We start from the raw sequence: 133614 nt of genomic DNA on the forward strand, positions 1-133614 counted from the left end.
TGGAAGGAGATTTAGAACAAACATCTGCTCCATCCCCCCAAAAAAGACTTCACATAGTGCATAAAAAGACATAGTGATAGCCAGTATCTTGGATGGCTTTAAAATGGGATTGGCTACATGCATAGAGGATAGTTCTGTCAGAGGCTATTGGTCTTGAAGACTCAATGTTACCAGCATGGCTCTGAGTATCAGACACAGGGGAACAATGGTGGGAAAAAGGTACCTCCATTTTCTGCTAGAATATCCAGTAGAATATTTGGTATTTGGTTGGCTGCTACAAGAAACAAATTCTGCACTAAGTTCAGCTTTGGCCTGATTCAGCATAGCTATATATATGGTAGTCCTTCAGGTTCAAAGAAGACACACTGTTGTGCAGTTCATCTGTGGACATGGAGGTGGCTCTGCAGTCCCAGTCTAGAAGTGCAGAGTCTAGCACAATGGGGGCACTGGAAGTCCATTGTTGTAGTAACTGTGGGTGTTACTCTGTGACGCCACTCACAGTTTTCTATCAGTTTTTGGTGAGGCCTGTATTTAAAGCTGGTGGAGGCTTCATAGTACAGGGCTTGCCAGCAGGCTCTGTCAGCAACCGCAGCTTCTAGTTTCCTTGGCTGAATGTCACAGTGGCATATATAAAAATGTAAAAAATATATATTTTTTATAAAATATAAAAATATTAAAAAGTATATAAAAATAAAAAATAAAAAAGCTATACTTTTATTCTTATATATCTTGCTAGGTCTGGGGGATGCAGATTAATATTTTCTGTTTATACTGCTTTTATTCTCCAGACCTGCATCTGGTTCCTTGTAAGCTAGGTTTACCATCCCTGGAAAAAGTCTAATGAAAAGATAAGAAAAGAAATAGGATAAGTAGTATTTCTTCAGTTGAAGACATTGCTTTAGACATGGGATTATAGAAAAAGTTGAATTAAAAAAGGAAACCACTGAAAATAAAACAAAATGAATGAATTGATTAATGGCTTGATTGCAAGTGAAAGTAAGAGTGACAATTAATCAGAATCAGCCATCTGGCCACTCACTACTAGTGCTAGGAAGCGTCAGGTGCTTTAGCAATGTGAAGAACTCAATATATTCTTCTGCTGACAAACAGCTCTGCCAAAAGATAACTGGGTGGCTGGATCTGCTTGTTTCTCTGGAACAAGAGAAGATGTAGGAGTGGAGGAAAAGTGATTCTCTTTCTGAACAGGCCAGAAGAGAGCCTGGGATAGGATGTGGTTGGTGTCAGCAACTCTCTAACACTAGACAACCAGAGACTTAGAAACAGAGTAAGCTCTTTGGTGCATGACATCCTGCAGAAGCAATCTGCTAGGGCTGTGCTGCAAATGATGCCATTTCATGTGTGTTACAGTTGTTGGAGATCAACAGCAGCAGCAACAGTCTTTGTGTTGATTTTCAGTCCAAAGAGTATTTCATTGTTGAGGGGGTGGGCCTGATTTTGTCCATTCTTCTATTCAGTTTGGGATCATTTGTAGAAAATGCTGTTAATATAGCATATTCCAGGGTAAACTTTCTTTAGTACAAAACTACATATAGCCACAGAAAATCACTAATGAATATTTTGATTCTTATTTCTAAGTATTCTGCATATATATGAACTTTGGTCAGATGCTGGAGAAGAGGGATAATATATTTTTTTGGACAGGAGAGAAAAATAAAACATTTCCTAATGCTATTGCACCCATCAAATTGTTAGCACAATCTCCAAGGTTGTTTTATAAGAAGTAAGGAAGCAAGCAATACATAAAAGTAAGTACATAAATTGAGAAGTGTTATTTTATTTTTCATGGTATATGAAAAGTCCTTCACAGGCAATGTTAAAGAGGTAATCTAGCAGTTTACCTCTATTGTATGATCCTAAAAGCAACAATTCTAAGATTGATTGTGCATGACCCTCTTTCTTTAGAATTACATTTTGAATGTTGCTTGGTAGCAGACCGGCAGACACTACAGATCTTTTAGCGGTTATGTATGAAGACATTCTAATCAGTAGCTTAAGCCTCTATATTCTGCACAAATGGTAGATTTTGATCTCAAGAGTAGCTTCACTGAATGCAGAATAAGAACAACTTGAGATTATCACTGAATGCCATGTGCCTGTGATTATCCCTGTCCAAAAAAGGTGTTGCTGGTGTACTAACATAATATCATAACCTGTACACAACATACAGGTAGTAGATGCTTCTATCCATGTAGCTAATCTGAATTTCTAATTATGGATCCAGGAGTACCTGCAAACCATGGCTATGTTCCTTCACAGAGAGCACAGACCTATTGAGAACAGACAGTCCCCCTAATCCCTAGTCCTAGCAGCTATGCGTTCAAGATATTTCTTAGATAAAACTTCTACCATAATTAACATTAGAACAGGTATCAATTAACAAAATAGGTATATATTTCATGTGTTTTCCGTTTCTGGTATCAGATGCTCAAAATGGGGACCAAGAGGTCTTATGTGGGAAAGCGTTCCGGAGCCTATTTCCATGTGCGCATCCAATGGACATTCCAAGCTGGCATTGAGAACAGGGGCTGAGAAGTACACCCTATTGTTTGAAAAAATCTTTGTGACAACCAGAATTTTAAAGACCCTAAGCCAAACTTCTTCAAGCTTCTATTAAGCTTGAAAATAAAGGCTTAATGTTTCTTAAAGGATGAAGTTCTCTATGTCTCTCTTTGTGTGGGTGAGTGAATGAGCAACTCCTGTATAGAATGAGTTCTCTGGACTAAAACTAGTAGCATGCCTTTATTTATGTGCTCACTCTATTAATATATTGCTTCCCATATCAAGAAAAATATATCTGAAAGATATACACATATAAACGTCGATAACTGAAGCTCTGATGAGTAGGGGGACATGAAAAGAGATGGCAGAGCAGATTGGCACAATTTTTTGGGGTTTCAGAGTCCCCACAAAAGCTGCAGCAGCATCAGAACTGTTTTACAAATGCATACATAGACATAACCCCATGCGTCAAACATTCTTACTCCTGGTCACTACTGCCATGTATCTAAGAACAGCCTTTCAATGGGAATAGAAGCAGCTAGCTTTGTGCCTGATTGCAATTTGTAAAATAGAAAGTAGCATTAATACTTTGAGCTAAAGATTACATAATGTTTGCAAGATGCTGAGGAGCCAGCTGTTTTATAAATGCTGATATCTTGCAACAGCAAAATGGAATTCGTGTATGGTACAGAAACTGAGACCTTTTGTGACCTTCACTGGTTCTTTCCATCATATAAAACCATAGCTAATCTTCAGGGAGTCATGTAGACTCCCTTTAGATATACACAAAGAGGGTTCTGTTAACTGCAGATGTGAGAATGAATTTGCAGTTACATTGCCCTGTGGGAAGAGAGGATTTGGAGGACAGCTGCTGTTTCACATAATTCATAGTTCTCTGTGTTTTCAATCTTGTGTTCTTCCATCCCATGTTTATCTAATTAAATCACTGTCATGGAGTGTTTCCCTTCTATCTGCATAGCAAAGCTAGCCACTAGATTTCTTTGGATAAAAGATTTCTAAGAGACCTTAGTCAGGTCCACCGTTGTCAGTGGGTTTCTTAAAAGTAAGTAAGAAGGAGGCCGCCAACCTCAGAGCCAGATTATGCTTATTAAAAGACATTGTATTCTTTTGGGGCTTGTAAATGAGGCAGTATCATTATGCACATACCTGTAGCAAGATGTAGCTAGCTTTTCTCAAGATGTGGGTTCTAGCAGCTTGGAGCCTAAAAGCTAAGTCATTACCTAATGTGCATATTCCTTCATTCTAGAATATCTGAAAGGAGGCCTAAGACTGCTTTCTCAAATGCCTGCTTCTAATACAAAATGTCAATCTTAAAGGAAATCAACCCTGATTGCTCATTGGAAGGATCGATAATGAAGCTCAAGCTCAGAAACTTTGGTCACCTAATGCGAAGAGAGGACTCCTTGGAAAAGACCCTGATGCTGGGAAAGATTGAAGGCAAAAGGAGAAGAGGACGGCAGAGGATGAGATGTTTAGATAGCATCACTGAAGCAATGAGCATGAAACTGAGCAAACTCAGGGAGGCAGTGAAGGACAGGAAGGCCTGGCGCGATATGGTTCATGGGGTCATGAAGAGTCGGACACGACTTAACGACTGAACAACAACTACAAATACAAAATGTCCTTGAGGACCTGCATCTAACAGCATGGGCAGCTTAGCAGTATCACCAATTCATTCTTGTGTTGAAATCTGCTTTGCACTTTCTCAAACATTTTCTTCCCCTGCACAATGGCTTCTATTTTTCTACCTTATTCTCAGGGTCCTTGCAAACATCTTTCAAATGCCTTGTAGTGATTTTAGGAGCTTTGTTCATTCTTAGAGAAGGCTAGCAATGCTGTTGCTGCTGTTGATATTGCTTTCTGTCTGCATTTTTTCATTATCTTGAAGCCTCCCTGGCTACTTGCATAATGAAAAAGTGCTCAATGGGAAGAGTATCTCCGTGAAGTTTTCCCTTTGGATTAAATGAAGTTCGGGATGCCAAGAAAGCTGCAGATCACAGAAAAGAGGATTGGACTCTCTCTCACCCTGCCCAGAACTACCTCATACTAAAAAAAGTACAAGAACACTACTTGCCATGCATATGAATTTCACCAATATTTGTTTCTCCTTTGGAAGAAATTTCAAAATTAAATTTCTTTCATCAAACCGTATGAGAATTGGAAGGGAAAATGTAGGATAATTTGTCCTCATTGTGTTATTTTTTCCCATACATTTCCCTATTAAAAGAATGTATGTTACATGACATTCAACTATTTATTGCCCCACTCCAATTCATTGACTCTCTTTTGCATAGTTATCTTATGACTGCTTGTAAAATTGAAAAGTTGGGGTGGGGGGAAGAAATGCTTCTGGTGCACAGGTCTGTGAGGAAGCACTTTTCTTTGTTAGTCTGTCCTATTCCTGATTCCATCCAAGAACAGCAGATCCCAGGAAGAACTTGGAATCAAAATATCAGAGAGCTCAATAACAGATTCTTTGCAGGATCTAAAGGTGTCTACCATGGTGGAATAAAACTGTTTTTGATCACTCCTAATCTAGAAAAATTCTGACTCCAGTAGTTTTTAGATCAGCTAAATATTGTTTCATTTTATAAAGAAGTAAGTTTAATTTTGAAACTGAGCAAACTCAGGGAGGCAGTGAAGGACAGGAAGGCCTGGTGCAATACGGTTCATGGGGTCACGAAGAGTCGGACACGACTTAACGACTAAACAACAACAAGTTTAATTTGTTTAAGACATAAATAAACTGTAGGTGGATTCAGACGTTTATTTTACTCTACTTTTGTTGCCCAGAAATTGTTTAAGAAATGCCCTACTAAAAAAGTTGAGTTCCTGGGAAATTTTGGAATAAAGATAATGCATTTGGACATGTTTAAATCACTCACCATTGTGCTATAGCTGTCTTGGAATCTTTTCAAATACCCCCCTGGGGTTTATAAGCCACACCTCTTTGTTAGAAAGTCATAGAAGTAGAGCTGCTTTTTTATTACTTCCAAGCTGATATAGAAAGGGTTTGACTCCTGAGGTTTGGAGTCATTAAAAAAAGAGAATAAAGGATTGGTTAAGAAGGAGAAAAGTGGGAAAAGACTGGTTTAAGAATAGAATTAAGAATAAAATATTGCATGATGTTAAGGATGATTTTAGGAAGAAATCCCAAAACTGGGGGGCCGGGGGTGGCGGCTTCATAACAGGGATGACAACTCAGGACACTAATGGAGCACGAGAAAGCAGGCTTGGCTGTGACCACTGATTACTACCAGAGATGGAGATGGTGGGAGACTTCAAAACAGCTCTTGCAGAGAAAGGAGGGCAGACCACTGCCTGGCTTGACCTCTTTTGGGGTTATAGTCTGACAAGGAACATCATGATGGCAGGGAAGTAAGCCTCTCTAGCTCTTGCTATTTAACTCTTTTGTCTCATCTGATCAATTGATTCATAGAATCATGGAATTGGAAGGTGTCTCAGACATCATCCTGTCTAACTTCTGCTCAGTGAAAAATCTGCCAAAGCATTTTAGACAGATGACTAACCAGCTCTTGTTTTAAGACCTCCAATGAAAGTAGCATGAGACAACATATTCCACTAGCCAACAGTTCTTACCATCAGGGAATTGCCCCTAATCCCTATCCTGAATTTACTTTCCTATAGTTTCAACCCACTGCCTCTACTCCTATCCTTTCCCCTGATTTCTTAAAGGTTACTGCAATCAGTGCTGCTAGTTTCTTCAGAACCCTAGATTCATTTGGCCCTGGAGGTTTGAATTCATTTAAATTAGCTAAGTGTTCTTTCATCCTCTCCTTGTCTATCCTGGGCTGCAATTCCTCCTTCCACCATGAGGGCCAGCTAGGTCCTTATTTTCCATCTGGGTTAGTCTGGAATGACTTGTTTGTGACAAACCATGCTAGTTTTTGTTAATTACTGCATTTCTCTCCAAGTGCTCACAAACATGGATTTTAATAATTTGCTCAAGGCCTTGCTCAGTACAGATGTCAAGTTGACAAGTCTAATTTCTCAGGTCCTCCTTCCCTTTTTTCAATGAGAGAGCTAACATTTTTTTCTTCCCTGCTCCTTTGGGACTTTGTTCTGAGAATCTCTGGAACTTTGGGAAGTTCTGAGAGTTTACAGTTAACAGTTCTGTGATCACCTCTGCTAGTTCCTTTAGTACCTTAGGATATAATTCATCTTGCCCTGGAGATTTGAATTCATTTAAATTATCTAAGCATTCTTTTACTCTCTCCTTGTCCATCCTGAGCTGCACAGAGGATAGCTATAATATTCAGCTATCCTGAGATGGATTGTAATTCACAAAAACAGATGTGATAACAAAATAAAATGGGTTAATCTGTAAAATGCCATAAGATTCTTCATTTGTTTTTCCTACCCAAACAGGCCTCCTGGATTATGAGACAGTTTCCTTATGGAACTGCTCTGGGGGGATTATAGTGTGGGGACAAGACTTTAAGAATCCTGAACGCTTATTCTCTTTTCCACCAGCATGGCTTCTTTTCCTAGACATGCAACAGAGATATAGGAATATTTCACATTTCCCCTTAGCGGGATTTAATCTCCTATTTTTCAGCCTCCATTCCTGTCTTAATTTGTGAATCTCCCAAAATTGTTCCTCTGTCTTCTAGGTGTGTGGTTTTGTAACTTCCTTGTTGCTGGTGCTTTGGGGACAGTGTTGGTATCTTTGTTTTTGGGCACTATGGAGATGCAAGGTCTGTGCTAGGGATCTATCCCCATCTTCATGAATCCAGTAGCTTCCTCCATGTGAACCAGGGAAGTGGCTGCCTTGCCATCATAGTGTCTAACTGATGGGGACAGGTATGTTTTTAGGAAAGCTGCCTAAGTCATTTTTCAAGTTCTCAAGTAATATTTTTCCCACAATATCAAGATAATTATACTGCCATTAGGACGATAAATTTCCTTTCTCAGTAAAAGTTGACCATGGGACATGAAGTTATTCCTCTGATCTGCCTTCCTGGGTTCTGTGCATGCAGATATGCAGTATGTTTATTTTAGTTACAATAAACTAAAATAAAATGTGGGACAATAATTAGTAATATTATAATTGTGCTTGAAAAACTGTAATATAATCTAACTTCTAAATGAAACCAAATTTCCAGTAGATAAATGTAACCTCTACTGAGAAGAATTTATATGTTCCTTAAAAGCTACAGATCAACCTTTGCCAACTTGGCATCCTCCTGCATATATTAGACTACAACCCCTGTCATTATTAGCCAACTTCTCTGTTACTAACTCTACAGCACAACGTGACTGCTGATTAGAGAAGACTGGCCAATATCTTTGCCACCTTCATCCACATGTCTGAGCCATGTATTATTGGAATTCAGGGTAGCCTAGGATACCTAATTTCTATAGATACAATATTTTTGACATCAAAATGTCAGCTAGTTGCAAAACATTTCTTTGAAAAAAACCTCTTCAAGAAATATAAACTTGGATGCATGAAATAGGGGTTGTAAATGATTATAGAAACCAGGAGGCAGAGGAGGAATTTAGTGGCCATGAGAGGAGAGGAGGAAACATTACCTTAATCGGCTTGCTATATGCCTGGATAGGAACTTAATTTTACAGCTTTCAAGAACATGTTTTTACCCTGACTAGCATGAAAGATGCCTTGCTTCATGAATTTGGCAGCTGTGTGGTGCATGACGGTGGCATCTGCAGGGGGATGGGGGTGGGGGTCTCAAGATGTAGCTGTGATTATGTGATTGAAGCCCTGTTCCCTTTTTACATGCGTCACATATGTAAAGAGGGAGGCTTCTATTGTGCAGTTGTTTGCCATCTTGCCTTTTGGATGCCCTCTCTGCAGACACCCCTGCTGTGAAACCAAATATGTAGGTCAGGAAAAAAGAATAAAGATCAACACCTAGGCCAAAAATTTTTCCCAGAGTTTATGTTAGCTTCCAGGAGTTACCTGATTACTATACAGTGTGAAGAGTGTGTCATACCTCTAGGATCTGATTCATCTTTATCAAAGAAAATATTTTCTTTAATTTCCAAACACATATGCATGCAGCCCTATGCAAATAAGAGGGAAAGAAAAATTGGCTTAATATTGCTTCCTTCTTCTGTGATTGAATTCTTTCATTTAAAACGAGATTCCATTTTCAATGTAATATAAATATTCAGACCAGAATACTAATTGGAAAGGAGAACAAAGAATCTTTAATAAAAAGGAATAATTAACAGCATAGGAGGAGACACCTCTTCTTTGCAACAGTAAAGTGCATTTCGGCTACTATGAGAAAGGTAGCCTTTTCTATTAGAAAAGTATGATTTAAAAAAAAAAAAAAAAGAAGAAAAAAAGAGACATCTAAAAACCAAGTATTATCTGAGGAAATATATTAGAAAGATCTGGTTTAATGCTTATGAGTTCAATAGAAGCTCATGGTTGATTATTCACAATTATACCTTGGATAAGGCATGATGAAATATTATTATTTTCATTTTAGGTTTCAGATCTCTGAAATAATTTCAAAGCTTTACAGTTATTCTCCCCACAAGCATCCTTCTCCCTTTCATTGCTATATTGGCACCTTTTTCATCTTTATTCTTAGACATTTTCAATCCCATGTTTGATCCTTAAGAATTTCCAGGTCCTGAGGGTAGGTAATTATGCACTACTACCACTTTGGATTGCATTGTTTGTACATCTGTATGCAGAAAATAAGTGGACAGTTCTCAGTATTTGCATCATTCAGTTGCAAGCATGGTGGTGGCAGAATCTTCTGAAAAGGCCTGAGGAATCTGTGTTTTCCAGTGGAAGGCACTCTGGCCCCTCTCTTCCTCCCCATTCCTGAGTTTCAGGTCCTGTAATACTAGTCTGACTGCTTTACAGGTACCCTTTGTAACCCAGGTTAAACAGTAGGCATGTCTTGTCCATTTCTTCTTTCTCTTCAGCAAGTACCACACACTTGCAAAGTGCCAGGCTGGCCATTTTTGTCTTTTGTCTTTCTCTTTTATATGGAGTGGGGCTGAGGGGAATTTTGTGGCTGCACTGCCTAGAGCAGCTTGGGGTCAGGGTCCTGGTTTTCAGCATTTTAGATCAGCAAAAGTAAAAGCAATCACAGATTGCCTTCAAACTGCTTCTAAGGCTTTAGGCAGTGAAAATGGTGGGGGAATCTAAGTGCCCTAGTAGCTAACTAGGGCAGGAGTACTAAGATTTAGACTTCTCCTTTCTGGATTCTGAATTCTGTTCTGAATCTCTGCATTACACACACAACATCTGATTAGAGACAGATGGACAGTAAGTCATCCTATCAATTTACACTCAGCCCCACAACAGGGTTTTTAACTTGCATTTCTCATTATTATTATAAACCACTTTGAGATTCTTAACATAAGTGATATATAAATATTTTAAATAAGTGAAAGGAATAAACAAAATAAGTTGTTTTGATTATCTGAATGTTTTTCCCCAACCTATTCCTAGCTAAAACCTTCACTTTTTTCTGCAACCCCAAATGCTCAATGCACATGCATCAGGTTAATACAGTCTTCAGAGTTTATCTCTGCACAACATCCAGAGGAAAAAAGAGGGGGTGATATGAATCTCTCAGATGTTTTGACTTCATCACATGGCAGAAATGAAATATGACCAGCTGTCATTATAGATCAGTTCTTATACTTGCAAGTTGAAAGCCTAACTTTGCCTCCACTGTGGTTTTAGTATTTCAGCAATGCTTTCAAAACACAATATGTTTACAAGTTTTGACCAGGCCATTTGCCACTGGCTTGCATTCCCTTATTACTTTAGTCTTGCTCTGCATGACCCCTCTCCACAGGGAGAAGAAAAGCAAAAAAGGAGATGCCCCTTTTGCTGGCAATCCAGGTATGGAACATTCTCTCCAGGGAGACTTTCAGGGCATCTGGGGTGAGGGTAGCCCTCTCCCAGCCTCACTGCAGGTGGGCAAGACACATCACTGCTGTCCCAAACCGGGGGTCTGCCTGAGTGATGTACTTCTACTCATCTGGAGAGGAAGAGATTCCCCAGAATTTCTCCTTGGCCAGGTAAAAGAGCTTTTGTCTGCTTGAAACTGAAGGAGATCTTAAGCAGAAGGGGAGTGAGGATGAAAGAGTGCCAAGATGGAAAGAAGGAAAGTTTGAAGCTGCCAATCTTCAGACCTCAGAATTTCCAGAAAACCAAAGTAAGGTTCGAATCAGAAAGAAACTTCCCATCTAAAGGGAACTGTGACTTGGATAGACATAGATAAATATCTAGTTAGCACTGCACTAAGGTTATTCTTTATTTTCTCTGTGCTAGTCAAGATCATTATGGTTTCTGATGTCTATCTTATTTATGCAAGTTCAGTATCATATGCTTGAAGCTTTTTGGATCTCTGTGTAGCGGTTTCCTATATTACAGATTACTCTGTGATCTGCCCCAAACTAATATTTTCCTTTGTAGCATTTTGATGGGAGATTCTTTGAAGATGCTCACTGTGATTTTAGTAGCACTACATGTTTATTGTTACTGTTTTGCATGTAAGGACTTAGAGCCACAGAAGGAATTTTTACATTCTTTTCCCCCTTAATAACATGATTTTATTTATATCTTAAGAGTTTGATCTAATGCCCAAAGAATTGAGGGCTGATTTTCTTAGTCATATGCTTCGCATCGCTAGTCTAGGAGGTGGGGCTATAGAATTGATTTCATTTTCATCTGCTTTATTTTTCTGCTCTGTGCCAGTAAGGTCCAGGCTGCATGGTTTCTATCCCACATTCTGTGACCAAAATAGAGGCCATCAGGCAGAGGCATTCCCCTAGAACATAGGTGGCGGCAGTGGTAACTACCAAGGAGCTACACCAAAAAAGGAAGGCGAACTTTGGGTATGTAAGACCCAGAGGACATCTGGGAGAGGAGGGTTGAGACCTCCCACTGTCATTCCATTAGCTCAGCAGTTCTGACACAGCATTGCTTTATGAGAAAGAAAGAAAGAAAGAAAGAAAGAAAGAAAGAAAGAAAGAAAGAAAGAAAGAAAGAAAGAAAGATTTTTGTTCCTCCTTTTAAACTTGTGTTTTTAGTAACCTTGAGATATCACTGTTCTAGTGCAGCATCTCAGTCTGAGATCTTACCTGTTCTATTTGTCTTTATAAAAAGACACTTTAATATAGTTTTGTTTCCAATTATTTGTCCCTATAGTTTGAGTGTGTTTTTTGCTCTAGAAACTGTACAGAGAATATTTGCTAATGCTCAGCTGTATACATTTAATCTATATTTATACTGATCAATCATTATCATCATCATCATCACCATCCTCATCCTCATCATTATTTACACAAAGCATCTGTGTCTGGAAGACAGGCACTCTGAATCTTATCATCAGAAATTTAAAGTCCATTATGGTTTATGGCTTCTGGTTTTTGCATTATTCTCTAGGGCTGTGCAACACTTAGGATTCAAAGCGAAGTTGTTTGGAGTGTGGATGGGAACACTCGTAGCACTTGTTGGCAACTCCTTAAATCAGATGTGTCTTTCCTGGGGTTGTATTGCAGATGTAGAAAAAGATGCAGCTGCTTTAAGGGGTGGCTGATAGGTGCTCCACCAGCATTCCTGCATGCTGCAAGCAGTTTTCCCCCCTTTGAATCTCAAAGCACTGTGCAGTCGTAGCATTCTTGTAAATCTCAAAAACCCGTATTTATTTCTCCCCCTTTTTATTATGTTGTTATAAATCTTGATACATTGTATTGTTTCAACACAGTGATGTTATTCAATATTAGTTGAAGATTATTGATATTCTATTATTTAGAAAACTTAGAATGTAGGAAATAGAGAAAAAAGTATTCTATCAATATTAATTACAATTTAAGATGTTGATATTACAAGCATAAAATTATTTGACTTTTTCATCCAAAGTTGAGTATAGCGTTGAATATAGTATTTGTTGTATGATAAAGGTTTCGATCGTAAACAGATTATTTAGTATTAAAATCTCCATTGTATTGTGTGTGTATGTGTGTGTGCATGTTGATAAAAGGAAAAAAAATAGATAAATGAAGCAAATTTAGCAAGAATTAAAATACAAAAAACTTCTATTGTGTATATATACTGTTAGTTTTGCCATTGCTGTGTATTTTTCAAGTTTAAGTTCCCAATCAAATATTGTTGGAATTGTACTTTCTTCCAGCGTTGAGCAAAATGTATTCTCGCTGCTGTGAGCATATATCTCATTAAATTATGGTGTTTCTTGTTGATTTTTTCTGAGATTATACCTAGTGAGAAAAGTTATGGTTTCATTTCAAAGTTAAATTCCAAAATTTTCTGAATTCTACTATGTATGTCTTTCCAGTACTTTTGGGTTTTTTTACATGTCCACCCCATGTGATAAAATGTACCGCTGTATTTCTTGTTTCGTCTGGCATTTAAAATTGATATAGGGCCTATTACAATATCACATTTAACTAGGTGTATTATGGAAACACCAAAATGGGACCCAATCAACTAACCTTCAGCGGGTTAAATTCTACCTAGTCAGTTGTGTGTGGGAACTTTTAAACCCAGTTAGTTGAATACTAGGCAACTTAATTACTGTTCAAGGACAGCTGTTTTTCTTCCTCTGGGATTATGTATTGGGGAAACTATTTTTAAATGTGATGTTGTGCAATGTTTGAAACAGGCAAAAATTGGGTTTTTAGATTTTCTAGAGCTGATCTGACACCACTGTATCTGAAACAAGCTTTTGAAAGTCAAATAAGCATTTATAGGTATCATGTTAACCAAATGAAGGTATAGATTAATTTACAATCCTTCCCATGAAGCTTTTCCAATAATGCTTGATTAGCAGCAACTAGTAAAATAATAGATAGGATTTTCCCCACCTGTATAGCTGGTATCTCTGCTGTTACTACATCCTTGTCTATAAAATGTGCTTCCAGATGTCTTGTTTCAATATTTCATTGCTTTCATTTGACAAGAGAGAAAATATATCCATTATTAAAATAATACTATCATCAAAATGATCATATCTTCAGTCAGAGATATTGTATTTCTTTATCCCCTTTTATTCTATCTTTTCCCTAAACTTTCACAGAATGAAGCCTTATAAAACCACGATAAAACTATCAAATCAAAACAAACCAAATGTCTGAAATGTCCAGAAACTGAAGAGGCCAGATCATCATAAACCAATGTGTAGATACTGTGACTGACTGGATGTACTGAATAATAAACTGAAATTCAGTTCAGGCAAGATAAAGATCGCAGTGGTCACTGGTTTGCCTGTCTAGATTTGTGGAGATGCCCCTTAATGAACAAGATTGCAATCCTCCTCAATGGACAAAATTCATTGTCTGGATATGGTCCTTGATCTGTAATCCTACTTGGAAAGAGGTAGGACGGGCTGTCAGTTCTGAGCAATGAAACATCTTAAAATTGAGGGTAACATTTGGTGCATACTGCCCCAAGACTCCTTCACAGTGAATTGGGAGAATGGCACTGGGGAAGAATTAAACCTTTTCTCACCTACTTTCTCATTTACCAGACTGAGATAACGACAGGGGCATGCATCCCTGTTTTTATCAGACAGAACCTGGAGGGTAGATGGGATCTTACCATGCAGCTGTCATCTAGTCAAGGCAGTCCTGCTTCTGGTATTATTGCTAACATATTTGAAAGGGCACCTATTTTTATTTTAAGGCTTCGTTATACAGTTATAAACTGCACTTATTAGGAAAGAATTTAAGTATGTCACTATATTTGCATGATCACTTAGATCCAAATTACATGTAAAACATTTGGACCATTTCCTCATTAGTTCCTTTGAGCAAAAATGTAGCTGTGCTATTCCCTTGTCACAATGTCTTCACCATTTATATCTGAGTACAACTGAATATCAGTTGACATTTCAGGAATTCTTTAAGCAATTCATCTTTAAGTTGAGAGATACTGTTGAAGTTGCTTGAAACTGCACTATTTTTCTATGATTTGTAGGTTTGTTGTGGCTTGTCTGATCTATTGATTATCTAATTGGGAGAGTTCTGTGCTTTGTCTTCTTCAATTAAATAACTGAAATTGTGATGGGACCTTGTGTTCTGTGATGGGCATATTTTGCAAAATCATATTTACAAGGGCTTTGGGAAAGTATAGTACAGAGCTTGAACATTGACAGGTTTTCTTTCCAAAGGGTGAATAAAGCTGTAATGAAGGATTTTTCTGGTTGTTTGATATTCTACTCTGTACATAAACATGGCACAGCAAAATTTGTGAATGCGGATATAAAATTTGGCAACACATTTTCATAAGTATGACTGCTTAGTGATTTTTAAGGAAAAGGAGCCCAGGTTCTAACCCAGCAAAAAAAGAAATTGCCTCATACCAAATCAGATCATTAGTCCAACTAGCAGAATACTTGTCCATCAAGTAATTCTTCAGAATTTCAGGGTGGAGTTTCAGCACTATCTAGGCTAGCCTGGAAAACAGGAGTGGTTTGCTTGTGGCCAAAAGCCCTCTCTCTTCTCTGAGGAGCATTCTGCACGTGGAGAGGAGGGGGAAGTGTTTTTGCGGGGGAGATGGAGAGAAATGGACCTACTTGGCTCAGATTTGAACTCATTTTATTTTCACATTGATTAGTAGCCACTTTTTCATCAGCTAATCTTTTGCATGATTGCTCATATGCTCTTAAAACCGTAAACTTTGTGTCGATAATAATAATAATAATAATTAATACCTGATGGTATAAAATAATAAATCTGAATTTTCTGATAGTTCTGCTGATTGAGCAGCCTGGGCATCACGTTTAATAAGATAAATAGACCTGACCTTTATTAATTGGTATATTATTGGTCTACCCCTTCTTTTTCAATGGGCAAATCAGCAATCTAGACTGTAACTTTTCACCTTCAGCTAAAATTCTCAGCCAGGTGTTGACAATCTATTGCTTTAAAGTCTAAACAGTGATTGATACAATGGACTAGGTGAAAGAAAATAAATTAACATTGCTCCTGATCAGCCAAAGGACAGATCAAGGAATAATAAACTATGTTGTTTTCTGTCTACATTCAATACACATCAATGCAGCCTGTAGTTAACTTATTCCCAGTCTTTTCTCCATAAATCTCTGTATTTTATTGGGTTTATCCACAAAGGGCAGTTCTGCAATGCAGCCTAAGCTGCTTGTCAACCATGCTGCTCTCATCTGTTTCTTAAGTTCAGAAATTCCAGTCTGGATTGGAGTGGATTGGCAATGGGGCTAGGCTGATGCTCAGTCTGGACATGGCTACCGCAAGACCTTATTGGTCATTTCTCTGCTTCTTGCCCTTCCCATCCCTGTAGTCTGACCAGTGCAGCATAGAGTGGAATTATTGGTTCCAGTGTTCTTGACACTATACCTCTGTTCATGCAGCCCAGGATTGCATTGGTATTTTTGGCAGCTATGGTATAATTTGTGTGACTCCTTTGACACTAACATAGACCCTGTTTCTCCCCCTCCCTTTTTTTTTTTCTGATGGTGCTATTGTAATTCTGGTGCTACAATAATCAAGGCAATAGGCAATAGGCAGTTCTTTCAGTCTATACCAAGAAAGCATAGAAACTATGTAGCAATGTTCTAAAATTGCAATTTAAGATTTAAAAAAAATAAAGGGAAGCTGCAGTACTGGAGGGGAAGTAGAAGGGGGGAAGTAAGGGGGGTCAAGTGGAAAAGGTCCCCACTGGGAGATGTAAGGGTTGAATGGAGCATGACCTCCCAGGGCTGAGGATAGTGCATGGACTTAATGGGCTATCACTGGATCAGTTGCAAGATTATATATATATATATATATATATATATATATATATATATACACACATATACATATATATATACATATATACATATATACATATATAAATATATATTAAAAAAAACAGCAATTGCCAACCAGCAGAGAACATAGCAGCCTGGCAGCCAGGATGAAATGGCTGCCCAGGACTATGACCAGACACTGGAGGGGGTGTGCCAGGCTACTAGAATGGAAGGAAGAACTGGAGACCGTCAATTCTGAAGGGCTTAAGACAACTTGGCACTTGCCTGTACTGGTAATGGGCCAAGCAGAATTTGCCCTAAAGAAAAAGCTACTCACTCTGGGTTTTTCTCTACTGCAGCCTTAAGCTGTTAACTCCTGTGTGTTATTGGAATGAAGGCAGTTTAAGAAATCCCTTTCTAAATCTCAACCTCTCCCTCCAGTTTGTCCATGATGATTTGCTGATATTCTGTGTAAGCAATGTTTACCATGGCCTTACTAGTGAATCCCCATTCTTTACTCCTCCTGGGCCAGTTAAAAAAATGATACATTTTTAAATTGCACTCACACTGTGAGTATGCACTCACACTGGAACTTACATTCACACTGGGGGCCAACTGGTCGTGCTCCAAGTATTTACACACTTCAGCTGGTTGAGAATGCTATATCCATGCTATATTGTTTAGAAAGAGGCCTATCCATCTTTCTAATTTCTGTGTATGTTATTTATGATTTTCAGAAGTTCATTAAATTTTTGGTAATCACATTGGCTTCATCTGCTGTATTCCATTTTTTTTTTTGTTCATTATATGTTTGTTTATTGAACAGGCTGCTCCAGTCAACCATTCCTGAATGGTGTACCACTCTCCAAATCCATAATTTGGGATTAAAACAGATGGATACATAGTACATTTCTGAAACTAAAACCATGCATTGTCAATAATTATATAAAAGTCAGGAATCAATATTCAAAGCACAATAAAACTAATTGGGTTTTTTTCACTGTGCTCTAGGTATCTTTTAGGAACTCCTATCCAACTCCCTAGCAAATCATGTATTCTGTCCACATAGCTGGAATGCTATTACCATTGCATGGATAATCATTATAGTACTCATTAAAACCACACATTTTAATTGTAAACCTCAACTTGTAAAGAAAACAAAATTAACAAACTTATCACAGAAAGCAAGCATTTCAAAATGAATAGTGTATATGTATGATTAATATGCAATAAACATTATAAGCTACTCAAAAGACAAACGGTTGTCTGCCAGCATAGTTTTAGAAGCCAAAATACATTTGAGTCTAATTTCCGTAAATACTACCAGTCATAAATTAACCTCAAATCATGGGGACAGAAGCTTTTCAGCCACCTGATCAGAGTCTTCTAGGCCGTAACCTTTAATTCACCTCCTCAGCTACTCTTTTTAGAAGATGGAAAGGGAGTAAAACTGAAAGGGTCAAGAGCTGGGATTTATGTATTTAATTAGCTTCCACCTTTTCTTCTTTAGTTTGGGGAATTAGGAATCAAGGAGATTTGTTTACAAAACTAATCAAGTTTGCCCCCCCCAAGAGTGCAGTTCTCATTATGATGTCATTTTGTCTTAATTGAGGCTTTTTTGATGTTTAACCGAATACTGTATTTACATAAAAACATGTACTGAACATGTACTGAACTTCCAACCCTGTGCATCAGCCTACTTACTACCTTGGGGAAAGGTGGAAACAGCGCTCCTAGCGGCCTTTTCGGGAAGACTGAAGATGGAGGTTAGTTTCAACTCGCTTACAATTTAATCAAGTTTTTAAAAACCACCGTATTCAATTTTTCTCTTTCACGCGCGTAGCGGTTTTGGAAAATGGCCGTCACTTCCTTGTCAAGTTGGGTTCATTTATCCTATTGCGATCATCCAGGCAAGCGTGATTTTTACTCAGAGGAGGACATCTGGATCCTGCTGCGCATTCCAAAATGAGCGATACAATCCTTTACGAGCTCAGCTCCAGAGCACGAAGGGGAGACGAAGAGACTCCTTCCGTAATTCGGACTACCATATCTGGGTTGCGTTATCCGGACGACCGCTAAAGTGCAGCAAAGAGCACTATTTCCTAGCATCTAATGGCTGGATTTTTACAGCCCAGATATTGTAGGTCTGTCACAAATGTCTATGCTTTGGGGTCAGGGAGATTTTTTACGCTGCTGCTCCTGCCATCGCCGTCGCACATTTATCACCGGGAAACGCGGCGCGGCTGCTGCGCTCTGGCGGCCAGACTGGCGGAGAGACCCGGGCCTCCCGGGAGCAGCGTGGAAAGCAGCTCGCGCACAAGCAGGTGCACGGTCCGCGTTCTCATTGGCAGCAGCTGCTGCAGCCGGCGCCGGAGCCGGAGCCTCGCGGGCGTTTGGCTCTTTTCCCCTCCCACCCCTGCAGCCAGGTAGGATGAGCGCGAGCAGTGGCGCGCGCCGCGAGTGTTTCTCAGTCCTCCTCCGCTAGCGGCCGAGGACAGTGCGGCGGAGGCGGCAGGAGCAGCAGCCAAGAGTCGCGGCGTGCCCCGCTGGGAAAACGAAGGAGGCTCCATGCAGGCGGGCAGCCCTCAGGTAAGGACTCTGTACAGCTGACAGGGGTGGGGAGGTCAGGCGAAAAAGAATCCAGGGGCTTGTCGCGAAGGGAGGGTTGTGGGAGAAGGTGCGACGTGAGGGGAAACAACTTTATAGTGTCCCTCCCCCACCCCATTTTTTGCGACCGAAAGCGAATATTTCTTCAGGAGGAGGTACTCAGACATGCTCTTTTGCAAATGACCAAGCTTATCTTCTGAGCAACTGGAGGTGCGGGGGCGGGGTTGGGGTTCAGTGGAGAAAAACTGTGTCGTGTTGTCGTCTAGCAGAGCGCTAGCCAGGGACGTGGACAGGACGGCGTGCCCATTAGCGCAGGGCTTTTCTGCGCTGGGAAAGGATTGCGTTTGCCGAGGTGGATCCGTCACACATCCGGAGACCCGAAAAGCGGGGGAAGAATTGTTTAGAACAATTTTTTGTACCGCAGCGCTCCCATCCTGCCAACAGGGAGCGCAGAAGGGATGAAGGGTAACTGCGCTGGGTGGCGGCTTCAGCTTCCTTTGCGTGCAAGAAGCCAGGAAAGTGTTGCCCCTGTCTAGGTCGGACGAGCGGGAGTGTGCGGAGGAAAATGCCCCCCCCCCCGCTAAAGCAGATTGCCTGCTCTGTTTGCAGACCATTTCAATCCGGATGCCCTTTGCGGATGAAAGATGTATCATGGAATGAACCCGAACAGCGGGGATCCGTTCCTAGAGCAGCCGCCGCCGCCGCCGCCGCCGCCGCTCTTTCAGCGTTCCCAGTCTAAACTCTCCCTGGTGGTCTTGTGGTTCCAGTTGGCGCTGTGCTTTGGCCCTGCACAGATCACAGGCGGTGAGTGAGTGGCTGGTTCGTGTGACAAGCGGTAGCAAAGAACGCCCAGCTGTGGGGAGGGAGGAGGGGTGAGAGAGCTCAGGCTGCTTCTGACAGGCAGGTCCTCCTTCACGCCGGAGGAGGCAGCCTCTGGCTATTGATCTCATATGCACAAAATGCTGAAATGGGAAAACATCCTCCCACAGCCTTGCCTGCCTTGCTGCTTCTCAAGTCAGTGGATTGTGAAAAGAGAAAGGCTGAAGGTAAAACAGTGTTTTCCTCCTATTCCAAACCATTAGAGGAACAACCTCTTAAATGACTACTTCTTGCCAAGGTAAGTTAAAAGGGGTCCTCCTAAAATTTTTTTTTAAAGTCCTGCAGGAGAAGATACTTCATGTAGAAAGGTGCAAAAGTATTCTTACCCCTCAAATATATTAAAAATATGGCTAGGAAAATGCATCTTCATTTTCTTCTGTTATGCTTCTACGCTGGAAAGTAAGAAACAATGCAATTATTCTGTTTCTACTTTACAAAAGAAAAAAAAAAAAGATCTACCTGTCGTACCAGGAATAATTCTTTTCTCCTTGCTCTCCTAAGTGCATATTAAAAAGCTTCCTATACACGCTGCAGAAAAGTTATCTTCCAATCCACATTAATAAATCCTCCAGTGATTGGGGGGCTTTCACCCACAGGGTTAAGACTATGTTTGGGATACATTAATGCATAAAGGGTCCCTAAAAATTGGCTTGCTTTTAAAAAAAGACTTTAATATTGTGGTATGCTATCCATCTCCAAAGGAACAGGCTACATAAAGGCACCCATTTATGTAGAGAGAAGTTAGGAATTAGTGGTTGTTACCAGCAGTCTCTTGTATTTGGGCAGACAGAGGTAAGTAGCAACTGTACCTCTTGGGCTTCCTTTGCATGTTAGGTGACCTGGAAGTGGAGTGATCCCACTTTATAACATGAAAAAGAGACTCTACACCACTGCCCTCATTTTGTTTAATCGCACTATCCTGGGTTCCGAGTATTTCTAAAGAGAAAATACTCACCTGGGAATGTTTTAGTCTTTTAAAATGGTCTTGGCTAGTGTCCCAGCTGTAAGGATAACCTTGCCTCAGCTATCCATACTCTAGAGATAGCCTATATACTACTGCAATGCAGTCTACATGGGGCCACAATGAAGACAATTAGGAAATTTCAGCTGTTACAGAGTACATCTGTCCAAGTGTTTGCAATACAGTCACTTTCAAGGACCACTTTTACTTGTGCCGACCTTCCTGCTTATTAAGCTCAATAACTGAGGCTGTTCTTACTTGTCCATCTTTGAGGGCTGCCTAGCTGACCAGAAGAGGGTACTCTCCTCAATGATCCCATGGTTTCAGAACGGGTTTCCGTGGACACTTCGCATGCCCAGTCACTGCAGGCCCTAACTATTCTACCTGTTCTTTCTGGTCTTTCCCTAAGAGGATCTTATTAAGCTGTTCTGGTATTAACTGTAGTAAATTACTACAGTTTAATATTTTAAAATATTAAAATGATTTTTAATATTTGGGCTAAATTGATCAATGTCGGCTTATAATTCCTATTTTATTTTTTCCATTCTAGTGTTTTTCCCGGATGTGCAGGGTCCACTTTTTTTTCCCAGATCAACCTAATGTTGATCCATTGGTTGGGACAGGAATTGACCGATTGGCTTGTCACCTGAGCCTGACGTTCGGGGGCTGAGAGGGAGTGACTGGCCCAAAGTCACCCAGCTGGCATTCATGCCTAAGGCAGGACTAGAACTCACAGTCTCCTGGTTTCTAGCCTGGAGCCTCAACCACTAGACCAAACTGGCTCTCCTACATACTTTTAATTTTATGGTTTAATTGTTGACAGCTACTTTTGGAGGACTTCTGTCTACAATATTTTTTGAGGATAAATACTAGAAACTTTAAAATATGTTTGAGTTAAGATACTTGGATAACTATCTACTCTTTGTTGTATTTTAGCTTTTAGATATTATTTGCAGGCTCCTTTTGTTTTGGAGCGCCTGGAAATACTTTAAACTGTTTCTCTGAATGTTAGCTGTTTCCTGTGTTCTTTTTGTGAGCTACTCAGAGGGGGAAAAGTATGTGAACACAGCTCTTCCTGTATTCATTTTTAAAACTAAAGTAAAATGAATTCCTTAATTTGAAATAGATTGTGAGGGGGAAAAAACCCTGTAGTTTTACTGCAATAAAATGCTTTGAACAATCCTAACATAAATCATTTCCTAATTGGATCATGTTGAACTTCTCTTACTTAGTGAGAAAAACCCTGTTACTTGAAGGAGTTGTGTAGATTTCTCATGTGATGTGGGTTAACACAGATGTCTTTTTTTCAAATTAGAATCAAGTAGTCTGCCTTTTGTTTAACAGCAACCTGAAGATTTGGTAGTCAAAATGATGAGCCCATTGTTCATTTATAAATTTTATTTCAGTTAGAGCTTTTGTATGTTTCTTGATAAAATCACAAGGAAATGAATCCTGAGCTTAAAGTCGAATTAAATGGGTTTAAGCTCTGTAAAGTCTGCTGAGTTATGATCCAAACTATCCTCAGAAGCTGTTTGGTTATTTCAGCAGCGGATCCAATGAAATAAACATGAAAAAACTGTAAGCATGTCAACCTATAGATAAATGAAGTTAGGATGTATTAGCAAATCCCAGTACTGTGAGCTTAGTTACCATATAGTTTGGTTTTCTTTGGACCAACCAGTTGTACGTAAATGCAGAGGGTGCCATAGAAAGATGGAGCATGTATTTAGAGCATCTCTTGCATTGAAAGCATAGGTATAGCTGCCAGACTACAGTTTTAATTAGTTGAGGTATTAGTGTTAAATGTCGTTTCCTGGAATTGAATTCTCTTGAAATGCTCTAGTAGCATTTAAATTATGTATGTAATTATTTTGAAAACTGGAAAAGTTCAAAGATGAGTGCTTCAAGAAATATTTATTACTATCTTTTTAAAGGTAATGTTTGAGTGCAGTGTGATATTATAAATTAGTTTAAATGATATTGGGGGACTAGCATTTTACTATGTTAATGTACTGTAGTACAAACTTTTCGATAGTTTTAGCTGTTGTAAATCACTGACTTTGTATTAAATGTCATAGGTAAATCATCTTTGACCTTCAGGCTGAATTAAAACATGTCCTACTGTTAAAAACTGTCACTTAATGATTACATTTCTAATAGAGGTATGAAAAACATTCTGAGATTTGTTTTAAGCTTGAAAAAATCCTTACCAGACTGTTTCAGTATTGTCTATTCCAGAAGTGTTCCTAGCTCAAAATTGATATTTTGAGTTTGAAAGAGAGCTGTTTTTCTGTGCTGTGGAAGCTGTGCTTCCAAAAGGCACATTGGAATATGCATGATAAGCCATAAAGAATTCTCTCAAACTTAAAAAAGATAGTTGGGAGCATAAAATAGGGTCTTTTGAGCTTGAAATGCTTCAAATTTGACGTTTTTTTCATAGCACTAATTTCTAAGACTAAAGAGAGGTACTGTGTAGAATTATATTGTTTGTTTACATTGTTAAACAAACTTGCTTTAACTAAAAGGGAACATGTTTGCAGCAAAGCAATAGTTTCTAGTATCCTTTATTTTTGTAAGCATAGTCAAAATGCTAGTTATATGCATTATCTATTATTTGCTGCCTCTTCAGATTCTTTTTTATCATCAGATATTAAAAAAATCAAATAAAGGAAACTACAAAACAGAAGATTGATAAAGTTCAGAATTTTGTCAGTTGCATAACCATAAAAATATTTTTCTGAGAAGGCTACTGGATCTTTGACTGCTGCTCAGCATGTCAAAATGTGGATGTGATTCTTAATGTGGAGTAAGATCATTTAAAACAGTAGCAACTTGGAGTGGACTGGTGATCAACTATGTTTGGAAGTAATGGTGCTGAGGATTGGGTTAACTGTTTTGCATTGCATAGTTTTTCCAATGATAATTGGCTCTGTCTTTGCTTTTTATACTATAAGTAAAATATAGAAATGTGCTACTTTCCCCCATCATTATGTAAATAGCAGCTGGACTTCCACTGTAAAAACAACAAAAAGGTAAAAAGTTAACTTACCTTCACTGGTTTTGTAGTCATGGTTGGGATCAGAGGTCCTTGTTTTTATGTTTGTTACATTTATGATAATCTGAACATGCATCATCATAATTTTTATCTAGTACTTTATCTAGTTCTTGGGGCTTAATGACTTTGGAAAGTCAATGCTTAAGTTTGTTGTAGTGCAGCAGTTATCAAACATTCTGGGCTCAGAACTCCCTTGCATTCTTAAAAATGATTGAGAACCCCAAAGAGCTTTGGTTTATCTGGGTTACATCTATCGATATTTACTGTATTAGAAATCAAAACTGAGAAATTTTAAAATATTTATTTGACTTTGTGGACCCCCTGAAACGGACTTGGGGACCCCCAGGCTCCTCAGACCACACTTTGAGGACTGCTGTCCTAGTGAAATAAATAGATACTGAAAGTACATAACTTGGAATAGATCTAGGAGAAACAGAATGGATAATAATAATAATAATAATAATAATAATAATAATAATAATATGATGATGATGATGATGATGATGATGATGATATAAAGTATAGGTAATGCAACTTGAACATTAAGAACAAAGAATTTATCAAAACTGTTTCAGTTCAGTGTTTTATATTTTTATTTGCTTTGCCATAGTCTATTATGAAAAAAGAAAATAAGAAAAAAGTCCATACAAAGCACACTTTAAAACCATTTGCAACAGTCATTTAACAGCAGGAACTAATTATAAAATGTTTTCTTCCTCCAAAGAGCAAATAAAAATGCCCAATAGAGCAAGAATAATCTGCATAAGGTATTATAGGTACAGAAAATAAAGTTAGGCTTATTGTTTTGAAAATAAGTAAAGCACTGTGTTAAAAAATGACGTATGCCTTTACTCTGAAATGTTCAAAAGAATTAAAAGTAGGCACATTATTCCATGTAGTAACAGAGTGCCTTACTGCTTTAGTTTGTAGTTCTGCAATGATTTATTTGAGTATTTGTATAAATATAAAGTAAAAACACTTTTATACCTGATTGGAAGGCTATATTGATGCATGGTTCTGTTCTTGAGATCAATAAAACATATATAAACCCTTTTTCCTTTTCTTGTCCCTTACTTTATAATGAAGAATTCCTCTTCCATGCTTTAATTTAGATTTTAAAAGACCAGTTTCTGAAGAGTGGCTAAAAAAAACCATCACCAGAAGTGAATTTGAATAAAAAGCACATATAAACTCATACCAAATTGTTTTCTGTATAGATGCATCTATACTAACACATATGTATGTCTGTATTCACAATAGTGGAACTTCTGTTGAATGTTGTTTGGGTTAAATTAAACAATTCAGCTCCATATAGAATCCATTAGTTGTGTCTTGAGTCTTACTTCCTTCTTCCCAACCTTTCATTTTTTCCCATTGCCATTTCTTCTTATGCTTGTGCATTTGCCTTCTCTCTCATTTGCTTGTTCAGGTTCTAATCCCACTCCTGCTTCTTTTGGCTCTTGGTTATCCATTTGCCTCTGTCAATACTTCTTTCTCCCATTCCTTCCCATGGTCATCCATGTTGCTTCCTCCTCTCCTGCATTTGAATCAGAAGGTACAGTTAATTGTTTGCAGGATCATACATGCACTTTCATTCCTTTGTTATTTTTCCTCTGTTTTTTAGGTGCCTGCACAAATATGTAATCCATTGGGATGGAGTGGGGGTATGACTTTAAAAGTGTGCATGTGTTCAGGATTCATCCAGTCATGCAGACATTTCCTTACTGGTTTTCTATGTCCCAATTGCTTGTAAAGCTGTCAGTACATTGAGATAGAGTTCAGTGTTTGAAGGAGTAAGATCTTATAATTGGGAATGAAATCTTATTAGTCTGTCTTTCATCTCCCTGGAAAAAAGTGGAAACTGGCTGAGATATTAGGCATATATTTCTTATCCCAGTTTTTAAAACAGATCTTTTGTCACTATTCATCTTGTGGATAGTACAGTCCTATGCATACTGTACCTGGGATTTCTTTGAATATAATGGTGCCTGTGTAAGTGTGTGTGTGAATACACACACACACACACACACAAAGTCACACATGCTTATTCTAACATTTTTCAGGAATTGTGCTGTCATCCAGGCTGGAAGAATATTATATAATACAAAAAAGTCCTAAATGAGGACCAATATTGTATAGTGATTAAGGTGCTGGATTAGGAGTGGGGAGACCCAGGTTCTAGTTCTCCCTTAGGCACAGAAGCCAGCTGGGTGACCTTGGGTTAGTCATCCCATCTCAGCCCTAACCAGAGTCAGGCTTTGTGATAAGCTGGCTGAAAAACAAAATTCCTCATTGCTTAATGGATTGCTAAACTTTACTGTAAGAACTAGGCAAGTACAGTGTAAGAGCAAGCAGACCTGCAACTAAAGATAAACACTAGAAGAACAACCATGAAAATTACTGAATGTTTTATCAATGGAATTTTGTCACTATTTATAATGATAATGTCTGAATTCTTTCTCTGCTATATGCAGGGAAAAGTAATTTCTCATAAATATTCCAGATATTTGATAGGATGTAAAATGATTATGGAAAATATAGGATGGAAACAAGTTTCTCTAATGTACTATTTTGCATCAGAGCAATTTCAATCATCAGATTAAGCCATAGTTTGCTCTGACTTAATGCTGCATTGTTACTATGTTAAAGAAGCTGTAATTGCCTGGGTCTTTCGTAAATGCTAACCCCATAAACTATGATTTATCAACAAAACCAAACATGTATGTCCACAGGTAGTGATTTTCCATGATAAATAAAACATTTTTGCAATTGTGTGTACATACAGCATGCTCAGAATGTTCTGGAATGATTTCAGAGCTATCAATACTTCAAAATGTTGAAAAACATATTTTCAACATGTAAGTAAGTTCTGTATAGGCACTAGTTTTCCTTTTTTACACACACCTCTCTGTAAGGCTATGCATGTGGAAAATATTCACTTCTTCATCACTTCCTTTGTACCAGTTCTTAGTTTTAGTGCTCATACAGCAGTAAATGTGCTACACAATATTCCTGGCTGTTGTGAACAATGTGCTTCACATTCACTTATCCAGTAACCTACTTTTTTTAGAGACATAGCAGTGTGACAGTCTTTGAAAGAGTAGCTTAATGTTGGGATTTCTACAGGGAAACAGTATTTGAGAAGTGTTAGAGACTGTTATTACTATGGATTATCGGATGTATTTTAGAATTGTCACAGTGTGGTGATGTTCCTGGCTGCAAGTTTGATAAAGAAGTGCAATAGACTGTAAAGGGATCCCTGTTGTACATTTTGTACAAACTGTACTGTACATAAATTGTGTCTCAAAGTCACAACTAATGATTTTCTCTGGCATTTATTTTTCAAATAAAATCTCATTATGAAATGAGACACTTATTTTTTTACTCTGGCCACATCTATGCAGCTGGTTTGTATGCTCCCCTCCTGTTCTGGAGTCAGCAGGAAATTATTTCACCCTAAACCTTGTTGCCCCAAAGGGTACCCTTCCTTTGCCCTCTGAATGGGTCCATGCTATACTGCTGTCCATATAGCTTTAATTTTAAGGGATGTGGTTGATGGTTCTCTCAGCTGAAATTCCAACCATGCCCCACATCATTCAGCATGTGAAAAATCTCCAGTTGCCATACGCAATGCTCTGGTCATTCCATGCACTGTACCTTTTTTCTTTTCCATTGTGCTGCCTACTGATTTAACTGTTTGTTGCTGTTATTCCTTGAAACTATGGGTCAACCAGCTGAATGTTTGGCTTATCTCTTGGCTGACATCTAGTGGTCCTCCAGATTTGTGCAGGCAAGATGCAGCCAGTAGATAAGGGCTGCTGGAGAGCTAGAGTTTGAGAAAAGGGTTTAGCTGTGGGGATTGGTGGAGGAGCTGTAAATTATCCTAACAACATAACATGAGGAGAGGAAGCAAGGAGCCAGGGCTTCCTGGGAAGGGAATTCCCTGCCAGGCAGGCTACAGAAGTACAAGAACTGAATTTTTAAAATTATTTTCAATTACAATTCAGTTACAGGCATAGACTGGTCAGTTTCTAGGCTTTCCACTTTCTAGGTTGACCAGTCCATTTTTTGAAAAATGGCTGCAGAAGCAAGAGATCCTGTTTCCCTTGCAGCCAAAAGAGACTGAGGGGTGGGGACCAGACTGAAGAAAGTGGTCCCACAGGAAACTGGCAGAACTACTTGGAGCCACCAGAGTGCATCATTTCCAGCTACTTCCTTTATGTGTATCAATACACCCTATGTTACCTGCGCTGCACAGGTGGAAAATTAGGGAAAACATCATATCCAGACTGTAGCGTCGTAAGCTATCCTTGGGTTAGCTCAGCTTCAGAAAGACACTGAGATACAGAGCTTCTGGAGGAAGAAATAGCAGACTGCAGACAGCTCCATGAAAATCAGAGCCAACAACTGCAGCAAAGAACAAAGAACTGGTGAGTAGACTGGCTCTTTGAACCTCTCTGGACAAAGAGAGGATGAGAGATTGCCCACAAGTACTCCAGACAGTTATTCCTTGTGAGGAGACTGCAAGACAGCAGTCTCTGGTGAGTTTTGAACACTGGGAGATGAGGGAATAGCCATCTTGCTCAAACCATAGTCACTGCCTTCAAAAGGACACTAAGTTTGCATACTTCCTTTTCTAATCATATTTGGAAATTGCTTATTAACTACTTTTCAGCTATTAGAAACCTTTGGATCAACAAGTCTGAAAATACTGGGTGAGTCTGCCTTCAACCCTTAATAAATGAAAAATGTAACTACAAGCTTAAGAACTTTAAAAAAGTAGCAAAAAGCTAATTAAGGCTTTGATTTTAGAAAGTTATAAATGGATAAAGAGTCCAGATAAGTTTGAAATAATAATTTTGGAATTAATTATAAAGAATCCTTCCCATGGAAAAGTTGATTCATTTTGAATTTTTTCTATGACATAAAAGAGATAAACAGTTTTAAAAAGTTGAACACTAGAGGGAACGAATGATTTTAATTAAAGGAGAAGAATACATAAACCTGATTAACAGCTACAGAATGATGCAAAATATTATAACACTGGAAATAGTGAAGGATATTTTTGAAAAATGGAATCAGAAGTTAATATCAACAATGTCAATAGCGATGTTTGCTTCTATGGATAGACTGTCCAAAAGATGTTTTGAAAGAAACGGCAGAAGAGGAACAAGTTTTATCTGACAAGACACAGACTGAGTTGGCACTGCAACTCAGGGTACAAGACAGGCTACAAGAATGATATGGAAAAAGATGTTTCATTGGGCATACAAAAGAAATAAATTAATTCTTTAAAAAACAAAAAGGAATTACAGATGATACACCAAGAGAGCAACCTGGATAATTCTTTTATATTGGATTTACAAAAAAGGTTTGTTAAAGCTTGGATGAATCTTGGGAGAAAGGGTAAAAAAGAAATGAAATCAAGTTCTATGTCATTACTTGAATGGACTAAAGATTAAGATTGTTAGAAGTAAAAGGAAGGAATATAAAGTTGATTTATTTGATCAAGGTTAAAATAGATATGTTATTATTTCTAGCAACCCATAATGGACTTTTGCTGATACCAGGACTGAAATGACAATGCTTTATAGATTTGTTTATAGATAAGAGAGAGGACATGGGATGAAGAGATCATTGGTTGTAAATTAAAAGGAGGTGAAAACGTATCAAAATTGTTTATATTTGTAATGAAGGTTGGAAGTCACTTCTTTATATATTTCTTTTCTTTTTCTTTACTATTTTCTTTCCTTCTTTTCTCTACATTTTTTCTTTTCCTTTGCACTTCTTTCTACTCTTCTTTCTTTTAGTTTGTATTAGTTTTTATTACTGCAATTATAATCTTTATAAAATTATTTTTTAAAAAACACTGAGATACAGATTTAAACTTGTGATGAAGGTTGGAAGTCACTTCTTTACAATTTCTTTTCTTTTTCTTTACTATATTCTCCTTTCTTTCTTTCTTTCTTTCTTTCTTTCTTTCTTTCTTTCTTTCTTTCTTTTCTCTACATTTTTTCTTTTTCTTTGTGTAGAGAAATCTGTGGCGCTTTTTAATTATTATGCTAATGTTAGCATATTTTTATGTCTTTCGCTGTCACAGTGATCATACTTTCTAGCTGATACAAGAATGTTTAACTTTGAATGAATGTCATTCATACTTTAGTTCTGTGAATCTTGCCAAGAGGAAATTATTTACCATGCTAAGAGCCATTTACCCAATCTGTCTATAAATTATTCACAGATACACCAATGTTTATGATAAAGAGTACATTTCATTAAAGAAGTGTAATGGCAGTGCATGACTAAGTTACATATAAATTTAGATTTTGCTACAAAAACATATAGCTGTTAAGATACTGGATTTTCATATTTAGATTTAAGATTCCTTAATTTTGCTCAAATTAAGGAATCCTAATTCTAAATATAAAAATTAAGAATCTTAACAGCTGTATGGTTTTGTAAATATAAAAATTAAGAGTGTTATGAAACTTGCTAATAATCATGCATTCCATGCATTGGCTCCGAGTATGTCTTTGAGCTTACTTCAAGCACCTTTAAAGCCACACATGATTTAAAACCCAACTAATTGTTGGATTACCTGTTTCTGTATCTAGGTCTTTTTTTTAATGTCATGCTATCTGATATGTTACTGAAAAAGTCCCCTTTTCAGTGATGACATTGTGTTATATGAATGCCCTCCCTAATTCTTATGTTTGGCTGAATTGAGTTGTCTTTTTTTAAAAAGAAGGAATACAAGTGTGACTGTTCAGACTAGACTATGAGAAGTAATTAAAACTTAAGAGATGAATTATTAGCACAGCCTTAGTCTAAACTATTTTCATAAGATTTCACAACTTTCATGTCCTACTTGTTTTCTGAAGCATCATCTGAGAGTCAGTCTGCAGCTCTTTGCTTTTTACTGTCCTGCTCAAATAAATGGCTCATGCTTTACAAGGAAATTCCCTCAGTACATTCCTACAAGTTCTGGGAAAGGAGAAAAAATTTTAAGATCCTCACCAAATTTTAAAAAATCCTTCTTGTTCTTAGATATGTCATGTTTGTACTGTAGACATTATAATGGGCTGAGTGGGAAAAATGTTAAATTTATATTAAAATTAATCACAAATGAGTTCATGTTCATGATTATGGCACATGAATGTTCAGAAAGTGGATGGATGTGTGCTTATTTAAAAGATACATAGTAGGTCTGTTCTGAGTTTGCACCTCTGAATCATATGAGGAGTGAATGAAAAGTATTGCCTCCAATGTTGTAAGTCACCAACAGATGGTGGTACTGATGTGCTAGAAGCTATGATGTGGTTTTTAGCATCTGTTTAGTTGACATGAGAAAAGGTTGATTTGCTGTTGTTCATGAAATGGAAGCCTGCAGTGAGTACTTGTCTGTGTGCTTTAATGAATATTCTATGAGTGAATTTTGAGTGCCAAAGGAAGTCCCTCCAATTCAAATTTACCACTGAATGTAGATTGTTTACGGTGATAACTGTACTGACATGAGAATTGTATGTTGCTGGGCCAAAAAATGTAAAGAACTTATTTGTGTGATCAAGAACAAAGTGGACAATCTGTGACAGCAATCAATGAGTTTCAAATGGAAAAGGTTGGGGTTTAATTAGCAGATCACGCAAAGGGAAATTGCTGTCAAGCTTAGTGCTTCACAGGAGTGTATGGGTCACATTACTGAGGTTCTTCAATATCAGATTTGTGCAAGATGAGGTCCTCACAGGCTGATGGCAGAGATGAAAGCTTCAGGAGTTGAAATTTGCCTGTAATTGTTGTCACACTATGAGAATGAAGGTGAGGAAATTCTTCATAGCATTGTGACAGTGATGAAACATGGGCTCATCATTATGACCCAGAAAAGAAATATCAGTCCATGGAATATCATCACCTGTGAAAAAAACTGCAAAACTCCAACTTTGGCAGGAAAACTTATGGTTACAGCTTTTTGGGATGCAGAAGGTGTTACATGGTTTTCCTTGGATCTGGCGCCACTATCAGCTCAGAATGCTACACTGGAAGACTCAAAATTTTGAAACAATTATTAGGCAGAGTTCAGAAGCATAAGAAGGAAGTTCTGCTGCAACATGACAACACTAGGCCTCCTACCTCATTAGACACCCAAGAGATAATTGCAAAGTTGGATCTCACTATCTTACCTTATCCACCATACAGTCCAGACTTGGCACCATGCAACTTCTACCTTTCCCCAGAAGTGAAGAATTACATTCATAGATATCTGATTGACTCAAATGAAGAGATAGAAAGGAATGCCAGGACTTGGTTGATGAGACAAAGCGTATAGTTCTTTCATGATGGCTTTAAGAAGTTTGTCTGTTGTTGGCAGAAGTGTGTAGCAAATGGTGCTGATTATGTGGAGAAGTATAGATAACAAAAGAGCTTTTCATTCAACCTTTCTAATAAGCAAATAAAATAAAAGGCATGGGGTAAGGTAAGAGAAAAAGAAATACAGCTAAATCTGTTTTATCAACACTCTTCACTATAGCTTTCCATACCTTCTGTTCTTGCTTCAACCACATCCATTTATGTCTTTATATATTTCCTGTTATTCTTTATAGTTTTCTTCTTTTTTGAGGATGTTATAATTACATACAACCATAACTTCCTTGGTATTCCTTTTCCTTTCAATCTGAAGAAAAAGAAACTGTGAGCGTTAATGGGACCAACTAAATATGGTGACTGATCCTGGGAATGCATGGTAATTTATTTGCAACAAACTTTATGCTCTATTGGCAAACAAGGGGTTAAAGTTGTTACAAACAACAACAAAGTAAGCTATGGTTTGCCTACTCAGGTGGGTTTTACAGAGCAGTTTGTTTGAAATAATACTGTGATTGATGATTTTGTATATGTTACCAAAGGAGATTTAGAGCAACTACATTTGCCCTTTGTATCATTCAGAAAAGAGATTCTGTGAACCACATTACAAGTGCTGTTACTCATTTTCAGAGTCGGTTGGATCAACTGATGAAGTTGTTTAAAGGCTTTGGAGAGATTATTGAATATTCTCACAAGGTTACAGAGGATGTCCATTGTACCTGTTGCCCAGAATCTGTGATTTCTACCTTATGCTAAACATTGAAGCGGTGGTTGCTGAATTTGATAAAATGTTGGAGAATCTTACCATAAACGTTCATGAAGATACCAGTTGGAATTCAATATGGTTGATTCCCCCCCCAAAAAAATTTATTTGCTAATTTGCTTATTTTTTAGAACATTTATATAAAGCTTCTTAGTCTCTGTCCTGAAGTGAAAATGGATGATTGAACTCTAAGAGATCATCACAAGAAATACTGGGATCAAATATGTACTATATCTATAAGTTTGTATGTACTGATTCAGGGTATATGTTGGAGACTTGGTGTATGGTATATGTTGCTAACAACCTGGCTGGTGGAAAACTTAGTTAACATATAAGGATGTTCACAATGTTATTCTTTGGAGTAGTTCTGAATCTTTCATCTTGACACAAAAGGTGCCAGATGAAAGAGAAGTAAGGTGTCTGAGAAAGGTTCCATCTCAGCTGGAAAGCAGTGAGTTGGTACTGCTTTCTACTTCTAATGTAGAAGTTTTACAGCTGAGAATGCTGAGTCTCCTTCATTGCAGGATGCTGGGATCAGTGAGAGCAGCTCAGTGGGAAAAGGTGGATGTTCTGAAATGAATTTAATCCAGAGGATGACAAGTAGAAATGGCTGACTTGTTAGAAGACCCTCTAGATTTTGTAATATGCTCATGTGGTGAGTCTGATTTGTCTTTGGGATTGCAGTATTTTCTAATGTTAGAAGACTTGGTTTGTAGTTCTTTGTTTCTATCTAAGAAAGGGAGGGGTGTAGTGTAATTTTTATTTTATTTTATTTTAAGATTTATATGGTCGCCCATCTTAAGTAACTCTGGGTGGCTCACAACAATAAAACCAATAACTATAAAACAATAATAAAACAGTAAAACAATAAAACAAAAACCCCGTGTCAGCCTTCCCCAGGTAGACCAGACAGGAAACACGACCAGATGAGCTAATTCTATGAGCTTATTTATTATAAGTCTATATTAACAGAATCTTGCAAGTCTGAAAGTACAATTCTCCCACTATCTCCTTTACCCCCATGAAATTAAGGAAGGTCTCTTCTGAGCTTCTTGTTCTACCCACTATGCAGCTGTGGGCTATGCTCCCTCTTATCAGACCATTCCCTAGGCAGCATCTCTTCAGTCTCCCAAGGTCTTTCCCACATATCGTTATACCCTGCACCTTGATCGTCCCCTTGGGAAGCCCTGCAACAAGTTCCAGTTGCCCTCCTTCCATACTTTCTATCTATACAATCCTATTCCAGTACCTTGGTAAAAAGCTAGGTCTTAATGGCCTTCCAAAAGGCTAAAAGGATGGGGGCCTGCCAAATCGCCAAGGGGAGGGTGTTCCATGAGGTAGGGACAGTCATAAAAAAGGCAAGCTTCCGAGGTCCCACTAGGTGACAGATTTTAGGGAAGGGACCTGGAGCGTGCCTGCCTTATTTGATCTAGTGGGACAGGCAGATATTCTTAGGGAGAGGCAGTCCCACAAATAACCAGGTCCTGTGCCATGTAGGACTTTAAAAGTGATAACCGGTACCTTGAATTGCACTCAGAAGGAAGCTGGGAGCCAGTGCAGCTCATGCAATAAAGGTGTAATGTGGGCGAGCCTATGAGCACCCAATACTGTGCATGCCACTGCATTCTGGACCAGTTGTAACTTCCGAGTGGTCTTCAAGGGCAGCCCCATGTAAAGTGCATTGCAATAATCCAACTGAGAAGTGACTAAGGCATGAGTGACCATGAGAAAGGCCTCCTGGGCCAGGAAAGGGCGCAATTGGCACACAAGACAGATCTATGTAAAGGTGCCCCTAGCCACAGCTGCCACCTGCTCATTAAGCAGGAGCCGTGAATCCAGGAAGACCCCCAAATTGTGAACCAACTTGGTTTGGGGGAGTGCAACCCTGTCCAAAGTTAAAGATGACAAGTCACCAGACCCCAGGAGGGGGAGCAAAAACCCAAAGCCAGGGTTGCTAGGGTTCAGCTGAAGTTGGTTCATCCCCATCCAGACCTTTACAGCTTCCAGGCACTTGGACAGCACCGCAACAGCATTACCTGCCTGGCCAGGGGTAGAGACGTATAACTGGATATCATCAGCATACTGATGATACCATACCCCGAGCCATTGGATGACCTTACCCAGCAGTTTCATGTAGACGTTAAAGAGGAGAGGGGAGAGACCCAGAGAAGTCATGAACCCCGCAAAGGGACGATTGCAGCACCCCAGCCCACCCCCCCATCTCTCACACAAGGGGAGCAAGAAGGACCTAGCCACACCCAGCCCCCACTCCAACTACCAAATCATATAAAACTCCTAGTCTTATGTAGTGTCCTAAATCTGGATGCCAGCAACTTCAGTCCCAAGTCCTCCTGGACAGGCAAGGGAATTCACCAAAATGGCTGCTTTACCATATGGTCATTTGAACAACAGCCACAAGACACAATGCAGCTCCCACACAGATCCGCTGCCTTGCTCTTGTTCCCGCTGCCACAAACTGCCTGGCCACTTGGACCCTCAACTTCACCAGGGGCTCCAACAGCTAGGATCCTGTAGCCACCACCACTTCCTTGTCCTATCCTGGCCCAGTCTGTCTTTGTAGTCTCTATGGTGGCAGACCTAAGAAGGAGGGCAGGGGCTAAGTCCTCTGGAGTCAGTTGAAGCAAAAACAACTCATCTGCAGCACCGCTGAGCTCCGCTGCCTGCCGCCTGCTCACTGGGGAGCCTCTGCAATGGAAAGGCACAGTTCCACTTGGCTACCGCCCAAGGAAACGTCAATAGGGCTCCACCAGACACCTCCAGCTGGCTGTCTCTGCTACAGTTACTGTTGTCACTGCTGCTGTTGCTGATGCCACTGCTGCTCTTCCCAAATAACTTTATTAGATTTTAAAATAAGAACAATAAAAATGAGTAAGAACTAATATTAAAGATAAAGAATGAGAAAGGAAAAAAAGAATGAAAAAAGAGAACAAGGTCAAAAGTGCAAAAAGAAAAGTAAAGAAAGAAAAAGTACAAAAAAGGATGACTTCCAACTTTCTTCACAACAGATGTATCAATTTACACTAAAATCTTACTCTAAGTTTACATTTCATTTTTCTATTGTCCACTATTTCTAATAATCAAATCCATACATCATAATTTCATTTTTTTTCTGTTTCACACAAAAAGTCCAAAAATGGCTTCCAATTAGCATTAAATTTACTCAGTATCTTTTCTCTAATCAAAGCTGTCAATTTCGCCAACTTCATCAACTTCACCATCCATTCTTCCATTGTAGGTAATGTCAGGTCTTTCCACCTTTGTGCATATAGAAGCCTCACTGCTGTTATCATATATAGAAATAAAGGTCCATGAGTTTTGTCCAGCTGTTTGCCTTCAACTCCAAAAGAAAAGTCTCTGGTTTTGATTGTATATTAATCTTTAAAATCTTCTGAATTAAAATATGTATTTGATTCCGAATTTTTTTAGCTTTTTTACAAGTCCACCAAACATGATAAAAAGTCCCCTCTTGTTCCCATTTCCAACATACTCTAAATTTGAAGTACCTTTATACATTTTAGATAATTTTTCTGGTGACAAATACCAATGATACATCATTTTATAAAAATTCTCTTTTAAGATTGTAACACTCTGTAAATTTCAGTCCTTTCATCCACATATTCTCCACATAATATATCCAAATTTTTTAGCCCATTTTATCATGCATTCTTTGACTTGTTCATATTCTGTTTCTAATTTCAATAAAAGTTGAAATTCTACTTCATTCAGTAGAATTCAGTAGAACAGGCATCCACTGCTGCCCTTCCTGTTCCTCCCGCTGGCCCAAGTAATTGATACCAATGTTGCTGGCCATCCACCAAACTGGTCAGGATCACCAAACACTTCCACGCAGCATCTACAACATCCTCAAAGTGTTCAACAAAATGAGCCTACCAAGCAAGGATCCATCTCGGCACCATGATGGAAAACAAAGAAGAAGGACAAGTTCCAGGAGACAGCGCAGCAGAGAGAAATAGGAAAGACTTAGGAGATGAGAGGAGAAAGAGTCAAAAGGGAGAACTGTGACAGTGCCGTGTATAAAACTGTTAAGTAATGAAGGCCGCCATGTTACAACTTACTCTGGAATCTTGCTTAAGAACCCTTGAAGAAAGAATGCAACAAATATCATCCAAGATGTCTATAACACTATATTTGTTTAAGGTAAAATATGTGCCTGAGTGCTGCCTATTAAAGTTCTCCATAAGGTGAGAAAAGACACCTGCATATCTTACTAGTGCACTGATTTTTGAAGATTTTTTGAATATAGCACTGCTATGGAAGTATATATATTTTGTCTACTGGAATAATTGTCATGAAATACTATGAACTCATTTAGGCAGTGCAGACACTTTTTAAAAATGTAATTGCTTATCTAATCCAGCTGAAATTCAGACATTTGTCCTATGAATAATTATCTACTTTGCATGCTGGTGTGAACTGCAGTGAAAACTAGCATATCTTCTGTCCAGATTGCTAAATGAGGCCTACTATGTGTTGCTGACATACAGTCAGCAACACATTAGAACCCCTGTATTACACTTTTGTAACACTAATGATTCGTATTCAAACAGAATAAACACTTATAAGGAACAGACATTTTCATCTATATCATATCACACAATGTTACTGTAATTTTAAGACTATACAACTAGATGAAATCAGTCCATTTGAAAAGACAAATGTAGTAATTGGTTTTTTTGTAATATAAATTAAAAGTATGAATGCCCTTTACAAGCAGTATTGTTAGGACAAATTGGTTTATTAACCTAACTACTATAATCTAGGGATAGAAGCACAAGTGAGATAAAATAATACCAGTAGTTGTAACATATATTGCTAATAGACAGCTGTAGTTGGAGTGTACAAAAAAAGCATAGTTGGTTCTCTCTTGATGAGAGCATTTGTGTTCAGTGCTGTATGGCTGTGCTGATTTGAAACATTTAATGAGTTTAAGTGGAAAGAATTTCTCCAGTGAAAACAATTATTTACACAATGAATTGGAGCAGTCAGATTAAACTTCCTTATAAGGCAAAGTTTGACTGAAAATAACATCTGGGCAACATGAAGTTCCCAGGAGATCAGTGGAAGCTCCCTGTGGGAATTATTTTCAGTATAAAACAAAGAGAAAATAACTTGCACAGATACTTGAAACTGAAATTCTAGCTAGCATTACACTATTAAAATTCCACAATAATAAAAAAGTGAATATTATTTTATTATTAAATTTACACCTGGCCTTTCTGTGAGAAGAAGATTTGGAAATGAATAAGAGAGATCTGAAATTTAAATAAAGCAAGAAATAAGGAAACCTACTACTTATCTTGCAGAAAAGGACTGATTGATCTCCTCTGTTCTGCTTCCCTTAGTTACACAGTGGCTAGTTTTATATATATTGTGTTAAGAAAATTGTGTGTGTGTAAGCTTAGCATGGGCTATCATGTGATTTTGCTTGGTGTCATAAGCACCAAAATAAGTAATCTAATCAAGAGGTAACCACCACATGGATAATGGCATCGAAATTAGCCTTCTCCAAAGAGGAAAGTTGTTGATCATGCATTTGCAGCAGGATATAGACACTTTTTCACCACCATATTGACCTGAGCACTCAAGGACAATGCAGGGTCAAAGAACACCACTGAGCTGTGTATCTGTCCTTTGGGACAATGATCCCCCAAAGGGTGCATTTTATTTAGATAGCTTCTTCAGATATCTGAAAAGAATTGGCACATTCTTTTCAGATATCCTCTTCTCGCTGGACTTGATTTGTAATAGCTGACCATTATTTCTTTGTTTTCAGTCTTCATATATTTGTGATGGGTAAACAACTTTTCTTCCAGTAGTCCTGCAGCTGCTGACCTTGGTTGCTTAGCCAGCAGTCCTGAGTCTTGTAGTCCACTTGTCACCAGATGTCCAAGAACTAGAACATCTAGGCAGTCCTTGTTGACCCAGGTGACGACTGATCCAGTATAGGTTTCTGTAAATTACATCTCACCATATTGTTTATGGGAGAGACACTCTTCGCCTGGCTCCTCTGATGAGACCTGTCCAGTATGGTTGAACCTCTGGCATAGCTCTCATCCTCCTTGGAGCACGCAAGCCCAACAACCACATCAAGGTAGTACCTCCTCCTCCTCCTCCTCCTCCTCCTCTTCCAGTACCACCTCCTTCAAGGCAGGTAGCAACATCCCCTCATTGAGGGAGATATTAACATAAAATCTCCTCAAATAGATCCCTCTTGGTCAGTACCAACCAAGAAGGAACTGGATCTAATAGTTATATAATGGCCCAATTATATCCAAGCATCCTGTCCACATCCCCCAGAGTGCACAGAATAAAGTGATCAATAGCAGCTGCGATTTAAACTTTATGATCTAAGCTGTGTTTGGTCATAATAGCTTTTTTTTCTTTCTGCCACTGGAAATGCCTGTTTGCTTCATCATCTGCAGCATCTTCATAAACCAAGGAGACCTAAGAGTGCACAAAGCAGGCAGGAGATGCTTAGGAACCAATATTTGAATGACCTCTGGTACCTGATCATTTCCAATCTGCCATCAGTGCTTGACCAAAATATTTTGTGCATCACCAAACATCCCCACTAGTGAATTCTGGAATTTGTTAGGATCTGAAGCTGCCAGAAATGGGCCTTCAAAACTGAGGTAGGAATAGAGCTTACCTATTACAACTACAGCAGTGATGATCCATCTATGATGGAGTAATCTGTAGTTCATCCATGCAGGGAGCAGTTTCCTCAGTGCAAAAAAAAACAGGTCTAATATGTGTCCTTGATCATCCTGCCATCTGTGGGGGCAGATGTTATCTGCAACAGGACCATGGTGGTCATGGCAGCCATAGCTCCTGAGCTACTCCTAAGAGAGTGGTCTTAGCATGAACATCAAAGACTCTGAATACTAGCAGCCTCGTAACATCTAGTACCATTTCCTAGAACAGCTCCACCAGCTCAGGCAGGGAGGCTGTGGGGCAGCAGGCTACATCAACATAACTTGTAAACATACCTGGAAACCTTAGTCTGTAAATTTTGGGTCCAGTAAAGGAAATGGAATCCCTTGTGATGATGGCAACCCCTCATGCAAACTCCTTCACTTCTCTGCTCTTTAACTTGGAAATCTGACTGAAGAATTTGGATCCAGATGACATCACCTAACTCACTCAATGAAATCTCTTGTCATATATACAGGGTCACCTTTTTGATCCTGGAGCAAACCTCCAGGACTTGGAGATTATTTGCTATTGGTCTTTCATTTAACAAGAAGACAAAGGCAAGAGGGGGATTTCTGAGATGCTTCTCCTTGATTAGTAAGCCGATCCAGTACAGAAATGAGTACTACCTTCATGACCACCTGTACCTCACCATTCTCCTAGGAGCTATCAGTTGTCCATCTTTCTTCATGTATACCTATCCCTCCCTACCCACGCACCCGAAAGAGATTTAAAAACAAGCACCACCTCCACCTATCATACAGTAATTCACCCACAAACATTAAGTTCTCAAAGTCCATCAGCTGCTCTAGACTCCAAGATCAGGTCAAGATGTGGTCAGGTGAATATAGATCAATTGAAAGCTAGAAGTATTTTGCTGAAATATAGTTTTGTACAAGGAAGCTGCTGCCCATGATGCCTTATTGATAATCCAACCTTCAGCATACCTTGCAGGTTGTGAACTGAAGCATTCTACTTGGCCAGGTACTTTGTGGCGCAACATGGATCATATTCTAGTCCGTGGAACTAATTGTCCTGCAGTATAGCTGTATCTGACACATTGGGTGCATACAGACATTCAAAAGTCAGTGCATATTTTTTTTCCTGCTGCCAAGATAAGTCTCAGCTTCTTGGCTGCCTTTGCTCCTTATACAAGGTACATTTCTCTGCTCTGAAACCATCAATATTTCAGGGGTGAAATGCATTTTTTCCTGGATTTTTCTCTTGGGAATCTTGTATTCTACAGTTAAAATACAAGATAGCATTTGACGCAACTTTTAGCTCTTCACTAACAAGTTTTTTTAATGGAAAAGTAAAACAAGTGAAGCAGGAAAGACCAACAAATTTGGGTAGATTTTTAAAGAGCTTAAAATTTAATATTTTATATACAAATAGATAGCACTTATCTAATTATGATCTCTCCACTTGTAAAACTGCCTGTTCAGTAAATCTTCAAAATATCACTAGACTGTCACATGTAAATCAATGATTATACATTACAAAACATAGATATTTGAATAAATGAACTATTGAAAGTTTTTTTTCTGTAAAAACTATTTATCATTCTTCCTGTCCTAACTATACAAATTAATTTTGTTTCTAAGCAAATACTTAAAATAGGAGGAGGAAAGAGTATTAGCTATGTTCACCACTTTGAGTTATTTATAAAAATAATAAAGGTGTGATAAAAAAAATTAAAAGAAAAAAACGAAAACTCATATAAAGTAAGGAAGAAAAAGGAAAGAGAAAGCAAAAAGTGCAAGAAAAGAAAAAAGCTAAAGAAAAATAGAAAAGAAAGAAAAAAAATATAAAGAAGTGGCTTTCAATATTCTTCACAGCAGTTATAAGTGCAATTATATTTTAACCTCTTGCTCTAAAGTTACAACAGTTCTTTCTGTAATCTATCTGTCTAATCATCAAAGTCATAAATGACAAGTTCATTTTTTTCATTTTTACGCAAAAAGTCTGTAAGAGGCTTCTTGTTGTTGTTGTTTAGTCGTTAAGTCGTGTCCGACTCTTCGTGACCCCATGAACCATATTGCGCCAGGCCTTCCGGTCCTTCACTGCCTCCCTGAGTTTGCTCAGTTTCATGCTCATTGCTTCAGTGATGCTATCTAACCATCTCATCCTCTGCCGTCCTCTTTTCCTTTTGCCTTCAATCTTTCCCAGCATCAGGGTCTTCTCCAAAGAGATCTCTCTTCGCATTAGGTGACCAAAGTATCTGAGCTTGAGCTTCATTATCGATCCTTCCAATGAGCAATCAGGGTTGATTTCCTTTAAGATTGACTGGTTTGACCTCCTAGCAGTCCAGGGGACTCTCAAGAGTCTTCTCCAGCACCACAGTTCAAAGGCATCAATTCTTCGGCGCTCAGCCTTCTTTATGGTCCAGCTCTCACAGCCATACATTACTACTGGAAAAACCATAGCTTTGACTATGCGGATCTTTGTCGGCAAGGTGACGTCTCTGCTTTTTAATATGCTATCTAGGCTTGCCATGGCTTTCCTCCCAAGGAGCTAGCGTCTTTTAATGTCATGGCTGCAGTCTCCGTCTGCGGTGATCTTGGAGCCCAAATAAATGAAGTCTGTTACTGCTTCCATTTCTACCCCTTCTATTTGCCAGGAATTGATGGGTCCGGATGCCATGATCTTAGTTTTTTTATTGTTGAGTTTCAAGCCAGCTTTCGCACTCTCCTCTTTCACCCTCATCAAGAGGCTCTTTAGTCACCAATAAATGTAGATAATGTCTTTCCTCTAATCAAAGAAGCTGCTTTATCCATCTCAGCAAGATCTGTCAATTTCTTAGCAGAACAGAAAGTACAATCATGGTAGACACTTCTGAGAAAATGAAGCCTGTCCAATTACAGAGAAATGTCTCTAGGAATTTTGGAGTTAAGTTCCTTTCAACTCTGATTTTTTCAAGTGAATAAATACAGGTAATCTTGTTCTTTGGAGAACCAAATTAGATTATATAGGTATAGCCACCCCTCTTGAAAAGATAAGTCTTTTTACAATTTGGACAGAAAGGTGCAGTGTTTTTTTTGGGCAAGTGTTTAGTGGTTAAAAATACTGAATCATTTCTATTCCCCCACTTCATTATTGATTAGACAGTATCTGTAAAACTCTACTTTTACATCAGGAACAAAAAATGAAAGATTCATATGCATTGGCACTAACAGAAAAGTTGGAGAGGTTCAACCATAACCATCCTATTTTTAAAGCTTCCTCTGCAGTGAAGAAGCCTGCCTGTTATGAAAACGTACAGTGAGTCAGCAGCTAAATGTGTCATCTGTGGGTGTTCTTTGCTGTCTCACTGTATGTTTTTATTGTTCTTACCTCTTGAGAGTTATGTATAAACACCACTGTAGGAGTAGAACTAGAGTTATTTCTCTGCAGGTGGATCAGGACATTATCTGATTGCACAACAGCTCAGATTCACGTTGCGCCCATAATTCACACTGACTGTACCATATAGTAATGGAAACTATGGATTATTTAGTATATGGAGCAATGCTAGAGGACACAGTTCTGTTAGGAAAACAACCATTCTTGTACTTGCATCACCAGAATTAACATTCACTTTCTCTCCTTGGATATTACGCAGAGGACCTGTAGGATACAGGATTTGATGTAGCTGCAGTATGCATATATGTCAATATGACCATCTGTTTTTTTTTAATTCTCACAGTGCAAAACTAACCTGTTCATTACTTCTGTCTTAGTAAGTTTATTTTCTGAACTTTTGAGGAACACTGGCATTAAAGCTAATCCTATGCAATTGCAACTAGAGGTGAGGTGTGAGACACCGTTTCTGCCTTGCAATTGTGTTCAGGATCAGTTTGGAAAACTGAAATTGAAATATATTTAATTGTTCCTATTGGATAAGCCCTAAAATAAATTGTAAGAATCTTAAAATTTGTAGGAGAGGGAAGAATATACTATATATTTTAGATTGTTAAAGAGACCACTAAAAAATGTGTGGCAGTTCCCACATCCCTTCCCTTAACAGGATTGACTAGGACATAGGACATTCCTGGCACTAGCTCAGGCTTTACTTGGTATCATCAGTTCTGACTAAAACTTTCCAAGATTTGCATGACTTTGATTCTAAGCAGGAACCAGTATTCTGGTATGAAGGAGGAAGAACCAGTTGGATTTTAATAATGAACAATATGGGATGTGGAGGTGCTGAATCCAGGCTATAGCACTGAGCTGGGGTCTACCAACCATCAGCTGCATTCTGTTTAAAGAGCATCCAATTTAAAGGCTGTTCCTCACAGCTGCATTAATTCTGTTTTTCCAGTCCACGAGATATATCCTTGCATACTTTGCATTGCCCTCATTGTGGAGCCTTGTTCCACATCAGCAGCAAGGCCAGCAACTGGCACTGGCCTCACAGATTTGTTTATTTCCCAGTATTTATAGCCCATCCCAGTTCTGACATATTAGGGGTGGGGAACAATAGGCTAAAGCACGCAATACAAAATTAGATAAAATAGAAATGCGTAAATTGTGAGGTATCCAAGTATTTTCCCACGTAGGTGACAAGCTTCTTCATACTCCAGAAAGGAGGAGCTTGGCACAATATTTTTATACTATATTTCACTTTCTTCAGAAGCATCAGCTATGCATCAACTTTTAAAAGTCACACATGGAACAGGAGAATTTGAGACTTTGTTATTGCTTGAATTTTTCTTCCATGATAAATGCTTTTACTTTGGTCCTCCTTGCATTCAAAGTCACGTGATGTTCTGTTCCAACAGTAGTAGATATCCAGCAATTCTTTGCACATAAACTGGACACTGTAGTGAACTGAGCATGTATTCATATCATGCCCTCCAAGTGTGATAATTCGATCGATTTCTGGATTCAAATTCATCCATATCATGAATGGATAAATCCAGCCATATCAGAGTTGGTACACCATTCATTCATGGCTGGGGGCAGTAAACGTACCTTAGGATCTTGGTTTTTTTTTTTATCCTCCTCTTTTGCTATGTAGTCCCTCAAAGATAATCCCAGCTACTATTCTGAGCTTGAGTTTCAGCTCAGTTTACTTCTCTTTTTGTTTTACAATTGTTACATTACATTTTAAATACGATTATTATATTCCTTTTTAATTTATATCGTGTTAGCAACACTAAAGGGCAAGACATTAAAATAAAGTAGTAATCCTTAACTGGTAATTTGTTGTTGCTGCTGTTGTTGCTGCTGCTGCTGTTTAAATATGCTAGCATTCCTTTGATTTGTTTGTGTCAACACTAGATTAGCATAATAGGAAGACTGGAAGGATAGTACTTATCAGTAACCATCAGGAGTTGCCCTTAAAGTTTATTTCTGTAGAAGATATGTTGTGGACCAGGTAGGAAGGCAGACTGTTGGGCTCAGAAGCTCAAATAAGCCTGGTTTCAGTGGAACAGGGTTCATCAAACTTCATATGGAGCTTGTTTCCAAATTTAATCAGATAATGTATATAATATACAAACTGACATTTACTTATGTACATCATATGGAGTTTGGGAAAGAATTACAAAGCAACCACACTCCCAGCCCCTGCCCTGGTTTCCTATTTTTAATTGACTTTTTCTTAAACAAGGTATTGATTCTTGCATCTATTTACAAGTCTTAATGAAAAGAGCATAGTAGTGTTATACTTCTAAAACTCCATTGGAGCTTTTAGCTTTTGACTAGTCTGATGTTATATGCAACAAATTATAATATAGGACTTGACTCCTCATTCTACTAGGCTGTATTACTGATTCCAGGTTCTCAGTCTGAGAAGATGTTTTCTTGATTTGCTTGCTATTTCTTCAATGGGATTATCCAATTTCCCTTGAGATGTGAGCACACTCTGTTTTTGAATTATGAGATAACTCCATCAGTGACAAGCACAAAGGAGAAAAAAACAGGGAAATAATATGTGATTGCATTGTGTGTGTGTGTGTGTGTGTGTGTGTGTACAGTGGTACCTCGGTTCACGAACGCTTCTGTTCACGAACAATTCAGTTCACGAACAGCACCGTTCGCAAAATTTTGCTTCCATTTGCGAACTCCGCATCGGGTGACGAACAGGATCCGCGGCCATTTTCCCTGCTGACACACGTGGTTGTGGCTTCCTGTAGGTGAGATCGCGGTAGCAGACAGATATCCTGTGAAGCTTTTTGGTGTGCTTCATAGCATGGCTCCAAAGAAAGTGCAGAGCAAGCATGGTAAGAATAAGGTTTTGAAGAAAATAACCATTGAATTGAAGAAGGAAATTGTAGAAAAGCATGAGCGTGGTATTCGTGTGACTGATCTGGGCTTGGAGTACAAGATGGCGAAGTCGACAATCTCGACTATTTTGAAGAATAAAGATGCTATCAAAGGAGCTGATGTGGCAAAAGGAATAACGATGTTAACCAAGCAGAGGACACAAGTGCTGGAAGAGGTGGAAAAACTTTTGTTAGTGTGCTTGAATGAGAAACAGCTGGCAGGTGATAGCGTTAGTGAAGCTATGATCTGTGAAAAAGCCAGGAAATTGCACAGTGATTTACTGCAAAAAAAACCCTCTACAAGTGCAGCAAATGAAGAATTTAAAGCCAGCAGAGGCTGATTTGATAAATTCCGCAAGAGAAGTGGCATCCACAGTGTGACAAAACATGGTGAGGCTTCCAGTTCTGACAAGGCTGCTGCAGAAGCCTACAAGAAAGAATTTGTGGAATTCATGAAGGCGGAAGGATACGTCGGTCAACAAGTGTTCAACTGTGATGAAACAGGACTCTCCTGGAAGAAGATGCCAAACAGAACCTATATCACGCAGGAGGAAAAGACACTGCCAGGGCACAAGCCCATGAAGGACAGATTGACCCTTTTGCTGTGTGCGAACGCAAGCGGCAAGCTGAAGATTAAGCCACTACTGGTGTACCATTCCCAGACCCCTCGTGCATTCAAGGAACACAATGTGAACAAGGCCAGACTGCCTGTCATGTGGAGGGCCAATGCGAGAGCTTGGGTCACAAGGCAATTGTTAATGGAGTGGCTGCACGAGGTGTTCGCACCCACCGTTAAAAAATATCTTTCTGACAACCAACTGCCTGAAAGGTGCCTTCTTCTGATGGACAATGCCCCAGCACACCCTCCAGCCTTGGTGGATGATATGGAGCGTTGATGTAGCAGTGCCAAGTGACAGCAACATCAGGAAGAACGAGCATGAGAAGCTGGAGAAGTACCAGGGCCTGAAGGAGGAACTAGAGAGGATGTGGAAAGTAAAGGCCAAAGTGGTCCCAGTGGTGGTAGGAGCACTCAGGGCTATGACTCCTAAGCTGGGAGAGTGGCTCCAACAGGTCTCAGGAATAACATCAGAGCTCTCAGTCCAGAAGAGTGCAGTGCTAGGAACAGCTAAGATACTGCGCAGAACCCTCAAACTCCCAGGCCTCTGGTAGAGGATCCGAGATTGAGGAAAACACATACCATCCATAAGGATGAGAGGGAACACACACACACACACACACACATATACAACATATATATGTAAGTGTGGTTATAGCCTTAGTTGCAGAATACAGGAAATAAGTGTTTACTTAGGATATCTCATTCCTGCTGTGAGGTGACTACATGGGTTTTAAAACTAACTATGTCTGGTATGGTGTGCAGAATATGATGGATAGGTCTAATAAAGTGTTAGCTAATTTTTTTCCCGACGTGGTGTTTTCCAAACATGCTACCTGTTTGGAGTAGGTGACTATGGTAAATGCTGTAACAAACAAACAAAATGTGTCAGGATTACCATTTCCAAAATGGCTGCACTGGCCAGGAAATGTATTGAAAAGTATTATAATAATGTCCTATACAGTTTATGCACTATGCTCCAGCAATTATGCATTCTCATATGGTGATATGTTGCATTTATGCCTTACTAAGCACATAACAGCAGCATCTATTGTTATAAACACATTGATTATTGAGGAACAAATTTTTAAAACTACAGACGTTATCAGAAAATAGAAAATAGAATTCAAGAAAATGTTCAGCGCTGTTTCCTGAATTACGGACAAAGAATTATGATCATGTGTTAATCACTTCACCAGTGTAAGAATGCATATCTTATCTAGCATTTCTTTGTAAATGACTGCTGTTGAAAAGTTAATTATCCCTATCTCTACCTTCTACATTTCATTTTTCTTTGTCTGCAGTGATTATTATTCCTTCTCCTACAGTACTGTGTGTACATATTATAATTCTAAGAACTTCAAAGAAAATAATGAACTTTATATGATAATAAATTCATTAGTCTTTAATGTGCTATGTTACTTTGTTTCCACTTTTTATCAAATGGTCTTGAAGAAATATGCTTTTTCACTGGTACTGTTGTGGTAATTAAATCACTGTGTGATAAATTTCCCCCCTCTCCTTAAAAAGAAGCTGCCTCCAGTGGTACTTGATAATTCTTCAAGTTTCTGATGCTGGAAATAGAATGTTTTACCACATAACAGGCTAGAATATTTTTTATGTCCTCATGGTGAACTACTTTTTTTAAAGTTCAAAATGTTTAGCTAGTGTGTGCTAATATGTGTGAAAAAATATTTTAGACCAGTGTTTCAAGCTTTATGTTCATAATAAAATATGTTTTTATAATAATTTTTATTAAAAGTTTTAGTTACAACAGTAAAGGATAGTACAAACTAAAAAAGAAAAAAAGGTGCAAAAAAGCAACAACAACAAAACCCCTAGAAATCAACTTCCTTCCCTCATCATGGCAAGAATAAACCATTTCATAATCTCTTCACCTCCTCTTAATTAACAGATATAAAACTCTTCATCCCATAACTCATCTCTTAACTATAGGCAAATACAATAAGTAATGTCTTCTCCAATCCAGGTGTCAGCAAAAAGTCCAAACAGAGCCCTAAAGTAATAACATTAATTAACATATATAAAACTCAACATTCCACATCTCAACTCTTAGCTGTAAGCAAAACCACATTTAAAAGGCATAAAGAGGTCCCAGTATCCTAGTGTAAACAAAAAACTAAAGTTTAACATGACAAAGAGGGACCATTTCTCCTTTAAAAAAAAACATGTTCACAAATATCCCTTCTTCTAGAGTAACTGTAGGGAAAAAAGCTTCAACACCTTGTAAACTGTAAGCAAATCCAATACACAACATTTTTCCATTCCATATGCCAATAATTCGAAAGAGAATCACCCCAAATAGCAACATATCTCATTCAAATAAACATTCCATATCTCAACTCTTAATTATAAAAAATCCATATTTAGCAAATATAAAGTAATCCCAGTATCCTAATATAAACAAAAGATTACAATTTAACATAACAAAGAGGGATAATTCCTCCTTTAAAAAGAATAAGTTCACAAAACTTCCTTACTTTAAGTAAAAAGTGTCAGGTTCAGCCCAAGAAACTCCATGGGATGGTTCTGGAATTGCTGAGTTACTTTATTAGCTTATACCTGCTAGACAGATTCTTGCCAAACTAACTCTAACTCCCAAAGTCTGCAACTAAACACTACAAATTCCTTAGGGTGGTGCCAGCCAGTCTCATCCTCTTTGCTTTCAAATGCTCAGGCTGTGGGCTGAGGAGATGCTTGAGATTCTTCTCCCCATGACCTTGAGCCTCCTCATCCAAGTCCTCCATCACAAAAGACAGTTAAATACAGAGCCAGTTTAAATGCTGTCAAATTTGGATACATAAAGTAACTGTAGGGGAAAAAGCTTAAGTATGATAAATGTGAGCAAGTCCAATATACATCGTTTTTCCAGTCCAGATATCAACAAATCCAAAAAGAAATACCCAAAATAGCAACATGTTCCATTTTAGCCCTGGTCAAATAAACCGGCCTTGTGTTCCTTCTTTTTGCACAAAACAATCTTGCTCTTTAATCCATTCAGATGGTTGTTGTTCCTTGTTTTGAATTTCTTCAATACTTTATATAGCCTCTTGTGTAAGTCCAGCAAAAAGAAATGATTCCAATTGCTCTCTGGGATTGTCATTTTTATTTCCTTCTTAATTTTTAAAGCCTCATTCAATTTTTTCTTTATATCGGATGATAAATTCTTATTCAGATTCTCATTCATGTTGTTCTCAGGTAGATTTTGTTGCATATCTTTTTCTGTAACATCTTCTGGGAACAGACTATCCAAAAAAACACAACATAGCTGACATAATTGATTCAAAGTCCCTGTGCAGTTCCCGGTGCAGTTCCTCAAAGATATTTCTGAACACCTTTATACATTACTTGTCTTGCTATATCTCCAATATCAAAAACAGTTTTTCATCTTCATTTTCTTATATTAAGGATTGAAGGCACTCATCCGGTGTTTGGAGTCTTCTTACTTTGAAGGTGTCTAACTTCTTTGAAGCAATTTGTGAAAAATGTGAGGCAATTTGTGAAAGTGGTTAGCAAGGGAAATGTGAACTTTGAAAAGGCTCCATTTGCGGCTGGAGCAATTATGGTGAATTCCCTTGTCTTCTGATTCTCCCACCCTCCAGACTGCTGTCTCGTGGTCTCCTTGTGAGGAACAACTGTAAGGAACTTTGTCCAGAAAAGGTTGAAGGAGCCAATCTACCTGTCAGCTCCATGGCCACAAACATTGGCTCCACCTTTTGTGGAGCTGCCTTCAGTCCGCCATCTTCCCCAGAAGTGTTCATCATAAAATATGGTTGTTAGAGCAATATTAAGACTTCCTCAGTTCGTGACATTTGTTCTGTCTGATTATCTACAGCAAGTGTTATCCACCATTCCCTTTATGTAGACCACTACATTACCATTAAAAGCTTTTGCAGACCATTTGTAAGCAAGCTGTAGAGTCCTTGGGGTTCTCTGAGCTTGGTTGTTTTCTTGCAGACGTTTCATTACCTGCTAGGAAACATCTTCAGTGCTAGAAGGGAGTGGGGTTTGCTCTCTCTTTATATACAGTAGCTTGCCCTGTCAGTGTTGGAGGGGGTGTTTTTTTTTTCTTGGTAGTTCTTAGGTTAGGCTGTTTACTGCTTGACTGTTTGTCTGGTGTTAATCTTAGTGTTAATCCCTGTTTATCTGGGTGTTGATTGCTGGGGAGCTGTGTAAGCAAGCTGTGATAGAACGTGCTCTCTCTTGAATGTGCCAGATTAAAGTTAGTGATCCATCTTTTCATTCCTATATTCTAACTGCAAACTGTGCAAAGTGTTGATTCACACTGAGATTATACAAAAGTGCCACTATTGAGTGGAAATGACTTATACCAGGAGGAAGGCTTGAACTGAGAAATCTGCTAGCTTTGCATATTTGTAGCCTTCAGGTTAAATAAATTAATTGGTATGGTTTTTCTGCTCCATAGAACTCTTGAGAATGCCAGGAAAGGATACAGATAAACTTTTGTTAGCCAACCTTTAGCCACAGTTAATTTGGGAGCAAATAGGTGCCATGTTGCCTTTACATAAAGTCTGTGCTAGGTTTTAGCAGTCAGCAAAATACAGATCTAAACAGGCTATTGTCTTAGTTTGTTTCCTTCTCTACCTGTTCTGGAGCATGCTCATCAGTCTGTCTTAAATATTGTAAGCTATGTCATTTCCTTTAGATCTTTTTTGGACTGTGCCATGTGCTACTAATCCAACTGGACCATCATGAAAAATAAGAAACTGAAGATTTCCACAACCTTTGAATCTCTTTCTTCTTAAAGTTTTATTTCATTAAAACATGTATTTTAATTAGTGATCTAAATTTAATATTGCTATCCCAGAAATATTTCTTATTAGCTTGGTACCTATTGAGAACTAGCTGAATGTACTGACTTTAGTTGTCCAAAACAGCTTTACGGAAGAAAAAGTTTTAATGTTCTTTTTGTGTTAATAATTGTTTCAAGCAAAGAGCACACTATTTTCAAATATTTCAGCAAATATTTTCTGAAAAATATTTCTTAAAGTCAACTATAGTCTTTATTTAACTGATGCTTTCATGTGGAACTGCACTGGCTATAATACTTATTTTTTGTCATTTCCTTGATTGATCTTTATATTGGATTTCACCTCTTATAGATTGATTAATGTGAATAGATTTTTTTTTTAAAGGATGATTGGTTAAATTACATTTTGAACTGATGGAGGCAATCTGCAATAGATGAGAACTCTATTAGAATTAGAGCTATTCCATATGTTTAAAAATATGACAGAACATGAGAAATGTACTTAGAGTATTTAAAGATGTCTAGTTTTCAACAAATTTCTATTGGATTCTGCCTTGTTTCATTAGATTAGATTCAGTATATAGATTTAGAGTACATGGAATAGCTTCTAAAGCAAGTCCTCTGTCAAGCTTTTTTAAAAAATGTCCATGTGTATGTGTGTGTGTGTGTGTGTATGAGGCAGCAACTTGAAGTTCATATCTGGAAGCCTACATAACATACAGACACAGATATAAAATCCACATCTTCACAATGCTCTCTGTCACATACACAGAGAGGTGCCCCAGGTCCTTGGTCTATTTGAGATATAGAAGCTGTTATGTCTTTTTAAAACCAAGGCAGAAGTTGCTAGACCAAGGCTGAGAAAAGAGGGGACTGATACTTTCTCCAGAGACTCAGATTAAAGACTCTAATTTTCTCTGGGACTAGAAAAATGTAGTGATTCTCATTTTCATATTTTTTTATTGTTAACAAAGATAATGAAAATTGGCATCTATAGAATTGGCAATACATTGCTTAGTGATGGCTTGCAAAATGTGTTAGGAATTGGGAATAGTTTTCTAGGTAATTACTATAACCACAAATTTTCAAAATAATTATAGTCCACAATATTAAAAACTATTCCTTGCAACAGATTTTCTTTTCTTGTGTCCCTGGTTCTCTTTCCATGACATTGTGCATTTTTAGTGATTTAAAACATTTTAACTGCTATTCATAAGACCAAATTTAAGAATAATTAATAGGTTAAAAGAAACTCCCCAAAAATTTATACAAAAATTGCTCTGGGCACTAATCAGACCATTTGGTTTTGACCCTAATTTGATCTAAAATATCCTGATTTGCTCTGGAGAGATTCAAAGATACGTACCAAGAAAAGGCAAGGCAAGGCATCTGGTGCCCCAAACCAAGGTCATTTTAGGATTAAGAACAATTAATGTAAATAACTTATTTGTTCTGAGGCTATTTTCAACATAAACAGAAAAAATGGATCAATATTTAAAGCTAATAAGAAATCTGTGGAGCCATCTATGGAGGACAGTTACTAGTGTGCAAAACAAAAAATAAAATAAGTTGTGCCCATGTGGTACTTAAATAAATTGATGTCTCATTGGATATAAATGATTCAGGATTGGGTCATTTTTCCTTCCAAAATTTTAGATTGGTCATTTCACAGTCCCTCATGGATTAGCTGGCTGGTCATGCACACGTGGGTTTGCATATATTAATGGCTTAATGGGAGCAATTCCCTTTAATTTAATCAGTGGAAAAGTGAATAGCCATACATGGATTTCTTTTAATTACTGGCAGCTTTCAAACCTTTGGCAGTGCTGCATTTGGAGGGAACAAAATAAATTTTCAAGGAAGTTATCATAAGATGCTCAACAAAAATACAAAACAATACAAGAAATCATGCTGCCTCCTGACTGGTTCTGACATCACCCCAAATCAGACCTGCAATGAAATGGTGATTGCAGTAGTTGGCTCCAGTATGGGGCTTATTACTGTATTTTTCCGATAATAAGACGCCCCCATGTACAAGACGACCCCCACTTTTCCAGCCCAAAATTTAAAAATCAATAAAATCATTTTTATTTAGTAATTAGTTAACATTGACTTGATACACTCGGTGGGAGGAGGTCCAAACCATCTCTCTGCAGCTCTATTTCCAGGCTCTTTTGCTTAACTGATTACATTCAAGCACGAGTGAAACTGCAGATAGCTTGTCTCTGCAATCAGCCTTCCTCTAATTGGTTTGTTCAGCATCAGCTGACGTCAGTTACATCAGGCTCGTGATTGGAGGAAGTCTGTTTGGGAGACAAGCTATTTCACTCGTGACTGGAGGCTAGCAATAGGAGGAAGCCTCTCTACAGAAACAAAGTATGGGCAGTTTGGAACCGCGCGATTCTCGGCTGATTTCCTTGAATAAGACGCCCTTCAGTTTTTAGGGTAAGGATTTTAGAAAAAAGTATCGTCTTATAGTCGGAAAAATACGGTACTTTGAATGAAAAAGGTGGATGATCATGTACATAAAAAGAAGGGTTTGGGGCCAGAGAGCCATGAATTCTACAACAAATAGGATGTGTTTTCATTCCTGATTACTGTCCACATATTCAAACATCTGTTCAGAAACTTAGGATGGAGAAGGAACTGGGGAAACTTCTAATAGATGCAGAGAGAGACCCAGTTGAGCTTACTGGCAAAGCTCAAGGAACAGGCCCTGAGATTTGATCCAACCTGATGAAGGGGATGTTCTGGCATAGCAGAAGGAAAAAAAGAAAGAAAGGGGTAAGGCAGGAGGAAAGCCTATCTTCTGTTAGGCAGGAAGAAGGGGATTAACTAACAAAGGGCACTAGCAAAATTGAAAGAGGCCCAGACACCAACACTTAGGGAATCCTTGGTGCTGGGAAGTACTGAATGGACCCAGGAACTGGCAGCCAAGTGTGGTTTGGGTGGGAGCACTTTGGAGGTCCTCAGGCCCTGGAAGCATCCAGCAGAAGAATGCTTTTCTGTCTCATGTTAGCAAGCAAGCAGGAGCTTAGCAAGAGGCAATGGCTATCAAGTCACCAGCACAAAAGAGCTGCATCAGGATTGGGGCAGCAAGTCCAGCTTCTATCACTCAGTAGTAGACTATGCTTCAGTCCAGAAGATGACTCCAGCATGGAAGTCCTGTAGTCTAGTCAGCCCAAACAATTGAAAGTGGCAGCCATGTGGCAACTGTGACCAAGAAAAGGTCTCTGGAACACTAGTGACTTTGATGGGATAGGAGAGGAGAACATGGAATGTTAGATACAAGGGCATTAAACTATAGAATAATAGAGAAACCAGATCCAGGATAAGACTAGAAGATAAAAAAACTTAGATATAAGTACAGAGGACATAATAATGTACAGTTAAATTAGGATAAGATAAGGCAGATAGAGTCTTAAAGTAAAACAGAAAAATGTAAAACAAAACTTTACAAGTGAGGGTGGAACTTCAATTTTGGGTTAGAAGACTTATTCTGGAAACATTTGTAATAAAACTTTTCAGTATAAGGAATAGTCTTGCCTCCTGACTGTTTCTGTCACATCCTCCAAATCAGAACTGCAGGTGTGCTGGCAGAGTGGTACACACCAGCGATATGGATTCAGATGTGCACTGGAAGATTGAGAAACACATGGAGCAGATTTGGGGGATGAGCGTAAAGTGGAGGTGATAGGAGAGGAAAAAAAGTCCTACAAGGTTACAGTTACATGCAGGTATACAACATCAGCAGTCTTTCTACCCCAAGCTCACTCCAAAATAATTCTCCAAGCATTTGTATGCATTTTCCCTGCTGTTTTTAATCAACTAGTATATTTTTATCAGCCAATTTGATTTGTCAGAATAATGAACCAAAAGTAATAAATCTATACACTGATTGTGGGTGTTCTTCTCATTTTAAGTCATTATGTATCTTTTTATCTAAATCTGAATGTGATTAGGCTTTGATTCCCTTCCCAAAATTTAGATTGTTGTATTCAGAAAATGTATTTAACTAAAAACAAACAAGCAAACAAATAATGCCAGCTTTTTTAAAGAGTTCCAATCTAACCTATAGCTGTGTTCTCCTATAAGGTCTCCTATCTAAGTACTAACCAGGCTCAATCCTGCCTAGCTCCCAAGCTCAGGCAAGATTGCCCTGGTATTATCATTTCAAAACAGAATGAGAAAATAAAAAGATTTAAGTGTTCAGCAATTTGAATTATGTTTAAGAACCTTGTTTCAATTGCATTATTATACTATTATTGTACTATATACAGATGGTTCATATTATCCATGGGTTGTCCAAAGATGATGAGATTTTAAAAATGAGACTTAGGAAAAAGCCTTTACCCAAAGGTCTGACTACCATTTCCCCCATGTTTAAGTAAGTAAAAAAAAAAAAACAGACCAAAATTGCAGATCCCCCAAAAGCTTTATTGTGAAGCTTATTTAGCAAGTGCAGAAATGTGAAGCTGGGTAACAAGACTTTGGATAACCAGGATTACCTGTATAGTATTGTACATTTTATTCATTTTGGGACAGTGTATGAAAAAATTAATTTTGACTATAGAAAATACAAAATACAAGTATACAAATGTTTGTATATTGTTTGTAATGTGAAAAGTAGTTACCTTTTTTTGAAATGATTTGACAGCTATATATATTTTTCTCCAGATAACATATCTTGAACAATCTTACATATCTACTTTGCACCATTCAGAGAGATACCACTCTTATTCAAGGAACACCACTGCCTCGAGGCCTCTTCAAAAAAGTTTTTAAAAATATAAAGGGAGGGTATAGGAAGAAGAGGAAAGCAACTGCTGCTGTTTCTTTTTCCACCCTCTTATATTTACTTTTCCAAACCCTGTTCAGAATCTGAAGTTCTCAAAGCATGTTTTACTGAACAGTAAGAGCTAGTCCACTTGGTTCTTCTGTCAGTCATCATCACTGTGTCTGAAGCTAATTGTATGTTTCTAGGTTGGGAAGTTTGCATCCCTGTGCATCTTTGTTCACCTTTATCCATATGAACTCACTGAGATATGATAAAGGATTGATTGCATGTAGAGGAAGACCTGCCATAATTTCTTTGAAAGAACATACATTATAGAAAAATCTTAAAAGATCAGGTAGCTGTCTTTCAGAATGTTATCTGTAAAAAAATATTTATCTTATACTTATGCTGACTTCCCTGTCTGGGAGGATCGCTCCTCAAGAAGAGAAGGAGATGGAACCCAAGAGGGATCTTCAAAGAATTAAACTCAGAAGATATCTGTAGATTCATAGCATCCAGAGTGGAGAACTGTTTTAAAAAATATAGAGTAAAATTGAATACTGTAGCTGATAATAAACTGGCTGAGCTTTTTTCCCCAGCTTTTAAAGAAAGAAGACTTTAAAGTGCAGGCCATTGAGATGCAGTGCCAGCTTTAAAAAAGTCATTATGGAATCAGAGACTGTCCTGCAGCTTCATGTATTGCCTTTGGCTATTTCAGGGAGGATGTCTCAAATCTTAGTATATAAGCAGCTGACGTTGTCTACTATTTAGCCCTTAACCTAATGTTAGGCAGGGGTGCAGTTTATGGGTTAGTATGTGATCCTGATCACAGGCTGTCTATCCCTGGCTGAAATAAAGTCTGATTGAACACTTGTATAAGCCCAAATTAGGGCCTTCATAATGATGATAGCGGTAGTAAAATATAATTATTTTTCTGCCTTTATTGCATCTGCAGAATGCTCCCTGGCAACCCTTTTTAAGGCATCTTGGTTCCTTGTGTGGGTTGAGAAGCAAGTGGAACATCTTAAGCACAGGATCACACCAGATACAACTGATATGAAATTTGAGGTCCAATCTATTTGGTATGCCAATTGCTTACCTTTCTGGATTGGGAGGCCCCTCTCATACCCTAATCACCTCCTGTTTGGCTAATACTCTTACTAAATCCAGAATGTAGGCTATAACTATCCATGTAACATCTCTCCTCTATGAGATGCACGGTTATCGGTGGGATTCCAGGGGCAGTTCAAGGTGTGGCTTCCTATGTGGCTTAGGACCTGGGTATCTTTGAGATTGTCTTCCTCTTGTTGCTTCTGTCCAGCCTGTAAGATCTGAAAGAGTAGGTGTACTCCAGTCCCTAGCTGTAAGGCATTGCCATCTTGCAGGACCTAAGAGATGTGCTTTCTCTGTGGAACAGCATCCCCCATGAGGTTCATACAGCCCCAATCCTGTTTAGCTTTTGTAAAGCTGTGGAAACCTAGCTCTTCCAGCAGGTCCTCAGATATAGTGTAGTGATTTATATCTTGGTAACCTAGTCTGATAGTTATAATCCTTTTTAAATTGATTATCTTCTCCAACATATGGTTATATATAATGATATGTTTTGTTAACTTTAGTACTTTTACAGGCAAGGTCTGCCCTTCCTTCAATTGGGGTATATGTAGGTAATTAGGGACTGACTCTGTGTTCTCTCTTTGTCTTTCATTTTGCCTGCTTTTTGTTTACGAAACTGATAATCTGGTCTTCTTTCTGACTTTATTTCTAGGCTCACATTGGTGGTGCTCACATTTTGCTTCCTGGTTTTCCTCCTGATTGTTGTTGTTGTTTAGTCGTTAAGTCGTGTCCGACTCTTCGTGACCCCATGAACCATATTGCGCCAGGCCTTCCTGTCCTTCACTGCCTCCCTGAGTTTGCTCAGTTTCATGCTCATTGCTTCAGTGATGCTATCTAACCATCTCATCCTCTGCCGTCCTCTTCTCCTTTTGCCTTCAATCTTTCCCAGCATCAGGGTCTTCTCCAAAGAGATCTCTCTTCGCATTAGGTGGCCAAAATATCTGAGCTTAAGCTTCATTATCGATCCTTCCAATGAGCAATCAGGGTTGATTTCCTTTAAGATTGACTGGTTTGACCTCCGAGCAGTCCAGGGAACTCTTAAGAGTCTTCTCCAGCACCACAGTTCAAAGGCATCAATTCTTCGGCGCTCGGCCTTTTTATGGTCCAGCTCTCACAGCCATACATTACTACTGGAAAAACCATAGCTTTGACTATGCGGATCTTTGTCGGCAAGGTGACGTCTCTGCTTTTTAATATGCTATCTAGGCTTGCCATAGCTTTCCTCCCAAGGAGCAAGCGTCTTTTAATTTCATGGCTGCAGTCTCCGTCTGCGGTGATCTTGGAGCCCAAATAAATGAAGTCTGTTACTGCTTCCATTTCTACCCCTTCTATTTGCCAGGAATTGATGGGTCCGGATGCCATGATCTTAGTTTTTTTAATGTTGAGTTTCAAGCCAGCTTTTGCACTCTCCTCTTTCACCCTCATCGAGAGGCTCTTTAGTTCTTCTTCACTTTCTGCCATTAGGGTGGTATCGTCCGCATATCTGAGGTTGTTGATGATTCTCCCTGCAATCTTAATTCCGGCTTGTGATTCTTCCAGCCTGGCATTTCTCATGATGTACTCTGCATATAGGTTAAATAAGCAGGGTGACAGTATACAGCCTTGTCGTACACCTTTCCCTATTTTGAACCAATCGGTTGTTCCGTGACCGGTTCTAACTGTTGCTTCTTGGCCCGCATACAGATTTCTCAGGAGACAGGTAAGGTGGTCTGGTATTCCCATCTCTTTAAGAATTTGCCACAGTTTGTTGTGATCCACACAATCAAAGGCTTTTGCATAGTCAATGAAGCAGAAGTAGATATTTTTCTGGAACTCTCGTGCTTTCTCCATGATCCAGCGAACGTTGGCGATTTGATCTCTAGTTCCTCTGCCTCTTCGAAACCCAGCTTGTACATCCGGTAGCTCTCGGTTCATATATTGCTGAAGCCTAGCTTGTAGGATTTTGAGCATAACCTTGCTAGCATGTGAAATGAGTGCAATTGTGCGATAGTTTGAGCATTCTTTGGCGTTGCCCTTCTTTGGAATTGGAACGTAAACTGACCTTTTCCAATCCCGTGGCCACTGTTGCGTTTTCCAAACTTGCTGGCATATTGAGTGCAGCACTTTAACACCATCATCTTTTAGTATTTTAAATAACTCAGCTGGAATCCTGTCATCTCCACTAGCTTTGTTGTTAGCAATGCTTCCTAAGGCCCACTTGACTTCACTCTCTAGGATGTCTGGCTCAAGGTCAGTGATCACACCAGCGTGGACATCAGGGACATTAAGATCTTTCTTGTATAGTTCTTCTGTGTATTCTTGCCACCTCTTCTTAATCTCTTCTGCTTCTGTTAGGTCCCTGCCTTTTTTGTCCTTTATCATGCCCATCTTTGCACTAAACGTTCCTTTCATATCTCCAATTTTCTTGAAGAGATCTCTAGTCTTCCCCATTCTATTGTTTTCCTCGATTTCTTTGCATTGTTCATTTAAGAAGGCCTTCTTATCTCTCCTTGCTATTCTCTGGAAATCTGCATTCAGCTGCTTATATCTTTCCCTTTCACCCTTGCTTTTCGCATTCCTTCTTTCCACAGCTATTTGTAAAGCCTCATCAGACAGCCATTTTGCTTTCTTGCATTTCTTTTTCTTTGGGATGGTTTTAGTTGCTGCCTCCTGTACAATGTTACGGACCTCCGTCCATAGTTCTTCAGGCACTCTGTCTACCAAATCTAATCCTCTAAATCTATTCATCACCTTCACTGTGTACTCACAAGGAATATGATCTAAGTCATACCTGAGTGGTCTAGTGGTTTTCCCTACATTCTTCAATTTAAGCCTAAATTTTGCAGTAAGAAGCTCATGATCTGAGCCACAGTCAGCTCCTGGTCTTGTTTTTGCTGTCTGTATAGAGCTTCTCCATCTTTGGCTGCAAAGTATATAATCAATCTGGTTTCGGTATTGACCATCTGGTGATGTCCATGTGTAGAGTCGTCTCTTGTGTTGTTGGAAAAGAGTGTTTGCTATGACTAGCTTGTTCTCTTGACAGAACTCTATTAGCCTTTGCCCTGCTTCATTTTGTACTCCAAGGCCAAATTTGCCTGTTATTCCGATTACTCCTTGACTTCCTACTTTAGCATTCCAATCCCCTATGATGAAAAGGACATCTTTTTGGTGCTAGTTCTAGAAGGTGTTGTAGGTCTTCATAGAAGCGGTCAACTTCAGCTTCTTCAGCATCAGTGGTTGGGGCATAGACTTGGATGACTGTGATATTGAATGGTTTGCCTTGGATACGCACTGAGATCATTCTGTCGTTTTTGAGGTTGTACCCCATTACTGCCTTTCCCACTCTCTTATTCACTATGAGTGCAACTCCATTTCTTCTAAGGGTTTCTTGCCCACAGTAGTAGATATAATGGTCACCCGAATTAAATTCACCCATTCCCGTCCATTTCAGTTCGCTGATTCCCAAGATGTCGACGTTCAATCTTGTCATCTCATGTTTGACCACATCCAGCTTGCCTTGGTTCATAGATCTTACATTCCAGGTACCTATACAATATTGTTCTTTACAGCATCGGACCTTCTTTTCGCTTCCAGATACATCCACAGCTGAACGTCCTTTCGGCTTTGGCCCAGCCGCTTCACTCTTTCTGGAGCTACTTGGAAATGCCCTCCGCTCTTCCCCAGTAGCATATTGGACACCTTCCGACCTGAGGGGCTCATCTTCCGGCATCATATCTTTTAGCCTTTTAACATTGTCCATGGGGTTTTCTTGGCAAGGATACTGGAGTGGGTTGCCATTTCCTTCTCCAGTGGACCACATTTTGTCAGAACTCTCTGTCATGACCTGTCCGTCTTGGGTGGCCCTGCACGGTATAGCTCATGGCTTCACTGAGTTACGCAAGCCCCTTCGCCACGACAAGGCAGTGATCCATGAAGGGGTTTCCTCCTGATAGCATGTGGCTATTATTTTTATTTGTGTATGTCTGTATATATGTGTGTGTGTGTATGTATATATATGTATGTTTATGTATATGTATCATATATATATGTGTGGCTATATGGTGCTCGGCTTTGCCAATCCCTTCCATGTATTTCCTTAAATAAACCTTTTTTTTTCCTGTTAAAATTATAAATGTGCTTCACTAATCTTTGCTCAGTCTAGGTTCCCACTCTCAGGAACATTCTTTTACAAACACAAATTTGCTTTTTTGACAACAAACACCCAAGCATTTCATACTTTCATAGCTTATGGTTTGTTTCCAATGCTGCTTTGCTACATTTTCTAAGGGATGAATAGTGTAAAACTATTTAAACTACAGTAATGGATAGTAGTGCTAATTTTTATCTCCAGACTACTCTGAAACATGACAGATAATCAGCTGGAGTTTCACTTCTGTTATACTACTTCAAGTTAATGTTAAGGATAAATTTATTTTCTGAAATCATTACCCTGAAGTTACAGTAGTGTTGATACTATGGCCATGTTCCTTTTCTTTTAAAAATTTTTTTAAGTTGCATTTATCTTTTATTAGTGGCATGCATATTATTGTTTCTTTCCATCAGAACTTAGTAAATTCCTGAGGAAGTTCTAGGTAAATAGCATACATACCTATTATACACTAATTACTCTTGACATTTATTGCAATCTGTTCATATGTTAGTCTGGGAAAGAAGTATTGTAGAGTTGTGGTAAAAAATTTTTTGTAAATTTTTATCATTTGTTTAAGTAGCTAAATTTAGTGAATTGCTGAATAGTATATAACAATTTATAGAATCATTAATTATGCAGCTAGGCATAATTTTGTTTCTTGAAATGTTTGGAAGTATTAATTCAGTTGTACATATGAATAACTGAATCCAAGGCTTAATTCACAATGCTGCTTCTATTTGGACTTTTTTCATTAAAAATATTATAATCTTTATCTGTTTCTATCTCTTCTATATTTCTGTAGTTTTTTAAATCTTTGTAAAATCTTCTTTTAATAAAAATTATTTTAAAACAGTTTAGTTATAGCTTTGTGGTCCATGATGTGCTGCATTTACAAATATACAGACAGATCACAGTGACAATACAGAGTTAAACAGCAAATCATACAGCTTATGTCATATAGGCAAAAAGATAAATTGGATTACAAGTAATAAATGTGAAGAAAAGCTAAAATGAACATGCAGAGCTGGATTGTGATACTCTATCAGTGCCATTAATATTTTTGCACTACTACTGTTATACTTTGTAGTACCATTATCTATCACCTGCTAGATAGAGACAGATTCTGCTATATATTCCAATACATGTATTACTTAATGACCACAATCGGGACCATAAAATTGGTCATTAAGTGGGGCAGTCATTAAGTGAGTCACCATGTGACCAGACCCAATTCTACAACCATTTTACAACAGTCATTAAGCGAATCATCGCAGTCATTAAGCGAATCATGTGGTTGTTAAGCGAATCATGTGGTCATTAAATAAATCCAGCTGTTCCAATGGATGCTTTTTGCCGGAATTCACTTAATAACCATGTGATTCACTTAATGACTGTGGTGATTCGATTAACAACTATCATAAAAAGGTCTCAAATCACGATCACGTGACCACGGGGCATGGTGCAACTGTTTGCGATGGTCATAAGTATGAGTACAGGTTGTAAAGCACTTTTTCCAAGGCGTCGTAACTTCGAACTGTTGTTAAATGAACAGCAGTTAAGCAAGGACTACCTGCATGGGCAAATGCCCCCACATCACTAGCTCTTGGTGACCTTTAGAAATTAAAGGTTCTCTTTAAGATGTCTTCCACATGAATAATAATTATTTGCTTTATTTCTGTTTTCATATTTGCACAATGGAATACAGATTGTTTGAAAAGTATTATCAGTGCAGTAACACTGACATAGTAATAAATGCATAAGTATCCAGAATGCAAAACTTTTATGCTTAGTGTGCAGATACTTTTCAGGCATAATCAAAATTGTAAAGTATTTGATAAGTTTTTGAATTTTCTTTCTCACTGGTACAGTCCTTCTGCTATGCCAGCTAAAAAATTGTTTTGGTATTCAGCACGTGTTCAGGTTTCACAGCCTCATTTTCTGGAATGTTGTTTGTTTTCATTTTGCATTAAGTTTCTTTGTAAACAGCACAATATGTATTTTAACGAGTTTCATAAAGATGTAATTGCTAAATAAATAATTTTATACATGCAATGAAAATGAACTAACAACTATAATGGACTCAGTTTGGAAGATACTTCCCCAATATCTTTTTTTCATACTGTAGGGAAGTGATGTCTTGCCTGCTTTCCATGACTGTACCCCATGACCTTAACTCTGTGATCACTAGATGGTTGTGAATAGGTATAGCATTTGAACGAATATGCATGAAATATATGTAAAACCTAGGGCTGTGTGGAGATTTGATTCAAACACAATATGGTAAGATCTCCCCTTTGAATCAAATTGTTTTCAAATTATTTGGTGATTTGGTGAATTTTTGCACATATTGTTTATGAATAAACAAGTCATCAGAGCAATGATTTTTATTAAATCAAGTTAAAAAAAAATTAGGCCTTGGGTGACTTGCATACTGCTAATATAGCTGAAACAGTACAATCATTAACTCAGATAAAATCTGAGACTGGACCACCATAATGTATGTAGGGAAATTTCTCTTCAAAAGGTCCAGATATTGAAAGGCTAAAAGAAAATTAGATGACCTGTCCATTCAGGTATTGGGTGGAAACAACTGAAGCCTGGAAAAAATCAAATGCTGGTGTTATCAATAAAACCCAACTCAGGTCTTCAGAAGCAGCAAAGTATTTATTAACATTTTTGCAAAAACGGGTGCGCACACATTAGCATGAGGTGGACCCAGATCTTAGCAATTGGTCTTCCTTATATTCCCTATCACAGACGCGAAAAGCCCTCCTCCGGTTCCCCATTGGTCAGGTACTAGGGAGTTTACAACCTATCCGATACGCCTAATACAATTTCCGGAAGTCCCGCCTTAGTTTACATCTCCCATTACTCTACTCCAAAGCCCCCTTACCCCTATTTACAATTGTCCATATTTGGTACTTCTACTTACGTGTCATCTTAAAGGCTACTGTGTTCCTGTAAGTACCTGCAGTTTGTGGTTAAGCTAGCTGCATCCTGTTGCAGCCATTTACCTTCTTCCCTTTTTCTGTTTTTCCCAGTTTTTCTTGAATGTAAAATTAGGTTTCTTTGTTTCTGCTTGGCCAAAGCTATAACTATTATGCCATAAACAATTCTCCATATTCATTTATCTCTTAAGTTTCTGTAAAAACAACAAACCTACTTATATTTCTTACACTGGGGATGAATCAAATAGGCTTTTATAAGAGGAAAGGGTAGTTTCCATTTTGCTTTTGTCTTTTGGGGGTTGTATTTTTTTCTCCTTCAAGGCTAGCTAAAAGCAGTTTAAGGGGGAAAGCCTTTTAAAACGGATCTTTGATTGTCCACCTAGATTGCAGGTTGTAGCTTACCTTGGCTAATCTCAAAAAGCTTGACAGAATCAGACCTGGCTAATGTTTGGATGGGAGGCCACCAGGGAATACTAGGGAAGTTGTCTGGGGTATAAACAGAGAAAGCATTCCAGGAGAAGAAAATGGCAAACTAGCTGTGTTAAGAAAACTAAATAGATGTCTCCATGAAGTTTACAGGAATCAAGCTCAACTCAGAAATAGCTAAATTGTCACAATAAACTAAATTGCCATGGTTAGAGTAAAAAGCATTGCACATTGTTCAACTTACTGGTTTTATTGATTTTATTGTCTGTGTTTGCTAAGTTTTTGATTTACTGTTTTGTATTTTATTGCTGGAGATCAGTTTAGTCTAGTGGTTAAGGTGCTGGACTAGGAGCAGGGACACCTGAATCATACTCCTGCTTTACAGTAGAAGCCAGTTGGGTGATCTGGGGCCAGATGCTCCCAGCCCTAAGAAGAAGGTGATGCAAATCACTTCCAAAAATATTGCCTAGAAACTGGATGGACTTTTCCATGAAGTCATCAGGAGTTAAGACTGACTAAGAGGCACACATTTAAAAAAATGCTTATAATGTTGAGCGCTATTTGCTGTTATAAAGGTTTGATGTACACATATAAATAAATGTTACGCTGAACACAAAATTAAAATGGCAGAGTGAGGCGATACCTGCACAAAATGCAAACTAAGCACATGCATAGAAATCAACTAAACATCTTGTTACAGGTTCTACCTATTAGTTTCTGAAATAATCATACAAATTACCTTTGGAATCTGTATCCCAGCTGAGTGTGGCAGATATTAGAGATAAGGAAGAATAGTGTATAACTGTCTGACTGAACATAACTATTTTACATCCTTGTTGATATAGGTTTTGATGAACTCCATGCTTGTTCTGATCCTGGATTCCCTGAATATGGATATAAAATGCCGAGCACAGGTGTTTTCTTTGAAAGTTCAGTTGTCCGGTTTCATTGCCAAGAAGGATACAGGCTTAAGGGTCCATTCAAAAAGCTTTGTGAGAGACATTTTAATGGCTCCCTAAGCTGGAAGCCAAATGATAAACCCGTGTGCCTACAAGAAGGTAAGTCTAACTTACTGTTAGCAAATTGTATTTGTAAAAAAACTCCACATTTGTACTGTGTCTGTGGTTCCAGTTTATGAGATTGTGCTATTATTTCTATGAAGATTTTTTTTTTAAAATTATTTTACTATTGCATATTCACAAATAAAGAGGGGGAGGAAGAGGTGGCATCACTGTGTCGAAGCAAAAACATGCATTTCCTTTCCATTTTGACCACTAGAAATTAGAATTCCCTAAATGCTTCCTCCACACACAGAAACTGCTACTCCTAAACAGGCTCTTTTAAAAATATTTCTGTGTGCTGACAAATGTGATACATTTTATATCTCTATAATGGGAAAATTGTTGATGAAAGATGCAGGTGGTGCACCCCAATAAAACAGATACAAATTCAGTATTTAAGTATTCTTCGATGTTATTTATATAACTTTAAAGTTCTATTTTAAAGGCAGCATGATTAATTTATACTAATAAGGGTAGATGTTAATCAGAATATTAAATCAGTTATATGTTGCTAGAATGTTGTAAATTCATCTGGAAGTGAAAAAGAATGGTGGATAAAATTGTTTTGTTATTGCATTTTATAATTTACTTCTATGTTAGGAACACATCTGTGGGTGTAAAAATTTGTTTTCTTTTCTGTGTAATTATTTCTTATGTGCATTTTTGATTAGGGAATCTTTGAGAGGAGTAGAGTTAAACAAATTATCAGTATGTTGTTAATGTAAGTCATTGTACAAGTGAAATTTTCAACATTTATTAAACAATATATTCTGTATTGACTTGCTGGGTATCTATTCAGTGATATTGCTATAATTAAGAATATGAAAAAATAAGATTGTGTTTATTTGCACGTAGAAAAAACTGTTGAAAATGTTCAGGGTACAGTCCTGCTGATTAATTATTTTTCAGTGTAGTCTAAGGAAGCTCAGATCATGATCTGTGAGTAGAGTTGTGACCATTAATACTAGCTGAGCATGTCTTTCAGGTATGGGGGAAGCCTAGAAGGGAATGAATTTGCTTTTGGCAAATCATATTCTGAGTGAATGTGCATCTTGACCCCACCAGACGCAAACTGATTTAGAAAAAAAATAGTACTACTTCATCTGTATTATGTAATATTTTAGTTCTAACAATTAACCTAGATATATCATGAACCAAAACTTTTCAGCATCAACCATATTAAGGAAAATGAAGCATTATCTGTTTACACATAAGCAAATTATGTATTTTACATATTTTAATAAAATTATTAAGCAGATTTTATATGCGAATTTGCCACAAAAAGTTGTGCAAGATTATTTCTAAAATGGGTGTTGCAAGCTGCTTCATTTTTATGCATTTCCATTTCGTATTCTTTCACCTCTAGAATCTATCCCAATTTTATCTGTAATGTCTGTATTTCCTGGTTCAGCCTTGCCAGGAAATGGACCATCATTTAAACATGATGATGCCACTACTGGGTTATCCTTTAGCAAACAGGTATTTAGAAGCAGGCTGGACCATGTACATTTTTGTTCTTTTTAGCAAAAGAGAAAGCAAGAGCAAATATTTTGTTGGAGATTTAGGATAAAACTGATTGCCTAGATCCTTTTCTGCTCTGGTTTTAACACAGAAATTGCCTTAGTACTTCTGGAGTATGACTTGTCTTTGGAAATAGCTGGAAGAATGGAACCCTGTTGATTTTGCTGAATATTTTAGTTGCATTCTGTACCCTCAACTATTGTATATTTCTGGGGTGGTGGCTGATGGTACTGTGTAAGCTATTCCATTCATTCCTGATAGACAAGGCTTCTGGGGTGGGGAGTGGGGGGACTGTTTTCTCTTAATCAACATCCTAAGATGTTCCACAAAGTTCCATATGTTCATCATCTGCATGAAATTGCTGGATGAAGTCTTTGGGAATTTGGGCTCTGATATCAATAGTATTCAGATGATACCAGCTCTTTCTTTCACTTCATCTGACCTCAGAGAGAGAACAGAAGTATATAGACAGAATGGAAATACTGTTGGTTAGGTGAGTTACTTAAGTCAGTATTCAGTTTGTTTTGAAGAGTTACATTCCTAAAATAACAGATTTGTAGTTCAGGATCCTCTTTGTTCTGATATTCTTTCTCTTTTCCACCTTTACCTGGTTTCCCACTTGTTGCTATCCTGAAAAAGGCACACCTTGCACAGTTACTCAGCTTTAAATAGCTCCTTCCAGATTTGATTATTGTATCCCACTTTATATGGGATTTATCTTGAAAAGAATCTGATATTTGATGCAAAAGACTGGATGACCATATTTTATCTATTTTAACAATTACACTAAATTTGTTTCCAGCTCAATTCAAACTGCTGCTGTTTGGTTTTGAAAGCATTACGGGGATCAGGACCTGAATATTTTAAGAATTAATCTCTTAAATAGCAACCTTCCCACATGCTCTGGTCATCATTAAGAGTACTGCTTTAGATCTCCTAGCTACTTGAAGCAGCATATAGTCATAGGTTTTAACACCAGTTAGATAGATGTATCAACTTTGCGTGATCCATCTGTAATTCTTTCTTAAATGGTGTGAAAAGCTGCTCCTTAAGGAAGCATTTAGTTAAGTTTATTGATTTTTACTGTGTTTTAGCTTTTATAATCAACTGCTGTTTCTATCAAATCAAATTTACTATTGCAATAATTGATCAAAGCAAACATTGATTTTTAATAAAAACATGGAGTAAGCATCCTAATTTTTATCAACATAAGTATTGTCTGGTGAATTCTGCAGGCCCTGGCACAGAATTTGGCAATGGCCAATGGATTGTCGAAGGCTTTCACGGCCGGAATCCCCCCCCCCCCCCAGATCTCTATAAATACCCACAAAAGGGTCATATCATCCTGGGCACAGAGAGAACTGCCCTGTCTGTGCTCCTGTTCTCTGAAGATGCCGGTCACAGGTGCTGGCGAAACGTTAGGAAACAAAACTTCCAGAACACGGCCACACAGCCTGGAAGACCCACACCAGCCAATGGCCAATGGCCTTTCTAGAAAGTGGTCAGATAGGAGACAACATGCATAACAGTTTTCAGGCTTGCCAGGCATACCAGCTAAAGGAGGGCAACTTGTTTTTGAAAAGAATCCTTATAGCACAGACACTTGCATGTGAGCCACTGTTTCTGTCTTTCCTACACCACATGAATACAAATGCTGTAAAAAGAGGATCTGAAGGCTCTGCCTTCAAGCAAGGCAGAGAGGAGGGAGTTTAGACAGGCCACAGTGAATGCTTTTTTCTGGTGAAGTTGAAGAGGTAATGAACTGCATCGTACCTATTCCTTGGTGCTGCCAAGGTTGTAATGTGTGAGCATTTGTAATATGTGGAATACTTTTTGCAAATCATTATTCTATACACACTCTCTAACCCCATTGTGGCACAAACTCTGGGGCAAACCCATGAACTAAAAGTTTACTTTCCAAGGAGGCTTGGAAATGGTATTGTAAAATTATAGATACAAGAGTAGCTTTGGCCAGAATTTAAAAGCATACTCCCATACTTGCAGACCGAGTTGTTTCTATAAATGTATTATTTTCTGGGTTAAAAAAAAACCCTAAATCAATTATATTTTTGCTTGCTGTTACTATCTCTCATTCATCAGTCTTGAGATTAGGAAATTTACTACTGACAATACAACATGCATGTGTCTATTTTATGTTGTCATTGGCCAGATGCAGACAGATATACCCTAGTTTCTTTGCTTTGCTTTGTATTCATCTTTTCTTATCATTTTGGCTGTGTCTGTATATGAAAGACGGGGAGAAGAGAGGGGGAGGAGGGAGGGAGGGAGGGAACCTTCCTCGTGCAGAACTTGAAGGATTCTGGTTCATAATTGCTAATGAGCTGAGAAGAATATTGAATGCTTTGGGGCAGGTTACTTACTTATTTATAAATCAAACTTGTATGCCACCCATCTTGGCTCAAATAACTTTCCTAAATTGTTGGAGGCTACTCCACAAAGATCTACTATCTGCTCACTGAAGAAAGGTAATATGGAGAAATATGAAACAAAAAACTAATAATTGATAAATCAGATATAGTTCAGCAAGAAGTTAAAGAAATCTCTTCAAATCCTTTTTAATGAAAAGCATGCTACTAATTTCTTTTTAATAGTTGGCCTTTTATAAAAGAGAGAGATTATAGAACAAATTACTCATTGATTCCCTTAAAATGCAATTTTATTCTTTTTTAAATATTTAAATTTCTTCATTAAATTATTTTCAGTCTATATGACTGGCTGCATGGCTATAATGGTCAAACATTAATTTCAGTTATTTATGTTATTTATTTATCAGTCTGTATATTGCCTCAGTCACTAGAGTAACTCTATGTGGCATACAAATTGATAAATAAAAGAAATTCATAAATCAGGTTACTGATGGACTGAGGCCTCTTTGTTTTCTCTCATATAAGAAATGTCAAGCATGCAACGTGTATAGAAAAATATGAGTCTGTTTCTATGAAAATATAAGATGAATAAAACAACAGTATTAAAGAGTAACATAGATACAAATGAGCTTAGAGCTGGTTACAACTGAAGCAACCAATATGCCAAATAAATAAATAAATGAAACAAGCAAGGTCTGGCTTTTCCTAGCATGTACCTTTTTTTATAAGCAAATACTCACTAGTATCTTTTGCACATCCTAGCAACCACAACAAATTGACCTCCTGTAAGCTGATTTTAGCTCCAAGCTACTTACAGGAAACATGAGGCATAAATTAATTAATTAATTAATGAAAGAAAGAAAGAAAGAACAGAAAGAAAGAAAGAAAGAAAGAAAGAAAGAAAGAAAGAAAGAAAGAAAGAGAAATTTCCCAATGGACTGCTGTAAGAGATTGAGTTGGTGTTGTCCTTGATAATTACCAGGAAATTTCAGCTAGTGCAGAATTCTGCTGTTATTTTGATTGGGGTGAAGGTGCCACTTTGTCTCTATTCATAGTTCAGTGTACTGGTACTAGCTTAAGACCCTGAATTACTGTTTAATTTAGCAGTAATTTCCTCTCATTTGAACCTTACTGCTGTTTAAGAGCAACTGTTTCTAGTGGTAGCACCCTACATGTGGAGATTAGGTCAACTTCCCCTTTATCTGTATCCTTTTGCCAGCAGTTAAACTGATCTTTAATTGATTGTCAGTTTCAATTGACATTCATATGGCTCAATTTCTATTTATTTATACATACATACATACATATTCTTAGGGCTTTGTGTTTTTCTGTTTGGTGTTTTTATATTGTTGTAAGCAAGTTTATATGACAGGTGTTGGGTTTGTTTTCTTCTTTATAAAATGCTTTAATCAATTTTTATGGGGGAAGAAGAAATGAACAATAATAAGTTTATACTAGTGTACCCATGTACTGGTCCTGATACAGTATGGTTGACTAAAAAATAAGAAATCAATCACTTTTTTTTTAATTGCACATCTTCTAACATAATGTAGGAAATGTAGCATAGTGTAGAAAATTATAGGTATAAAACTTTTTGCATTACATTAGCCACCCTTTTCAAATTTAAGATAATAATATAACATTTCTTTATGAAGCTACAGATTGCCTTGCTCCAGCTGTTGAAGATGCAGAGATTCAGAACAAGACATACAGGACTGGAGATAAATTAATAATCAGCTGTCATGAAGGATTCCAGATCCATTACTCTGATTTAGACAACATGGTGTCAGTATGTCAAGATGATGGAACATGGGATAATCTGCCCATTTGCCAAGGTTTAGTACATCAGAGCATCTTATTTTATAGATCTTACACTTTGTAGTAGTGACAGATGGGACAGGGGGGACAGGCTTACAGCTTAAAGCCATAGCAATTAGCTATAGTTTCTAGTACAGTAGTACCTTTATTAGAAATATTTTTCAATTAAAATGGCCAAAATGCATTTTAACTATGATTAGTCTATTGTTTGTTTAATTTGAGGGATAAAATAAAATGTTTGGTGTTTTTCATTTCTTTTTAGATTTACAGGGTGTAAATAATTAGGATGTCAAGCTATTTGAATTCTTTCCTTCAGTTAAATAAATAATTCAGGACTTAATTCAGAATTAATTTTATGCATTCAAGGATACTTTAAAATCAGTATCAAGAGGGGTTCACCTTATCTATTTTCTTTGGTTCTGGTGTCAAATAGAAACTTTCTCACATTATGAACAGGTTAAGAATTGTTCTTGCAACTGTAAGCCTATTGTAATGTGCTCTACATGGGGCTGCCCTTGAAGAGTATTCGGAAGCTTCAGTTGGTTCAAAATGCAGTGGCCCGCATAATTCTGCGCAAGTCCAGATTTCTGCATGTGTCACCTCTTTTGCAGGAGCTGCATTGCCTGCCAATTTGCTTCTGGATCCAATTCAAGGTTCTGGTTGCCATCTTTAAAGCCCTACATGACTTGGGGCCTGGTTATTTGCAGACTGGTTTTTCCCAATTACATTTACCCAGCCCACTAGAGCAGGGAAGCTGGGTATGTTGTGGGTCCCATAATCAAGGGAAGTACATCTGATGGGAGCACAAAGAAGGGCCTTTTCCATAGTGGTCTCCTCCCTGTGGAATATTATTCCCTCTGAAATAAGAGTGGCCCCACCTTGATGTTGTTCTGGTAGGCCCTGAAGACATGGTTTTGCCAGCGGGCCTGGGGACCCCAAGCTGAAAAGGAGCTGATCAAGTGGTTGTGTTAATTGTGTATTTGGCCACCGTAGGGGGTGGGAGTTGATGGGGGTTTTGTATTGGGGATTTTACTTTGTAAGCTGCCCGGAGTCACTGTGTGTAAGTTGGGTGGCCATATAAATTTGTTAAATAAATAAACTGTTTCTTCAGGGGAAATAACCTCTCTTTTATTTAATTCCATCTCTCTTTGTCACTTTTAACCAATAAATGTCCATAATAATACAATACATCTTATTTATTTAATTCAATTTTGGTGGCATCCATCTCCATACCAGCTCAGGGCAACTCACAATATAAAAAAGCAAAACACAAATGCAGTAAAATAAATAAAAATACAATAAGAGAAATAAACAAAATGGCAGATCCAGACATAGAAACGTATGCAACATATGTCAAACACAAGAGATTTCATCCAGCCTATCCCAAGGCCTGGGAGAAGAGTCAGGTTTTTAAGGCCTTGTGCAATGCCATTTCCCTTCTTTATAGCAGCATTAATGAACATGTCTTAACCTCAAAAGTAATGTTAATAAAATATACAAAAACAGTGAAATATACAGAAAGTGTGAGCCTTTCTTACCAAAAAAAAAAAAAAAGGTAAAATAAACTTTTTAAAGTCTTTGAAGGGATCTGATGGTTCTTCTGGACTATATTTATGCTATATCATGCCACAATCATTTTGTCTGTTTCTTGGTAGCTAGGCAACTACTGTAGCATCTATGTACACTCTGTGTATCTATATCTTATCTGAATAAGTTGTATATTTAGATGCAGGGTTCTGTTTTCATTCTAAGATTTACAGTTTTAGGTATTTTAAATATTATATATAATAATTCTTTATGCTATGAGTTGCTGTGAGTGGATAGGTAAGACCAACGTATTTGATTTGCAGGTAAAGAAATGATGGGCTTTAGGTCTTAAACTCTTCAGGTGGGAAATAATAAGAAAGTCCTTAATCTTCTTTTCTATAATGGGCATGTATGTGTGTTTGACTGCAACTATTTCAAATGTTTCTTTTAGGTATATGCTTCAAACTCATGTTGCATAAGAATAACTCTTATTGTCTCTACTACAGAATACATACCTTGTTATAAAATTATAATGTCCCTATAAATTTTCCCCACAGTCTTAAATATCTCAAATACTTAAATATCCCAAGCGCCTTAGCAGAGTGGGAGAAAAATTACTTTCCATTTTTTGTCATTGTTTAATTCTTTTGTAGTTTTTCTATATTTTTTAAAATGGTATACCTTATTAGCAATCTTTTTTATAATCATGCAACAGCAACTGTGAAATACAGCCACATCATAGATTATATAAAAAATATCATAGCCATTTAATTTTCAGATTTTTTCCTAACAATCCCTAGCAAAATCTAAGTATTTATCAATTCCTGCTAAATGTGCATTTTATGATTTGATTGAACTATCTACCATCAAGAACTACTTTGTTAGACAGTTGAAGCCAATTTTGATTACTTTGGTGGAATTAAGATGTTTTGCCTAGTGTGCATCACTCTGTACTTATCCTGAATTCCAGACATCATTTGGAGAAATCCATGTAATATATCAGCAAAAATTCAGGTCCCTTTGTGTTTTTGATCTAGGGAACTGTGGAGGGAGGTGGGGTCAATTGCTGGGGGGAATCAGAAAGAAAGCAGGAATGCTACCACATTTACCAAGTCGTATCACAAATTTCTCACAGGTTTATTTTTTCTCTAGATACTATTTTTTCTGGATTTAGGGGGAAAAAACTACTTACTACAGAAATGGTTTTAGCTGAATCAGTGAATAGACAGGTTAAGCACCCTTTCCCATCCACTGAAACTTTCCTACAACAGAGTGCCTTCTTCTCTCATATTAGTAGCATAATGGTGAAAATGTGAAGAACTCTGGTTTCTTTCGAAATGAGTTGTAATAAAGAGGTTGTTATTGCATTCTTTATGACTAAACCTTGTGAATAGATTCAACAAGAAGGTATCATCGGCCGTGGCTTCCTTCCACAGCTTTGTTGAATGTATATGTAGTTTTAAAAGATAGGTGGAAGGATGCTTCAAACGTTACAGTTGTAGCTGGTACTGTATATAATGTGGGCATTTGCTAGAGTAGTGTACAAAGCAGCTGCCATTTTAATAGAACTGCTTTGGAAAGCTTGTTCTCAAGCAAGACCTAGCCAATACAATTTAATTCTGGAATTTAATGTCAGTACCAGTACATACCAGCCTTTCTGTGCATCTGTGGGGACGTATAGCAAGTGGGGAGAATAATTAATAGCAATCTATAGTTTACAGTAAATTATATTCTAATTTACAGAATATTGCTAACTTTTCTATCCATTGCAGACAACTTTCCTGGACTTCAGCCACACACAACCCCAACACTTTTGGGAAAAGCCAGATCTTCAAGGCTTTTTGGAAGACTAGGAGGGTAGGGGCCTGCTGGATCTCAGGGAAAGGCATGCTGCCTAGTTCTTGCTAGATGGCAACATTTAAGGGAAGCGACCTGGAGCATACCAACCCTGTTGGACCTAGTAGTGTGGGCAGATACAGGTAGTCCTTGGGTTACAACGGCAATTGGGACTGGAATTTCCATTGCTAAGCAATGTGGTGGTAAACTGCAACATCATGTGACTGCATTGCTTAGTGACAGAAATCCCAGCAGTCCCAGGACTGCGTGGGTCGTTAAGCGAGTCCATGACATGGGAAGAGGTGGGAGTCCCAGGTAAGCAGGCTGGCAGGTGAGAGTTGTGGGTGAGAGCTAAAGGCGGGCAGGTGCTCTGGGAAGGCACTACGGAGTGCAGGCGGGCAGGCAGGTGCTATGGAGCACGGGTGGGGGGGTGCCATGGGCAGGTGCTAGGGAGCATGGGCAGACAGGTGCCACAGGTAGGCATTATGGAGGGTTGGCGGGTGTCGTGGACAGGTGCTAGGAAGTGCAGGCAGGCGAGAAAGCGGTGGGAGCAGGAGCAACTTGCAACCTCCTGCTGGCTTCCCCATTGACTTTCCTTGTGAGAACCCAGCAGGGAAGGTTGCAAATGGTGATCATGTGATCATGGGACGCTGCAACCATTCTAGTTCTGAGCCAGTTGCCAAGTGCCTGAATCATGATCACATGTCTGTGGGGACGCTGTGACAGCTGCAGCTACCCCCATCTTAACCTTGAACCTTGGTCTCTGAACAAGTGGTCATAACCTGAGGACTACCTGTACCCACAGGGAGAGGCAGTCCTGCAAATAACTTTGTCCCATACCATTCAGGGCTTTAAAGGTGATAACTAGCAGTTTGAATAGCACCCAGAAAAAACTGGAAACCAGTGTAGCAAACACAACAGCAGTGTAACATGAGGAAACTGTGGAGCACCCAAAACTGCACGTGCTGCTGCATTCTGGACCAGTTGTAATTTTTGGATGGTCTTCAAGGGCAACCCCATGTACAGCATGTTGCAATAATCCAAATAAACTGATAATTATGTGTGCAGTTTTTTGAAAGTTTTGAATATAAAATGACAATGTGTTTAATTCTCAGGCATTATGACAGACATTACTGTTGGTCAAAGTGCTATTCCTACCAATTGGTATTATAAATCAAGTGGGACTGCAATTTTGTATAGGCTTACAGGTAGTCCTTGCTTACCAACTGCTCATTCAGTGACCATTTGAAGTTACTACAGTGCTGAAAAAGGAGATTTATGACTGGTCCTCGAACATATCGCCATCGCAGCATCCCCTGGTCCCCAATGATTGCAACTGGGCACTTGGCAACTGGTGTGCATTTACAATGATTGCAGTATCTCATGGTCACATGATCGCTGTTTGTGACCTTCACAGCTGGCTTATGACAAGCAAAGTCAATGGGGATGGGGAAACCAGCAGGAAGTCACAAGTCGTGGCCATGTGATGTCATGCTTAACAACCACAGGTGATTTGCTTCATGACTGCAGCTGGAACTGATTGGGCACGTTCATGTGACATTTCACTTTATGACCACATCGCTTAGTGACACAGTTGCCAGTCCCAATTGTGGTTGGTAGGTGAGGATTGCCAGGCTTGGTAAGACTTGCTACACTTGCTATGGCCAGTGTAAATCCTTGATTTAGAAGTATGTTCTTATCAAAAAAGGATTACCTTTTGACACTGAAATAAAATTATGGACTTTTGAAGGAAACTATCAGTGCATTTTGTCGCAGGAACAGGAACTTAACAGTAAATATCTGCATTCTTTCTTTATGTAAGAAAGTTGTAAATTAGATGAGAGTATTGTAGATAGATAGAAACTGTAAAGTAGCTTGCCTTTTTTGGTGCCCTGCAAAACTACACCTCCCATCATCCAACCAATGTGTCCATATTAAAATATAAAACCATAAAAAGCACAGAGATTAATAAGTCATTTTTTTTCCACAAATTTCCCAGATTTGAGCATCAGCAGGTAACTAAGAGGAAGGACGTCCTCAGGTGGCAACAGGTGGCTAATCTTGTTTCAGGTTATGTTGAGCCTAGTTAATATTTAGATGGGAGACCACCAGGGTTAGGGTTAGGGTAGGTAATATTAGGACTGTAATCCATACTGGGAACCTGAAAAATACCCTAGAAACAAGCTATGTCCATCTTGTTGCCAAGATCAATTCATGGCTGTGTTCATCTAGTCCCCAGGAGTCAAGCTTGATTCAAGAGGATCTTTACCTTTTAGGAGGAACAAATTGTACATTTGTTCAAGTCAGCCAATTAGAATGTTTTTGCCTAACCTTCCTGCCAAATACAAGCTTCTGCTCAACTGGAATTGTGGTAAGAGGCCACCTTTGTCTGGCCTTACCAGTTCTCTCTTAAGGCACCTTGGTTGCATTAAGAGAGAACTAATTCTTAGATGTTGGCTGCAGCCACTTTTAAAATTTTAAAGATGAAAATATGCAGCTTGACATTATTCCTATGAGAATGGGATTGGAAACCAATGCTGATTTATTTTTTTATTTGATTTGTTAAGACTCTGGGCAGCACATAGTATATCCATTACATAAGTTAAAAACACAACCAAAATAACATGACTGCCTGGATTAAAACAACATTCCTGACATTCAAAAAAAGATTCCAGAGGGGCTCTAGAGACACCCTAACCCCAGGCCTGGGAACAGAGCCAGGTCTTAAGGGACTTCCAGAACCCTTGGAGAGTGGAAGCCATGTGTATCTCCAGTGGGATGCTGTTCCAGAGAGCAGGGGTTGCTACAGAGAAGGTACGCTTCCTCAATCCCACAAGATGACAACATTTACAGTGGGGCAAAAAAGCATTTAGTCAGCCACCAATTGTGTAAGTTCTCCCACTTAAAAAGATGAGAGAGGCCTGTAATTTTCATCATAGGTATACCTCAACTATGAGAGACAAAATGGGGAAAAAAATCCAGAAAATCACACTGTCTGATTTTTAAAGAATTTATTTGCAAATCATGGTGGAAAATAAGTATTTGGTCACCTACAAATAAGATGTCTGGCTCTCACAGACCTATAACTACTTCTTTAAGAGGCTCCTCTGTCCTCCACTTGTTACCTGTAGTAATGGCACCTGTTTGACCTTGTTATCAGTATAAAAGATACCTGTCTACAACCTCAAACAGTCACACTCCAAACTCCACTATGGCCAAGACCAAAGAGCTGTCGAAGGACACCAGAAACAAAATTGTAGACCTGCACCAGGCTGGGAAGACTGAATCTGCAATAGGCAAGCAGCTTGGTGTGAAGACATCAACTGTGGGAGCAATAATTAGACAATGGGAGACATACAAGACCACTGATAATCTCCCTCGATCTGGGGCTCCATGCAAGATCTCACCCCGTGGGGTCAAAATGATCACAAGAATGGTGAGCAAAAATCCCAGAACCACACGGGGGGACCTAGTGAATGACCTGCAGAGAGCTGGGACCAAAGTAACAAAGGCTACCATCAGTAACACACTACGCCGTCAGGGACTCAAATCCTGCAGTGCCAGACGTGTCCCCCTGCTTAAGCCAGTACATGTCCGGGCCCGTCTGAAGTTTGCTAGAGAGCATTTGGATGATCCAGAAGAGGACTGGGAGAATGTCATATGGTCAGATGAAACCAAAGTAGAACGTTTTGGTCTAAACTCAACTCGTCGTGTTTGGAGGAGAGTGAATGCTAAGTTGCATCCAAAGAACACCATACCTACTGTGAAGCATGGGGGTGGAAACATCATGCTTTGGGGCTGTTTTTCTGCAAAGGGACCAGGACGACTGATCCGTGTAAAGGAAAGAATGAATGGGGCCATGTATCGTGAGATTTTGAGTGAACACCTCCTTCCATCAGCAAGGGCATTGAAGATGAAACGTGGCTGGGTCTTTCAGCATGACAATGATCCCAAACACACTGCCCGGGCAACGAAGGAGGGGCTTCGTAAGAAGCATTTCAAGGTCCTGGAGTGGCCTAGCCAGTCTCCAGATCTCAACCCCATGGAAAACCTTTGGAGGGACTTGAAAGTCTGAGTTGCCCAGCGACAGCCCCAAAACATCACTGCTCTAGAGGAGATCTGCATGGAGGAATGGGCCAAAATACCAGCAACAGTGTGTGAAAACCTTGTGAAGACTTACAGAAAACGTTTGACCTCTGTCATTGCCAACAAAGGATATATAACTAAGTATTGAGATGAACTTTTGATATTGACCAAATACTTATTTTCCACCATGATTTGCAAATAAATTCTTTAAAAATCAGACAATGTGATTTTCTGGATTTTTTCCCCCATTTTGTCTCTCGTAGTTGAGGTATACCTATGATGAAAATTACAGGCCTCTCTCATCTTTTTAAGTGGGAGAACTTGCACAATTGGTGGCTGACTAAATACTTTTTTGCCCCACTGTAAATGAGAGCACCTCAATTAAAGCTTTGGCATAACAGGCTTCTGTTGTTCTCAGCTATGACAATTGGGCAGCCAGAGGGTTCTGCAATAACCGGAATGCTTGGAAAGTTAAGACAAATTACATGAGACTGACAGTTTTGTTTCTTCTGTAAGGTTCACGACTACCCAGAAAACTTGAAATCAATCAGCAGCACAAAATAAAAGACTTCAAGCAGGGACTTCTCTAAGCAGCGTTTTATTTGGCCAAGCAAAAGTCTGGGTGCCCACACCATGCACCAAGAGAGAGCAGGGTGGCACACTCTTGGAGACAAAACCACAGCCTTTTACAGTATTTTTAAAAAGGCAGAACTTATTACCATTATAATGAAGATGAGTTTTACAACCAGTCAAAGAAACTTTAGCAGAATACATTATTTCTCGCCCTTGTTTGCTTACATTAACTCTATTCCCTGCCCTTGTTTGCTTACATTAATTTAAAGGAGTTCCCCCTAACTCTTATACCTTGTCAGTCCCTGCAGACCCTTGTTCTGGGTCCTCCCTCCTTATCAGGCCTCAGACTTAGTCTCTTCAGGAGGAGTTTTCCCTATTATCTGAGCTAGCTCATCTGTGATTAGTTGCTTCCTCTTACAATTTCGTTAAGTGCTGTTAGTATTGAAACTTGGCTATAGAGAACTCCATGCATACTCTAAAGCTATGAAGTTAATATTGCCAATTTAGATATTGCCAATTTAGTTTTTGATCCCTTCACTACTTTTAGAGACTGATATGGTAGATAGGAAACTGTCATTAATTCCTAGTCTTTATTTTGCAAAGCAAAGAAACATAAAAACAATAGTAGGAAAACAGCATAACCTTCACAGAGTTAATGGTAACCTGGCTTCTTAGATTTTTTTTTATAAACTCCCCTTTGAAATATCCTCACTGAGAATTCTTTTTAAGAAATACCTAGAAGTTTGAGCTAAATAAAGCCCTATTGGTGTCTACCTGGAAGTATTTGTTCTAAAAATAAGCTTTTATTAAATTATGTTTACAGTAAACTACATCAATAAAAACAATTATAATGAAACTTGACTCAGATATATGCTTTCATGCATTTTTGGGATATGTTATTGTAGTTTCTTTGGCATCTAAGAGGAAGATAAGAATAAAGTCTCCTGCCTGCCAGAAAATTCTTCTGTTCACATTACTTTCACTTTGATAGCACAGGAGATTTCCTGTGGGGGAAATGTGGCCACGTATAAATATCTGGCTTTTAATAAGTTAAGAAAGTGAAGATCAATGTAAATCTGATTCATTTTGCTCACTGCTGTGCAAATCTGATTTCTACTCTAGATGATTTATGTTTATATTTTTAATATCCAGATATAAGGTCACTGGTCTGTTTAGAGACAGAGAAGATTTTACTTAGTTCCAAGTATGTATGAAGTGCCTGGGATTTGGGCTTTTTTTCCTAGAGCAAAAGCCCCTGTGTTCATTAATAGTAATATGTGGCTACCATTAATGACTGCTTCTCTTCTGTAGTACTTCCTAGAATAACCATGTATTCTCCTAGAAACACCCATTATGAAATTTTGTTTCATATGAGTAACTGGAAAGCTTCTGTGTTGACTACCAGAACCATTGCAACTGGCTAAATGGATTAATAATCCATTTATTTTTGTTTACATTTTAACAATACTGATAACAGTAAATAAAATATTAGGGTAACAGTTTTTAAGGGAAGGAACAATGATTTCAAATAGTTCTGTTTATTTTTAATTTAGATTTCTAAGGCCACCAAGCTCAACGATGACTGGGAGGTCTTAGAAATCCAAATGAAAAACAAAACAAAGGCAAGAGCAAAGAATGTAGAAAATAATACTTTGTTATATTAAAATAATCCTATGCTGAATTAGTGTTCTTTGCCACAAATCATGTTCTGAACAATTAGAAGTTGTGATCTAGCATACTTGGTGGGAGTGATGGAATTCAAGAATGAATCAGTTGAAATATTAATTTGCTGTTCAGATGAAGGAATATATATCTTAACTTAATTGCTATAATTACTTATTTTTAAAAATAAGTACCTCATAATAAGATACCTCCTTCTTCTTAATTTGCAGGTTGCCTGAGACCACTGCTGCTTCCTCATAGTTTCATTAATATATCTGAGTTCGAGTCTTCCTTCCCAGTAGGATCAATGATATATTTTCAGTGTTTTCCTGGATATAAACTAGAAGGGGCAGAGTTCCTTGAGTGCATGTATAATCTTATCTGGTCAGATAGTCCACCTAGGTGCCTTGATGTGGAAGGTAAAGCATCTTCTATGTTCAAAAAAATACCAGTGAAGTCTAAGTATAGTTTTACTTGGCTTAATAACTTTTTACTTGATCTATCTTAGTCTTTTCTCAATACATAAACAGTGTTTGTTTTACAGTTACATTCTGTATATGTCTGCTTAGAAGTAAGTATTGCATTCAGTGCAACGTATTCTAAGTAAGTGAGTATAAAATTTCAGGCTTACTTATTGTATATATACTATACTCATTATTAAAAATAGTTCTAAGCTATTTAATATTGTGTAAAACTGCTTACAATATGCATTAATCTTATGCATATTGCATGAATTAATTAATGAAAGAAAAATAGATATGTGTCTGTGAAACTAAGAGAAAGCAGAAGGATATGATATATTGTGGAGTAGAGTTTATTTATTTATTTATTTGTTTGTTTGTTTGTTTGTTTATTTGTATCAAATTTGTCACCGTCCATCTCATTAAAAAACTACTCTGGGCGGTTTACAGAGGCTAAATTCAATTAAAAATACAATATAAAATAGTCCTGAATAAATAAGAAATATAGTCCAAGAATTTATGTTAATTGGTAAGTAGCTCAGGGAGGGTCATCAGGGCACCAGCCATGCCCAGGATTAAGATTCTTGTTGCCCCGGCAAGCTGGCAGAGCCAGGTCTTTATTCTTTCCAGAAAGCTGGGAGGCTAGGGGCCAGCTGCACTTCTGGGGGGACAATATTCCAAAGTTGATGAATACATGCAGGGAAGTTAAGGTTTAGATTTACTTATGAATGAAAGGGTAACATCTAAGTTAGAAAGTATGAATTGATGTCATCCAGATTATTGTGGGGTACATATCAAAGTAAAAATCTAAAAATAGATTAGTGATATTTGCCAACCTATGGTTAAAAGAAGAACCACAGTGAATTTTGGGGAAAATTGTGCAAAATTCTGAATGAGAGTCATTTGGGGAAAAAATTATTCTGGTAGATGACATGAATGGATGGGTGGGACCAAGAGAAGAAAGCCTAAAAAAAGAGTGAATGGACCATTCAGAGATCCAAGAGCAAGCAAGATTGGTGATTGGTGAGTATCTGCTTAGAAAAAGGTATGTTAGTTTCAGATATGAGTCTATTCATATGTATTCATGGGAAAGAAGGATATAAATCTAAAAGCACAATTTATTCAATTATTTATGATGAAAGGCTGCAAAAATTAGTGAAGAATACAAGGGTGATGAATTCTTCTGAATATGGGTAGACCACTATATGTTGGTGTCAGGAGTGGATATTAGGAAAAAATAAATAAATGAAAGAAAGAAAATAAATGAAAGAATATAGAGAGGAAGTAGGAAGAGACAGTATTGTCTCCCACATGAAAAAATATTAGAAAATAGATTCATGGAAAGGGAACATAAGGAAAGAAGATGTGGAAACTTCTTGGAACAAAGTTAAAAGAATTACGTCACAGAATTCCACAGAAATATGTGGACATAAATGTCCGTTCCCAATCAGAACAGTGCCAAAATGACAAAACATGCATTGTGACTTCACAACTCCAGTTCCATCCTTTCATACTTATGTTATGACATCACATGAAAATAGATAAGAGAAGAAGTTTGTGTCACGACACTTGTTTCTTCACTTACCCTCTCCTGTGGAGGCATAGGTCAATAGGCATCCATGGGGGTGGGAAGAGTGATAATATTTATGTAATGATGTAATCATGCAAATGCTGTGATGTATGTTCTTGGGTCAGATGTCTAGATGCAAGTTCATAATCGCATCATTTGTGTGAATATGTTATTGAATGTGTGTCATTCTAGCATCATCTTGATTTGCCAGAAACTTCTTCTCTCTTCTTCCTCCAAAAGAACTCTTGGTGGAAAAAAATAACAGAAGCTTCTTTCCATTCTGGTGTTTAAGTTGTGTAATGGCCTCTTCTTAGAGGATCATACAAGTACTTCACTTCTGGCCTTGGAAAGACTTTAAATTTTAATCAGGCTTCTAAAAGAAATTTACATATACATGTATCCATCATACTATTCACTTTCAGGGATAAGGGGGGTTTACCACTTTCAGGGGTAAACAGAAGGGAATAAGAAATAGTAAACTGAAGTATTTGAAGGCACAAGATAAGAAAAGGTAATATAACTATCTAGTTTATACCAACACTATTCATTATACCTGTTGTATCTTCATGACCTGCAAACCATCCTTGCTTCCACCACAACCATATATCACTTCCATATACTGCCTTTTGTTCTTTACATTTCTCATTTCTGTCTTTCTGAAGATCTCACCAACTCCATCCATCTGCAGCTTTCTCATGCTTCCCTTTTCTCTTGACTCATTTATCTTTTTTACATATATTCTGTGAAATTTCATTTCATGTATTATATGATTAAACCACTTCAAAGTATGTATTTTGTATTGGTCACTCATTTTTGTATTCAGTCCTTATTTATTCAGCACCCATTCATTCTTTACCTACAAAGATCAGAACTGTGGAAGCTATGGTATTTCCTGTGACACCCTATGAAAGTGAAAGTTGGACTTTAAAGAAGCAAGATAGGAACAGTATTGACGCCTTTAAACTTTGGTGTTGGAGAAGACTCCTGAGAATACTGTGGACAGCCAAGAAAACAAACCAATGGATCATTGAACAAATCAACCCAGAGCTTTCAGTCAAAGCACAAATGACCAGGCTCAAGTTATCCTACTTCAGATACATTATACAAAGATCCAGCTCTCTGGAGAAGGCTCTAATGGGAAAGGTGGAAAGAAAGAGAAGAAAAGGACGACTAGCAGGAAGGTGGATGGACTCAGTTATAGTGGCGATGAGTGCACCTTTGGGAGACTTGAACAGATCAGGAATAGATCGTCATGGAGAAAATCTATGTATGTGGTCGCTAGAAATCAAAAATGACTTGATGGCACATAATCATTTTTAATCCTATCCTTGTTTTCCCACACAAACTTCTTAAGAACCCCATTTCCACTTAGATCTTTCTTACAGTGCATTTATGTTACTCCTAAGATGCCCAACTGTCAGTTATATACAACATAATAGGAGGAAGCATGTTTTTATTACATAACCATTTTTATTTCTTTTAACAACATTCATCCCTCACATCAGACCATATACTAACCACTACATTTCTACCAGCACTTATAGATCTTAAAATTTCTCCATTTATTTTCCATTTTTAGTAGACATTCTACCATGGTATACAGATTCATCTACTTGCCCTTCCTTTTCCAATTTATTGTTCACCCCATTTTCCCTATCAAACACAACGGTCTTTCATATATCAATTTTCATATCCATACTTCTTGTTGCATCATATGATCTAACATTCACTACAAATCTCTTAATTCTCAGCAATCAACACAGCATCTTCTGTATACAAAAATACATGCACATTCATATTCCCAGCCAACACACCTCTTATATCACTATAAGCATTATAGCTTTATCCAGAAATACATTAAACAATTAAAGGGTTATTACACACACAGGTAGTCCTCACCTAACGACCACAATAGGGACTGGAAAATTTGTCGTTAAGGAGGGTGGTTATTAAGCAAGTTGTGCCTGATTTTATGACCTTTTATGCAGCAGTCATTAAGTGAATCATGGTGACTGTTAAGCAAATCAGATGGTCGTTAAGGGAATCACACAGTTCCCCATTGAATTTGCTTGCTGGAAGCCACCTGGGAAGGTCACAATTGGCAATCATGTGACCCTAGGACGCTGCAAACATTGTAAGTGCGAGCTGGTTGCCAAGCACCCGGATCATGATCATGTGACCACGGGGGTTCTGCAATGATTGTAAGTGCGAGAACTGGTTGTAAGTCCCTTTGTTCAGCACCGTTGTAACTTCAAACAGTCACTAAAGAAATGGTTGTTAAGTGAGGACTATCTGTACTTGTTTTGTTCTCTAAAATTTGAACCACTCACTGGACATCCCATTTATTCTCACAGTCCTTTTTTGCTTTCCTTCTAAAATATCACACTTTCAGAAAACAATCGTCAATTTATTTTTTCTGCAAAATATTTCATAATTCAAGTGTATTCAGTTTATCATATGCTTTTCTTAAATAATCAAATCTGGGTAACCTTTCTTTCTCACATACATATACTTCTCAATGAGCTGCTGAACAACAACAATCTGGTCTGCATGCACTAGACCCAGCATAAAGCTGCACTGCACTTCCAAAATTTTGCTTATGGTCACCTATTACAGCTTCCAGTCAGAATTCTGCCAACACCTTTCAAAGCACACTTCTTTTAAAAAAATCCCTTTGTAGTTGTTGCATTTACTTTTCCTACTTTTATCTTTGTGAAAGGGAACAATAATGGAATTCTACCAGTTGTCAGGCAGAGATGCAGGCTTTGCACACCCACACTAAACAAGTTGCACAGCTACTGTGTAAGCAAATCAGATCTGTATGTTAACATTTCTCCAGTTACTTTATCTATAGTCTTCCTGTTTTTCAACATGCTTACAGCATTTATAACTTCCTGTTTTTCTTAAGCACTAACATTTATAGCTTTATAGCATTCTTTAATATATCACTATCATTTCCATACAAATCTCTAAAATACTCCCTCCAGCATTCTCTCAGTTCATCTCAAATAGTTTCATCACTTTTCTGTTTTAATTCAACTCATTCTGCTGGGGGCTCTTTATTAAACCCTCTTCATTCACTTCCAAAACAGTTTTTACATTTTCTCTGCCTCTTTTAATCTTAACAGGTTATTGCTTTTTTTATCTAAATTCTTTTTGATTTATTTTTTTCTTTATTTACAGATTATGCAGTATATTTCTCTCATCATTTTTTGTAGCAATCATTCATTTACATGCATTTTTTTTTCATATCCACAGCTTCTTTCACTTCTTCATTCCACCAAGCATTCTTTTTCATGTTTCTGTCTTCTTGAGAGGAGATAAGCTTCTGTAGTTGAACTGAATGACTTGGTAGCTTGCAAAGAAAGTAGTTATAAGAAAAGCCCTACTAGAACAAACCAAAAAGCTGTAGCAATATAATTTTCCTGATATTTCTTCTCAGTTCCAGTATCCTGATTCCAAATTATTTAGCATTTTAAAAGTCAGTGGCAGTATTTTGATACTTCTATAGAAATAGCACATTATTTGCATTTCATACTAAATAATATTTTTGTGCTACTTCATTCAGAATTTTTTTCTTCTAAACAGTTGTCATTCTGTTATGAGAAAGACAAAAGAACTGATTATTGTAGTATGATTGTGTTACAATCATTGTATAATAGATCATCTGAGAACTCCATGGCTGTAGACAAATCAGAGAAGCTAAAAAAGCATATTGGAGAAAGTCTGTGGCCAATACTTCTGCGTCATGAAAAGAAAACTGAAAAGGTTCTGAAGGAACTAGTGGAAGTGATTGCAGAACCACTAATTGTAATTTTTGAGGACTCCTGGACAACTGAAGGAGAGCAAATGTTGTCCCTATCTTTTAAAAAGGAAATTTTATAACTAAAAAGTTATTTTAGTTTGTCATCTGTACTGGACAAGGACCTTACCTAATTATTAACCAGCATATTTGTAAGCACCCGGGTAAGAATGTAACAGTTAACAAGAGCTAGCTTAGGATTGTCACAAAAAAGTCATGCCAGACCAACCGAATCTCCTTTTTTTTGACAGAGTTGCTAGCTTAATAGATGACAGAATGCAGTGGATATTCATGATATCCTTGTTAATAAAATGGTAAACATGGACTAGAGGATACAACTGTTAAATTAATAATTGACTGACTGCACCCAGAGAATATTCATAAATGGCTCTGCATCAGCTTGAAGTGTAGTATCTAGTGGTGTGCTACTGTGCTCAGTTCGTACGCTGTTCAATTTTGCATTACAAAAAGACTGACCAGTCTAGTCAGTCTTGCTCAAGGCCCATTTGGCACACCGTCTCTAGTTCTAGGCATAGCAATCTAAAAAGGACATTGACAAACTGGAGCAAGTTCAAAGAAGGGGTAGCAAGATGAACTGGAAACTGAAAATTTGTCCTATGAGGAATGGTTCAAGGAACTTGATATGTTTATCTGCAGAAGAGAAAGTTTAAGGGAGATGTGATAGCAGTCTTCAGATATCTAAAGGATTATCATATAGAGGAGGAAATGGATATTTCTTTTGCTCAAAAGGCAGGACCAGAAACATTGGGTTGAAACTACAGGGAAGTAGATACAGTTTAGATATTAGGAGGCATTTCCTGATTACAACAGCTGTCACCTAGTGGAACAGGTGGCCCGGTGAAGCCATATGTTGCACTTCACTGGAGGTCTTCAAATAAAAGTGAGATAGCCATCTGTCCAAAATGTTTCAGCAGATTCTGTAAGCTAGCAGAAATCAGGCTTTACTTGAAGCTGGTTTTTCTAACAAATGGCCTTAAAATATGTTATTGCAGTATAATTTTCAGGTAATAAGGCCTCTAAGTGACACTTTAAACTACCAAGGAATCTGAAATGGTATTGTATCTCTGGATTCCATATTTATCCCTTCATCTATTGAAAATATTTGTACCCAACTGGTAATTGCATCAAAATGTTTATAAATGTTGAAATTGCTTCTAATTACTGTCCTTACATCAATTAGTTCCCCCTTAAAAGCTGTACTTTACGTGTGAGTTTGCCTTTTAGTGTGACATATGATATATAGGGAAGCCATTCTTGCTTAAATTTAGTTCAGCTTCTATTCTGAATATATACTGTTAATTTTGCCATTGCTGGGTATTTTCCAACTTTGATTTCCTGTCTGATATTGTTGGCTGTGTGTCTCTTCTACACTGTTGGGCCAAATTTGTCCTCATAGCTATCAGTATATATCTTAATAAATTACGATATTTGTTAAAATATTTGTATGGAAGGGAATTTAAAATATAATGCTATTTTTACTGATTGTTCTCCTTTTTTATTATTAGTTTTATTTTTACTTATTTTTTCATTTTTTTTCCTTTCCATTTATATGAGTGTGTGCATTTATTTTTGGAACAATAACCAATAGCGGTGATATCAATATTAATATTAAAGTTTAGAGTGTTATAATTATTTCTGAAGATGATGTAATGAACCTAGTTCTATACATTTAATTAATTAATAAAATAATGAATTTTAAATTTTATTATACTTGTAAATCCTTTGTTTGCTGATATTTTATTCTTTATCCACTTTTTCTGTCTTTTTTTTTATGTAGCTATTTATTCTGTTCTTTAAATATTGTAAACAAATAAAAATATTAAACAACATAAAATATTTATAATGCATTATGTATTCCTAACTTTTCAGAAAAAGGCCAGTTTTAGGAATATATTATAGCCATTTTCACATTTGGTCATTCAACAATTTCATATAATTTTCTTCTGATACTTGGATAAGTTGTATGTGATCCTGGTGGATTAGTACTGTTGAATCCCTTGATAGGCATTAACATTTTTTTCTGTAGGTATTTCTATTGGATATACTATTCAGAACAGCTAAAGTAGGCTAAAAAGAATAATTATTTTCCCTTTTTTTCTTTAATGTTAACTTTTGTTTGAAAATGGGAGAGCTACTATGGTCCTCATAGCTCTGTGTGATACTGTACCAATTCCCATGGCTGTCCTGCATTCTGTCCTGCATATACCCAAACACCTGAACAGACATGTTATTTGTAGCTGATAGCAATAGAGTAGAATAGATTGTCTATTTTTTCATAAAAAGCAGGGGACTATGGAGGCAGAGGAAGAGACAGATGAAGCCTTAAAAACAAAAGGAATTCTGGGAAGAAGAGAGGAGAGAAGAAGGTGTATTTGCTGGCAAACTAAGATGGATATAGATAGAGTTGGCTGTTGCAAGTTTGTTAGTTTGAGGAGAGGCCAGAGCAAGATTCACAGGAGTGGAGCAGGAAAGTCTGGGGAAAAAAACTCACCGAAGAAAAGGGACCACTATTGGACAAATCTGCCCTAAAAAGAAGGAGAAAGAGGTCTCTTGGAGAAGACCAGCTTAAGAGAGTAAGAGCTAGCTGGCATAATTATGCCTTACCTCTGAGTAGGTAAAAGGGATAGAGTATAGGAGTAGCAATACAGGTAGTCTCTGGGTTAAGAATGCCCAGCTTATGGACGACCCATAATTAAGAATGGAGCCTATTGTAGCAAAATTCGAGTTAAATACAGGGTTTGAGTTAATTACACAATACTACTTATACAGTATTATACAATAATACTGTTCTGGCTTACATACAAATTCGACTTAAGGACGGACCTTGGGAACAGAACTCGTTCTTAAACTGGGGGCTACCTGTACTCATATTTGCCAACACACTAAACTACCTTGATAACAAGATAGATGTTATCAGGAGCTTTGCCACTAGAGAAAGAGCTCAGTTTAAAATGCCTGAGCAGTTGGTTCTAACTGTATCCATATATAAAAGTGTCCATTCCTGCTCAAAAATCCAAGTGAATAAACTCAACAAAGATGTAGCGAACATATGAATTAAAATGAATGGAGGATAAAATAAAAGCTATACTGATGTTTAAGACTCCTCTCTTCTACCCATCCAAGGAAAAGATATAGATGATGCTTTTCAAAATCAAATTGCAGATCTCTCAAAGAAGTATGGAATTATAGGGATTGTTGTAATTGTAATGACCCCCACAACTCTGCCAGATATGGCACTTCCAGGAAATTCCTGACTTCTCTTGCTGATAATCCCTTGACATGTTGGAGGAAGGCACAAGAGGATCACCTCTGCCAGACTTAGCTAAAGAAATGGAAGTAACCAAAATATAGGGTTTGTTTTACAGTTGACTTTTAATGAATTAATTAATTTTAATTATTTATGGGGTATTTTTAATTGTTTATGGGTTTTTGATTTTAATTGTGAGCTGCCCAGAGTCGCCCATTGGGGGAGATGGGCGGCATACAAATTTAATAATAAATAAATAAATAACAGAAATTCCAAAATTGCATGCTGTTAAACTACCAAGCAACAGTTGAGACTTCTCACATCCACACTTTTCCCATTGGTGAAATTTTTGAAGTAATGAACGTGCTGTTGTTAAGAGAGCAAAAGATTGACTTGTAAATGTCACTTTTTAAAGCTTCCTGTTCCAGTCAATTTAATTAATATGGTTGTCAAACTAAATCACCGCTGCATATTGTCACCTGTATATTCTTTGAAGAGACCCTTTGATATCTAGTGAATCAAAACTCTGTGCTCTGTTTTCAGTGCCATTTGTCCCCAAAGTGTTTACTTTTTCAAAAGGTGCATATTATATTCTGCATTCTGCCTAGACTATGGAATTGTGCTAAATTTTTAGATAACAAGAGAATAGATCCAATTGCTCCTAGAAGCCTAAGTATAATATTGAATTTAAATTTAATCTGTCAGCATATTTTTAAAAAGGCAAATATGTTCCTCTCACTGGGAGATGAGAGAACTATATTACTACTATGTAACTTAAGCCATATTTATTGATTGAACACCTAGTCAGTGCTTTGCTGTGGACACTCTGAATGTTTTTGTGGATATCAAAACTATCAGAAATTAATTTCAAATTCAGGTAATATGGGGAGACATTAAAATGGCATTATAAAAATGTTGAATGATAGCCAAATAATTTCAGAACCTTATATAATACCAAAGTTTTTTTGATTAGATAGATGCCACTAAACCCATTTTATAATGTTTTCCCTAAAATGACTTCTTTAGGCTAACGTTTTATTAATCTCAGAAATGAAGGGTTCATAGAACTAATCAAATTAGCTTCATCATAATAATTTTGAAATCTTAATGGAAGATAATTGGGACTTATGAGGTAATCTGTTATTTTCAACCTATTTCTCTAACCTGTCAACTCTATTTTGATTTTTTTCTTTTATAATATTGCTTATCCCACATGATTTTGTATCATCTGTAAATCTGATAAATGTTCCCTCCTGACCTCACCAGGAAATGATTTTGCACTGTTCACTATGTCCCTCCAGTACCATGTACACTCTTCATACTAATTTCAAGACAGCTGCGTATCCACAGTTGTCACGTGTGTGTACCTTTGAATCAGTTTTTGACTCCTGGCAACTGCCTGGACAAGTCCCTGCAGTTTTCTTGGCAAGGTTTTTTGGAAGTGGTTTGCCATTGGCTGCTTCCTAGGGCTGAGAGACAGTAACTGGCCCAAGGTCACCCAGCTGGCTTCTCACAATTTAATTGCAAATTATCTGATAATAAATTAGACAAAATTAGTCTGAGAAGACTTGTTCTTGCAAATCCAGGCTGACTTCTATAAATCATCACATATTTTCAAAGTGGGTACAAATTAATCACTGTCTGATTTACTCTAGAATCTTCATAGATACAAATGGCAGACTAATTAGTCTGCAGTTCCTTGGATCCTCCTTTTTTTCAAAATAGGATCATATGCCCTCCTTTAACAGTGGTATTCATTTAAAAGTAGGACATCAGAATGATGATGTATGTGATGAAGTCATTACACAAATACTACAATTATGTACTTGCATCATGACATTGGATTTAGGTTTGTAAGTCACAGTGTTTGCTTGATGACCTTATACATAGGTCATCATTACCTCTCCCCTGATATGATACCCATGCCCTCCAGTCATATGTCACTTTAGCTATTCTCAAGGATTTCTGAAAGTTACTACATAAAGGTTCAACCAGACCATCAGCAATTTCTAAGACGCAGTTCCTGTGGCTCAGAAGATATCCCATTCAAAGTGAATTCAGACATAGTCAAGGAATGCCTATGAATGATTGTGCTATATTCAAAATATCCCACATAATTCTGCTTTAATAAAGCCATTACTTTAAGCAAATTATATACACATTTGGGTTTTTTTTTAAATATACTGTCAAATTTCTGTGAGGACATATATTTTTATGCAATAGGAAATGTATTGTCTTTAAATTATCCTCTAATGCAAAAAATGTCTTTTTACAAAATCAGAATTCAATTAATATATGTTAAAAACAGGTTAAACAGTATCAAAACATTACAAAGTTACTTTAGCATGGCACAGCATTCACACAAGCAAAGAACATTTTTATCAAAGCTTATATAGTATTGGTTTAACAAGTGTATCTGGACCATGCGTAAGAAAAAATTGTGCTGTCTGTTTTGAATAGCTGAAGTGGCTTCAGTATGACTTCCACTTTTATATCTTCCTAATGTGGAACTCACAGCTGAAGATAACACCATTTTCTCTCCCAAGTCATAAAATATTGTATCAAACATCTTTATCAATATATATATTTTTCTGAAATAAGTTTACATTATTAAAATAATACTCCCAATATATGTGTAGGACCTTCTTTAACATGATGGATGAATGAGAATAGTTTCCTTCCTAGATCTTCAAAATTAGTAATACTGCCAAATAGTTACTCTTAAGAGTATAATTTTGTCCCCATATGGTTAGCAAGGAAATATAATTAGCAGTGGATGTGATAAAGTCTTAAAAAGTTGTTTTACCACATCCATAACTCATCATCCTGAAAGACAGCATACTGCACAAGTCAGTCAGTCCACATGATTTTCTGTTTGTCATAGCATACAACATTATAGATATGTAACAATATATACACATTTCGTACTTGCCAAAAAAAACTCTAGCCAAATTATTTGCATATCTCATTAATCTTCTAAAAATCATTTGTGAAAGAAATGCATTAACAACAAGGCAAACAAGTAAAGAAAAATGCATTTATGGACTAAGTTTTGTGTACCTAAGGATTTTTTTTTTCAGTCACTGTTTCTTCTTCCTTGTCTCTTTCCCCTAATGAACTCCACTGCCTATTAGCTCTTCCTGTTGGTTGTGTAGTAACCAGAGGAGGGGGAGATACACCATTCAGATATAGTAGGCAATCACAATTGCGCCAACAAGACAAGAAAACCCAGGAAGGGCTGATATGTACTAAACTTTAGTAATTTAAACACTGCTTTATTATGATCCCTGCTCACTATATCTAATGTTGGTTGACAACTTATTTATAGCAAGTTGCAGCAATGGTAAAATAATGCAATTAAAAAGGAAATTTTAGAAGCTTCTTGTTCCACTTTTGCTTACCTTCATTCTGTCCTTTCTTCCGCATATTGATAGCTTTAAATACAGGTAGTCCTCACTTAGCAACTGCCTCAGACAGCCACCATTTGCAGTTATGATGATGATGAAAAAGTAACTTCATGTCCAATGTTTGCATTTATGACCTTCACAGAATCTTTCTCTCAGTCACCTGTTTGCCATTACAGTCAGTTAGTACACATTGTCCTATGTAAAATTGCAAGCAGTCACTTATTATTTTTCACTTAGTGACCACTTCGCTTAATGACTGAGTTGCTAGTCCCAATTGTGGTTGCTAAACAAGGACTACCTGTACTGTTTATTTAAACTTATCAATTTTGTTAGTCACAGCCTGAAGTCATGTTGTTTCTAAATTCACCTTAGTATGTTAACCACTTTCTTTTGGATTCAGTGAAATGGAAAGTACTGTTAAGCTAAAGCTTCTGAACACTTTTTCTTGGCTTTGGCCTTTTGGAAGGAGAAGAGAGAGGAAAAGCATGCAGGTCAAACAGGATTTGTTCGACTAAACCTGTCATTGTCTTGTGTTAGATCCTGAAGCCCCAGAAAACAGTGCTCCATTTGCTTCTGTTTATATTTCTCCTGTGTATAAAAACATGATTAGATTAGATTAGATTAGATTAGATTAGATTAGATTAAATTTTGGGTTGATATCCTGCCTTTCATTCATGAGCTCAAGTTGATGTATATAGCGCTCCCCTCCTCCTATTTTTCGCCACAATAACAACAACTTTAATGATTCCCTGTAAAATTAGACCACCACTTGAGTTACTTTTAATAATGTGCAGATCCTTAAAATCTGCTTCCTTTTACTTCCTACTTTGTCCAGACAGCTTTGTAGCCTGACATTTTTTACTAGGATTAAAAATTCAACAATACATTCCTCAGCATGGATGGAGTAAGTGGAGATGGTATTACAATATATAAGGTAGCTGCTTTTTCAGTCTGGAATTGAAGTTTGAGATACTTTTCAGGTAGACTGTTCCACTTCTTTGGCACTTTCTAGAACAACCATAAGACCACATGACATTAAGAATTTTGTTTGATCTATATGGAGGCCAGTGTGTCCAGGACAACTTAGCTTTATAGGATATCATATTAGAATTTTTAATGAAATATTACTATCAATTCTGTTTCTATTTAGCTACATAAATCTTCACATTTTTAATTAATATACATGAATGATTTTTTATGCAAGATTATGTTGCAAAATATTTCCAAATGTTTATTTTTAAAATGTTACTGTTTTAGAACTTTACTGTTCTATTAAATCTGATGTTTATGTATTTGTTCCACCTTCCTTATTTTAAAAAGTCTGTTCTTTGTTCCCATGCTCTTTTAATAAAAAGTATAAAAAAGAAGCAGGTGCATATATATTGCACATATATTTAAAGGAAGAAATAACAATTTGGACCATATTGATTAAGGAACTGCAAATGAGATCTGCAAAAAAAAAGTGGCAGAATGAAACGTTCTTATTTAGAGAATACAATTTTCTATAAGTTCATTCTTCATTTTGCTGTTGTGAGGATATGAAGTTTCTTTTTCCTATATGTATATATATTTTTCTTAAGGACTTTCTGTACATTTGTGTTTGAGAAATGAAATAGATCAGCACCATAAACCTGGCAAATGAGAATGAAAAGTCAAATTGTTGCAGAAAACAGTCCTTCGTACAGTCCATTATACAAGAGTTGTACTAAAAGGCATTCTGTAATTTCTGGAGTATTTCTGAACAGAAATTTTCCAGTGCCTTGTAATACACTTTCTAATCTGAGTCTGAGGAGAATATAACACATTTTTATTTGAAGTTTTTATACTCATTTTAAAAGAATATAAAGTTTGAGAAAGGAAAAGGCACATAAATTCAAAGTCTTCTGTGTTGTTCTGACACTGATAAAGTGGAGAGATTATCTGCTGCTTTTCAAACTGATGCAAACGGATATCTTACAAAACTGGGGTGGGTGGGGGGGTCATTGCCATCTGCTTAGTTTGAATTACAGACAGAGAATACTCATCTAATATCTCTTGGATACTTCTCTAGGAAAACAAAGCTTTTGCTAGGGTAGATATAGTCTGTACTGAATAGCCCTCCAGTGCAAATTACCATATTTGCTAACAAGTGAATTCAGCATAAGAATGCAACCAAATGGGACTAGTAAAAAGGAGAAAGAGATTATTCTGTTTGGGTTATCCTGAAATTTGTGGAAGGCAATGCTGGGGGACTAATTCGGTTGGTTCCATGCGGTTGGTCTTTTGGGTTTCCTGGGACTATGAAATTTAGTTTTTCAACATCACCATAGAGAGAGGTCAGCAAAATGGACTTTGGCTTTATTGTTATCCTGACAATGGCCTGCCCTGTTTCACTTTGATAGTGGTTGCCAAAAAAAACCCATGGAAGTCCTCAGTTCTGGATCAAAGATAAAAGGGTCAGGTTGCAGTGGTCAGTATCCCTGCCCAGCTTTGATAAGTCTGCTTTTGAAGCTCTTTTGTATATCCCATTGATGCAAACAGATAAATTGGTAGAAATACAGGACAAAGATTTCTTTGTGGCAGTACAGATAGTCCTCAGGTTAGGACAGCAATTGGGACCAGAATTTCCATTGCCAAGTGATGCAGTCATTAAGTCATGTGACTGTATTGCTTAGTGACAGCAATCCCAGCAGTCCCAATTACCGTCATAACCCCAGGACTGTGTGGGTTATTGAGTGGGAAGAGGTGGGAGTCTCAGGAAAGTAGGCTGGCAGGTGAGAGCTATGGGCAGGAGCCATGGAGGAGGTGCTGTGGGCAAGCACTACAGGGTGGGTGCCACAGGGGGTGCTGTGGGCAAGCACTATGGAGTGCAGATGGGTGAAAAAGGAGCAGAAGCAACTTCCAACTTCCTGCCATCTTTCCCATTGACTTTGATTGTGGAAAACTGGCAGGGAACATTGGAAATCACTCAGCCCCAAATCATGATCATGTGACTGTGAGGATGCTGCAGCAGCTGCAACTTCAAGGACTGGTAATAAGTCGTCCTTGTTCTGCGCCATCATAACTTTGAACGGTCGCTGAATGAGTGGTTGTAACCCGAGGACTACCTGTATCCTGATTATGGAATTTGTTCCCTAAGGCAGTTAGACTGGCCCCTTTATTGAGATGGGCTGTTATGATTTTCTGTTCTGCTTGCTTCTGTTCTTCATTTCTAAAGGATTAGGGGTTTTCCTGTTTTGTTCAATATGTTTTAAGTTGTTATATTGTTATATTCAAGGATCTTATGCTGAAAATACTTTATAGTTTTATAATCTATTTCCTCTAAACTAAATTGATACTAGACATGCTTAATTAATTTATCCTTTTAATTAATGCTAAGATTTATTCTCACAAAATGCAATATAAGATTTTAAAAAGCAGCATTAGCATATGAGACTATGTAGATCGAAGCTTTTATCCCAAGTTCTTTTTGAGACAGACAAGCAAACTGCAAAGAAGATTGAGTTCTGGTTGAATGGACCAATAGAAATAGAAATTTTACTAGAACATTGGCATTCTTAATTAATTGAGATACAAACTATCATCATAACTTCACCATATTCCTCTCCTATCAAAGATTTTTTTTCGGCATTCGGTGATATGCCATTATCTTTCCTTTCTATCAAAGAAGAGGAAGTATTCTTATGACTGTTCAACAATAGCCTGAATTTCCAAATTTATTCTGAACCAGTTTCTTCAGAATCAGTTGGAATCATTATGATCCTTCAAGATATAAATATACAATTATTATTCCCATGGTCAGGGGTTCTTGAGAGAGATTGGTGAATAGGAAGAGAGATGATGCTTCTGTTGTTAAGTAATTGTGTATATATAGGAAGTGGGGGACTTAGAGTCTAGCTATTTTTAAAATTGTTATTTGTTTTTAAATTGGAAATCTGGGGCCCTGTAATTAGTTTTAAATTATAGAAAGTTTTCCTGGAGCCTACTAAAGTTTGCTTGGGGGGGGGGGGGGGTAGAGGTCATACTTGTTTATTGAAATACTACCCTTAGAAACAATGATGGCATATATCCTGAGACCCCTCAAAAACTGTTTTTTGCCTTATTTTTTTCTGCACTCTGTCCATTTTTAAAACTTTTTATTCATGATTTGCCTCAGTTTATTTATTAATTTTTTGTTTTAGTGTAATAGGTTCCTGGTACAGCAGAAATAATAAGTATGAAGTCTGGTGCTTTATTGTGTTGCTGTGCAGATCTTCTCCCTTGCACTTATCCTGAAATTAATCCTCCCTTGCACTTATCCTGAAATTAATTTTCAGAATAATAGGTTATTGCAGACAAGAGCAAAAAATGTGTGGGTTTTTGCTGTTATTTTTTTTAAAGGTTTGCTGTTATTTTGTTTATATTTTATTATTCATTGCCACCAATGCAAGACATGTAAAATGGGTGTGATATGATTGTAGGAACATAAGTGGGTTGCTGCATTTTGGACCAGCTGCAGTTTCTGAGTGATTTTCAAAGGCAGACCATGTAGACATCATTGTAGAAGTCTAACTGCATGGTGATAAGGGCAAGGCTCGCTAGAATTAGGCTGTCCCACTCCAGAAAGAAGTGGGAGGGCCTAGTCAGGGGTGGGCAAAGATGGTCCTGCCACAGTCTCTGCTTGCTCATCAGCAGTAGCCATAAATCTAGGAGGTCTCCCAAATTAAAGTTATATGGGTCAGAACATAGCTTCCCCCATCAACTGTCAGATTTGTCCTCACGATGTTAACGTTTACTTGTACATTGTGAGATAATGTCCCCACTTTCTATTGGTTGTATCCTGTATGGTTCTGATTCTGTGTACATATGGTACTACCGTCTTAATTAATTATACTCACCATCCTAGGCATCATCCATCTTACAAACAACCAATTCAGGAGAGTCATGCACACAACTTATGATTATCTGAAGAACTTGCCTTTAATCAACACCCTGCTAACTGAGTTTTTTCCCTTGAAAAATTTATAGATCTGTCTTTCTGTAACTACTCATTTTCTGCTATTCATAGCTTTTTGTTACATCGTTTCAATTATTCTAACTTTGTAATTTAATTAATATTAAGAAATGTTGTTAACCCTCATAAATACCCAACACAGCAATATATCATGATATGGGACAAGGCAAAATAATAAGTAAAACTATGAATTAGAAAAATCTTTATGAAATTAGTAATTCTTTACAGACAGAAAGTTCTGTTCTGACACTTCTCTGATCTAGAGAAGGGGTGGAACATCTCGGTCCATGCCTAAGCACTGAGTCCCTAAACTGAAGTTTGCATCTTCATAGAACCAATGATAGGTGTTGGCTCCTTGCATTACTTGCATTACTTAATCCTAATGTTGAATTAAATCACAATCTTTTTCTGTTGGTTTAAAAAAAAAAATTTTTTATTCCCATCCACATATTAAGGAAAAGCTGGGAATATCACAGGGAGTTTGATAACTACTACAACTTTTTAAAAATGTTTAGTTATAGTGTCACATTAGCTTTTTTTAAAGGATTCTGTGTAAACTTGAAAGTTATCAATTAAAATATCAATATTTCACTTTGTGAGCTTAAAGAACAATGTATGCTCTTATTCCATGAAGATTCTGGAGAGCAGAGGCTGCATTTATATTAATATTAAATTCATTACTGTGCTTTGCCTGGAGTGAAGGAAAAGCCCTTATTCCCATGTGTATAGCTACAGCATAAATGAAGTATAATTTGAATCAAGGACAACTTTGTTATTTTCAACCTGGCGCATTATTCTTCCATCCATTCCTGACCTTATAAGGACTTGATGAAAAAAGAACATCAGTAGGCAAGAGATGGGGTTTTTTTTGTTCTGTTCTGTTCTGTTTTGTTTGTTTTTAAAGAGAGATGAGTTTCTTTTTCTTGTATAAACATTGGATAAATCCAATTGTTTCTTCACTGTAGGAAGACTTCTGTTTCTTTCCTACAGTCCTCCAAACATATTTCAGAAAACTGGGAGAACTTTAATCACATTTGGGGGGGATGCAAGGAGCACTGAAGTCCATAGGGAAAAATGCATGAGCAAATTGGTTTGCATATCATTGTATGAAATCATAGAATCCTACCTCATTTCCAAATCTATCCACCTCCTGCAGTAGCAGTATCCTCATATACATAACTATTAATGGTTATCAGTGAAACAGACCAAGTTAATATCAGTGGTTAGACTGTTGTGATTTTCATTGTATTGCATATCTTGGCATTCTGATTGTATTTTTATAATTAACTGAATATAATAATTTCTTATGGTGATAGAAGCAGGGACTTGTTAATATTCCCTGCCTGTAAGGGGCCACTTTAAGAAGAAATAATTTAATGGGCACCTCAATGTTGTACATGTGGTATGCTCCTGAGATTAAAATACACAGGACAGGCATTTGGTACTAATCCCTCCCCAAGTCCTGCTGTGCTGCCTCATTGTGGCGGGGGGGGGGGGGGGTTGCTGGGAGGGATGAGTGAAGAATGGCAGGAGTGTATGCCAAGAGTGTATGTTCCCAGCAGGGTCGCCCAAGAGGTGAAGGTCATTCCAGCTGTCCAGCTAAGACAAGCAAGCACCTATATTGGGCAGCAGCAATATAGGAAGACGCTGGAGGTAGATTATCACTTTAGTGACAATTGCAATTAATTAATCAATGCTGTGTGGGAGAAGGCCATGGTAAACCACTCCTGTATTTTTACCAAGAAAACCATGTGGATAGAAAATATAAAATGATTGACGATATAGTGCTGGATGATGGGCCTCTCAGGTTGGATGGCACTCAACATGCTACTGAGGAACAGCTGAGGACTTTTGGAGTATTAATGGTGTTTATGACGTGGCTAGATTAAAGCCTTTAGGACATCTAGTTGCTGATGTTGCCATATAGGAAAAGAAAATCCAAAGTTGCAAAGATAGAATTACAGTAGGAACATGGAATGTAAGAAGCATGAACACAGGAAAGCTCAACACAGTGAAAGATGAAATGAAATGAAACAATTACAAATTGACATCTTAGGCATCAACAAGTTGAGATGGACTGGGATTGGACACTTCAGAAGATCACACCATTTATTACTCAGGACGTGAAAAACAAAGAAATGATGTTGCTTTTATAGTTACAAAGAGTATAGCAAGAACTGTACTTGGCTATAACGCAATCAATGACCAAATAATATTGATTAGACTTTGTGGACAACACTTTAATATGACGATCATTCAAGTTTATGTTCTAATCACCGATGCAGAAGAAGAGGAGGTTGATGACTTCTATGATCAAGTTCAATTCAAAATCAACAGAACATGCAAGCAAGATGTGCTCCTTGTGATTGGTGACTGGAATGCCAAAGTTGGAAACTTGAAAGAGGAAAATGTAGTTGGATTGTGTGGCTTAGGAAACCAAAATGGAGCAGGAGACCAACTTATCAATTTCTACCAATGATTTCCTCATTGCGAACACTGTTTTCATATGACCAAAACAATGCCTCTATACAAGGACATCACCAGATAGAGTATATAGAAATCAAATTGACTATATTATTGCTAAAAGGAGGTGGGAAAGCTCAATTATAGTATCAAAGACATGGCCAGGTGCTGACTATGGAACAGATGATGAACTGCTCATGTGCAAGCTCCAAGGGAAGCTAAAGAAGAAGAAAACCAGTCAGTTTCCATAATATGAACATATACCTACCATTTTCAAGAACAGGAATGGCTTTGAAGTCCTGAACCTCATTGATAGAGAACCAGAAGATTATGGAATGAACTTAAGTCATTAAGGATAAATGTGAAAAGAGACTGCTAAAAATGAAGAAAGAGAAGAAAGCAAACTGGATGTCAGAACAAACTGTGGAAATTGCCAATAAGAGAAGAAAGCCAAAGCCAAGAAAGACAAAAGTCTCAGAGAGGAACTTAACAAATAGTTTCAGAAAGCTGTTAGAAGAGACAGGAAGCAGTATTACAACAAATCTGTAAAGACATTGAAGATGGAAACAAACATGGAAAAACAAGGAAAATCCTTCAAAAGATCTCTGAAATCAAAGGTTCCAACCTCAAATTGGTATGCTAAAGGATGCCAATGGACAGATAGTAACTGATTCAAAGGAGATCCAAGGAAGGAGTATACTGAAACACTATACAGTAGAGATGTCAACATCCAAGATACCTTACAAGAATCTCTAGTATTAGAAGATGAAGTTAGATCAGCACTCCAGTCATTACCAAGTTGGAAAGCTACAGGAACTAATGGAATACCCATTGAAATATGGCAAGCAACAAAAGAAAGATCAGTCAATGTTCTAACCAAGCTATGCCAACAAATCTGGAGAATGACACAATGGCCAACTGATTGGAAAAGGTCAATCTATATTCCAATACCAAAAAAAGGAGACTTAATAGAGCGTGCAAACTATCATACATTATCCTTAATTTCACATGCTAGCAAAATAATGCTTAGGATCATCCAATGCAGATTAGAACCTACATGGAAAAAAAGATGCCAGATGTTCAAGCTGGCTTTAGAAAAGGCTGAGGAACATGAGACATTATTGCTGATGCACGCTGGATAATTGAAAAAGCCAAAGAATACCAACAAGAAGTCAGTATATGCTCCATTGATTATAGAAAAGCCTTTGATTGTATTAGTCACATCAAGCTATGGAATGTTCTCAAAAAAATAGGAATCCCAGAACATCTTATTGTCCTCTTGAGAAACTTATATACGTGTCAGGAAGCCATAGTTCAGACAGAACATGGTGAAACAGACTAGCTCCAAGTTGGCAAAGGAATGCAACAAGGCTGCATACTCCTCTTATTTACTCAACCTATATGTAGAATATATATTAAGGGAAGCTGGATTGAAAGGTGAGTGTAGTTTTAAAAGTGGGGAAAGAAACATCAATAACTTGCGCTATTTTCAGCTTTCAGGTAGTGTCATCACCAGAGAATAGAATAGAATAGAATAGAATAGAATAGAATAGAATAGAATAGAATAGAATAGAATAGAATAGAATAGAATAGAATAGAATAGAATAGGTTTATTGGCCAAGTATGATTAGACATATAAGGAATTTGACTTCAGTGCAAAGAGCTCTCAGTGTGTTTGCATAGCATCAAGAAATAAAGAATTATTTTATTATTCTTTATTTCTTGATGCTATGCAAACACACTGAGAGCTCTTTGCACCAAAGTCAAATTCCTTGTATGTCTAATCATACTTGGCCAATAAAGCTCCTGCTCTGCTCTGCTCTGCTCTGCTCTGCTTCTCTTCTCTTCTCTTCTCTTCTCTTCTCTTCTCTTCTCTTCTCTTCTCTTCTCTTCTCTTCTCTTCTCTTCTCTTCTCTTCTCTCTCCTCTCCTCTCCTCTCCTCTCCTCTCCTCTCCTCTCCTCTCCCCTCCCCTCCCCTCCCCTCCCCTTCCCTTCCCTTCCCTTCCCTTCCCTTCCCTTCCCTTCCCTTCCCTTCCCTTCCCTTCTCTTGTGATGACACTACCCTGATAGCTGAAAATGCAAAGGATCTGCAAGTCCTAGTACTAAAGGTCAAAGAGCATAGTGTAAAAATGGAACCAAAATTAAATATAAATACCAAATTAATGACAACAGATAGAACAACCAGCCTTAGAATTGACAATGAAGATATTGAAGTGGTGGATAGCTTCTGCTTTTTAGGATCAACCATCCTAAAGGAACAGTAAAGGAACAAGCAGTCAAGAAATACACCATAGACTGGTACTCGGTAGAGTAGCCATGAAGGCCTTGCAAAAGATATTCAAATGCTGTGATGTGTCTATACCTGCAAATATCAGAATTGTGCAAGCCATGGTATTCCCTATAACACTCTATGGAAGCAAAAGTTGGACTTTAACGAAGCAGGATAGGAAGAGTATTGATGCTTTTGAACTCTGGTACTAGAGAAGACTCCTGAGAATATTGTGGACAGCCAAGAAAACAAACCAATGGATGGAACAAATCAAACTAGAGTTCTCACTCAGGGCACAAAGACCAGGCTCAAATTATCTTACTTCGGACACATTACGTGAAGACCCAGTTCTCTGGAAAAGGCTCTAATGCTGGGAAAGGTAGAAGGAAAGAGAAGAAGAGGATGACCAGCAGCAAGGTCAATGGACTCAGTTACAAAGGCAATGAGTGCATTGTTGGGAGACATGAAAGAACAGGTTAGGAATAGATCGTCTTGGAGAAAATCTATGTGGTTACTAGGAGTTGAAAATGACTTGATGGCACATAATCAGTTGCACTAATCCAAAGATTTTATATTCATAAATATATTGTAATAATGATAACTATGGCAGTGCACTGGATTTAGCAAACCCTGAATCCTAAGGCAGAATTCAGGCCAGATTTTCTTTTTTCAAGTGTAGTACTAAGTTTTAAAAATCCATTTAATTCTGATACTGGACCTCAGTTTTGATCTCTTTCTTTGAACAGTGCATTTTCCAAAGCTCTGCTTTATTGTCATCAGTATTATGTCTTGAGTGACTGCATGATAATTACCATATTTTATTTATTCACATAGCTACTCTGGGCAGTAGCCTAATTCAGACTGACTACATTTTCCAGGAATAGATGGAAAAGACCAGTCAGTTAATTCTTTAACCAGGGTAGACACTTTGTGGTCCCCTAACTCTATTTTGATTGCCTCTGTATATCACTGTTGTCAAAAATTGCTGTTGCTGTTTCTGCTATTTTGTGGCAGGGAACTAAAAAACCCGTCTTGTAAGCTATGAAATACGCTTAACATAGTTAAACAAAGGTTTGGGGAGCAGGAACTAAAATCCTGGCCCCTCCCATATGTGTGACAATCCTCTCCACACTGATCACCCTCTCACTGAAGGCCTAATCCCTCCCCAATATTATTAAAGGAGGCCCTGCACCAAAATTTTGCATACCCCTCTTTTTTATTTAAATCTCACCTTTAGATAACCAGGTCCATCCCATTCAGGAAGGGGCACCATTTCTTACAAATATCATTTTCCTTTGCACAAAATCCTTCAACCTACTTGTCTGCAATGCAGTATGGGTCTTTCCACAAAAAATCCTACTGCCACTGTAAATTTCACTGTTGTGTTTCACTATAAATTTCACAACACTACACTACACATTTAACCCTAAACTTGGGTTAACAAAACATAATTGCTACATTCACACAACTTGCTACTGTATGTTCAAACCAAGAAATTTCTATTCTGTAATGAACTGGTTTAATGTAATGAACTAGTTCATGCTAAGATAATGGCTGGACTTCCAACAACATGCTGAATCATCAAATATCTAATCGCATTCTAGTGTGATTTGCAAATCCAACTATTATGTCCGAAAGCAACATAGCATTTAAAAAAACAGATTTTAAAACTAACAATCCCCAAAAGTATGTACATGGATTTTGTATTATGATAATGACTTTACATTGTCTTATTTTTTTCTGTTACAATTTCCATTACTCACAGTGCATCATAACCTTCTTCCAGATGTTAATTATTTTTATGCTTGAGGGCATATTTCTGTTTATATTTCCTATGATAAGTTGAATATAATTCCTTGGCCAGAAGACACCATATCTAATTTCCTTGTTAAAGTTAAATGTATGTTTCTGGTATTTTGATATTTTGGTGCATTGAATACTTAGAATATGGCATGGTATCAACTTAAATTTTTTAAAATCCTCAGTAAATTTCCAATGAATCGATCATATTTAGGCCTATATTGCTAAGACAAACTATTTCCCTTGCTAATAGCCTGTCTGATTTGCTTTTCTTCTAACCATTTTGATTAGCTGAAGGGCAAGTAACTGTAGAATTGTTTCTCTTCTTTTCGTAATATTGTTTTTGGGGGCCTAATAAGCATGTGTTGGATATTTCTGGATGTCTAGAGATGCAGGAGATGGCATTACTTTGGCTTAAAACTTTTCTGTTTAGAGCAATTAATCCCTGTAGTAGAAAATCTTTTCATTTTGCTTGCTGTTCAATCAATGCACTGAGAAGACTTACAGTTACTTACATTAGATTCCTGCAACTAGCCGAAAAAAATATGTAGAAACAATAGCAGAGGAATGGCTAGTGACCTCATGTAATAAAAGGTTCATTAATGAGCTATAGTTATGTTTTGTAGTTTGCTCATTGAAAGAGATCTGTTTGGCCAATACCAGCAGTTGTTCCCATTTAACAGAGTTGTTTTAAGCCAAACAAGGGAAGTGTTTAAGACCTTTTGCTGATGAATACTGGAAGATTCTTGCAGTATTCATCAGCCTTCCTGATGAATCTTCCAGTATTCCCTTAGGTTGACTCCTGTTGGAAAAGCTTTCTGTGTGAATTATATGCTCTAGTTTTATTTATTATAATTTTTTAAAGCCTTACCCAGTGAAAATGCAAAGAAAGCTGTGCCTTTAAGGTATGTGGGAGAGTGTTGCACATTACAATCAACTCTTCCTGAAGATTCATTTAGCGTCTGATTGTACTCTTTGCAGGGGAATGGTGTGGAATTACTTTTGAAATACATTATTCATTGAGTAGATGTAGGGGGAGAAGTTACTGAATTGTGATTTCTGTGAAAAATCTACTGCTGTGAATTGGTGTGTGCATTATTTATATCTATGCAGTGGGTCTTTACTGTATTACAGAGCCATGAAATAAGCATAACAGCCTATAGAAGAGAGCAGAGGACTAGATTGCTCCTTTCTCAAAGGGAAGGATCCTGGAGTCTTTTAACTAATCTAAAACTGGAGATTTGATATCTGGCAGTTGAATAATTGATTTTTGCAAGTTAGCCTATGGAAATAAAAATTCTAGTAACAGAAATTCAGTATGGAAGATTTGTTGTTTCCATTCATTTTCTTTAGATGGCAACCATTTGAATTTGCTTTCATAATATGAATATGATGGAAGCAGTGTGTATAATTGGCAACAGAAAGTGCTTAATTTCTAAAAGAACAAGTAGCAGACTTCAATTTGGCCCGCTTCATACCTAAAGAATATGATTATTTTTCTTCCCCATTGTACAACTAATACATGTTCAAGATAAGAAAAATGTTATGGCCAAATTTACACTCAGCCATAAAGCACAATGGAATCTTGAGTATTTCACTTTCCCCTCAAGTTTGCAGTGTCTGTTTTGAAATGACACATTCACACCAATTTCCCTGACAGTATTTCTGCCTCAATAGAGCCTGTGAATATAATCACTATAGGCCTTCCACACCTTGGTCAAGTCCTATTCTCAATTTTTGATAGCTACAGTAATCTCTGTTTTGCTTAGTCCAGCTTCACACACTGTACTGGAGAATGGATCTGGATCATCTAGGTCCTGGTTTAATGCTGCTAGTGCCTCGCAATTTAAAAGTAAGTCAAAGTGCTGTTTCCAGTGTTGTAGCACTTTGACTGTCATTTTAGCCACTCACACTGGCACATTATGGATGCTGGTGCTAGGTCAGCTGTGCTTGTCTGACGGTGCTTTCAAGGGTGAGAAGAGAGTCCCTTGGTCACTGCACCCAGCTTTGACTCCACCTCTGCAGCTATGCCATCCCAAAAGTCTACTTTTCACTTTTCAGCTTTTTGAGAATTTGTTTTGTCAGCTTTTTGCCGGTGGATTTGCAAGCTTGACCACAATTCTTTCTTGAATCAAGGCACTGATGTCATCCATTATTCATTTTTTATTACATCTTTTCTGCATGCAAGAGCAAATAGTTTCTATTGCCATGTTGATGGTGTTTATAACTTCAAATCACTGTTTCTCCACATTGACATAATGCTCATTTGGTTGCAGGGTGACAAGTCTGTGGCTTCTTGGCATTATTCAAATCACTAAGTTCAGCTGAAGCTGAGTGGTAGATGGCAGTGTGGCACAGATTTCAATTTGATCTTGCATTGAATCAGATGATGGTTAGACATCACTGTACTTTTGCACCTCTCAACACCCTGACATCATTAACAGCAGACTTAAAGCCCCTTCCTATTAGGAAATAATTGATCATAGAAGCAGCATTTAGTACTCATGACTACCAAGTTAATTGATGAATGGGTTTGTCCCTGAATAGGCTGTTCCAAATGAGTAGTGGGTTTAATTGTACCCATTATCATTCATGCTACCAGACGCCTTCCCAGCCAAGCTGCAATTTACCAATCTGTGCATTTAGATCACCTGCCAACATGAAGAGTCCTCTTTATGGCCTTCATTTATGATGCTGTATAGTTCAGTGTAAAAAGGGTCTTTTGTCATCAACTATTCACCTCGGTTGATGCATAGGCCACAATGATAGTAATCAGCACAGTTTCACTGAAAGTGAATATGGCACTACAGTTTGAAATTGCTTCAGATGACGTTATCAATTTGTTGTACCTATTGTTGACTATGAATCCTACTCCCCACAGCAGAAGTTCATCACAGAATAATACCGGTGCATGTGTTCAGAACTGTTTATGCTGCAAATAACCTTCTTGCCAGATCCAGACAATTATATTTCAGTGAAAACGGCTAGCTAAGAGTTGTATTTCGGCAATTTGTACAACCTTGCTCCAGTTTCCCCACTTGGGCACCACATAAGATGTTCCACGTGGCAAAGTGAACAGTGTTCTTTGGTTTTCCAAATTTCTGGGTAGCATCCAGGAGCTCAGGCCTGTGCCACATCCTGTAGCCAACAGCACTGCAACAGGCACAGCCAGCCATACACTTTATCCAGACACAATGGCATTTGTTTGACATTCATTTGGGACACATTGCCGTGGTTATGTGCCAATACATTTTATACCACTCAGTGGACAGCAACCATAGTACTTAGCTGTGTGATGACCATTGGTCCAGCATCCATTGTCACCCCTTTGGTGTCCTGAGCTGACTGGATGGAAGGAATGCTTGAGGAACAAAATATATGGTTGTTTTCACTGAAGATAGGAATAGTTGGCCAGTCCTTTTTAAGCCTTATTTTCAAAGCTCACCATCACAGTCACACACTTATGAGTAACCACTGAATATTGAACCCTACATGGCCATCTGCATATATTTAGCAGTTTGGTTTTTTTATGAATCTGAGACAGCCCATTTGGCCTCCCAAATTAGTGCCTTACATCTGTTTTCAACATAAGTACAAATGATAACATACAAGCCATTTTGTAGCAGTAGCTTTATGCAGAGAAAACATCAGCTCAGTGATGTCTCTAGAACAGAGCTCTAGTGTAGATGTGACCCTGTGATCTTGGGCCTGCCATATCTCTCAGCATAATCTACCTGGCCTTACAGCTGGTTTTGTGAGGATAAAACTCAGGTGGGAAAAGAGCAAAATAATTCTATCCTGAACCCCTTGGAGGGAAGAAGAATATAAAAAGGTTACATAAATATATTTAAAGTCTGCTTTATTATTCATTATTTCAAGGGTTCAGTTTGGGCACTAAAAATAAATCAGGACCAAATTGCAAGGTGAGATGAGATAAAAAGCGTAATATTCTTTGACAGCTATACACTTACAATGTGGCTTCCTATTTTTTTTTCTTTCCTCATTTGTAATCTCTGTTCAATTACTACAATGCATCTGTTAGAAAGGAAAGGAGAAAAAAAAAACATTAATATCTCTGTTGATTGCCCTGTGAGGTCCTTGTCCTCAGCCAGACTTTATGAGTCTGAGGTTTAAGAATGTGGGATTCTCCTTTGTAACAGTAAAAATAATTAATGAACTCTGGTGCAGCTTGTTTTATTATGTATCTAAGAGAATAGCTGTGGTTCAGCAATGAGCTTTAGTGAGAACATACACTTTGTGTGAAACACCCCTGGATTCATTCTAAAGGTAGTGTAACAGGCCCCTGAAATTTCAAGGTAAGGCCACAAGAACCTCTCATATAAGGTTTTGCCAATTACTGTTGGCAATATGTGATTGTACTAGCTGGGAATCTTGAAAGTAATAGAACATCAGGTTGGAGAAGCTGGAATAGGGTTATGTAAATTTGTAAATATTTTCACACCTGACACACTTGTGACAGAGCCATTAATAGAAATCAATTCCCCTGCCTTTTCATCAAATTCTTTTTTGTGCCCCTATCTGTTGTGCATGCAATTTGCTTACAGAATTAGGCTACAATTCATCAAGCTACATTTTCCTAAATTTGAGTAATACACCAGGCACTACAACTGCATTGTCTTCAGAGAGATTTGGATATGCCTCTACTTAGGTGGATCACATTCCTTATGTAGTGCCTCATGTTCTCTAAGTAGAAATTTAAGGATTGTTAAAGATTTTTTTTCTTTTTTAAAGGAATTCAATAAAGTGTCAACTATTTTGATATATCTTGTATTAAGTATTTTTAAATTAAATTAAATTAAGCAGTTGCTTGTTTTAGTAGGTGCAGGAATGTTTTTTGCAACAAAAATAATTATTTTTTCTAGTAAATCTTTATGCCCCTGTTGAAACTTTATGCTGTCTGTGAGTTGTAGATTCTAGTATATATTGCACTGACTAAACAATGAAGCATGCTTAAACTATTTTCTCTTATAAAATTGTAAGAATGGAATAGAGGCATAATATTGGGAATATAATTTGTGTGGAGTTTATTTTTGTTATTTTTAATAAAAGCTGACAGTAACGTTTGCACAACAGTCTTTCCAGCAGTAGGAATTGTTTCATTCTTTTTGATCAATAGCATCGCACCTCCCATTGTGCAGAAACTGGTCTGCTGGCATGTAATATATTGGTATCTGTGGCATAAATATTGTGAATATGTTTATGTATTGACTGAGGTAGCATTATATAGAAATATTGGCACATTCAGTTGTTTCTGTTGATGCCAGGCATTACTATAATTAACTCACTCTCTGTTTTTGTTTTTGTTTTTTTAATGTTTTATGTATGTCCAAGTTTGTCCACCACCTCCTATGGTGACTCATGGAGATTATATCTGCCATCCGCGGCCTTGTGAACATTACAACCATGGAACTGTGGTTGAGTTCTATTGTGATCCTGGCTACACTCTCAGTAATGATTACAAATATATCACCTGCCAATATGGAAAATGGTTTCCATCATATCAAGTATATTGTGTCAAAACAGGTATGAACAAAGCAGTCCAAATACGCAGCATAAGCCTAAATGTCTAACCATTAAATTTTCAAGTGAAAGTGTTTTGAATTGAAACTGCCTCCACAATACCTTACTACGTGTAGCATTTATTTTGCTTTCAAAACAGCAGTATCCACAGGAGGTGTCCCAATTCAAGCCCTGTCTCTTTTGTATGTGTGCAAACAGTGTGGCTCCCCCTACCATGACCTGTAGATGAAACTTCTTCCACATGTGGTTATCTTGATAATTTTTAGATTGGAAATAATTTTGTAAAAACATAAATAAATGTGAGCAGTCATATTTGCTCTGTGGATTAACTTGGAGTATTGGGTTCTGATTCTTCCTTCGTACAATAAAAGGCCATTATTATCTAATGTGACTAGTATTTTTTCCCATTGCTCTTTGTTTCATAGAACAAGCCTGGCCAAATAACCAGGAAACTCTCCTGCGAACATGGAAGATTGTGGCATTCACTGCCACTAGTGTTCTTCTAATGCTTCTGTTAGTTATTCTTGCCAGAATGTTCCAAACCAAATTTAAGGCACATTTCCTTCCAAGGTTAGTATGCTTTATTTTAGATTGTTTTTGCTGGTGTGCAAAGCAGTTGATAATTCTTAGTTAGGAATTTTATTTGCAACTGATTTGTACTACAATTAAATTTCATAACTATAATACCTATCTTGTTTTCAGAAAACAGTATGATCAATGTATCCCACTCATAGGAGCATTCTGCTTTTCGGAGTCTGGCAAAATGTTCTCATCAATTGCATCCAATTATTCTTTTCTTGGCCTTCCCCCTTCCTCTCAGCCCTTTCACTCTTTCTTCATATATTTGTTTTGTAATTCAAACTTCATTCTATGTGCCCAAATCACCTCAACATATTTATTTTATACTAGTCATTCCCTTTTGCATTCAGCACACATTTATTTTTGACCATACCTCTTTTTGTTTTACACAGTTTTAAGTAACGCCTTTCTCCTTTTATGTTTCTCCTGACATACAAAACATTTATTTTCATATAACAAAAGTGGACAGAAGCAAGCTCTTATACATAGACGCTTTAATTTCTTTAAGCAAACACTCATTCCTTGTGATAGATTACATACTACCCTCTATTTTATTACCAGATTTTGTATGTTTAAAATTACTCTATCCATTTTCCCATCTTTAACAAACACTCCACGAAGGTACAAAATTCATCTATCTGTTCTAACTTTTCACTATTTAATGTATAGCTTGCGTTTCCCCTGTCAAACACACCTACCTTGGTCTTTGATATGTTAATTTTCAGATCCATATGCTTATTGCATCATACAGTTAATTAAACAGTCGCTGCAGATTGTTCCGTTTCTTAGCCATTCACTTGGTTCTCTGTGACTGTGGGGCAAGTGAGACAGGCATTGCAAGAATTTTCTACAATGGAAAACAGACTGCTCTCATTGGCTGCAAAAGCAAAGCTGTACACTTCCTATTTAGCAACAATGTGTTGCGGGTTTCAAAGGTAAACACAGCTTTTCCTTGTTTAGCAAGGAGGAGACCCATACAAGCATGAAATGTGTTAGTGGGTAAAGTATTCTGCTGGCAGACTCAAACAAATGTCTGGGAAGCTTCAGTGTCTAGTTTAAAAGAGCTTCACTGGCTACAGCATTTCATTTCTGAGACCAAATCTGTTTTGACTTTTTAAATGCACAAGGATCTTCCTTAAGCAGGGCCCCTCTAGTGGCATTGAAATTGCAACTTCCAGGATTCTACACCAGTTAGGAGTTGCAATCCCAACATCTTTGTGGGGTACTGTGTTGGGGAAGGCTGTTCTCCAGTCTTATTGATATAATGGATCTCCTGGTGCCCATTTTGTTTTAGGCACAAGGCAAAATATTTTCTATAGTTCCAGCTTCTTAATTATTCCTTGTGCATTTTTTACCCTAATATTTTATTGTATAGATCATTCTGATTTTTTAAAGAGCTTGGTCTGGTCAGTTTTGTATTGATCTATTCAGTTTTGTGTTACTTCTTTATTTTTATTTTGCATCATGCTGGGTTATGATGAAGGGAAATATACAAATAGTCATGATAATGGTACACACTTTGACCCATAATTTCACACTAAATGTAGATAAAAGTTTGAAAGCAGCTTTCCCAAGTTGATGGGAAAGTTGTCCAGATGCTAGCTTTAAAATTACTCATGCATTCTGGGAGTTGAAGTCCAATATCTCCAGAGGGTTCCAGGTTCAGAAGGATTACTTTACAGCTTAACTTTGGTGCTTAATCAGTTAGAGACAATGACCAATGCAAACACATAATTAAAATAATTTAGATGCCATCACTGTTCTCCCTAGGATTTCCCATTCTAATTTTTTTATGCTCATGAATCTAAATATTTTGATATAAGTTGAGATATAGGGAGATATTTAATGGGGAATACTGATGGGTTTATCAATCATTCCTTAGTTTAGTGGAGTTATTTTTTTATTTGTAACAACGGGTTACATGACTCTCATTCTCAGAAGGTTTTTGGATATCTTTGAAGTAAGTATTTAGAGATGCACTAACTCCATTTCAAATTACTGAGAACTTTGTTCTTAGAGAAATCTATTTCTGGCAAAGAATGTTTAGCCATTCCCAACATCGTATTTACACACATACACTCTTTTTTCTCCCAATGTAGAGATACTCAAGAGAATTGCAGCAATGGGCCAGACTTTGTGGTGGTGGATGGTGTTCCTGTCATGCTTCCTTCTTATGATGAAGCTGTGAGTAGTGGCATGAATGAGTTGGCACCAGGATGTGCGCCCCCTGCAGGCCAGGGATATATTTTTCAAGCAGATGATCAGAATCCTCCAGCTTATCCTGGACCAGATGATTTGAATAGGTTGCCAGCTGAATTTGACACCTGTGACAGCATTTCAGGTTCTTCTGAACTTCTTCAGAGTTTATACACATCTTCTGCATGTCAGATGGGAGCTCATCCTGTCTCAGAGAGAACTGATGTTATCAACAGCACCACTGAGGAAGTAGCATCAACCAGCCCAAGCATTGATATTGCTGATGGTAATATTGAATGTTGAACCTTATGTGGGATTATTTTAGCGTCAGTGTTTTCCATATGGGAAAAGCTATGAGATTGTGCTTGGGAGAAGAAATCTAGCCTTAAATCCGTGGCTTGTCTCTTTGTTCTAGCTTCTGTTTATCTCTTTCTCCCCCCCCTTTTTTTTTTTCCAGAAGAGCTTCTTTACAAGCCAAATTTTCACTGCCCTCCTAACAGGCATATATCTGTCCTTTATTGGCAGGAAAAGAATTGGTGGGTGGGTGTGTTTTATCACACATTAATTGGAGAACACCAGTTAATTATGCCAGTTAAGATCCTTACTTTCCAAGTCTGATTGTGTTCTCAAAGTATTTTTTTATTAATATTGATTTCTGTCTATTATAATACAAGGTGCAGTTCTGATTCATCTCAAAAAATCAGGACAAGTGAAGCACGTATTATTGCCCATCATCAATACTATGCATCAACCAAATTTATCATTGTTAATGTTTTTGTCATGACAGGCTTGCTGAATATTTGTTGGAGGATCTGTTTAGCTAGTTTTCTCAGACAGTTATTTATTCATGGAATCAGTAAATCATGCAAGGAACTTGAATAGTTGTCTAGGTGTAGAATATGAAGATAGCCAGGCATGTCCTATCTCATGAGCCCATATACCAAGATCCCCAATCTTTTTTGGTCAGGTGCATAGTTGAAATTTTGAGGGTATACTGTGAGTACTATAGATGTGCACAAAATTTTTGAAAAATTCCAAGCCCAGAATAAAAAAGCTACATTTTGACAGAATTTAAAAAGTAACATTATTTTGTATGTCTGAGATCTTGAAAACTCAAGAAACTGATAATGCAGTATTGGTTTTGGAAAGCCAAATAGCATAGGAATACTTAGCCTTAACGTATATTTTGTGTTTGTCACTGTTATGCTGGGCTTTCTTTTTGAACCAGGTTGCCAGTCATATTGTGTGACAGTCCATAATCTCTAATTTCCATACAACAAGGAATTTAAAACAATGCTAACTTTAACTTTCTGGAAGACAGCAGTCTATTTTTTATGTGCACAAAGGACTCTCAGTGAGCATGAGTTTAACAGACATGTTTAGTCTCCCTGCTGTGTCCCTCCCTCAGTTACTTCCAGCCAATGCCAGCAGGAATGGAATCGATTGATTGATTGGTGATTAATTGCATGCCATCAAGTCACTGTTGACTCTTAGCGACCACATAGATAGACTTTTTCCATGATGAGATGGAACCTATACCTGCCTTTTTATTGGCCAACGCTGTCTCTAAGACTCCATTCCTTGGAGGATTGTTTTTAAATCCCATCAAGGGATGTTGGAACACTCAAAACAAAATGGAATGTCCAATTTTGCCCCAGCTCAGGTTAGAATTTCAGAAGAAAGGGATTTAAAACCCGTATGAATTCAGAATGTTTCAAACTTTAACACTTGTCAGATTCTTGGTAAATGCTCAGATAAAGTATTTGCTGGGAGAGGGCTGTGCTTTCATAAAAAATGGATGCTACAGGAGGTATAGTGGGTGAGCTTTTTACCCTCCTAAGATATTAAGGTCATTTTGGGGATAGATGGGCAAATTTACAGGGAAAGCAGAGGGCTGCATCCACCTAACATTTCTCCCCCTGAGGATATCTAAAGGATTTAGGTGGCTAAAGAGATTCTGGTACTTGGCTTTACAGCTTGCCACTATCCTTTTAAATTTGTTTGAAGTGGGGTAGGGGTGAAAAAAGAAGTCATGTTGATCATCCTAGTTACACCCAAATGATGAAAGATAAAAATGCATGAAATCACAATAAAATTCAACTTATTCAACTTCAATAAATATTTCAAGATCCTATAAAAAAAAAATCATGCTATTTTGCTGAGTGTGGGTTTTCATAATACCAGTTTGTGCATTTCAGTGGGCTAATATGCTGAATATAATTTGTGCTGGAGTCTGTCAGCATCTTCTACAATATAAAGGAAAGTAGAAAATTAAAGTAAGTTATTTATTATAAGTGAGAACAGTGTATTTGTGCAAAACCTATATTTCCAGGAACCAAGTGTTCTGGAGAACTCCAGGATGTTTTCTTCTTCCTCCAAACCAAACTTTTCCAGGAGTGGTCTGGAGGTTTTGGGAAGCTAATCTTCCAAATCTGGAGTTAATCATTCATAATATTCCAGTTGAAACAGTATGAATAGAATAGTGCACAATATTCCATTCCTGAAATTGTAGCATTTGTATATTCCTAAAACCAGTTAACAGAGATACTCTAAAAGCCCTAACATATTTTAATCTTGAAATCTCTTATGCTCTGAAACAAAACAGAATGCAACAAAATTAAGTAGATAGTATAGTGCCATGATGAGTCAAATGACTCCAAGTTAGTCTTGAATATATAGGTAGTCCACTTTTCGTGACTGCCTTGCTTAGTGACCGTTTGTAGTTATGACTGTGATGAAAAAGTAACTTTACGACCAATCCTCACATTTATGACCTTTTCAGGTTTGAAAAGCAAAGGAAAGCTAAACTAATATCATAAGCACAGTCGCAGTTTTACTTAGCGACTTCTTTGCTTAACAGCTGAGTTGTGGTCGCTAAATGAGGACTACCTGTATACCAAATTTCAAGCTAAATGAGAATTTTCACACTGAAAATTCATCTACCATAAGACATATTAGCCAGAAGACTGCTTCATTGCATAGCCATTTATAAAGTGCTTTGAACTAATTAAACTGATTCTGTGAAGTCACTGACTCTGATTATGCAAGTAATTGTGCAGCAAATAAATACAAAGATTGCCTGAATCCCTGCATAACTGAATATCTTAAGAACTGGCAGGCCTATTACTGACATGTTATAGCACAATAAAATTGCAGGACATTCCATATGACAGTTCACAATTAAAGCCCATTAATTCTTTCTTTTATTTTCTAGAAATTCCATTGATGGATGAAGACCCTTAATCTGCACAAATATTTCTTGTACTTTGTTTGGGGCTGGGGAAATAAATCATTTACATATGTACACATACATATCTATATATCTATATGAAATCTCTATATAAAGACTGATTAAAGATGGAGGCAAGGATATTTTCTGTTTTTATAAATCTTCCACGTTATAATGTCATCAGATTTTGTGCACATATCTTAAATCAACTTTGGGGTTGAGAGCATCAGCTATTCAACAGCAGCTTTACAAAATGAATCCTGAGGATTTGATGAGACTAAACATTACAGGAGAATTATACGTTCGCGGAATAGTGACAAGTGTATCTGCATCGCAGGAAGTTTTAACAGCTCTTTAGAAACACCAGTGAAGAATAGACAATGGCACACGTGCAAGTTATAATAGAAGTATTTCAGATAATGTAAATTCTGTTTTATAAAAGCTGCTTCATATTTACGATGGACCACAATTTACAAACTTAATTTATTGAGGGCAAAATAAACAGTTGAAATTAAAATCAAAGAGGGTCATTTCTAAATTTCTTCACAAAATCCAAGGTGAAAACCTTTACTGCAAGCAAATAAAACACTTGGGCTCAAGGAAAAGCTTAATTATTTGGGGTAAAAACTCACTGGAAGGAACTTTTTAAAAGTAATGAAGATTATACTTGAAATTAAGTAAAAGTACTTTAGATGATGCTATAAAGAACACAATATGTTACAGGCAAATGCTAAGATACTACTACTTCCTAATTATTCCATTAGGGGACGTAGGAAAAGGAGGCATTAGAATACTTGGTTGAACATGGGAACATGTAGAAATACAAAATATTCTTGTTAAAAAAAGTAAAAGTTGGGAAATCCTTATCCTCAGAGATACAGTAAAGGACTGGGTTCAGTGGTGTCAAAGAGTCATCAAATGGTTATTCTCACCAAAAAAAAAAAAAGGAAACTAGGTTGAGTATGAACTGCTTGAGCTTCTTAGGACTGAAATATCTTAGAAGAAATTGCTATTAGTTGGGTAACACTCTGATCAGGAGGTCATTACATATACAGGTTTCTTTTGTATATATAAATTTTCATTATATATTTTTCTACTGTAGTCATTTGGATCGTGTAAAGAGTAACTGTTATGGGGTAAAGATATAACTGAACTTTTAAGACAGTGAACTATCAATAGTTATCGCTGAAAGTAACTTCAGTTCATTTCATTTAAAGATGTGGGTAAAGCAAATAAAATGCTTAAGAAGAATACAGACTTGAAAAGATTGGTATTTTTTGTAAGGTTGTCTATAGACATTATATCTTTCAGCCTTACAATATTACTAAAGAGAGAATCATAACAAAGAGGAGCTTCTGTTGTGAGAAAACAACATGCTTTAAATTACTAAAGTATTCATGACAGCTGAGATTTATGCCATAATATGATGTGATAGGACAAGAACATTAAGCACACATTTGGGTGTTAAATAGCAGCTTTAACCATTGTGGGACCTTCAGGAGGTTGGTCAATTTTTGTGCCATCGCCCAATCAAAAATCTGTTCCTCCACTACCCACCTGCTTTGGGCAGAAAGAAGGATAGAGTAATGTCTTCTCTGCTAAGTCAAGTGATTGTTTCAGCTACTGCAAATGGGCTTCCTGATTCCGTGCCATACCTTAGGCATTTAGGCAGAAACTCAAATATTATTTTCCAGGGTAAATTTACAGTTGGGTACAGCTAGCCAAATTGATATAGAAGAGATTTTTGGAGCTGCACAAATTATGTTGGTTTTATTTTTACCTCTCTTATTTCTTCTGTTACAAAATATGGGATTTGAGGGGGGGGAGATCTTGCATCTCCTGATGATCAGAAATTAAGTTTTCATTTTATAACAGTATTACAAATGACATGTTATATACATATTGTGTACATCTGAATCTTACTGTTCAATATTGATCTAACAACAACCACGACAAGAAGGTTAGACAATAAATATTTTATAATGCTAACAGTCTCAATGTTTCATGCTACAGTACTGTGAGGTTTTTTCCTAATATTTCCAACCCTTGAAGCAATAAACCATTGATTCATATAGAGGATTTTTTTAGACAAAACAGAAGTAAAGTTTTAGTGGCTTTTAAATTTGCTTTCAAATAACTATCCCAGCTACTTAAGTAATTCATAATTTTCAATAATATCTTACAAAAATTAATAAAAATTCCAGTAGAGCTTAGTCTAAGATTTCTGGGTATAAAACATCCAGTAGATAACTATTTTTTTCTGAAGAGCCCACAGCGTAAATAGCATATGATGCAACAGGTTACACAATAGGCATGAGATATGTAGGTGACAATGACACAATTATATTTTCAGTGTAATGGCTCATGTAAATAAGCATTAAGGAGCAAAGGAAAGCCAGTTATTATTGGCTCAAAGCTGTGGCTGCTTTCAATGTCCTAAACACTATGGATACTTATACTGGAAAGTTATGTCCTCAGATGGTAACAACATTGCCTTTTTGCCAATATTTGTTTTCTGACAGTTTGGTAGAGTCCAAACCATATAGTACCTATGTTTGTTGCTATGAGTAAAGGAAAAAAATCCTGGATACATAATGCCTACAGATTAATTTTGACTTCATGTCTTGATTCTGAGGAATGTTGAGGACAAAAAGCTCTTGTTCCATTTCAGTTCAATTATTCAGAATTATTCCACCCAATAAAAATGTGTCCCTTATCCCTTCTTTTATGACATGTATGTTCTCAATTAGTTGTCTTGATAAGCCCAGAAATGTTCAACACTAAGGCCCTGCCAAATTCTGATCAGGAAAATGAAAACTATTAATGTTATATTTCAAAGGGCACACAAAGATAATTGCATATAATTTGCAAGCTGAATCTAAGGGATTTAAGTGCTGCCATATCATTGAGCCATGACTGTTTAGATAACTTTCTATTATGCAATAGGTAATATATTTCAAGTTAGTACATGCTTGAACAATTACTACTTATTGAATCCATTTTTATAATACATTTCTGTTTTGAAAAACCTACTGAGGTGAACATTTTCCAGACTTAATCCTACATTGGTGGTCAGACAATATAAGAAAAATATAATGATATTGTGACAATTAAGAAGCACATATCCTTGATTGGGTGAAAGCACTTTAAATATCTCTCACTTTAAATTTAAAAAGTGTTTTCCTTCTCAAACGGCAGACCAAATTATACTAGGATTCAACTTGGACATACGTTCTTCATTTTCCATTCATATTCCATGAGCTTACAAAACTCTGTTACAGCCCCACAAATCTGATATCCTTCAGATATACTGGAACTGTAGTTCCCTGAATTCCCAGCCAACAGTCCCAAAGGCTTCCCTAATAAGAAAGATACTCCAGTCTCTTAATGATTTTGTTTGCAACTTAAAAAAAAAAAATCACTGCTACATTCTTTTTGAGATGGGATAATCCATCTGATACAGAGAATTCCAGATGAAATCATACCACAAAGCTATATTGAAAATAATATCATCATAACTTTTGATAATTAATTCCCAGTGTAGAATTTGTCCTCTATTCTGTACCTTTTGGCTGGGTTCTCCAGATTTTAGTGGATTAATATTAACCAGGTTTTCTGTACCTCATGTCTCTGTGAGGCTTCCATAGTACAGGTAGTCCTTGCTTAACGACCCTAATTGGGACTGAAATTCCTCATTTGTCCTTTCCTGTTATACCACACAGCTGTTTCCTCCACAGGACAGAGACATCTTCTAGCTAGCTGAGTTCATGCTCCATGTTGGATATTTCAAGTTAGGATTTTTTGCTGCACTAACTCTGAGTCTCATTTGCCATTTGTTGTCAGTTTAAACAGTTTAAAGAAATCTTTTCAGAATTCTTTGCACTGTTTGGGCTTTCAGTGGTCTGAATAATTTGCAGCTAACTACATATTGCTTATTCCATATTGCACTTCTGATTTTTATGAAATGTGCTGGCCCCACCTTAGATTGGGAGAATTTTGCTTAACTTCCTCTACCCTAAAAGCTGCTCTTTAACAAATTACTGTATCTAACACTGAGCCATTTGAAGACATAATTATCTATTATTTGGTGCTTCTGAATGAATATTTGTGAATGTGTGCTGTGTTGCCACCTTTGCCGTTCATCACAAACATAGTAATGGAACTTTTCTAGGTATGTGAGATGCACAGTTAATTACATTATTTATTCATTTATATTCTGCCTTTTTTCTAAGGAGCTTAAGCAGCATAGTTGAGGCACTTCCCTATTTTACTTTGATCTCTTTGGGATGCTTCCATGTCTTTGCCTGTTAACTAATCTCTTCAGTAAGATGGTATCAGGCACATTTTTACATGGTTTGATGTTTATATCATATATTGTAAATAAATATATCACTGTCTGACAAGAATAGACATACACATAAGATTTTCTTGTAGCCTGTGCTGGCACAAGCAAGTTATCATTCAACCATGAGGCATTTCCCGTCAGCCTTCCTAGGTAGATCAGACAGGAAACATGACCAGATAAGCTAATTCTACTTTATTGTAAAGCTACATTAACAGAATCTTACAAGTCTGAAAGTACAATTCTCCTGCCATCTCCTTTACAGCCCAAGGAACTAGGGAGGGTCCCTTCTGAGCCTCTTGCCCCTCCCACTATCCAGCTGCTGGCTATGCTGAATCTTATCTGACTGTTCCCTATGTCAGGTTCGGTCAGCACGAGGTTTCAGGGAAGCACGGGGCTGCAGGGAAGCTCGCAACCAGACCACGCGGAATCCACCGGCGGTAGCTAGCGGGGAAAAGAGGAACCGAAAGCGCCGCTAATTAACGAGCCACCTGCGGCCAGCTAAACAGGAAAACCGCAGCGGAAGCTTTTAATTACGAACTGATAACGGCGCGAGCAAGCAAGGAACGGGGCCGCAGGGCAGCGAAACAAGATCGCAACGCAGCACAGAACCCGCGGGTCTGCACGTAGCAGGGAGGGGCCAACCCAGCCGGAGGGGGACTGGCAATCAAGGACAATGGACTCTGACCGACCCTGCCATCATGAACGATCAGGGGGACCATTGGGGGGCCTAATTGCCCACAGCCGCAACGCGATCACGAGGCGGGAAAAAGCGCGGGAAGGGGGAATATAACAAGTGATGCAATTGTACCAAGCCAGTCCTGGCTTTGCTTGTGACTACTACGTTACGCATGAGTAAACCTTCTTTGTGAACCACACGTGTCACGAGAGTTTCTCTGTCGAACGGGGCAAATCTCACATAAAGCCAGGACTCACCGTCAGCGCTACCCGGTACCACCGAGGAGCGTTTTCTTTCTCAATACAGGCATGACCAGCGACGAGGAATCCGTGGGTCAGCTGGAGCGCGAGGGATCCAGGCTCGCGGAAGGGCGGTCGGAGCCGCCCGGGAGCGACGGGGCAGCGGCCAGGGCCGGGCGCACTCCATCCGAGCGGTGGTCGATGGGCGTGAATCAAGGACCAGACGATTCGGGCGTTACGATGACCCGGGGTTCGGGGTTCCGGGACCGAGAGTGGAGCGAGAAATTCGCCCGACTAGAGGAGAGAGTCGAGCGACGCCTAGACGCCGTGGAGGCGATGCTCCAGACCCTACTGCAGAGAGTGGGGCCACCGGCGGTAAACGAGGAGGCGAGCGACAGGGGGCGGTCCGACACCCCCGCCGGCACCACCCACGGCGCCCCGGTCGGAGGACCAACGGGCGGCAGACGCCCTGAGACTTCGAGGTATCACTGGGAAGTTCTCAGGGGACCCCGAACAGCTGCCGCACTTTCTGACGCACGTCAGGGTTCATGCAGAGGGGTGGTCACCTATTCGCTAGAGACGAGGACAGGGTATCCTACGTGGCCGAGCTGCTAGATGGCCAAGCCGCCAGCTGGGTGATCGGGCTGTACGATGCCAACGCGGCGGAACTACGGAGTTTCCCGGACTTCATGCAGGCGCTCCGGGACAGATTCGAGGACACATTGAGCGCCAAGCGGGCGGAGGACGACATCCTACAATTCAGGCAGCGGGGCAAATCGGTATCGGAATATGCCCTGGAGTTCCGGAGGTTGGCCGAGAAGCTCGCGGACTGGCCGGAGTCCCTGAAGGTGAAGTATTTTAAGAGGGGACTCAACCCAGAGATCCTGGAACGGGCACTGGGGCGGGACGACCCGGCCACAGTGAAGGATTGGATCTGGCTGGCCGGAACGGCGGAATCGGCGTGGCGGCAGATCCAACAGAGCACAAGACGACGGGACCAGACGAGGGACCGGCCGAGGAAGAGGACCCCCGAGGAGAGACGGAGCGGTCGACGGCAGTCCACCGGGAGGCGAGAGGCGACCAGAGCCCCGAATCTGTGTTTCCGATGCGGAGGCAGAGGCCACCGAGCGGCGCAGTGCCCGACGGAGCGGGGAAGGCGCCCCACCACGGCCCGAAGTCAAAACCCCGCGTGCGAACGGGAAAAGGACCGGTGACCGACCGCGGAAGGGGGCAGTGGCGGCGGTGACCGAGAAAGGACGCGGGGGGTGGTCGACCCCAGAGACAGCATCCTCCGGAGAGGACTCGGAGCCGGCGGGAAACGAGGCGCGCTCGCACTGAACGGCGTCCCAGTGCGAGCAGGGGAGTCGAGGCGCGCGGACCCAATAGGAGACGAGGACTGCCCACCGTTCCGGGTGAGGATACACGTCCGGGGGTGAGATCCGGAGGGAGGCGCAGCTACGGGCGCTACTGGACTCGGGCTGCACCCACTGCTTGATGCACCCAGCGGTGGTCTCGGGGCTCGGGCTACAGCTGAGGCGCCTCCGGGAGCCCATTTCATTCAGCCAGTTAGATGGCACGCTGGCAGGGGGACCAGCTCAGTATTACACCGAGCCGGTCCAGATGACGATCGGGAGTCACCGGGAAGAACTGAGGTTCGTGGTGGTCCCGGTGGCCGACTACGCGGTGGTACTCGGCTTGGCGTGGCTGCGGCGGCGGAACCCACGAGTCGACTGGACGGCGGAGGCAGTGCGGTTCGGGGTCGACAGACCGGCGAGGGGCGAGAGCAGAGGGGACCGAGCCGCGGAGACGGAGGCAGCCGCAACCACCGGCGGACAAGCGGAGGGTCCGGGACACCGGGAGACGGGACGAGAGCAGATGGGGCCCGAGACCCGGGCGGCGACAGCAACAGCAGCAGCAGCAGCAGCAGCGCCGGGACCCCGGAGACCCGCCACGATCCCGAGGCGAGGGAGGCAGCGGCGACTGGCGAGGCAACCGCAAAGCGAGGGGCCGGACCCGGGGAACCCCCGACGGGCGGCGGAATCCCGAGGCAGTATCGAGACCTGGCGGCAGCGTTCGGGGAGAAGGAGTCTGACCAGCTCCCACCACACCGGCCCAGTGATTGCGCCATCGAGCTAGAGCCAGGAGCGACCCTGCCTAAGCCAAAAATGTACTCCCTGTCGAGGAGGAGATGGGAGCCCTGCGCGAGTTCATAGACAAGAACCTAGCACGGGGATTCATCCAACCCGCGAAGTCACCATTAGCGGCCCCGGTGTTATTCCGGGAGAAGAAGGACGGCTCGCTCCGTATGTGCGTAGACTACCGGGGGCTGAACGCAATCAGCACGGAGTACAAATACCCCCTCCCCCTGATGAAGGACTTGATGTCGCATCTGTCGAAGGGGAGGGTGTTCACAAAACTGGACTTGCGCGAAGCCTACTTCAGAGTTAGGATCCGCGCAAAAGATGAGTGGAAGACGGCGTTCAACACCCCGCTCGGAAGCTACCAGTTTTCCGTGATGCCGTTCGGATTAAAAGGGGCCCCGGGGTATTTATGCAGCTAATTAATGAGGTGCTGCACGACCTACTCTACCGGGGCGTCCTGGTCTACCTGGACGACATCCTCATCTACACCGAGACCCTGGCGGAGCACGTGAGCCTGGTGCGCACGGTGCTCATGAGACTGCTGAAGGCACAGCTGTACGCAAAGCTCTCAAAATGCGAGTTCCATCGAGAGCAACTAGACTACCTCGGCTACCGAATATCCAGCCGGGGAATTGAGATGGACCCGGCGAAAGTAAGGGATGTCCTGGGCTGGGAAGCGCCGCGAACCCGGAGGCAACTCCAAAGCTTCCTAGGGTTTGCGAACTTCTATCGTCAGTTCATCCCGAACTTCGCCCAAATCGCCCTTCCCCTAACCGACCTGCTAAAAACCAAGGGCACTGGGAAACCCCCCAAGCCCAGCATGGCACTCGCGTGGACTGCAGAATGCCAGGGGCGTTTGAGGAACTAAAACAGCGGTTCACCGCGGAGCCGATCCTGCGCCATCCCGACCCAGACCGGCGGTTTATAATCCAAGTGGATGCATCAGACGTGGCAACGGGAGCAGTCCTGCTCCAACCCAGCCCGGAGGGGGCCATCCACCCGTGCGCCTACGCCTCCCGCAAATTCACCGAGACGGAGAGGAGGTGGATGGTGTGGGAGAAAGGCGTACGCGGTCAAGTGGGCGCTGGCCACGTGGAGGCATCTACTGGAGGGGGCAACTGAACCGTTCGAGGTGTGGACGGACCATAAGAACCTCGAGGCCCTGAAGACCCCGCGTAAGCTATCCCCCAAACAGGCACGGTGGTCCCAATACTTCGGGAGGTTCAGGTTCACACTGAAACACATCCCCGGGAAGCGCAACTTCTTAGCGGATGGACTGTCTCGCATGCCCCAACACGCCAGCCTACGGGAGGAGATCGTGGACTCCGTCATCCCCGCCAGCAGGCTGGCTGCAAAGGCGGTGACCCGAAGCCAGACCAAGGGCGAGCGACGGGACGCGGCGTCTGAAGTAAGGCAAGGGTTCGCGGAGGCAGCGGAGCGGGACGGTTGGCTCAAGCAGAACCGAGAGGCGCTAACCGGCCAAGAGGGGTTGTGGTGGCACGAAGGAAAGCTGTACGTGCCCGAGGGTTGCCGACGGGAGGTCATGGAGAGAGCCCACGACAGCCGGAGCGCGGGGCATTACGGCTTCGTAAAGACACTCCACTTAATCCGGCGGCAGTTTTGGTGGCCCACGCTCCGGAAGGACGTGGAGGCGTACTCAGGGGGTTGCCCGGTGTGCGCAACGGCGAAAGGAGCCAAAGGCAAACCTAGAGGCCTACTCCAGCCGGTAGCGGAACCCGACGGCCCTTGGCAAGAGGTCGCCATGGACTTCATAGTGGAGCTCCCGGAGAGTAAGGGGAAGACCGCCATTTGGGTGGTCACGGACTTATTCTCCAAACAAGCGCACTTTGTAGCGTGCCGGCGAGTCCCCACGGCCGAGGGCTGGCGAAACTGTTCGTGCAACATGTCTACCGACTCCACGGCGCACCTCGACGTATCGTCAGCGATCGGGGCGGCAACTTCATCGCGCGGTTCTGGCGGGAGTTCCTGAAGCGGGTGGGGACGAAACAAGCCCTATCCTCCGCGGCGCACCCGCAGACGGACGGAGCCACGGAACGCCTGAACGGGGCTCGAACAGTACCTGCGCTGCTACGTGGGGCACCAACAGGACGATTGGGCGGAGCTACTACCATTCGCGGAGGTGGCATACAACAACGCCGTCCACAAGAGCACCGGGTTCTCTCCGTTCAAAGTAGCCACCGGGAGAGAATTCGTCCCCATGCCGGAGCTGCCTCAGCCGGAATCCCAGATCAACTCCCTGGACGCCTGGTTCGCCCAAATCGACGAGACCCGGCGAGCGGCGCACGCGGCATTGCAAAGAGCCAAAGCCGACTACAAGAAGCACGCGGACCGCAAGAGGCTCCCCGAGGAAAAGTGGAAAGTGGGGGACCAGGTGTATCTGTCAACCAAAAACCTAAAGACGCACCAGGCATCGAAAAAACTCAGCCCGAGGTTTGTGGGGCCGTTCCCCATTTCGGAGATCATCAATCCGGTGACCGTCAGGCTGACGCTCCCGAAAAGCCTCGGGAAGATCCACCCGGTGTTCCATTGCAGCCTGCTAAAGTTGCACCAGCCGGGGAACGCCTGGCACAAGGCGGAGGGAGTACCACCACCCATCATGGTCGGGGGGGAGCAGCATTTCGAAATCAACCGGATACTGGACGCCCGGAGGCACAAGGGGCAGACCCAGCTCCTAGTGCAATGGAAACATTTCCCCAAGTCCCACAGCGAATGGGTGAGTAAAGCCCACATAAGGGCGCCGGACCTAGTGCGGGACTTTTACAGCAAATACCCCGGGAAGCCGAAATAGGACCGAGGGGGGGAGTTGTCGTCAGGGGGGCGGCATGTCAGGTTCGGTCAGCACGAGGTTTCAGGGAAGCACGGGGCTGCAGGACAGCTCGCAACCAGACCACGCGGAATCCACCGGCGGTAGCTAGCGGGGAAAAGAGGAACCGAAAGCGCCGCTAATTAACGAGCCACCTGCGGCCAGCTAAACAGGAAAACCGCAGCGGAAGCTTTTAATTACGAACTGATAACGGCGCGAGCAAGCAAGGAACGGGGCCGCAGGGCAGCGAAACAAGATCGCAACGCAGCACAGAACCCGCGGGTCTGCACGTAGCAGGGAGGGGCCAACCCAGCCGGAGGGGGACTGGCAATCAAGGACAATGGACTCTGACCGACCCTGCCATCATGAACGATCAGGGGGGACATTGGGGGGCCTAATTGCCCACAGCCGCAACGCGATCACGAGGCGGGAAAAAGCGCGGGAAGGGGGGAATATAACAAGTGATGCAATTGTACCAAGCCAGTCCTGGCTTTGCTTGTGACTACTACGTTACGCATGAGTAAACCTTCTTTGTGAACCACACGTGTCACGAGAGTTTCTCTGTCGAACGGGGCAAATCTCACACCCTAGGCAGCATCTCTTGGCCCAGTCTCCCAGGTCTTTCCCACATACCATTAGATCTCCACATTTTAGTAGGGGAACAGCAATATGTTTTGAAAATACATTTTTTGGGGAACTAACCAGGCTAAGTTAGTTAACTAGGGTCTCTTTTTAAAATGAAGAACAGACTCAGTGCTGTAATAAAAATGGCTGATCTTACATTTTCTAAACTCTACATCCATTAATGTGATTAGTTTTCCTTAGAACTGTTGCCTCCTGTGTTTCGTATCTGCATTTAATGGAAAATAGCTAAGAATGCATTAATAGTAACTGTAGACTGATTTGATGTACTTGTCTCAAGCTGGTGTGCTGAATAACTTGAATGGCACTGCATGTGCCAGCAGCAATTTTTTTGCTAATGCCAACTGCAAAATAGTCAGTAAATCACCCAGACATCTACTCTGGTGGCTGTGGATTTCAACTGGGCCTCAAATGAGTCTGTCCTGAGAGTGAATTGGACCTGGATTGTCTGAAGGCTCATTTAGTCATAAACAAGCCTGGCTTTTATTAGCCAATAGTGTTGGTAGGGCTGTTTGGTGTTCTTAACTAGCTGTTCTTGTTAAGCTGATTGAGAGTTTCGTTGGACTGGGCATCTATGATGCATTTTGAAAACTAAATGCATTTTCCTGTTAAAAACAAAGTACAGAACATACATCAGAGGTGAAGATACTCAGATTTTGGAAGCTGTAACATAAATGCACTTGATTTTACAGCTTAGCAACTATAACCGTAAGGGTTTAATTTAGCTGTCAGCCAGCAGAGCTGATGATATACTTGTCTTTATAATCCGATAGATGTGAAGTACAAGTTTAGCAGAGTCCTTATTCCAAACCAATGTATTGTAAAACAGCCTGGAGATTTATAGTCTTAATTTGTGACATTAAGCATGGATTAAATATATTGATTAGTGGTCTAAATTACTAGATTTTGTCTGTCTATCTACTACCTGTCACATAAGGCAGAGGTTAAAATTCAGGCTGATATGTTACATCAGTTTGAGCATAGTATTATCAGTGTAAAATATGAAGTACTAATGTGGGCGAGATGAAAGCTGTAGTTGCACAGGCAACCTTAGGAACAAATCTTCAAGAATCAGATTAGACTGTTTCTGTTGACAGGCTGGGAATAGACAACTTTTGCCTTTGCAAATGGCTTCAGCAATGATCGCTACCATATTTAGCTGAAAGAAACTCAATCCTGAATATCAGATGACACCTCCTAAAAAAGGATGATTAGGCAGAAAATTATAAATATACAAAAATCCTGTGCAATGTGTATGTATATATGTATGTATGTATGTATGTATGTATGTATGTATGTATTTATCACATTTATATAGCTGCCCATCTCACACAAAGCGACTCTGGGCAGCGTACAACAATCAAAATAATAACTGAATAAAAACAGGCATTATAAAAAGATAAAAAGTTATTATTAAAATAAAAACAATATCACACTTTTTTAAAAAATTATATTTTAAAATATACAAACCCCACAGAGAGCAGAATATCAATTACAGTGGAGCCATGTAAGAATATCTCTGGTTCCCAAAGACCCCCAGGTCTGATGACACAACCAGATGTCATAGATGAACATTTTCCAGAACCCACATTCTCAAAAATAAAGCAGGGGGCAGAACCAGGACAAAAAAAAAAAAAACCCAAAACCTCCTGATTAAAATTCGCTGCTTATAAAATAAACCTGTTTATAAAATTAATTTTTAAAATCAATTGTTCCCTATCTGCTTATACATAGATACGCCATTTTCACATTCAGACACAGAAGCACCCAGATTTCCCTTCCTCTTTCCAGTAGAAAGAGCAGAAAAGAAAACAGTATGGAAACTAAGGTGGTTTCACCCTTTGAAAATGAACTGGACTTGATTTTAATGAATTGCTTTGGATTTTAGGGAATCCAGGCATTAAGGTTAATTCAACTCAGAAAGCAGCAACACCTTTTCTTTCAGGCTGAGACAGAAACCTGAAAAAGCTAAGTTGCTTTAATGATTAGCTCATTTAATGCTGAGTTCATCCTTCTGAGGTTCTTCCACATCTTTTTGGAAGCAAGCAGAGCCTTGGCAGAGATATGAAAAGGGGAAGGAATCTGGGTGCCTGCGCTGGGAAGGAAAGAGGAAGAGAGAAACCAACTGGATGGGGCTGAGATGAGGTGGAAGAGGTAACTGGATGGGGGAGAAAAGAGATGGAACCCCTCTTCAGATGTTACAAAAAGGGTTAAATTCCCCAGGAAAGCAACAAGTAAAGCCCCTGCCATGTTGTGGCGGATGAGCCCCTCAGCACAATCTGGAAGAAAAAGGCCTTATTCCTGCAATTCGCTTGGTGAATTTTAAAGCTTTTTGTCATACCCAAATTGGACTAAACTGCTTGACCTCCACATCTAGGGGCTACCTAGCAGCAGTGGGACAGGAGGGAGAGTAGCAGATGACAGCACTTCTGCCATTCCATCCACTGACTTCCCCAAGGCCTGGCTCACTGAAATAGTTTCTCCCTTTCACAGCAGCTGCCTCTAAATAGAAGGTGAAGCCCATCTCACTCCAAAAGTAGTTGAGAGATGTGCTTCATGGTCCTTTTGAGCACAGGATTCAACACCTGCCTGAAGAAAACACTACTGTAACATAATGTAAGGCAACTAGTTTATCATACTAGGATGGCTGTTGAACCATCTTTATTGGGGTCCCCTGTACAAAAACTATGTCCATTGTAGCCCATGGTTTTAGAAATGGGAGAAAGAGAGGGATGCACAGGGAATACTGCTACCGTTCCAATCACTTTAAACTATGCCCACTTTAGTCTTTGACTCCACCACAGCTGGAAGACTGATCACAGAAAGTTCCTCTATGAGTTAATGGGGCTCTTAGTCTGGAACCTACCATTATGAATGCCGGTTTGGCCAAACCTTGTCTGCTATGCTGCTCGATAATGATCTAGGAGTTCCAGGTAGGCAAATATATGCTTTCTCTTTAGTATACATCTTAAGAAAGTTCATGGCAGGGGATTTTCCACTTGTAGTTGGGCTATGCAGCTTATCTTCACTTGTCTTCAAATTGTGTATTTGCAAATCAATAAAAAGACTATTGGAATCCATGGGTCTCCAGTGACACCTTCCTGAAAAACCGCCAACCCAATGAAGCATTGTCCAGAGACTTCTCATTGCTCTGAGTGTGCTTCAATACAGAGTACATTTCCGTGAAGGTCCTTCTTTCTCATTCATGCTGTTCAAGCGTGATTGCTTCTGTATAGCACCGACCACTCATCTGCTGCTGATAGATTGTCGGTTTTATTTTTTGATCAATTGTACACCACCCAGAGTCGCAATGTTTGAGTTGGGTGGCCATATAAATTATTTAAAACAGCAAACCAACAAACCAACAAATAAACTGTACAGGTAGGTGAAGCTCCTGTGTGAATATATCTGTTTATATATTCCAGGACAAAACAATTAAGAGAAACTTTAAAAACCTGATACTAAAGTGAGGGAAGAAATAGAGGAAGAATACACCATGGAAGAAAAACATTTCTTCTAAACTGATTCTGAGAACTGAGAATCTGGCTAAATTTGGTAACAAATTATCATAACTGTGGGAAAAGAAAATACAGGAAGCATCTATTTTGAAGAGCTATTTTTAATAATAATCTATTCATGGAGTACTTGCCAGCTGAATTGCAATGGAATAAATGCTGACCCTTATGTTTAAATCCCTAATTTGTATTTGAGGCTTAGAAAATCTCAATTTTAGATTTTTTTTTTTTAATCCACACTCAATCGTGACCGATTCTGCGGCGACTGCCTGGACGAGTCCCTGCAGTTTTCCAGGCAAGGTGTTTTGGAAGTGGTTTGCGATTGCCTCCTTCCTAGAGCGGAGCCCAGCTGGCAAGCGGAGGCGGGGTTTCCATTGCTTTGCACCTTTTTCGGGCGTACGCAGCTTTCCACGTTACTGGCAACTGGTCCCGTCTCCCGTGCAAGCGCCACCAGCATTTTTCCTCCCACTGGGGTGAGAGTACCCATTTATCTACTCACGGAAGCTTTCGAGGTGCTGGGTTGGCAGAAGCTGGGCATGAGACAGGAGCTCACTCTGCCACGCGGAGCTGGGCTTGAACCGCTGAAGTGTCGACCATTTCTGGCCGGCAACTTTCAGCATCATTAAGCTGCTGCGCCACCACGCCCCCATCATTTTAGATTATATACAGGCAATTTTTTTTGCTTATGTGCCATTAAGTTGGTGTCAATTCTTAGCAACCACATAGATTTTCTCCATGACAATCTGTCCCTAATCTGGTCCTTCATATCTTCCTCTTTTTTTTTAATAAAAACTTTATTATATTATATAAGAAGTACAATTAAAATACAAAACAGAGAGTACAGCAAAGAAAGAAGATAGAACTAAAAGAAAAAAAGACAAAAACTAAAATAGTGAAAGTAGAATGAAACAGAAAGTAACTTCCAATTATCTCCAATACAGATATAGATACAAACTGAAAGAAAATTAATCTCTTACCACTAATTAATCCAAGTTCACATTATTTCTATCAACACAAACCATCTTATCATTAAAACCCACAATCAGAGCCTCATTTTTTCCCACACAAATACGTAACCTAAGAAGGGTCGCCATGAGGAGACAAATTTAGAAGCAGTATTATTTCTTATTAATGCTGTTAACTTCACCATTTGAACCAAATCCATTAATTCAATGATCCCTTCTTCCACTGTAAGTATTTGTGGATCCTTCCATCTTTGCACATATAACAGTCTTGCAGCTGTGATCATATACAAAAGCAAAGTTCCATGTTGTTTCTCTAGTCCTTTCTCCATCAAACCCAATAAAAACAGTTCTGGTTTTTTTTGAATGCTCACTTTAAGAATCTTTTGGATAGCAATACATATCTGATCCCAACATTTTTTAGCCTTTTCACAGGTCCACCAAAGTTGATAAAAGGTTCCTTCACCCTGCAAACATTTCCAACAAACCTTTGCTACACCATCATACATTTTTGATAACTTATCAGGAGTTAAGTACCAATGATACATCATTTTATAAAAAATTTCTTTTAAGTTATAATTCAACGTAAATTTCAATCCTTTATTCCACATATTTTCCCACTGTTCCAACATAATATTGTATCCGAAGTTTTTAGCCCATTTGATCATGCATTCCTTGACTTGTTCAACTTCTAAATTCATCTGTAACAACATCTTATACATTTTAGCAATAACATGTTTGTCATTTGTACAAAGTTGAATCTCAAAATAAGTTGCTTCATTAACAAATCTATAATTCTTTTTGTCCAACTTGAAATGTTCAAACAATTGCACAAGAGTAAACTAATGACATATAAAACCTTCTAACTCATAACTTTCTCTTGTTTTAAAACTTGGTTCACCCTCCTCAAAATTTAACAAGTCTTTATATTTTAATCACTTCATTTCTCCCACATTTTCCTTCAGATCTTCCAATCACCCATATACCCATCACCAGTATAACCTTGCTGCTGGTCTGTCTCTTCTTCCCTTTTCTTCCACTTTTCCCAGCAACAGAACCTTCTCCAGAGAGCTAGGTCTTCACATCATGTGTCCAAAATACAATAATTTGAGCCTGGTCATCTGTGCCTTGAGTGAGAACTCCAGGTTGATTTGTTCGATGATCCATTTGTTTGTTTTCTTGGGGGTCCACTGTATTCTCACGAGTCCTCTCCAACACCAAAGTTCAAAAGCCTCAATACTCTTTATCCTGCTTCTTCAAAGTCCATCTTTTACTTTCCCACAGTGCCATAGGGAATACCATTGCCTGCACTATTCTGATCCTTGTAGGTATAGACACATCACGGCATTTGAATATCTTTTTCAAGGCCTTCATGGCTACTCTACCAAGCACTAGTCTGTAACGTATTTCTTGATGGCTTGTTTCTTTACTGTTGATAGTTGATTCCAAAGGCCAGAAACCATTAAGGTTAATTTTAACCTCAAAAAGCCTTTAATTTCAGAGAGTTAAACTATAGGTGTTCCTATGCTTTCATCAAAATGTT

General features: G+C 38.7%; 1 protein-coding gene across 3 annotated transcripts; it reads left to right on the top strand.

The window, feature by feature from the left end:
* Positions 1-18138: 18138 nt before the first annotated feature.
* On the top strand, positions 18139-118707 carry SUSD4 (sushi domain containing 4). 3 transcript variants are annotated; one of them, XM_088146278.1, is made up of 9 exons: positions 18139-18881; positions 19509-19703; positions 65545-65757; positions 71330-71503; positions 81401-81589; positions 110535-110726; positions 111149-111293; positions 113402-113784; positions 116713-118707. In XM_088146278.1, exons 2-9 carry the CDS (start codon positions 19544-19546, stop codon positions 116739-116741), a joined length of 1485 nt encoding a protein of 494 aa, XP_088002404.1. In that variant the 5' UTR covers positions 18139-18881; positions 19509-19543; the 3' UTR covers positions 116742-118707. The 3 variants fall into 3 exon arrangements, with proteins under 3 accessions (XP_088002404.1, XP_088002397.1, XP_088002408.1); XM_088146271.1 differs by having other exon boundaries at positions 18143-18881; positions 71324-71503; XM_088146282.1 differs by lacking the exon at positions 18139-18881 and adding an exon at positions 19889-20016 and having other exon boundaries at positions 19561-19703; positions 71324-71503.
* Positions 118708-133614: the final 14907 nt, after the last annotated feature.

Source organism: Python bivittatus, unplaced genomic scaffold, assembly GCF_059951505.1.
Source record: "Python bivittatus isolate LINGU-HERP-01145 unplaced genomic scaffold, Pbiv_v1 ctg000020_np1212, whole genome shotgun sequence".
In the NCBI taxonomy this organism is placed as follows: domain Eukaryota; kingdom Metazoa; phylum Chordata; class Lepidosauria; order Squamata; family Pythonidae; genus Python; species Python bivittatus.

Bases quoted from the DNA above. Each gene is read 5' to 3' on its own strand.
- SUSD4 (XM_088146271.1), top strand. From the start codon at position 19,544: ATGTATCATGGAATGAACCCGAACAGCGGGGATCCGTTCCTAGAGCAG. The intron at 65,758-71,323 runs GTAAGTCTAACT...TTCTTTATGAAG, and splicing joins ACCCGTGTGCCTACAAGAAG to CTACAGATTGCCTTGCTCCA. The intron at 110,727-111,148 runs GTATGAACAAAG...TTTGTTTCATAG, and splicing joins AGTATATTGTGTCAAAACAG to AACAAGCCTGGCCAAATAAC.